Genomic DNA, 124,946 nt, shown 5'->3' on the forward strand with positions numbered 1-124,946 from the left:
CCAGAACAAATGTACTTGCTTTTATTATTCTTACAAATTACTCTTATTCATTCCAAAAAACCTTTTTTTTTTTTTTTTTTTTTTTTTGAGATAGAGTCTCGCTCTGTTGCCCATGCTGGAGTGCAGTGGCATGATTTTGGCTCACTGCAACCTGTGCCTCCCAGGTTCAAGCAATCCTCCTGCCTCTAGTAGCTGGGATTACAGGCAAGCACCGCCACACCCGGCTAATTTTTTTTTTCTTTTTTTTTGAGACGGAGTCTCGCTCTGTCGCCTAGGCTGGAGTGAAGTGGGGTGATCTCGGCTCACTGCAAGCTCCGCCTCCCGGGTTCGCACCATTCTCCTGCCTCAGCCTCCGGAGTAGCTGGGACTACAGGCGCCCACCACTGTGCCCGGCTAATTTTTTGTATTTTTAGTAGACATGGGGTTTTACCGTGTTAGCCAGGATGATCTCGATCTCCTGACCTCAGGTGATCCACCTGCCGCGGCTTCCCAAAGTGCTGGGATTACAGGTGTGAGCTACTGCACCCAGCCAAAAAAACGTTTTTTGTAGAGACAGGGTCTCACTCTGTACCCTAGACTGGAGTGCAGTGATGCAATCATGGCTCACTGCAGCCTCGACTTCCTGGGCTCAAGCCATCCTTCTACCTCAGCCTCCCTAGTAACTAGAACTACAGGCACAAACCGCCACACCTAGTTAGTTTTTTTTGAGACGGAGTTTTGCTCTTGTTGCCCAGGCTGGAGTGCAATGACACGATCTCAGCTCACTGAAACCTCCGCCACCTGGGTTCAAGCAATTCTCCTGCCTCAGCCTCCCACGTAACTGGGATTACGGACATGAGCCACCACGCCCAGCTAATTTTTTTGTATTTTTGGTAGACATGGGGTTTCTCCATGTTAGTCAGGCTGGTCTCGAACTCACGACCTCAGGTGATCCACCTGCCTTGGCATCCCAAAGTGCTGGGATTACAGGCATGAACCACCACTCCTAGTCACACTTAGCTTTTTTTTTTTTTTTTTTTTTGAGATGGAGTCTCGTCCTGTCACCCAGGCTGGAGTACAATGATGTGATCTCTGCTCACTGCAACCTCTGCCTCCCAGGTTCAAGCGATTCTCCTGCCTCAGCCTCCTGAGTAACTGGGATTACAGGCGTGCGCCACCATGCCCAGCTAATTTTTTGTATCTTTAGTAGAGACGGGGTTTCACTATGTTGCCCAGGCTGGTCATGAACTCCCGACCTCGTGATCCACCTGCCTTGGCCTCCCAAAATGCTGGGATTACAGGCGTGAGCCACTGCACCTGGCCCATACCTAGCTAACTTTTTTTTGGTTGTTTTTGTTCTATGTTTTAGATGGAGTCTGGCTTTGTCACCCAGGCTGGAGTGCAATGGCTCAATCTCTGGTCACTGCAACCTCTGCCTCCCAGCTTCAAGCAATTCTCTGCCTCAGCCTCCCAAGTGGCTGGGATTACAGGTGTCTGCTACCATGCCAGGCTAATTTTTTTTTTTTTTTTTTTTTTTTGTATTTTTAGTAGAGATGGGGTTTCACCATCTTAGCCAGGCTGGTCTTGAACTCCTGACCTCGTGATCCACCCACCTCAGCTTCCCAAAGTGCTGGATTACAGGCATGAGCCACCGCGCCCGGCCCACCTAGCTAATTTTTTAATTTTTTGGGGTCTCTGTATGTTACCCAGGCTGGTCTCACACTCCCGGGCTCAAGCAATCCTCCCACCTTGACCCTCCAAAGTACTGGGATTACAGACGTAGTCTGAGCCACTGTACCTGGTTTGTGCAGATTAAATGAGTTATTCTGTGCAACGTGGTGTTGGAAGGGAACTTGGAAGCTGACTGTCAACCATGTCGCTGAGAAGGAGGAGGATGAAGATGATGATCTGGATGATGATGTAGCAGTTGAGAGCACAGATGCTGGGTTTGATTCTTGACACCACCACACACTGGCTGTAAGGCATGGGCTGGTGATTGCACCTGCTGTGCCTCAGTCTCCCCTTCTGTTAAATGGGTATAACAGCTATGGTGCCCTCTCCTGCAATTGCATAGCCAAATGCCTGGCACAACCCCTAGCTCCATGCATGTTTCATGCACACCAGCTACTGCAGACCCAGATTCCACCCCATGACTTTCCTTTTTTTTTTTGAAATGGAGTCTTGCTCTGTCACCCGGCTGGAGTGCAGTGGTTCAATCTCAGCTCACTGCAACCTCTACCTCCCAGGTTCAAGCCATTCTCCTGCCTCAGCCTCCTGAGTAGCTGGGACTACAGGTGCGTGCCACCACACCTGGCTAATTTTTGTATTTGTATTAGAGACAGGGTTTCACCATGTTGGCCAGGATGGTCTCAAACTCTTGCCCTCGTGATCCACCCACCTTGGCGTCCCAAAGTGCGGTAGTATTGAGGACAGGGCAGAAGGAAAGGGAAAGTAAACCTCAGCCTTGCTCAGAACCACCTTGCTTGGCTGAGGGAAGGAGATGTCCTTCAGGGCCTCCAGGGAGCAAGACTCGGCCTACCCAGACCTCACCTGTCCTTTCCCCAAACACCGCCCCCAGCCGTTTATCAGCCCCTGGAGGTGGGGACTTAGAGAACAGCAGCTATCAGGATCATCCATTTGCCTCTCCACCTGAAATTAACATCAACATTGACAGCAGCACTGCACTTTAATGAAAACATTATCATCCGGGCCAGGAGCCATGTTTCATGCCTGTATCCCAGCACTTTGGGAGACCAAGATGGACAGATCACTTGAGGCCAGGAGTTTGAGACAAGCCTGGCCAACTTGGTAAAATCCCATCTCCACCAAAAACACAAAAATTAGCCAGGCGTGGTGACGCGCGCCTGTAATCCCAGCTACTTGGGAGGCTGAGGCAGGAGAATCACGTGAACCGGGGAGGCGGAGGTTATAGTGAGCCGAGGTTGCACCACTGCACTCCAGTCTAGGTGACAGAGTGAGACCCCATCTCAAAAAAATAAATAAATAAAATGAAAAATAAAAAGTTATCATCTGGCACAGGTCTCCTTCGTGCCATCTTGGAAAGTCAGAAGCAGGGACACAGAGAGGTGAAGGCACCTGCCCAAGCCCGCGGCCACACAGCCTGGAGGAAGCTGAGCCAGAATTCATATCTGAGGATTTAACAGTCTGGTCCCAGCCTGCTTCCGCCTACTTTGCTATATTGCTGGATGCAAATATTACTATTAGTAACACTAACTCTGGCTTAAATCGTGCTCACCCTAAGTGAGGGTGGCCCTAAATGTCTCCCATGTAGGAATCCTCAAGACAATCCCTTGAATTAGGGAAGCCCATTATCTTGTATTTATTTATTTATTTACTTGTTTATTTTATTTGTTTATTTGTTTGTTTATTTATGACAAGGACTTGCTTTGTCACCCAGGCTGCAGTACAGTGGTGCAATCACAGCTCACTGCAGCCTCAATCTTCTGAACTCAAGAGATTCTCCCATCTAGGCCTCTCCAGTAGCTGGGACTGCAGGTGAGCATCACCACTCCCGGCTAATCTTTAAATTTTTTGTAGAGATGGGGTCTCACTACGTTGCTCAAGCTGGTCTTGAGCTCCTGGCCTCAAGCCATCCTCCCACCTCAGTCTTCCAAAACACTGGGATTACAGATGTGAGCCACCTCCCCCAACTCTATTATATTCATTTGACAGATAGGGAAACTGAGGCCCTGAGAGGGTAAGTGATTTTTACGATGTCATCCAGTCAGAAGAAGCAGAGCTGGGATTTGAGCCCTGGAAAGCACAAGATTTTTTTTTTTTTTTTTTTTTCTGAGACAGAGTCTCACTCTGTCACCCAGGCTGGAGTGCAGTGGTGTGACCTTGACTCACTGCAACCTCCACCTTATGGGTTCAAGTGATTCTTCCGTCTCAGCCTCCCAAGTAGCTGGGACCACAGGTTTGTGCCACCATGCCCGGCTAATTTTTGTATTTTTAGTAGAGATGGGGTTTTGCCATATTGGCCAGGCTGGTCTCGAACTCCTGACCTTGTGATCGGCCCACGTTGCACGTTGGCGTCCCAAAGTGCTGGGATTACAGGCTTGAGCCACTGCGCTTGGCCTTTTTTTTTTTTTTTTTTGAGACGGAGTTTTGCTCTTGTTGCCCAGGCTGGAGGCCAATGGTGCGACCTTGGCTCACCATAACCTCCGCCTCCCAGGTTCAAGCGATTCTCCTGCCTCAGCCTCCCTAGTAGCTGGGATTACAGGCATGCACCAACATGCCCGGCTAATTTTGTGTTTTTAGTAGAGACAAGATTTCTCCATGTTGGTCAGGCTGGTCTCAAACTCCCAACTTCAGGTGACCTACCCACCTCAGCTTCCCAAATTGCTGGGATTACAGGGGTGAGTCACTGCACCTGGCCTTGATTTTTTTTTTTTTTTTTTTTTTTTTTTTTGAGGCAGGGTCTCTGTCACCCAGGCTGGAGTGCAGTGGTGTGATCTCAGCTCACTGCAACCTCCATCTCCCTGGGTTCAAACAATCAAGCAATTATCCTACCCCAGCCTCCTGCATAGCTGGGACCACAGGTGCGTGGCCACCACACCCAGCTCATTTTTATACTTTTCGGTACAGACAGATTTCACAGTGTCGCCCAGGCTGGTCTCCAACTAGTGGACTTAAGTAGTCCGCCTACATCGGCCTCCCAAAGTGCTGGGATTACAGGTGTGAGCCATCTCGCCCAGCCTAAAGCCCAAGACTTTATATTGCTTCTGTCCAAAGGAGGGGGGTGGTCCTTCATGCTCCCAGCAGCTGTCTGCTGAGGTCACCTAGGGGGATGCAGTCACTGCTGGGTCCTCACCCCAGCCTAGACATTGCTGAACCTCAAAATAACTCGTCTCCTGGCGACCGGGTGCGGTGGCTCACGCCTGTAATCCCAGCACTTCGGGAGGCTGAGGCGGGTGGATCACCTGAGGTCAGGGGTTTGACACCAGCTTGGCCAAAATGGTGAAACCCTGTCTGGACTAAAAATACAGAATTAGCCAGGTATGGTGGCGCATGCCTGTAGTCCCAGCTACTTGGGAGACTGAGGCAGGAGAATCACTTGAAACCGGGAGGCAGAGGTTGCAGTGAGCCAAGATTGCGCCATTGCACTCCAGCCTGGGCAGTAGAGTGAGACTCTGTCTCAAAAATAACAACAACAACAACAAAATAAAGAACTCATCTTCTGGGTCCCTGAGATGTTTTCAGGCAGTAAACAGAACCTGAAAGCCTGGGCCCAGTGCCCTGGAATCTGAAGCTCCAGGCCTGTTTGGCATGAAAAATTCATGAGCCCAAAAGCTTCCTCGGGGTCAGAGAACAGAGCAGCTCTGTGTGCAGGCTCTGCCTGTCCCGCCTGCCCCACCTCAGTGGTGACCTCCCCCATCCCCCTGAGGCTGTGGCCTTGTCCTCGTTCCTTCTGGATGCCTGGAGCCTCCCCCAGCCTCTCCCAGGGACCATGCCTCTAGGCCCTGTCCACAATCCCTTCTCCACACCACTAAAGGGATCTCTCTGAAACTCACAATTATTTTTTGACTCTCACTCACTCTCATATCCTCTATGCTCCCCCCCATTGCCCTCCAACCACCCCCACCTGGCACAGTCAGACACCTGCTGACCTCTGCCACAGGGCACCACCCGAACCTGCTGCCCCAGACACCCTAACTTCCCGAATTTCAGTTCCTCTCCTGCTGTTTCAAGCCATCCTCCCAACTCAGCCTCCCAAGTAGCTGAGACTACAGACATGTGCCACCACAGCTGGCTGGCCACTTTAGCCATTTTGAAGTGCACAGTTCGGTGGCATTAAGCACTTTAATGGTCATGCAACCATCACTACCATCCATCTCCAGAACTTTCTCATCTTCCCAAAGGAAAACTTGTCCCCATGAAACACTCCTCCTCCCCGTCCCAACCCCCGGCACCCATCATTCTTCTTCTCCTTCTTCTTTTTTTTTTTTTTAAATTATTTTGAGATGGAGTCTCGCCCTGTTGCCCAGGCTGGAGTACAGTGGCACAATCTCGGCTCACTGCAGCCTCTACATCCTAGGTTCAAGCAATTCTTCTACCTCAGCTTCCCTAGTAGCTGGGATTATAGGCACTCATCACCACACCCGGCTAATTTTATTTTATGTATTTTTATTTACTTATTTTATTTATTATTATTATTTTTTTTTTTTTGAGACAGAGTCTTGCTCTGTCGCCCAGGGAGTGCAGTGGTGTGACCTTGGCTCACTGCAAGCTCTGCCTCCCGGGTTCACGCCATTCTCCTGCCTCAGCCTCCCAAGTAGCTGGGACTACAGGTGCCCACCACCATGCCTGGCTAATTTTTGTATTTTTAGTAGAGACAGGGTTTTGCCATATTGGCCAGGCTGGTCTCTTGGCCAGGCTGGTCTCGAACTCCTGACCACTTTGGGAGGCCCTCCTCGGCCTCCCAAAGTGCTGGGATCATAGGTATGAGCCAATGCACCCAGCTTTTTTTTTTTTTTTTTTTTTTTTGAGACGGATTCTCACTTTGTCGACCAGGCTGGAGTGCAGTGGCAGAATCTCGGCTCATTGCAGCCTCCTCCTCCTCCCAGTTCAAGCGATTCTCCTGCGTCAGCCTCCCAAGTAGCTGGGATTACACGCATCTGCCACCACGCTGGGCTAATTTTTGTATTTTTGGTAGAGACTGGGTTTCGCCATGTTGGCTAGGCTGGTCTCAAACTCCTGACCTTAAGTGATCCACCCACCTCGGCCTCCCGCAGTGTTGGGATTACAGGTGTAAACCACTGCGCCCAGCTACTCAGGAGTCTGAGGTGGGAGGATCACTGGAGCACGGAAGATCGAGGCTGCAGTGAGCTATGGTTCACCACTGCACTCCAGCCTGGGTGACAAAGCAAGATCACATCTTAAGAAAAGATTGTGCTGAGCCAGTTCCTGAGAAAACAACAAAATACAAAATAAAGAAAGGAAAGGAAAGACGAAAGTTCCTTCCAGCAGAGATATGAGAGGAAAAGAAAAAAAAAGTCCCCTGTGACATCCCCATACCCCAATCTTCATCCCTCTCATAACCACTGGCTCATTCAGATCTTTTTCATCTGGGTTACATGCAAGGGTGTGTGTGTGTGTGTGTGTGTGTGTGTGTGTGTGTGTGTGTGTGATATTGTACCCTCTTTCTCCTCTTTCTCTCTCTCTCTCTTTCTCCCATGCCATATAAGACTATACAACTTGTGGACAGGCACAGTGGCTCTCGCCTGTAATCCCAGAACTTTGGGAAGCAGAGGCGGGTTGGAGCACTTAAGGCCAAGAGTTCGAGACCAGCCTGGGCAACATGGCAAAAAAATCTGTCTCTACTACAAATATAAAAACTGGGAAGGCTTGGTGGCTCACGCCTGTAATCCCAGCACTTTGGGAGGCTAAGGCAAGTGGATCACCTGAAGTCAGGAGTTTGAGACCAGCCTGGCCAACATGATGAAATCCTGTCTCTACTAAAAATACAAAAGGTTAGCCGGGTATGCTGGTGGATGCCTGTAATCCCAGCTACTCGGGAGGCTGAGGCAGGAGAATTGCTTGAACCCGGGAGGCAGAGGTTGCAGTGAGGCGAGATCTCTCCACTGCACTCCAGCCTGGGTGACAGAGCGAGACTAAAACAAAACGAAACAAACAAACAACAACAACAAAATATATATAGAGAGAGATTAAGCTGAGCATGGTAGGGAACACTTGAAATCCCAGCTGTCTGGAGGCTAAGGCACATAATCGCTTGAACCCAAGAGAAGGAGGTTGCAGTGAACTGAGATCGTGCCACTGCACTCCAGCCTGGGCAACAGAGAGACTCTGTCTTAAATTTAAAAATAAATACTACTTGCTATTATCACTCAACAATATGACCTGGACGCTACTCCGGAAAGCATGTGGTTGAAGGGGAAGGAAGTGTGTCTGGGGTGTAAAGTCCGACTCCCTGGGTTCAGATCCTTGCAGAGTAACAGGCTGATTATGTTACTATGGGTAAATTATTTCATCTCTCTGGGTCACTTTCTCCAATTGGAAAATTGTTATAATGATTTAATATAGAGTGCTTGGGCCAGACGCGGCAGCTCAAGCCTGTAATCCCAGCACTCTGGGAGGCCGAGGCGGTGGATCATGAGGTCAGGAGATTGAGACCATCCTGGCTAACACGGTGAAATCCCTTCTCTACTACAAATACAAAAAATTAGCTTGGCGTGGTGGCGGGCGCCTGTAGTCACAGCTACTCAGGAAGCTGAGGCAGGAGAATTGCTTGAACTCGGGAGGCAGAGGTTGCAGTGAGCTGAGAGCACGCCACTGTACTCCAGCCTGGCTACAGAGTGAGACTCCACCTCAAAAACAAAAACAAACAAACAAACAAAAATATATATATATGCACACAGAGAGACAGAGTGCTTTACTGGGGGAGCCTAGATCGCGCCACTGCCCTCCAGCAGCCTGGGTGACAGAGTGAGACCTTCGCTCAAAAAAAAAAAGGTGCTTGGCCCGTGTGGTGGCTCATGCTTGTAATCCCAACACTTCAAGAGGCCAAGATGGGCAGATCAGTTGAGGCTAATGAGACCTGGTCTCTATTTCAAAAAAAAAGAAAAAGAGTTTGAAAAATAATAATAATCTAAAGCACAGGCCGGGCACGGTGCCTCACGCCGGTAATCCCAGCACTTTGGGAGGCCGAGGCACGCGGATCACAAGGTCAGGAGATCAAGACCATCCTGGACAACCTGGTGAAACCCTGTCTCTACTAAAAACACAAAAAATTAACCAGACGTGTTGGCGGGTGCCTGTAGTCCCAGCTACTTGGGAGGCTGAGGCAGGAGAATGGCATGAACCCGGGAGGCAGAGCTTGCAGTGAGCGGAGATAATGCCACGGCACTCCAGCTTGGATGACAGAGCGAGACTCCGTCTCAAAAAAAAAAAAAAAAGCAGTTAATGCCTTGTCTGACTCTGACTAAGCTTTCTATAAACATTCACTCTTTCTTTCCTTTCCTTTTTTTTTTTTTTGAGACCGAGTCTCATTCTGTCGCCCAGGTTGGTGTGCAGTGGTGTAATCTTGGCTCACTGCAACCTCCAGTTCCCAGGTTCAAGTGATTCTCCCGCTTCAGTCTCCCAAGTAGCTGGGATTACAGGCATGTGCCACCACACCTGGTTAATTTTGTGTTTTTAGTAAAGACAGGATTTCTCCATGTTGGTCAGGCTGGTCTCGAACTCCCAACCTCAGGTGATCCTCCCACCTCGGCCTCCCAAAGTGCTAGGATTACAGGTGCGAGCCACCGCGCCTGGCCTTAGAGACAGGTTTTCATCATGTTATCCAGGCTAGTCCTGAACTCCTGACCTCAAGTGACCCTCCTGCCTCCCAAAGTGCTGGGATCACAGGTGTGAGCCACTGCTCCTGACTAAACATTCACTCTTATTATAATCTGCAGGCCCACCTCCTTTTTTCTTAAACGACTTAAAAAATTCTCATTTTGAATGTAACATATATTTATTTATTATTATTATTATTTATTTTTATTTATTTATTTTTTTTGAGACAGTGTCTCATTCTGTCACCCAGGCTGGAGTGCAGTGGTGTGATCTTGGCTCACTGCGACCTCTGCCTCCCGGGTTCAAGCGATTCTTCTGCCTCAGCCTCCCAAATAGCTGGGATTACAGGTGCGCACCACCACGCCCGGCTATTTTTTTTTTCTTTGTATTTTTAGTAGAGACGAGGTTTCACCATATTGGCCAGGCTGGTGTTGAACTCCTGACCTCGTGATCCGTCCACCTCGGCCTCCCAAAGTACTGGGATTACAGGCGTAAGCCACCGCGCCCAGCCTGTTTATTAAGGTCTCACTTTATTGCCCAAGCTGGTCTGGAACCCCTGGGCTCAAGCAGTCCTCCTGCCTCAGACTCCCAATGTGTGTGACACACTGCATCCATGAAAACGTAACATACGTACATAAATGTAACATACGTATACATGTAATATATGTTATATACATATGTTACATTATATATATAGTGTGTGTATATGTGTGTGTATACATATACACACACATATATATTTGCATCATAAATGTTATTCCTGACGTGGGACAGATTTCTTTCATCCCCCCAGGTGAATCACATGGTACCCTGGACAGACCTAGGAAGCCCTCCCTTTCACCATCTCCAGGGAGGTAGTGAGAACGGCAGGTGCCGTGGACTGGGAAGGCTTTGGAGTTTCCCAGCCTACCTCTTCTCCCTTTCTCAACAAAGGATACCCGTTCCCTATTATTCCTCTTATCCACTCTTCCCTTTTTAAAAAAAACCCACAAAACCATCATCAATAAAAAAACACAAAGAAAACCTTTTCAAGTATTGGGAGTTAGGGGTCCTGGGCTGGGACTTGGGGTTACAGGTCACCAAGAAAGAGGGAGGGGAAGAGAAGGAAGGGCTGTCCCTACTGCTGGCTTTCTTCTTTGCTGCATGCTATGGCAACTGTGTGTCGACCTCCTCTGCTGGCAACTGTACATACGGGACCACTGAGCCTGGAATGAAGCAGTCTTTTTTTACATTTTTTTTGAGACAGAGTCTCACTCTGTCGCCCAGGCTGGAGTGCAGCAGCATGATTTCAGCTCACTGCAGCCTCCGTCTCTTGGGTTCCAGCAATCCTCCTGTCTCAGCCTCCCAAGTAGCTGGGATTACAGGTGCCCGCCGCCACGTCCAGCTAAGTTTTGTATTTTAGTAGAGATGGGGTTTTGCCATGTTGGCCAAGCTGGTCTCAAACTCCTGACCTCAGGTGATCCACCTGCCTTGGCCTCCCAAAGTACTGGGATTACAGGTGTGAGCCACTGCACCCAGGCTAGACATTCTTCACTGATAAAATGTTAGGCTGTTTCTCAAGGTGTGTAACCCTGATGTCAGCTCATTTGATGTTGAGATACTGATCCACCAAATAGAGGGTGCCCCAGACATTCAGGTCATCCTTGAGTTCCACGACCACATTCTTGCCCACAAGGGACTTGAAAAATGAACAGAAGGGCCGGGCGCGGTGGCTCAAGCCTGTAATCCCAGCACTTTGGGAGGCCGAGACGGGCGGATCACGAGGTCAGGAGATCAAGACCATCCTGGCTAACACGGTGAAACCCCGTCTCTACTAAAAAATACAAAAAACTAGCCGGGCGAGGTGGCGGGCGCCTGTAGTCCCAGCTACTCGGGAGGCTGAGGCAGGAGAATGGCGTAAACCCGGGAGGCGGAGCTTGCAGTGAGCCGAGATCTGGCCACTGCACTCCAGCCTGGGCGACAGAGCAAGACTCCGTCTCAAAAAAAAAAAAAAAAAAAAAAAAGAAAAATGAACAGAAGAGCATGATGCTGGCAACCTGACCAGGAAAAGCAACACATATTTTATTTTATTTTATTTTATTTTATTTTATTTTATTTTATTTTATGTATTTATTTTGAGATGCTGTCTCACTCTTTCACCCAGGCCGGAGTGCAGGGGCACAATCTTGGCTCACTGCAACCTCTGCCTCCCGGGTTCAAGCAATTCTCTGCCTCAGCCTCCTGAGTAGCTGGGATTACAGGTGCCCACTGCCATGCCTGTCTAATTTTTTTTTTTTTTTTTGGCATTTTTAGTAGTGACAGGGTTTCACCAAGTTGGCCAGGCTGGTCTTGAACTCCTGACCTTGTGATCCACCCACCTCGGCCTCCCAAAGTGCTGGGATTATAGGCACGAGCCACCGTGCCCGGCCAGCAACACATATTTTAAAAGGATAGACGTTGGTTGGGCACAGTGGCTTATACCTGTAATCCCAGCACTTTGAGAGGCTGAGGTTGGTGCATTACCTGAGGTCAGGGGTTCGAGACCACCCTGGGCAACATGGCAAAACCCTGTCTCTACTAAAATACAAAAATTGCCACTGAACTGCAGCTTGGGCAACAGAGCAAGATTCTGTCTCAAAAAAAAAAAAAAAAAAAAAAAAGGCGGAGGGGAGTGGGGTTGAGAAGATCAAGTATTCACAAATTGAACTAAGGTATGTAACTACAATTCTGTTTCCATTGCCCAGAAGCTGCTCCTGTCATCCCAGTAGTTATTACCGTTCCAAAAGTCAACCACTGATCTATGTTCCATCATTATAGGTTAATTAGCAATGCCTGTTCTAGAACTTCAGAAAAAAGTGTGTGGCTTCTTTCACACAGCATTATGCTTTTTGGGGAGAGATTCATCCATATTTTTGCCTGTATCAATAGTTTATTCCTGGACCAGGCGCTGTGGCTCACACCTGTAATCTCAGCACTTTAGGAGGCTATGGCAGAAGGATCACTTGAGACCAGCCTGGGCACCCATAGGGAGACCCTCCTCTCTATAAAAATTTAAAAAATTAGCTGGGTATGGTCAGGTGCGGTGGCTCACACCTAAAATCCCAGCACTTTTGGAGGCCGAGGTGGGAGGATCACCGGAGGTCGGGAGTTTCAGACCAGGCTGACCAACATGGAGAAACCCCGTCTCTACTAAAAATACAAAATGAGCTGGGCGTGGTGGCACATGCCTGTAATCCCAGCTACTCAGAGGCTAAGGCAGGAGAATCACTTGAACTTGGGAGGAGGAGGTTGTGGTGAGCTGAGATCACGCCATTGCGCCACTGCAATCCAGCCCAAGCAACAAGAGTAAAACTCTGTCAAAAAAAAAAAAAATTAGCCAGGCATGATGGTGTGTGCTTGTAGGCCCAGCAACTTGGGAGGCTGAGGCAGGAGGATCACTTGAGCTGAGGAGGTCAGGGCTTCAGACAACTATGACTGCACCATCACACTCCAGCCTGGGCAACAGAGCAAGATCCTGCCTCTAAAAAAAAAAAAAGAAAGAATAAAATGTTCATTCCTCATCACTAAGGAGAATCCCATGGTATGGGTGAAACCCATGATGGTTTGCTTCACCATTAATCGGTTAATGGGCATTTGGGCTGCTCCTAGTTTTTCTGCCCATTACAAATAAGGATACTATAAAGCTGCCATGAACATTTATATGAATGTCTCTGTGGGTTTTTTCTTTTCTTCGCTTATATTTTTCTTGGGTATATACCTAGGAATGCAATTTCTAGGGCATTAACTTTGCAAGAAACTGCCAGATCGTTTTCCAACTGGTTGTGGCATTTTACATTCTCACCAACAGTGTAGGAGAGCCCCCATATGCTTCCCATCTTCCTCAACACTTGGTTCGACCAGTCTTTTTAATTTTAGCTATTCAGGTGGGAGTGCAATGGTATCTCATCGACATTTCGATTTACATTTCCCTGATGACTTTGTGCTTTATTATTATTATTTTGAGACAGGGTCTCACTCTCTCACCCAGGCTGGAGTGCAGTGATATTTTCACACGTTTTTCTTTCTTTTTTTTTTTTTTTTCTTTTTGAGACAGAGTTTCACTTTTTGCCCAGTTCTGTTGCCCAGGCTGGAGTGCAATAGCGTCATCTCGGCTCACCACAACTTCCACCTCATTGGTTCAAGTGATTCTCCTGCCTCAGCCTACTGAGTAGCTGGGATTACAGGCATGCGCCACCATGCCAGGCTAATTTTTTGTATATTTAATAGAGACGGGGATTCTCCATGTTGGTCAGGCTGGTCTCGAACTCGTGAGTTCAGGTGATCTGCCCGCCTCGGCCTCTCAAAGTGCTGGAATTACGGGCGTGAGCCTCCGCCCTCGGTCTGTTTTCACCCATTTTTTCCACAACAGCTGTCGAGGCTACAGGGAACACTTCTTGGTTACTACATCCCATGCACACACACCTGCAGTGATTTGTCCAGGGTCAGTGCCAGACAGGAATCGCACCAGGTGAACATGACTTGGATTTACTCTTTCTGCCAGAAAGCATTCTGCTTCAAAGCATTTACTCCCCTGATTTTATGTTGTCAAACTCTAAAATTCTTACCAATCTGATGAATGGAAATGGCATCTTTTGGTATGTTCAGTGGTACACCGTGATCAATAGCTACCTATCAATTATTTATCTATCCATCATTTATTATTATTAATTATTATTATTATTTTGAGACAGGGTTGCCCAGGCAGTGGAACAATCATAGCTCACTGCAGCCTCAAACTGCTGGACCCAAGTGATCCTCCTACCTCAGCCTCCCGAGTAGCTGAATTACAAGTGTGCATTACCAAACCCGGCTAATTATTATTATTATTATTTTGTTTTTTTGAAATGGAGTCTAGCTCTGTCGCCCAGGCTGGAGTGTAGTGACGCGATCTTGGCTCACTGCAAGCTCCGCCTCCCGGGTTCACGCCATTCTCCTGCCTCAGCCTCCCGAGTAGCTGGGACTACAGGCACCGGCCACGCCTGGCTAATTTTTTTGTATTTTTAGTAGAGACGGGGTTTCACCGTGTTAGCCAGGATGATCTTGATCTCCTGACCTCGTGATCCGCCTGCCTCTGCCTCCCAGAAGTGCTGGGATTACAGGCGTGAGCCACCGCGCCCGGCTAAGCCCGGCTAATTTTTCAAATTTTTTGTACAGACGAGAGTCTTCCTATGTTGCCCAGGCTGGTCTGGAACTCTTTGGCCCAAGCTATCCTCCCGCCTCAGCCTCCGGAGTGGCTGGGATTACAGGCCCGCGCCACCACGCCCAGTCTCGATATCTCATTGACGATGAAATGCATAGATGAATGAATGAATGAATGAATGAATGAATGACAGACCTCTCTTTGCTCACCGTGCACACCCTCAGGAGGGTTACTTGAGAGCCAAGACTGGAAACAAAGGTTGGGGCCCCACCCATCCCGGGCCAGGACCCGCCCCCGGGACCCGCCCTCGCCCGCTCGAGGCTCCCATTGGAGGAGGCGCGCGGGGGCTGGCCCGGCGGGCGGGGCGGGGCCGGGGCCCGGGGCGGGGCGCTGCAGCCCGCGGAGCCTCCCGCCCGCCCGGGCTGGGGTCGCGCTGGCTCGGACTCCGCTCCCCGCCCCGCTGCGGCCATGGAGGACGAGCGGAAAAACGGAGCCTACGGTAGGAGCTCCCTCCGGTCAGGGGCCGCTTTTGCTGACTTGGGGGTGGGAGGACCTTGAGCCAGGGGGACATCTGAGACCCTAGGCACCCGCCCTGCCGCTGGAGGGCCCTCCGCGCTCGGGCCCCCGCATCCCACACTGCGCGGATCCCACGCCCCCTGCTCCAGCCGGGTCGCCCTGCGTCCCCTCCCCGGGAGCCCCAGCTCCCCCTCCGGCTGATGGGCCGGTGCTCATGGCGCATGCTCCGCCCGGGGAGGTCCCGTTATCTGGGTGGCTCAGATGGCGGGCGGGGGAGGGGAGGCGCGGCGATCCGGGCTCGGAAAAGAGACAGGGCCCTGACCTCCCCAAATCCCCTTCCTCTTCCAAACCCCTTTGTCCACTTCTTCCTCCTGCCGCTTTCCGCCAGAAGTAGCCGTCCAGGGCTTTTAGCCAGATGGGGAAACTGAGGCAAGACTGGGCAGACCGAATACCCAGCTGACAGCCCACCGGGTCTGGCTAGCCGCCTGGAAACGGCGGAAAGAAGGGCATCTTTGGTGAGGAGGCAGGAAGGAAGCAGGAAACAATTGAGAAACTTTCCCCTCCCTGTGCAAGGGGCTAGGGGCCCCCACCTCCCATTTCGGGAGGTGCTGGCGGCTGGAACTTCCTCCGGCGAACCTCTTGGGGCGGCCTCAGGCATTTGGCCCTGGGCATGGGCCCAGGATGTGGGCTTCTCTATCACCAGCGCCCTGTGGTTCCACCCTCCCCTGGATTCCCACGGTGGGGGGAGTTGCCATCCTTAGTTTCTCCTTTCTCTTCTCCATTTTGGGTCCCCAAGACCCAACTCAGTCCCAGCCCCATGTGGTACTACCCTGGGGGCAAAGAAGCACTGTCGCGCCCCTCTTTGTGTGACAAGAACTTCCTGGAAACTGTGACACTGAAGGGCCTTGGGGAGGGGGCCGGAAACTGCTCGAAATTATTCAAGAAAAACAAGTTGGGTAGAGCTGTGCCTCCCTGCCCCTAGGGACTGTATGGCCTCAGGAGGCTACCGGGAGAGACAGATCAGGGAGGCTGGGACCTTCCCTGCAGAGCCCAGTCAAGGGGAGGCAGCAGTACCTGGCCACCTCCCAGCACCCCCTTCTCAATTGAAGCTGCTGCCCAGTCCTCTGGAGGGACCCCCTTGGTCTTGATTTGGGCTCAAATCCCAGCCCCAGCGGCTGCGGGTGCTGTGTGTTCCTTGGGTGTGGCAGGCTGTCTCTCACCTGAGAGTCTCAGCCTGAGGTTCCAGCCAGGTCTTGCCTGCTTGTGGGCAGCATCTGAGGGGGTCTTGGGTCTCTATGAAGTTTGGCTGGGACAGGGATGAGGGGCAGATAGGACAATGATATGATTCACCCAGCCTTGAATTTGGCCAAAGGATGGAATTGAGCTGTGGACGGAGCTGGGCAGACCTCCCAGGCCCACACATGAGACAGGGGACCCCGCCAGACAGAGCTTGTTCTGGGCTTAAGGGAGTACCTTCAATTAACAAATATTTGTTGAGCACAATTTAGGCAGGGGTCTAGACACTGGAAACCCAGCAGTGAATAGAGCAGTGAAATCCTTGACCGCAGGGAGTAGTCAAGGGAAGGAATGTGTAATTTTAGGTTGTAAGTTGTGAAGCAAAGAACGGGACATCGTGTGATCTTGTGTGGCAGAAACAGCAGCGATTATTTTAGGTTACTAAGGGTTGGTAGTTGAGCCAGCCGTGGGAAGATTTAGGGGAAGTGTGTTTCATGCAGAAAGAACAGCAAACAAACCACATTGTTACTTAATTATATTTTGCCTTGGGGCCAGAGGGGCCATCTGGTTTGATTGCTTGAAGTAGGGGTTTTGCTTAGCTTGGAGTAGTCCCTTCACATCAGAACCAAAAACCTGGGGGCCTTGGACTGGCCCATAAAGTCCCTGATAGATGAAGGGAGCTTTAGGGAGCTTTCCCCTAGGGATGGTGTGGAAGAGTGACTCACTTATCCTACCCTCCTGCCCCAGTGGCTTCCCATCCATCGTGAGTTTAGGGGCTGACATCAGACAAACCCAGGCTCAAATCCTGGCTCTGACATTTAGGAGCCGTGTGGCCCTGGGTGAGTCCGTGACCTCTCTGAAGCTCTGTGTCTTTGTCTGTAGGACTCGGTGGACCACACTCACTGGTAGAGGAAGCATTTTGCATAGTCTGGCAAGCTCGATGTGCTCAGGAGGCCCCGGGGGCTGGTATTACTGAGGACATGGCTTTCCCCTGAGCTGATGGAGAAGCAACCCAAGGCATTGACTTGGGTGAGACCAGGTTGGGCAGGAAGTACATTCCTCAGCAGAGATCATATCTAAAGGAAGGCAGCAGTTCCGAGGGAAATGGGGAAATGGCTCTGGGCCCCGGCGGATGTCAGCAATGGGCACTGCCATCCTTCCCATCCAGCCCACGCTTGGCAAGAGCAGTGCAGAAAAAGATTCTAGAATCCAAAACAATAAACTCTGACCATGGAGAAATAAAACTAGGGTCGGCAGGGGGTCAGTAGTGATGCTTATTTAAAAAACGGACTCTTGCCAGGTGCGGTGGCTCACACCTGTAATCCCAGCACTTTAGGAGACCGAGGCTGGCGGATCACGAGGTCAGGAGATCAAGACAATCCTGGCTACCACGGTGAAACCCCTTCTCTACAGAAAATACAAAAAATGCCGGGCCCGGTGGCTCACGCCTGTAATCCCAGCACTTTGGGAGGCCAAGGCGGGTAGATCACCGGAGGCCGGGAATTTGAGACCAGCCTGAGCAACACGGTGAATCCCCATCTCTACTAAAAATACAAAGTTAGCTAGGTGTGGTGAGTGCCTGTAATCCCAGCTACTCGGGAGGCTGAGGCAGGAGAACCGCTTGAACTTGGGAGGCGGAGGTTGTGGTGAGCCGAGATTGCGCCATTGCACTACAGCCTGGGCAAAAAGAGTGAAATTCAGTCTCAAAATGAATAAATAAATAAGAAAAACACAAAAAATTAGCGTGTCTGTAGTCCCAGCTACTTGAGAGGCTGAGGCAGGAGAATCGCTTTAACCTGGGAGGCAGAGGTTGCAGTGAGCCAAGATGGCGCCACTGCACTCCATCCTGGATGACAGAGCGAAACTCCATCTCAAAAAAAAAAAAAAAAAAAAAGGACTCTTGGCCGGCCGAGGATTACAGACTCATGCCTGTAATACCAGCACTTTGGGAGGCTGAGGTGGGTGGGTCACTTGAGGTCGGGAGATTGAGGTCATCCTGGCCAACATGGTGAAACCCCATCTCTATTAAAAATATAAAAATTAGTCAAGCATGGTGGTGCACATCTGTAATCCTAGCTACTTGGGAGGCTGAGACAGGAGAATTGATTGAACCTGGGAGGCGGAGGTTGCAGTGAGCTGAGATGGTGCCACTGCACTCCAGCCTGGGCTATGGAGCGAGACTGTCTCAAAAAACAACAAAAACCAGACTCTGGCTGGACAGTCACTGATGCCTGTAATTCCAGCACTTTGGGAGTCCCAGGTGGGAGGATCGCTTGAGCCCATGAGTTTGAGACCAGCCTGGGCAATATAGTGAGACCCTGTCTCTACAAAAAATTTAAAAATTAACGGACTGTGGCGGTGCTCACCTGTAGTTCCAGCTACTTGGGAGGCTGAGGTGGGAGGATTGCTTGAGCCCAGGAGGCAGAGGTTGCAGTGAGCAAAGATAGTGCCACTGCACTCCGGCCTGGATGACAGAGGAAGGCCCTGTCTCAAAATAAAAAGGAGATTCCAGCTGGGTGTGGTGGCTCATGCCTGTAATCCCAGCACTTTGGGAGGCCGAGGCTGGCGGATCACGAGGTCAGGAGATCGAGGTCAGGAGATCCTGGCTGACACGGTGAAACCCGTCTCTACTAAAAATACAAAAAATTAGCTGGGCATGGTGGCGGGCACCTGTAGTCCCAGCTACTCGGGAGGCTGAGGCAGGAGAATGGTGTGAACCCGGGAGGCGGAGCTTGCAGTGAGCCAAGATCGGGCCACTGCACTCCAGCCTGGGCGACAGAACGAGACTCCGTCTCAAAAAAAACAAACCTCCCCCCCAAAAAACAAAACAAAACAAAACAAAACAAAACAGAAAAGCAGATTCCCTTGTCCCATTTGCCAGAATACAATTCAGCCTGCAGTGAGGCCCTGGCACCTGATTTAAGCATATATACATATGACTGGGTGTGGTTGCTCACGCCTGTAATCTCAGCACTTTGGGAGTCCGAGGCAGGTGTATCACCTGAAGTCAGGAGTTCAAGACCAGCCTGACCAACATGGTGAAACCCTGTCTCTACTAAAAATACAAAAATTGGCCAGGCACAGTGGCTCACGCCTCTAATATTAGAACTTTGGGAGGCTGAGGCGGGTGGATCACCTGAGGTCTGAAGTTCGAGACCAGCCTTACCAATATGGTGAAACCCTGTCGCTACTAAAAATACAAAAATTAGCTTGGCGTGGTGATGTACACCTGTAGTCCCAGCTGTGTGGGAGGCTGAGACAGGAGAATTGCTTGAACCCAGGAGGCAGAGGTTGCAATGAGCTGAGATTGTGCCATTGCACTCCAGCCTGGATGACAAGAGTGAAACTCTGAAAAAAAAAATTATATATATATTAAAATATATCTAGGCCGGGCGCGGTGGCTCAAGCCTGTAATCCCAGCACTTTGGGAGGCCGAGACGAGCGGATCACGAGGTCAGGAGATCGAGACCATCCTGGCTGACACGGTGAAACCCCGACTCTACTAAAAAATACAAAAAACTAGCTGGGCGGCGAGGTGGCGGGCGCCTGTAGTCCCAGCTACTCGGGAGGCTGAGGCAGGAGAATGGCGTGAACCCGGGAGGCGGAGCTTGCAGTGAGCTGATATCCGGCCACTGCACTCCAGCCTGGGCGGCAGAGCGAGACTCCGTCTCAAAAAAAAATAAATAAATAAAAATAAAATAAAATATATCTATACACATACACATATATATGTATATATGAAAAGGTTGTTACTTGCCGCTATTTTCTTTGAAAGGGATAATACAGTCACTTGCTTTAAATACAAAAGATGCTATGGTTTTATGATGAAAGTTTCCCTCTTTCTCTCTTACCCTGGACCATACTTTATTCTTTGTTGTTGTTGTTTATACACAGGGTCTCACTCTGTTGCCCAGGCTGGGCTAGAGTGCAGTGGTACGATCATAGCTTACTGCAGCCTCAAATTCCTGGGCTCAAGTGATCCTCCTGTGTAGTTGAGACTTATAGGTGAGTGCCGTGATGCTCAATTCATTTTTTTTTTTTTTTTTTTTAAGAGGCAGGGTCTCACCATGTTGCCCAGGCTGGTCGTGAACTCCTGGGCTCAAGCAGTCCTCTTGTATTGGCCTCCCAAAGTGCTAGCATTATAGGCATGAGTCACCACACTCAGAGTTTTATTTGTTTATTTGTTTTGCCTAATGTATATTGGAGATGATCTCGTGTCAAAACCTCCAAAGCTTCCTCAATCATTTATTGTTATTATTATTTTATTTTTTTAAGAGACAGGGTCGCCTGGCATGGTAGCTCACTCCTGTAATCCCAGCACTTTGGGAGGCCGAGGCGGGCAGATCATGGGGTCAGGAGATCAAGACCATCCTGGCCAACACGGTGAAACCCCGCTTTTTTTTTTTTTTTTTTTGAGACAGAGTCTTGCTCTGTCTGCACACCCATGTGACATCTGTCTCCCCCCAACACATGTGGGCATCTCATACTCAGTGCGGCGGCATCTAAGCTTTTTTTTTTTGAGACACAGTCTCACTCTGTCGCCCAGGCTGGAGTGCAGTGGCACAGTCTCAGCTCACTGCAAGCTCCGCCTCCTGGGTTCATGCCATTCTCCTGCCTCAGCCTCCCAAGTAGCTGGGACTACAGGCGCCCTCCACCACGCCCGGCTAATTTTTTGTATTTTTAGTAGAGATGGAGTTTCACCGTGTTAGCCAGGATGGTCTCAAACTCCTGACCTCGTGATCTACCCGCCTCGGCCTCCCAAAGTGCTGGGATTACAGGCGTGAGCCACTGTGCCCAGCCACCCTGTTTCTACTAAAAATAAAAAAATTAGCCGGGCATGGTGGCGTGCACCTCTAGTCCCAGCTACTTGGGAGGCTGAGGCAGGAGAATCACTTGAACCCAGGAGGTGGAAGTTGCAGTGAGCCGAGATTGCGCCACTCCACTCTAGCCTGGGCGACAGAGCGAAACCCTGTCTCAAAAAATAAATAAGCCGGGCGCGGTGGCTCAAGCCTGTAATCCCAGCACTTTGGGAGGCCGAGGCGGGTGGATCACGAGGTCAGGAGATCGAGACTATCCTGGCTAAAATGGTGAAACCCCGTCTCTACTAAAAATACAAAAAACTAGCCGGGCGTGGTGGCAGGCGCCTGTAGTCTCAGCTACTTGGGAGGCTGAGGCGGGAGAATGGCGTGAACCCGGGAGGCGGAGCTTGCAGTGAGCCGAGATCACGCCACTGCACTCCAGCCTGGGAGACACAGCGAGACTCCGTCTCAAAAAAAAAAAATAAAAAAAAAAAATAAAAAAAAAAATAAATAAATAGACAGGGTCTTGCTATGTTGCCTTGGCTAGCCTAGAACTCCTGAGTTGAAGGGATCCTCCCACCTCAGCCTCCTGAGTAGCTGGGACCAATTACAGGTGTGTGCCATGGCTCCCAGCACAGTATTTTTTCACAGTATCATAGAATAGTACATTTGTGGATGGACTGTCTTTTATTTAGCCAATCAAAGGGAATATTTATTTTAAACTTTTTTTTGAAGTAGGAAATACATACATAAAAGGGCATAGATCCTAAATATATGAGGCTGAAGGAGCTTTCACAAGGTGAACACCTCATGTGGCCAGCACCCAGATAAGGAAAAAAGAACATTTCCAGGGCCTTGTCATGTGCAAGAAGGGTCTATCTGTATTATTATTATTTTATTAGTATATACACATATATATATATATTTTTTAATTTGAGACAAGGGCTCACTCTGTCACCCAGGGTGAAGTGCAGTGGTACAATCTCAGCTCACTGAAACCTCTGCCTCCTGGTTTTAAGCAATTCTCCTGCCTCAGCCTCCCAAGGATCTGGGACTACAAGGTTCAAGTTACCATGTCTGATTAATTTTTGTATTTTTTGTAGAGACCGGGTTTTGCCATGTTGCCCAGGGTGGTCTGGAACTCCTGGGCTCAAGCTATCCACCTGCTTCAGCCTGCCAGAGTGCTGGAGCTAGAGGCTTGAGCCACTGCACCCAGCCTACCGTTTTTTTTTTTTTTTTTTTTTTGAAATGGAGTCTTGCCCTGTCACCCAGGCTGGAGTGCAGTGGCGCGATCTCGGCTCACTGCAACCTCTGCCTCCTGGGTTCAAGCCATTCTTCTGCTTCAGCCTTCCCAGTAGCTTGGACTACAGGCACGTGCCACCATGCCCGGCTAATTTTTGTATTTTTGGTAGAGACAGGGTTTCACCATATTGGCCAGGCTGGTCTTGAACTCCTGACCTCATGATCTGCCCGCCTTGGCCTCCCAAAGTGCTGAGATTACAGGCATGAGCAACCGCGCCCGGTCCAGCCTACATTTTAAATTGAAGTGTAATTTGGTGTTTTTTGTTGTTGTTGCTCCTTTTTTCTTTTTTTTTTCAAGACAGAGTCTTGCTCTGTCGCCCAGGCTGGAGTGCAGTGGCATGATCTCAGCTCACTGCAACCTCCGCCTCCTGGGTTCAAGCGATTCTCCTGCCTCAGGCTCCTGAGTAGCTGGGATTACAGGTGCACCTCACCACGTCCAGCTACTTATTGTATTTTTAGTAGAGACGGGGTTTTGCCATGTTGGTCAGGCTGGTCTCAAACTCCTGACCTCAAGTGATCCACCCGCCTCAGCCTCCCAAAATACTAGGATTACAGGCATGAACCACTGCGCCTGGTGAAGTATAGTTTACATACTAAAAATCACACATTATTAGTTTTTTTGTGGAGATGGAGTCTCGCTATATTGTCCAGGCTGGTCTTGAACTCCTGGGCTCAAGTGATCCTCCCACCTCAGCCTCTTAAAGTACTGAGAATACAGGTATAAGCCACCGTGCCCAGCCCGTAACTCTTTTTAAATGTACAGATCTATGATGTTACATTTATTTATTTATTTATTTATTTATTTATTTATTTATTGAGAGTCTCGCTTTGTTACCCAGGCTGAAGGACAGGGCACGATCTCGGCTCACTGCAGCCTCTGCCTCCCGGGTTCAAGTGATTCTCGTGCCTCAGCCTCACGAATAGCTGGGATTATAAGCACGCACCACCATGCCTGGCTAATTTTTGTATTTTTAGTAGAGACGGGGTTTCACCACGTTGGCCAGGCTGGTCTCGAACTCCCAACCTCAAATGATTCTCCCACCTTGGCCTCCCAAAGTGCTGGGATTACAGGCGTGAGCCACCGAGCCCGGCTAATGTTACTTATATTTAGATTGTTGGGTGGTGGCCTGTTTTTGTAAGGCTGGTGGGCTAAGAATGGCTCCTTTATTTTTAAATGGTTGTAAAAAAAGAAAAAAATATATATATGCAGAGATGATATGTGAACCACAAAGCTTAAAATCTTTAATATCTGGTCCTTAACAGAAAACATTTGCAGAGCCCTGGTAGAGAATTCTCCCTAGAGACTTTTCCTTATTATTATTATTTTTTTGAGATGGAGTTTTGCTCTTGTTGCCCAGGCTAGAGGGCAATGGCGTGATCTCAGCTCGCTGTAACCTCTGCCTCCTGGGTTCAGGTGATTCTCCTGCCTCAGACTCCTGAGTAGCTGCGATTACAGGCTCCTGCCACCACGCCTGGCTCATTTTTGTATTTTTAGTAGAGACGGGGTTTCACCATGTTGGCCAGGCTGGTGGGGAACTCCTGCTCTCAAGAGATCTGCTCGCCTCGGCCTCCCAAAGTGCTGGGATTACAATTGTGAGCCACCACACCCCACCGAGACTTTTCTTTTTTCTTTTGCCATTTCCCAATCAATCCCCAAAGTGAGCATTTGATTTATTTGTTTATTTATTTATTTACTTACTTACTTACTTACTGGTTGAATTCCTGGGCTCAAGCGATCCTTCCCCTTCAACCTCCTGAGTAGCTGGGACTATAGGCATGTGCCTCTATGCCGGGCTAGAGAGTATTATTTTAAAATATGATTTTAGGCTGGGCACGGTGCCTCACGCCTGTAATTCCAGCCCTTTGTGAGGCCGAGGCAGGCAGAGCACGTGAGGTCAGGAGTTCAAAACCAGCCTGGCCAACAGGGAGAAACCCTGTCTCTACTAAAAATACAAAAATTAGCCGGACGTGGTGGCGCGTGCCTGTTATCCCAGCTACTTGGGAGGCTGAGGCAGGAGAATCACTTGAACCTGGGAGGCGGAGGTTGCAGTGAGCTGAGATGGTGCCACTGTTCTCCAGCCTGGGGGATAGAGTGAGACTCCATTTCAAATAATTAAATAAATATGATTTTATAAAAATGAAATAAAATATGATTTTTAAACTCTTGGTCAGGCCCATGAGCTGGAGCCCAGCCTGGGCAACATAGCAAAATCCTCATTTCTACTATAAAAATAAACAAGGCCGGGCACGGTGACTCACCCCTGTAATCTCAACACATTGGGAGGCTGAGGTGGGTGGATCACGATGTCAGGAGTTCAAAACCAGCCTGGCCAAAATGGTGAAACTCCATCTCTGCTAAAACTACAAAAAATTAGCCAGGCGTGGTGGCAGGTGCCTGTAATCTCAGCTACTCGGGGGGCTGAAGCAGGAGAATCACTTGAATCTGGGCAGCAGAGGTTACAGTGAGCCGAGATTGCACCACTGCACTCCAGCCTGGGCAAGAGAGTGAGACTCCATCTCAAAAAATAATAAACAAACAAACAAGAGACCTGGTGCAATGGTTCACTCCTGTAATCCCAGATGTTTGCGAGGCCAAGGTGGGTGGATCGCTTGAGTCAGGAGTTTGAGACTAGCCTGGGCAACATTGCAAAACCCCTTCTTCCCAAAAATATACAAAAAATTAGCTGGGCATGGTGGCTCATGCCTGTGGTCTGAGCCACTCTGAAGGGTGAGGTGGGAGGATTGCTTGAGCCTGGGAGGCAGAGGTTGCAGTGAACCAACATTGTGCCACTGCACTCCAACCTAGATAACAGAATGAGACCCTGTCTCAAATATGCAAGTAAACAAATAAACTCTTACATAATAAAATTAATAAATTCCCTCTGTTCTGGCAGGGGGACGAAAAACTAATTATAAGTAAGTCCTCAAGTCCATGGAAGATTTTAGCTTTCCACGTGAAAGAATCTTCTACAAATCTTTGGTTAACTGTTTTCACCTCAGAGGTAGCTCAGCCAAGAAGTCTCCTTCCAGATTGTGACCTATTAATTTCTGTTTGTGTGTGGCATCTGGATCTTTTTTAAGCTTCTTAGACTGAGCCGGGTGTGGTGGCTCACTCCTATAATCCCAGCACTTTGGGATGCCAGGGCGGAAGGATCACTTGAGCCCAGGAATTTTATACCAGCCTGGGCAACATAGTGAGACCCTGTCTCTACAAAAAAAAATAAAAATTAGCAGGGCGTGGTGGTGCATGCCCGTAGTGCCATCCGCTAGGGAGTCTGAGGTGGGAGGGTCACTTGAGCCCAGGCGGTCAAGGCTGCAGTGAGCTATGATTGTGCGCCTGCACTTCAGCCTGGGCAACAAAGGAGACCCTGTCTCAAAAAAAATAAAAAACATTAACTGTTTCTAGAAGCAAATCTCTGGTTTTGTGCCTAGCACAGTCTAGTATACAGTAGGGGCTCTATCTTTTGCCCTTAACCCTTCTGAGCCTCCCCACCCAGATGCTGTCCTCAAACCCTTTGTCAACAGGAGGTGTCTGGGCAGCTGGTGATGCTCATTCCCCAGGCACAGACTTCCGGGAAGGCAGAGGCCAGCGGCTGGCTGTGTGGGTGAGGCTTTGGGTTGCTGCAGCCCTTGGGGACTTGGCCAGTGTCCGGAAGCTGTGGGGGCTGGGTGGCATTTGATGTCCTGGCACCAGCACTGTGACTGGACAGGCTGCGGCCGTTCTCTTATCACCCACGCCCACTGCACTGGGTGGGTCAGTCGTCACAGCCAGCAAGGCTGGCACCCGAAGGCTGCCTCCCCCAATCCTGGCCTTGTCCAACAGCTCGGTTTTCCCAATGTTTCTTCCACACCATTGCTGCAAGATTATCTCTGCTTCTCCTAGTACCTGCCGAGGAAAAGGCCTGGGTGGGCTCCAGCAGGGCGTTGGTTTGATTCGTGGCTGTGTTCCTCACCAGCTGTGTGGTCCGAGCAAGCAGCCTCGGCGTGCCCCTCGTGAAATGGGATCACACTATTGGTTAGTGGGGATAGGAGGAGTTGTTTTTGTTTTGTTATTTTTATTCGTTTGGTTTATTTTTATTGATTTTTATTGTATTTAATTAATTAATTTATTTATTTATTTATCTTTTTTTTTTTTTGAGACGGAATCTTGCTCGGTCGCCCAGGCTGGAGTGCAGTGGCACGATCTCGGCTCACTGTAAGCTGCGCCTCCTGGGTTCACGCCATTCTCCTGCCTCAGCCTCCCAAGTAGCTGGGACTACAGGCGCCCGCTGCCACGCCCAGCTAGTTTTTTGTTTTATTGTGTTTTGTTTTGTTTTTGAAAGGAGTCTCGCTCTGTTGCCAGGCTGGAGTGCAGTGGCGCAGTCTCGGCTCACTGCAACCTCTGCCTCCTGGGTTCAAGCGATTCTCCTGCCTCAGCCTCCCAAGTAGCTGAGATTACAGGCACCTGCCACCACGCCCAGCTAATTTTTGTATTTTTAGTAGAGATGGGGTTTCACCACAATGGCCAGGCTGGTCTTGAACTCCTGACCTCGTGATCTACCCGCCTCGGCCTCCCAAAGTGCTGGGATTACAGGCATGAGCCACCGCGCCCGGCCGGTTTTATTTTTTTTAGAGACAGGGTTTCTGTCATCCAGGCTGGAGTGCAGTGGCATGATCACAGCTCACTGCAGTCTCTGCCTCCGGGCTCAAGCGATTCTCCCACCTCAGCCTCCTGAGTAGCTCGTACCACAGGCACGCACCACCACACCCAGCTAATATAGTTATTTTTTTGTTTTTTCTTTTCTTTTCTTTTCTTTTCTTTTTTTTTTGAGATGGAGTCTCGCTCTGTCATCCAGGCTAAAGTACAGTGGCGCGATCTTGGCTCGCTACAACCTGCCTCCTGGGTTCAAGTGATTTTCCTGCCTCAGTCTCCCGAGTAGCTGGGACTACAGGCGCCCACCACTACGCCCGACTAATTTTTTGTATTTTTGGTAGACACGGGGTTTTACCGCATTGGCCAGGCGGGTCTCGAACTCCTGACCTCAAATGATCTGCCTGCCTTGGCTTCCCAAAGTGTTGGGATTACAGGCGTAAGCAACTGCACCTGGCCAACTTGAAGACTTTGGCTGGGTGTAGTGGCTCATGCCTGTAGTTCAAGCACTTTGGGAGGCCAAGGCGGGAGGATTGCTTGAACCCAGGAGTTTGAGACCAGCCTGGGCAACATAGTGAGACCCCGTCTCTTTAAGAAAAATGGAAGAGGGAGGTAGCAGAGTCAGAGGAGGACATGGAACAACGGAAGCGAGGTGGGTTTGATGTGACTGCTGGCTTTAAAAATGGAAGAAGCGGCCAGGAGCCAAGGAATGTGGGTGGCCTCTAGAAGGTGAAACAGGCAAGGAAACAGATTTTCCCCTAGAATCTCTGAAAGAAACACAGCCCTGCCTATACCTCGATTGTAGCCCAGTGAGATGCATTTTGTACTTCTGCCCTCCTGAGCTGTGAGATAATACATTTGTGTTTTTAATTTATTATTATTATTATTGTTATTATTTTGAGACGAGTTTTGTTCTTGTTGCCCAGGCTGGAGTGCAGTGGCGCGATCTCGGCTCACTGCAACCTCTGCCTCCTGATTTCTTTTTTTTTTTTTTTTTTTTTTTTTTTGAGACGGAGTCTCACGCTGTTGCCCAGGCTGGAGTGCAGTGGCGCGATCTCGGCTCACTGCAAGCTCCGCCTCCTGGGTTCACGCCATTCTCCTGCCTCAGCCTCCTGAGTAGCTGGGACTACAGGCGCCCGCCACCGCGCCCGGCTAATTTTTTGTATTTTTAGTAGAGACGGGGTTTCACTGTGGTCTCGATCTCCTGACCTTGTGATCCGCCCGCCTCGGCCTCCCAAAGTGCTGGGATTACAGGCTTGAGCCACCGCGCCCGGCCTCTGCCTCCTGATTTCAAGCGATTCTCCTGCCTCAGCCTCCTGAGTAGCTGGGATTACAGGCACACGCCACCACGCCCAGCTAATGTTTTGTATTTTTAGTAGAGATGGGGTTTCACCACGTTGGTCAGGCTGGTCTCAAGTTCCTGACCTTAGGTGATCCACTTGCCTTGGCTTCCCAAAGTGTAGGGATTACAGGCATGAGCCACCGCGCCCAGCCATAAATTTGTGTTTTTTAAGCCACCAAGGCATTGGTGTCTTGTTACAGCAACCATAGGAAATAATGCAGTTGACCCTCAAACCACATGGGTGTGAGGGGCACTGACCCCCTGTGAAATTAGAAATCTGTGTATGCCTTAAATTTTTGTAGAGACAGGGTTGTGATCTGTTGGTCAGGCTGGTCTCGAACTCCTGGCCTCAAGAGATCCTCCCACCTTAGCCTCCAAAAATGCTGGGGTTGCAGGCATGAGCCACCATGCCCGGCCTGCTTATAACTCCCTAAAAACTTAATTAGTGATAGACTACTGTTGACTCAGCCTTACTGGTAACATGGAGGTCAGGAGTTTGAGACCAACCTGGCCAACATGGTGAAATCACGTCTCTATTAAAAACACAAAAATTAGCCAAGCATAGTGGTACGCACCTGTAATCCCAGCTACTTCGGAGGCTGAGGCAGGAGAATCGCTTGAACCTGGGAGGTAGAGGTTGCAGTGAGCCAAGATTGTGCCACTGCACTCCAACCTGGGCAACAGAATGAGACTCCATCTCAAAAAAAAAAAAAAAAAGAAGAAGAAAAGAAAATATTATTAAGTTGGTGCAAAAGTAATTGCATTTTTTGCCTTTCCTTTTAATGGAAAAAATATTAAAATGTAAGGAAAAGAAAATACATTTATTATTCATTAAGTGGAAGTGGATCATCAAAAAGGTTTTCAGAGGCTAGGCGTGGTGGCTCACACCTGTAATCCCAGCACTTCGGGAGGCCAAGGCAGGTGGATCATTTGAGGTCAGGACTTCAAGACCAGCCTGCCCAACATGTTGAAAACCCTGTCTCTACTAAAAAAAAAATTAGGGGCCAGGTGCAGTGGCTCATGCCACCTGTAATCCCAGCACTTTGGGAGGCCAAGGTGGGAGGATCACTTGAGGTCAGGAGTTTGAGACCAGCCTGGCCTACATGGTGAAACCCCATTTCTACTAAAAATACAAGTTAGTTGGGCATGGTGGCTCACACCTGTAGTCCCCACTACTCAGGAGGCTGAGGCACAAGAATCGCTTAAGCCCGGGAGGCAGAAGTTGCAGTGAGCTGAGGTCACACCAGTGTACTCCAGCCTGGGCAACAGAGAGAGACTCAAAAAAAAAGATGGTCTTCACATTGAGTGAGCTGAGGAGGAAGAGGAAGGGAAGGGGTTGGTCTTGCAGTCTCAGGGATAACAGAGGCAGAAGAAAATTGTGTTTAAGGGGATCCGTGAAGCTCAAACCTGTGTTGTTCGAAGGTTAACTGTCCATTGACTTGGGAGCTGGATAGCTTGGGTCTGCTGATTGCAATCTTTCGCACCATGGGCATCTTCTTTCTCTCTAGGCCTCAGTTGATCTGTCTGTCAAATGGGGATAATGATAGAAGTTGCTGTAAAGATGAAATGAGGTGGGTTGGACATGGTGGTTCACACCTGTGATCCCAGCACTTTGGGCAGCCAAAGCGGGATTGCCTGAGCCCAGGATTTAGAGACCAGCCTGGGCAACATAGCGAAACCCTGTCTCTACCAAAAGTACAAAAATTAGCCGGGCATGGTGGTGTGTGCCTGTAGTCCCAGCTGAGGTGAAGGATCACTTGAGCCTGGGAGGTTGAGGCTGCAGTGAGCTACGATGGTGCCACTGCTTTCCAGCCTGGGTGACAGTGAGACCCTGTCTCCAAAGAAAAAAAAAACCGGATGAAATGAGGTGAACCATGTAACATTTTGTTATTTTATTGATTGATCAATTGATTGAAACAGAGTGAAACTCTGTTTCAACATACACAGTGAAAAAGACAGGGTCTCATTCTGCTTCCCAGGCTGGAGTGCAGTGGTGCAATCTGAGCCCTGTGCAACCTCTGGAGTGCAGTGGTGCAATCTGAGCCCTCTGCAACCTCTGTCTCCTCAAGCTCAAAGATTCTCTCACCTCAGCCTCCCAAGTGGCTGGGACTACAAAGGTATGCCACCACGTCCCGCTAATTTTTGTTTTTTTTGTTGTTGTTTTGTTTTGTTGTTTTTGTAGAGACGAAGTTTTGCCTGTTGCTTAGTCTAGTCTTGATCTCCTGGACTCAAGTAATCCACCCCCTTGGCCTCCCAAAGTGCTAGAATTACAGGATTCAGCCACCATGCCCTGTCTCTATTTTTACCTTTTTTTTTTTTTTTGAGACGGAGTCTCGCTCTGTTGCCCAGGCTGGAGTGCAGTGGCCTGATGTCAGCTCACTGCAAGCTCCGCCTCCCAGGGTTACGCCATTCTCTTGCCTCAGCCTCCCGAGTAGCTGGGACTACAGGCGCCCGCTACCTCGCCCGGCTAGTTTTTTGTATTTTTTAGTAGAGACGGGGTTTCACTGTGTTAGCCAGGATGGTCTCGATCTCCTGACCCCGTGATCCGCCCGTCTTGGCCTCCCAAAGTGCTGGGATTACAGGCTTGAGCCACCGCACCCGGCCATGTTTTTACTTTTATTTTTAGAGACCGGGGCCGGGCACGGTAGCTCACGCCTGTAATCCTAGCACGTTGGGAGGCTGAGGTGGGCAGATCACCTGAGGTCAGGAGTTCAAGATCAGCCTGGCCAATATGGTGAAACCCCATCTCTACTAAAACTACAAAAACTAGTCAGGCATGGCGGTGGGCGCCTGTAGTCCCAGCTACTCAGGAGGCTGAGGCAGGAGAATCGCTTGAACCCAGGAGGCAGAGGTTGCAGTGAGCCGAGATTGTGCCACTGCACTCCAGCCTGGAAGACAGAGTGAGACTCTGTCTCAAAAAAAAAAAAAAAAAAAAAAATAGAGACCGGGTCTTGCTCTGTTGCCAAGGCTATAGTACAGTGGTGCCATCACAGTTCACTGCAGCCTGTAACTCCTGGGCTCCAGTCACCCTCCCACCTCAGTCTCCCTGGCAGCTGGGACTACAGGCACGGACCACCATGCCCAGCTTGTTCTTCTTTTTTTCTTTTTTTTTTTTGAGACGGATTCTCTCTCTTGCCCAGACTGGAGTGCAGTGGTGCGATCTTGGCTCACTGCAAGCTCTGCCTCCCGGGTTCATGCCATTCTCCTGCCTCAGCCTCCCGAGTAGCTGGGACTATAGGCGCCCGCTACCACGCCCGGCTAATTTTTGTATTTTTAGTAGAGACGGGCTTTCACCATGTTAGCCAGGATGGTTTCCATCTCCTGACCTTGTGATCCACCTGACTCGGCCTCCCAAAGTGCTGGGATCACAGGCGTGAGCCACCATGCCCGGCCGCACCTGGCTAATTTTTTTGTGTATTTTAGTAGAGACAAGGTTTCACTGTGTTGCCCAGGCTGGTCTTGAACTCCCGAGCTCAGGCAATCCGCCCGCTTCGGCCTCCCAAAGTGCTAGGATTACAGGCATGAGCCAACGTGCCCGGCCTTTTCTTCCTAGTATACATTCAGGGCTACTGAATAAAGAATTTATCCTTTCCCTGCAAATTCTACATGTATCATGTATACAATTTTTTTTTTTTTTTTTTTTTTTTTTGAGACAGGGACACACTCTGTTACCCGGGCTGGTGGGCAGTGGCACAGTCACAGATCCCTGAAACCTGAACCTGAACCTCCTGGGCTGAAGTGATCCTCCCACCCTAGGCTTCCCCAGTAGCTGGGACTACAGGCACATCATACCCAGCTAATTTTAAAAAATTCTGGCCAGGCACAGTGGCTCACACCTGTAATCCTAGCACTTTGGGAAGCTGAGGCGGGTGGATCGCTGGAACTCATGAGTTCGAGACCAGCCTGGGCAACATGGCAAAGCCCAGTCCCTACAAAAATTACAAAAAATTAGCCGGGTGTGGTGTTATGTGTCTGTAGTCTCAGCCACTTGGGAGGCTGAGGGAGACTGGCTTGAGCCTAGCGGGTAGAGGTTGCAGTGAGCGGAGATTGTGACACTGCACTCCAGCCTGGGGGGCAATAGAGCCAGACCCTGTTAAAAAAAAAAAAAAAAGTGTTTTTTTTTTTTTTTTTTTTTTTTTTTTGAGCCTCAGAGCCTACTTTGGCTCGGGAGGCTGCTCGATTTGCAATACAAAAAAAAAAAAAAAAAAAAAAAAATTTGTAGAGACGAGGTCTCAATATATTGCCCAGGCTAGTGTTGAACTCCTGGACCCAAGCAATTCCCTTGCCAAATGTTGGGATTACAGGCGTCAGCCACTACACCTGGCCTGAGATTCATTTAAGTATAAAATTAGCAAATCTCCACTGGACACAGTGGCTCATACCTGTAATCCCAGCACTTCCGGAGGCCGAGGTAGGTGGATTACCTGAGCTCAGGAGTTCACGACTAGCCTGGGCAACACATTGAAACCCCGTCTCTACTAAAATACAAAAAATTAGCCGGGCGTGGCGGCATGCGCCTGTAGTCCCAGCTACTTGGGAGGCTGAGGCAGGAGAATTGCTTGAACCCAGGAGGCAGAGGTTGCAGTGAGCCGAGATCATGCCACTACTCTGCCCTGGGTGACAGAGCGAGACTCCATCTAAAAAAAAAAAAAAAAAAAAAATTGCAAATCTCCAGCCTGAGCAACATGGTGAAATCCTGTCTCTACAGAAAAATCCAAAAAATATTAGCTGGGTGCAGTAGTGTGTGCCTGTAGTCCTAGCTACTTGAGAGGCTGAGGTGGGAGGATCACTTGAGCCCAGGAGGTGGAGGTTGCAGTGAGCCAAGATTGTGCCACCACGCTCCAGCCTGGGCAACAGAGTGAGGCTTTGTCTAAAAAAAAAAAAAAAAAAAAAAAAAAAAAAAAAAAAAAAAATTCCCAGGCACTGTGGCTCATGCCTGTAATCCCAGCACCTTGGGAAGCTGAGGTGGGCAGATCACCTGAGGTCGGGAGTTTGAGACCAGCCTACTGAACATAGTGAAACCCTGTCTCTACTAAAAATACAAAAATTAGCCTGCATAGTGGTGTGCGCCTGTAATCCCAGTTACTCGGGGGAGCTGAGGCAGAAGAATCACTTGAACCTGGGAGGCAGAAGTTGCGGTGAGCCAAGATTGGGCAGCAGAGCAAGACTCCATCTCAAAAAAAACCAACACAAATTAATTTTTAAAGTACGTGCCCTTGGGAAATTCTAGGCTGAGTTTTTATTTTCAGTGTTCACTCTATATACATGGATTATATATTGTGGCTATTCATTCAACAAATACTTATTAAATGTCTGTTTTATGTCAGGTGCTATGCTGTATACTGGGGACGCAGCCTGAATGAAAGACACATAAGTCCCTGTCCTTATGCAGGCAATAGGCAAGAGGGTAGATAATTAACAATCAATAAGCAAATGTGTAACGTGTCAGATGGTAATAAGAAGCAAAATTTATCACATCTGTAATCCCAGGGCTTTGGGAGGCCAAGGTGGGAGGAAGGCTTGAGCCCAGGAGTTTGAGACCAGCCTTGGGCAACACAGCGAGACCCTGTTCTACAAAAAATTTTAAAACTAGGCAGGCATGGTGGTGCGTGCCTATAGTCACAGCTACTCGGGAGGCTGAGGTGAGAAAATCACTTGAGCCCAGGAGGTTTAGGCTTCAGTGAGCTATGATTGCTCCACTGCATTCCAGGCTGAGTGATGAAGCAAGACTCTATTTGATAATAACAACAAGCAGAAAGTCATAGGGACCAGGTATAGTGGCTCACGCCTGTAATTCCAGCACTTTGGGAGGTCCAGGTGGGCAGATCACTTGAGGTCAGGAGTTCGAGACCAGCCTCGCCAACGTGGTGAAAGCCCGTCTCTACTACTAAAAATACAAAAATTAGCCGGGCATGGTGGTATGTGCCTGTAGTCCCAGCTGCTTGGGAGCCTGAGGCAGGAGAACTGCTTGAACCTGGGAGGCAGAGGTTGCAGTGAGCTTAGATGTCACCACTGCACTCCAGCCGGGGCGACAGAGTGAGACTCTGTCTCAAAAAAGAAAAAAAAGAAAGAAAAAAATGAAAGAAAGGGAAAGGTCCTAGGACTGAGAGGAAAGGGATGGTGGGTTTTTTGTGTGTGTGTGTGGGTTATTTATTTATTTATTTATTTATTTTTGAGACAGAGTTTCGCTCTTGTTGCCCAGGCTGGAGTGCAATGGCACGATCTCGGCTCACTGCAACCTCCGCCTCCCAGGTTCAAGCGATTCTTGTGCCTCAGCCTCCCGAGTAGCTGGGATTACAGGCATGTGCCACCTTGCCCCGCTAATTTTTGTATTAGTGGAAATGGGGTTTCTCCATATTGGTCAGGCTGGTCTCGAACTCCTGACCTCAGGTGATCTGCCCACCTCGGCCTCCCAAAGTGCTGGGATTATAGGCGTGAGCCACTACACCTGGCCTCACCCGGCTCATTTTTGTACTTTTAGTAGAGATGGGGTTTCACAGTGTTGCCCAGGCTGGTCTCGAGCTACTGGCCTCCAGTGATCTGCTTGTCTTAGCCTCCCAAAGTGCTAGGATGACAGGTGTGAGCCACCACGCCCTGTCAAGGTGGTATTTCAGGTGAGGACTGAAGGCAGTGGAGTTGTATGGACATCTGGGAGAAGAGCATTCTAAGCAGGGGGACCGAGCAGCTAGTGCAAAGGCCCTGAGGTCGGACCATGCCTGCTGAGTGTGGGACGTACCCAGGAGGCCAGTGAGGCTGGAACAGAGTAAGCCATGGAGAGAGAGGAAGCGGGTGAGGGCAGGAAGGTGACAGGGCAGATCACGCAGGGCCTTGTGGGCTGTGGCGAAGAGTTGGGCTTTTTCCTCGGAATGAGGCGGGAACCATGGAGGTTTCTGAGCAGAGCAGGGATGTGCCCTGACTTACGTGTGCACGGATGTCTCTGGCCGCTATAGGGACAATAGAAAGTGTCTATGTTGGTCCTGGCATAGTGGTGGGCGCTGTGTGAAAGGGTGGGTGCTTGAGGAGCAGGTGAGAAGAGGTTGGATTCTGGATAGCTCTGAAGGCAAGCAGAGAGGTAGCCCAGGTTCCTGGCCGGAGCACGTGGGAGGATGGAGCTGAGTCACTGGATAATCAGAGGCTTGGGCAGGCCAGGCGCGGTGGCTCACACTTATAATTACAGCACTTTGGGAGGCTCAGTTGGAAGGATCCCTGAGGCCAGGAGTTCTAGACCAGCCTGGGCAACATTGTGAGACCCCGTCTCCACTAAAAATACAAAAAATTACCTGTGTGTGGTGGTGCATGCCTGTGGTCCCAGCTACTCAGGAGGCTGAGGTAGGAGGATCGCTTGAGCCCAGGAGGTCAAAGCCACAGTGAGCTGTGATTGTGCCATTGCACTCCAGCCTGGGCGACAAAGTGAGACCCTGTCTCAAAAACAAAAAAGCGGCCGGGTGCGGTGGCTCACGCCTGTAATCCCAGCACTTTGGGAGGCCGAGGCGGGCGGATCACGAGGTCAGGAGATCGAGACCATCCTGGCTAACACGGTGAAACCCCGTCTCTACTAAAAATACAAAAAATTACCCGGGCATGGTGGCGGGCGCCTGTAGTCCCAGCTACACGGGAGGCTGAGGCAGGAGAATGGCGTGAACCCGGGAGGCGGAGCTTGTAGTGAGCTGAGATTGGGCCGCTACACTCCAGCCTGGGCTACAGAGCGAGACTGTCTCTCAAAAAAAAAAAAAAAAAAAAAGCTTGGATGCCGCTGCACTGAGTATGAGATGCCCACATGTGTTGGGGGGAGACAGATGTCATATGGGTGTGCAGCTCAGAGACAAGGGTTTCCTGAGGGCTCAATTTTTGGGATTCCTCAGTGTGAAACTGGTGGGTGGGGCCTGAATAAAATGTCCCCAGGGCACCCCATGTAGTTGGGAACGGAAGAGGCCTGTGGCTCGCTCTCTTTGTCCGCTGCTTGGAATGGGTAGGGTGGGACCAGCTAGCCTTTGGGCTGCCAGAGACTTCGAGAACCACAGGGCTTCTTTCAGAGTCTGGGTCACCCCAGGGCATGACTTGGTGCCTCGGGCCTCGCCTGTGGTCCAGGTGTTTAGACAGGGCCCCTCTGCTGGAGGTAACTAGGAGGAAGGCGCCTTTTTTTTTTTTGAGACTGAGTCTCGCTCTGTCGCCCAGGCTGGAGTGCAGTGGTGCGATCTCGGCTTACTGCAAGCTCTGCCTCCCGGATTCATGCCATTCTCCTGCCTCAGCCTCCCGAGTAGCTGGGACTACAGGCTCCTGCCAACATGCCCGGCTAATTTTTTGTATTTTTAGTAGAGACAGAGTTTCACCGTGTTAGCTGAGAGGAGCCGGGCACATTCCTCAGCCCCGGGCTCAAAACAAACAAGCCCAGTACAAACACACCCCATCCTCCCATCTCACCACATATCGCCACATATCTCTCAAACTTCCTGAGCCCAGTACAAACACATCCCTTAGCCAGGATGGTCTCGATCTCCTGACCTCGTGATCCGCCCGTCTCGGCCTCCCAAAGTGCTGGAATTACAGGCGTGAGCCACCATGCCCGGCTGAGAGGGAGCCTTTTTAAGGATAAGCTGAGTTAGTGACCAGAATCCTGCCTGCGAGTCCTAGAGTCTAAGGCAGCAGCAACAATTATTGGACACTAACTGTATATGATCACGCTGAATGTATAAGCTCATGCTGTCTGTGTACTCCCAACACCAAATGTATATTCCTGCTGAGGATACCTCCACGCCACCTGTATAACGCATGTTAACCAAATAATCGGCTGCACTATAAATATCTATAAATATTCAAGTAGGGCCAGGTTGCCTGCAATCCCAGCACTTTGGGAGGCTGAGGTGGGAGGATTGCTTAAGGCCAGGAGTTTGAGACTAGCCTGGGTAACACAGTGAGATCCTGTCTCTATTTTTATTGTATTGTATTTTATGTTTTTTGAGACAGAGTCTCACTCTGTCGCCCAGGCTGGAGTACAGTGGCATAATCTCGGCTCATTGCAACCTCCACCTCCCAGGTTCAAACCATTCTCCTACTTCAGCCTCCCCAGTATCCGGGATTACAGGTGCCCACCACCACGCCTGGCTAATTTTTGTATTTTTAGTACAGACAGGGTTTTGCCATGTTGGCCAGGCCGGTCTTGAACTCCTGACCTCAGATGATCTGCCCGCCTTGGCCTCCCACGGTGCTGGGATTACAGGCGTGAGCCACCGCGCCCAGCCCGTCTCTATTTTTAAAAATAATAATAATAAAAATAAATAAATTCACAAGCGGCCTCAAAGTTGGGAGATACTGGCTGCGCTCAGTGGCTCATGCCTGTAATCCCAGCACTTTGGGAGGCCAAGGTGGGTGGATCACCTGAGATCAGTAGTTTTGAGATCATTCTGGCCAACATGGTGAAACACCGTCTCTACTAAAAATACAAAAATTAGCCGGGTGTTACGGCACGTGCCTGTAATCCCAGCTACTCCGGAGGCTGAGACAGGAGAATTGCTTGAACCTGGGAGGTGGAGGTTGCAGTGAGTCGAGATTACGCTACTGAACTTCAGCCTGGGTGAAAGACTCTGTCTCAAAACACACACACACAAAAGTTGGGAGATACAGTGAGACCAGTTGTATTTTATTTTTTAATTTTTATTTGTTTTTTGAGACAGAGTCTCACTCTGTAGCACAGGTTGGAGTGCGGTGGTGCAATCTCGGCTCCCTCAACCTATACCTCCCTGGCCCAAGCAATTCCCCTGCCTCATCCTCCCCAGTAGCTGGGATTACAGGCCCACGTCACTACGCCTGGCTAATATTTTTGTATTTTTAGTAGAGACAGGGTTTCACCATGTTGGCCAGACTGGTCTCAAACTCTTGACCTCAGGCAGTCTGTCCACATTGGCCTCTCTAAGTGCTGCGATTACAGGCATAAGCCATAGCACCCAGCCACTGAGATCAGTTTTAGTACGCAAAGGAGTATATAATCAGCATGTGGGTGGATAGTTGGTGTGGGGGTATACAGTAGGCATGGGGGTATACAGTAGGCATGGGGGGTGCGGCCAGCTGTACCATGCTGGTATACTCCCATAGTATACACCCATGATGGCTGTATACGTCACACAAACTGTATACCCTTCACCCCTACTATATACCCACAAACAGATTAAGTGCCTCTGTGATAATTATATACATCCATGTTACCTGTGGCTTCACTGACCATATGCCCCATACTTGCAGCATCCCATACCTGCTCTGTACCCCTATGTTGATTGAACACCGTTACAGTGATCATACAGTATACCCATTGCCAACTGTGAACCCTGATACTAAGTGTGTACCCCTGGTATGCCATGCCTGATCTATGCAGTGTTTTTCTTTTTTTAGATTGTTTTTTAATTTAATTAATTAATTAATTTTTTGAGACAGAGTCTTGCTCTGTCGCCCAGGCTGGAGTGCAGTGGCGCGATCTTGGCTCATTGCAATGTCCACCTCCTGGGTTCAAGTGATTCTGCTGCCTCAGCCTCCCAAGTAGCTGGGACTACAGGTGCGCACCACCATGCCCAGCTAATTTTTGTATTTTTTGTAGAGATGGGGTTTCACCAACTTAGCCAGGATGGTCTTGATCTCTTGACCTCACAATCTGCCCACCTTGGCCTCCCAAATTGCTGGGATTACAGGAGTGAGCCTCCACACCCAGTCTATTTTCTTTTTTCCTTTTTCTTTTTTTTTTTTTTGAGACAGAGTCTCACTCTGTCCCCCAGGTTGGAGTGCAGTGACGTGATCTTGGCTCATTACAACCTCCACCTCCTGGGTTTAAGCGATTATCCTGCCTCAGTTTCCCAAGTAGCTGGGATTACAGGCATGTGCCACCACACTGGCTAATGTTTGTATTTTTAGTAGAGAAGGGGTTTTGCCATGTTGGCCAGGCTGGTTTCAAACTCCTGATTGCCGGTGATCCACCCACCTCAGCCTCCCAGAGTGCTGGGATTACAGGCGTGAGCCACCATGCCTGGCCTATTCCTGCTCTTTGAGGTCAGTTTTGGTTTCATACTTTAGCCTCATTTTGCAGTTGAGGAAACTGAGGCTTAGGGAAGATAAGGCCTTTTTAAGTATCTTCTAGTTCAGAGGGTGCAGAAGGAGTATTTGAATTAAGGGCGACCCAGGAGGATGTGGGCTTCAGAAGGGTGGAGTTTGGATCTCTCTGGTGCCTCACTGTACATGGTGCCCCGCCCAAGGCCTGTACCTACTAAGGGCTGAATAAATGCTTGTTCTAAGGCCAGGCCCAGTAATGCAATTGGGGGCCACGGTGGGAGGAGCCCACAAGTCCAGGAGTTAAAGATGAGCCTGGGCAACATAGCAAGATCCCATCTCTACAAAAAGAATTAAAAATTAGCCGAGTGCAGTAGAGCACCTGTAGCTCCAGCTACTTGGGAGGCTGAGTCAGGAGGATGGCTTGAGACGGGAGATTTAGACTGCGATGAGCTGTGATTGCACCACTGCACTCCAGCCTGGGCAACAGAGGGAGATCCTGTCTCAAAAAAAAAAAAAAAAAAGCAGACAAAAAGAAAACTCATTTCCTGCACAGGTTGGAGAAGTTTTCAGCCCCAACACTCCACAGTTGGTTGTCTGCGTTTGGGCGGTGGGCCGTTTTCCCTCCCAGTGCCTCAGTTTCCACACCTGCAAAACGGAGTCACAGAAACGCTCTTTCAGGGTGGCTAGGGGTTCTGGGCGGTGTCGCCCGGTGGCGGAGTGTTCCCGGGGTGAAGCCGCAGGGTTCTCGGGTGGGGGCGGGGAGGGCTAAATCCGGCCGGCCGGTGAGTGGCGGGAGCAGCTGCCGCCCCGCCCGCGCCCTCCCGGGTCCCACAGTCTGGGCAGCTGCCCAGCTTGGGCCGGTCTGACCGGTTTGGGCCGCCCCGCCTGGCGCTGTGCTGGGAGGAGCCGCCGCCAGTCGCGCGGTCAGTGCCTCCCTCCAGACTCGGGAGGGCCGAGGGGGCGCGGGACAGAGCGCGGGCGGCCGCCGGGGCTGGTCGCCTGCAGGGATGGGGGACGAGCGGCCCCACTACTACGGGAAACACGGTAGGCAGCGACCCCCGCCCACAGCCCCGGGCCGACCCCTCGGCCCCTCGGTGGGGGCCTTGAGAGGACATGGGGCGCAGGGAAGGGGGCTAGAGGGGGAGCGCAATTGCAAATCTGCGCCTGGAGCCTCCCTACCATCAGCCAGCCCCCCTTACCCCACTTTTCCCCCGGAGCCTCGCAGACGACCCTCCTTACTCTCCCCCACCCAAAGGACCTGCCCCTGTAGCCCTCTGCCTGGCACTGCTGCCAGCGCCCCCTTCCCCCTATCCCATCTCAGACCTTCCCCGTCTCCACCTAGTTCCCTGGTGGCCACCATTTCAGCCCTCTTACCAGTGGGTGGCCGCCAGTTAATAAATTTGTTCACAATTAGTGATTCCTCCTTCCTCCCCAGTCCTGGCCTGCCAGAACTGGGGGCTTGGGTGTGGTCACCTGGAGGTGGGTGAGGCAGAAAATTCCACAGGTCTCAGAAATTCATTCTTGCCGAGGCAAAGACACCCCTAGGGGCTTTTGGGAGGGGGCGCTCTCCCAGCCCTGTCTTGGTTCAGGTCTCCAACCCCATCAATCTTTTTGACTTTCAGGAACGCCGCAGAAGTATGATCCCACTTTCAAAGGACCTATTTACAATAGGTAAGGGCTTTGGGTTTTGGAGGGTTCTCCCTGCTAATACTACCCCAATCCCTGTCTCTTCACACACCCCCACCCCCGATCTGTTCTCCAACAGACTGGTGACAAATATTTGAAACTTGTTTTGTTTGTTTGAGACGGAGTCTTGCTCTGTCGCCAGACTGGAGTGCAGTGGCGCGATATCGGCTCACTGCAACTTTCACCTCCCAGGTTTAAGCAGTTCTACCACCTCATTCTCCCGAGTAGCTGGGATTACAGGCATGCACCCGGCTAATTTTTTGTTGTTGTTGTAATTTTAGCAGAGATGTTTTGCTGTGTTGCCCATGCTGTTCTCGATCTCTTGAGCTCAAAGCGATCCACCTGCCTTGGCTTCCCAAAGTGCTGGGATTACAGGTGTGAGTCACCACATCTGGCCTGGATTTAATTTTTACCATGTTCGTATTTTTTGTTTATTTATTTATTTTTGAGATAGAGTCTCACTCTGTCACCCAGGGTGGAGCGGTGCAAACTCAGCTCACTGCAACCTTCCCCTCCCGGTTCAAGCGCTTCTCCTGTCTCAGCCTCCCAAGTAGCTGTGACTACTCAGAGGCTACTCAGGAGACTGAGGCAGGAGAATTGCTTGAACCTGGGAGGTGGAGGTTGCAGTAAACTGAGACTGCTCTACAGTACTCCAGCCTGGACGACAAGAGTGAGACTCTGTCTCGAAAAAATAATAACAAAACAATAAAATGCAGCCAGGCACGGTGGCTCACACCTGTAATACCAGCACTTTGGGAGGCCAAGGTAGGTGGATCACTTGAGGTCAGGAGATCAAGACCAGCCTGACCAACATGGTGAAACCCTGTCTCTACTAAAAATACAAGAATTAGCCAGGCGTGGTGGCGGGCACCTATAATCCCAGCTACTTGGGAGACTGAAGCAGGAGAATTGCTTGAACCTGGGAGGTAGAGGTTGCAGTAAGCTGAGATCATGCCACTGCACTCCAGCCTGGGCAACAGAGTGAGACTCCCTCTCAAAAAAAAAAAAAAAAAAAAAAAAAAGACTAGCTTGGGCAACATAGCTAGACCTTATCTCTACAGAATATATATAAATTTAAAAAAATGTATGGTGGTGTGCACCTGTAGTCTCAACTACTTGGGAAGCTGAGGCAGGAGGATCGCTTGAGCCCAGGAGTTCGAGGCTGTAGTGAGCTATGATTGTGCCGCTGTCCTCCAGCCTGGATGACAGAGTGAGACTCTATTGCACAAAATTAAAAAATGAAATGAAATAAAAATAAAAATGCATGTGCCTTTGGTACAGCATTCAAACCACTCAGGAAAATTTGTCCAAATAATACATGGATGAGGGTGTTTGCAGAGGACAGATGGGCCCATGGTGCACATGGCACCAAGGCTTCTCCAAACGCTGCCCCTCTGCTCCCCAGGGGCTGCACGGACGTCATATGCTGTGTATTCCTGCTCCTGGCCATTGTGGGCTACGTGGCTGTGGGCATTATAGGTGAGTAGAGAACGGGGCAGGACTTGGAGTTCCAGGGTGGGCGGAGGCAGCCATAGCCTCTGGAGTGGGAACACGGCTGGATTTCAGGAGTGGTAGTGTCTCAGTATCCCTGGATCTTTCCACAGCCTGGACTCATGGAGACCCTCGAAAGGTGATCTACCCTACTGATAGCCGGGGCGAGTTCTGTGGGCAGAAGGGCACAAAAAACGAGTGAGTTGACTCCTTGGGGCATGGCGGGGGGCTAGGGAGGAGGGGGCAGAAGGTTCTAGGCGTTCCCCATCTCCCTAAGTCTACTTAACAAGTGCTTACAGGCTGGGCGCAGTGACTCACGCCCGAAATTCCAACACTTTGGGAGGCCGGGGCAGGAGTATTGCTTTAGGCCAGGAGTTCAAGACCAGCCTGGCCAACATGGCGAAACCCTGTCTCTACTAAAAATACAAAAATTAGCCGAACATGGTGGCACACGCCTGTAATCCCAGCTACTTGGGAGGCTGAGGCAGGAGAATCACTTGAACCCAGGAGGCAGAGGTTGCAGTGAGCCGAGATCACGCCACTGCACTTTAGCCTGGGGGACAGAGCGAGACTCAGTCTCAAAACAGACAAACAGCTGGGCGCGGTGGCTCACACCTGTAATCCCAGCACTTTGGGAGGCCAAGGCAGGTGGATCACGAGGTCAGGAGATTGAGACCATCCTGGCCAACACGGTGAAACCCCGTCTCTACTAAAAAAAAAAAATACAAAAAATTAGCCGGGCGTGGTGGCGGACGCCTGTAATCCCAGCTACTCAGGAGGCTGAGGCAGGAGAATGGCATGAACCCAGGAGGCGGAGCTTGCAGTAAGTGAGATCATGCCACTGCACTACAGCCTGGGCGATGGAGCGAGACTCTGTCTCAAAAAAAAAAAGCAAACAAAAATTAGGTGGATGTGCCCGGGAGCGGTGGCTCAAGCCTGTAATCCCAGCACTTTGGGAGGCCGAGACGGGCGGATCACAAGGTCAGGAAATCGAGACCATCCTGGCTAATCCGGTGAAACCCCGTCTCTACTAAAAAATACAAAAAAAAAAAACTAGCCAGGCGAGGTGGCGGGCGCCTGTAGTCCCAGCTACTCCGGAGGCTGAGGCAGGAGAATGGCGTGAACCCGGGAGGCGGAGCTTGCAGTGAGCTGAGATCCGGCCACTGCACTCCAGCCTGGGCGACAGAGTGAGACTCTGTCTCAAAAAAAAAAAAAAAAAAAAAAAAAAAAATTAGGTGGATGTGGTGGGGACGCCCCTCTGGTCCCAGCTACCCAGCAGGCTGAGGTGGGAGGATCGCTTGAGCTGGGAGGCCAAGGCTGCAGTAATTGTACCATTGCTCTCCAGCCTGGATGACAGAGCGAGACCTGGTCTCAACAAAACAACAAGAAAACAGGTACTGATAAAAGTTCCACCACCCTCAGCCACTAGTCTAGTCCTTGGGGACACACAGCTCTAAATGAGATAGTAAGCATCCTGTTCTCTGGCAGCACACATTTTAAGGGCGGGAGAGACTGAGAGGGGACAGTCCTGGATCAGACGTCAGGTGGTGATGAACAGGTGAGACAGCAGAGCAAGCACAGCCTGAGCAAGCACAGTCACTTCCTGGCTCTGTGACCTAGGGCAGGTGTCTCAATCTCTCTGAACCTCGTTTTCCTCATCTCTAAAATGAGGATCATAACGGTCCCACCCTCATCGGGCTATTTTGATGGTTAGATGTGCCAATACATGTACAGAGCTTAGAATGCCACCTGGCATCGCTGGGCACGGTGGCTCACACCTATCATCCCAGTACTTTGGGAGGCTGAGGTGGGAGGATCAAGACCAGCCTGGCCAACATGGTGAAACCCCGTCTCTACTAAAAATACAAAAAAATTAGCTGGGCATTGTGGTATGTGCCTGTAATCCTGGTTACTCGGGAGGCTGAGGCAGGAGAATTGCTTGAACCTGGGAGGCAGAGGTTGTAATGAGCCGAGATCATGCCACTGCACTCCAGCCTGGGCAACAGAGCAAGACTGCATCTCAAAAAAAAAAAAAAAAAAAAAGAATGGCACCTGGCATAGAGTTGCTGATGCTGCAGTTTTTAAATTATTATTATTATTATTATTATTATTATTATTGTGAAACGGATTTCGCTCTTATTACCCAGGCTGGAGTGCAATGGCGCAATCTCGGCTCACTGCAACCTCCATCTCCCAGGTTCAAGTGATTCTCCTGTCTCAGCCTCCCGAGTAGCTGGGATTACAGGCACATGCCACCACGCCTGGCTAATTTTTGTGTTTTTAGTAGAGATAGGGTTTTAGCATATTGGTCAGGCTGGTCTCGAACTCCTGACCTCAGGTTATCTGCCTGCCTTGGCTTCCCAAACTGCTGGGATTACAGGTGTGAGCAACCACACCCAGCCTATTATTATTATTACTATTATTATTACTATTTTGATACAGTATCTCACTCTGTCAGCTAGTGGCAGGATCATAGCTCGCTACAGCCTGGAACTCCTGGGCTCAAGCAATCTTGCCACCTGGGCCTTCGAAAGTGCTGGCACAAGACAGGCCTAAGCCACCCTGCCTGGCCCTATATAAAATACCTTTTTTTTTTTTTGAGACGGAGTTTCGCTCTGTCACCCAGGCTGGAGTGCAGTGGCGTCATCTCGGCTCACTGCAAGCTCTGCCTCCCGGGTTCATGCCATTCTCCTGCCTCAGCCTCCCGATTAGCTGGGACTACAGGTGCCCGCCACCACACCCGGCTAATTTTTTTTTGTATTTTTGTAGAGACAGGGTTTCACTGTGTTAGCCAGGATGATCTTGATCTCCTGACCTCGTGATCCGCCTGCCTCGGCCTCCCAAAGTGCTGGGATTACAGGTGTGAGCCACCGTGCCCAGCCCATCTTTTTTTTTTTCTTTTTGAGACAGAGTCTCACTCTGTCGCCCAGGCTGGAGTGCAATGGTGTGATCTTGGCTCACTGCAACCTCCGCCACCCAGGTTCAAGCAATTCTCCTGCCTCAGCCTCCTAAGTAGCTGGGATTACAGGTGCCCGCCACCACACCCGGCTAATTTTTTTGTATTTTTAGCAGAGACGTGGTTTCTCTATGTTGGCCAGGCTGGTCTCGAACTCCTGACCTCAGGTGATCCACCTGCCTTGGCCTCCCAAAGTGCTGGGATTACAGGCGTGAGCTAACATGCCCGGCCACAGAAAATATCTGAAAGGAAACAACAGTCCGGGCACGGTGGCTCATGCCTGTAATCCCCGCACTTATGGAGGAGGATTGCTTGATGCCAGCCTGGGCAACATGGTGAAACTCTGTCGCTACCAAAAATACAAAAAATTAGCCAGGTGTGGTTGTACATGTCTGTAGTCCCAGGTGCTCAGGAGGATGAGGTGGAAGATCACTTGAGCCCAGGATCACTAGAGGCTGCAGTGAGCCAAGACTGTGCCACTGCTCACCAGCCTGGGCAACAGAGAAAGACTCTGTCTCAAAAAAAAAAAAAAAGAGGCCGGGCGCAGTGGCTCACACATATAAACCCAATACTTTGGGAGGTCGAGGCAGGTGGATTGCCTGAGGTCAGGAGTTCGAGACCATCCTGGCTAACACGGTAATACCCTGTCTCTACTAAAAATACAAAAATTAGCCGGGCATCATGGCAGGCACCTGTAGTCCCAGCTACTTGGGAGGCTGAGGCAGGAGAATTGCTTGAACCCGGGAGGCGGAGCTTGCAGTGAGCCGAGATTGTGCCACTACAACTCCAGCCTGGGCGACAGAGCGAGACTCTGTCTTAAAAAAAATAAATAAATAAAATAAAGTTTACTGGCCGGGCGCGGTGGCTCAAGCCTGTAATCCCAGCACTTTGGGAGGCCGAGACGGGCGGATCACGAGGTCAGGAGATCGAGAGACCATCCCGGCTAACACGGTGAAACCCCGTCTCTACTAAAAAATACAAAAAAACTAGCCGGGCGAGGTGGCGGGCGCCTGTAGTCCCAGCTACTCGGGAGGCTGAGGCAGGAGAATGGCGTAAACCCGGGAGGCGGAGCTTGCAGTGAGCTGAGATCCGGCCACTGTACTCCAGCCTGGGTGACAGAGCAAGACTCCGTCTCAAAAAAAAAAAATAAATAAAAAATAAAAAAAAATAAAATAAAATAAAATAAAGTTTACTATAGGGTGGTTAAGAAGTCTTAACAGGTTGGGTGTGGTGGCTCACACCTATAATCCCAACACTTTGGGAGGCGAAGGCAGGTGGATCACTTGAGGTCAGGAGTTTGAGACCAGCCTGGCCAACATGGTTGAAACCCCGTCTCTACTAAAAATACAGAATTAGCCAGGCTTGGAAGCGGGCACCTGTAATCCCAGCTACTCGGGAGGCTGAGGCAGGAGAATCGTTTGAACCCAGGAGGCGGAGGTTGCAGTGAGCCAAGATCGTGCCATTGCACTCCATCCTGGGCAACAAGAGCGAGATTTCGTCAAAAAAAAAAAAAAAAAAAAAAAGTCTTAACAGTTTCCATTCTCCCTTCTCCAACTCCAGGAACAAACCCTACTTGTTTTATTTCAACATTGTGAAATGTGCCAGCCCCCTGGTTCTGCTGGAATTCCAATGTCCCACTCCTCAGGTAACCTGTCCCCACCATTCCCTTTTTCCTCTCCCCACTTTCCATCCTTTTCCCCCTGTGAATGTGGGCTGGGACCTCTGTCCTGAGTGGTCTGTCCCAACCCCACCCAATGCCTTCCTTCTTCCCGCCCAGATCTGCGTGGAAAAATGCCCCGACCGCTACCTCACGTACCTGAATGCTCGCAGCTCCCGGGACTTTGAGTACTATAAGCAGTTCTGTGTTCCTGGCTTCAAGGACAATAAAGTGAGTTGTAGACTGTCCTGAGAGCCCAGGTATGGGCAGCGGCAGTGTACTAGCCTTGGGGACTCACCTCCCTCCATCTCTCTTGGCAGGGAGTGGCTGAGGTGCTTCGAGATGGTGACTGCCCTGCTGTCCTCATCCCCAGCAAACCCTGTGAGTCAGGGGATCCCAGGAGACTCAGGTGGGGACGGGGAGGCTGTGCAGAGGCTCAGCCTGACTGGTCCCATCCTCTGCTCCATGCAGTGGCCCGGAGATGCTTCCCCGCCATCCACGCCCACAAGGGTGTCCTGATGGTGGGCAATGAGACGACTTATGAGGATGGGCATGGCTCCCGGAAAAACATCACGGACCTGGTGGAGGGCGCTAAGTGAGGAGATTGGCGCACCACACCGGGGTCGCACTTTCCTGGGTGGGACAGGCATCCCCTGGGGTTGACCTGATCACAGAAGAGGGTCTGACCTGAGCCTCGGTCTCCTTCCCCCAGGAAAGCCAATGGAGTCCTAGAGGCGCGGCAACTCGCCATGCGCATATTTGAAGATTACACCGTCTCTTGGTATTGGATTATCATGTAAGGCAGGAGGGAAGGGGCCTTTCCCCTGGCTGCCCCTTCTAAGCCTGGCCGGGGATGGAGTCTGTTCATGACCATTTTCTTTTCCCCAGAGGTCTGGTCATTGCTATGGCAATGAGCCTCCTATTCATCATCCTGCTCCGCTTCCTGGCTGGCATTATGGTCTGGGTGATGATCATTATGGTGATTCTGGTGCTGGGCTACGGTAGGTTACCCCCTCCCCGTGACTCTTCTTTCCTGAATCTGCACACTGCCCTGCCCTTTCCCATGGAAATGGCCCATCAGGGAAAAAAAAGAAAATGTCAGGCTGGGTGCGGTGGCTCACATCTGTAATCCCAGCACTTTGGGAGGCCAAAGCAGGCAGATCACTGAGGTCAGGAGTTCGAGACCAGCCTGACCAACATGGAGAAACCCCATCTCTACTTAAAATACAAAATTAGCTGGGCATGGTGGTATATACCTGTAATCCCAGCTACTAGGGAGGCTGAGGCAGGAGAATCGCTTGAACCTGGGAGGCGGAGGTTGCAGTGAGCCGAGTTCACGCCATTGCACTCCAGCCTGGGCAACAAGAGCGAAACTCCGTCTCAAAAAAAAAGAAAAAGAAAAAATGTCTCAGCGCTGTAGTTAAGGATGCATACTATGGTACCAGAATAGCAGAGGTTCAAATCCTGGCTTTGCCAATTCCTTGGGCAAGTGCCTCAACCTAACTGTGCTTCAATTTCTCTTTTTTTTTTAATTTTTATTTGAGACCTAGTCTCACTCTATCGCCCAGGCTGGAGTGTAGTGGCGTGATCTCTGCTCACTGCAAGCTCTGCCTCCCAGGCTCACGCCATTCCCCTGCCTCAGCCTCCCAAGTAGCTGGGACTACAGGCACCCGCCACCACGCTCGGCTAATTTTTTGAATTTTTAGTAGAGACGGGGTTTCACCGTGTTAGCCAGGTTGGTCTCGATCTCCTGACTTCGTGATCCACCTGCCTCTGCCTCCCAAAGTGCTGGGATTACAGGCGTGAGCCACCGCGCCTGGCCTCTTTTTTTTTTTTTTTCTTTTTTTTTTTTTTTTTTTTGAGACGGAGTCTCGCTGTGTCGCCCAGGCTGGAGTGCAGTGGCGCGATCTCGGCTCACTGCGAGCTCCGCCTCCCGGGTTCACGCCATTCTCCCGCCTCAGCCTCCGAGTAGCTGGGACTACAGGCGCCCGCCACCACGCCCGGCTAGTTTTTTGTATTTTTAGTAGAGACGGGGTTTCACCATGTTAGCCAGGATGGTCTCGATCTCCTGACCTCGTGATCCACCCGCCTCGGCCTCCCAAAGTGCTGGGATTACAGGCTTGAGCCACCGCGCCCGGCCTCTTTTTTTTTTGAGATGGAGTTTCGTTCTTGTCGCCCAGGCTGGAGTGCAATGGCGTGATCTTGGTTCACTGCAACCTCCGCCTCCTGGGTTCAAGCAATTCTCCTGCCTCAGCCTACTGAGTAGTTGGGATTACAGGCATGCCCCTCCACACCCGGCTAATTTTGTATTTTTAGTAGAGACGGGGTTTCTCCATGTTGGTCAGGCTGGTCTCGAATTCCCGACCTCAGGAGATCTGCCCACTTCAGCCCCCAAAAGTGCTAGGATTACAGGCATGAACCACCATGCCTGGCCTGCTTCAGTTTCTTTCTCTGTAAAATGAGGGTAATTTATATTTCTAGTTGGCAAACTAAATGACAAGGAGGTAATGTGCAGATAAAATATGTGTAGGGGCCTGTTTAGTTCAGGCCTATGGAATCCAGAGGCACAATATTGTGCTCAACAAAACAATGCTTCATATTTTGGATTTTTGTTGTTTTTGAGTTTTTGTTTTGTTTTGTTTTGTTTTGAGACAGAGGCTTGGTCACCCAGGCTGAAGTGCAGTGGCACAGCCTTGGCTCACTGCAACCTCCGCCTCCCGGGTTCAAGCAATTTTCCTGCCTCAGCCTCCTGAGTATCTGGGTTTACAGGTGCCCAACGCCATGCCTGGCTAATTTTTTTTGTATTTTTAGTAGAGACGGGGTTTTACCATGTTGGCCAGGCTGGTCTTAACTTCCTTGTGATCTGCCTGGCTTGGCCTCCCAAAGTGCTGGGATTACAGATGTGAGCCACCATGCCCAGCCTTGATTTGTTTTTTGGGACAGAGTCTCACTCTGTCACCCAGGCTGGAGTTCAGTGGCATAATCACAGCTCACTGCAGCCTTGACCTCCTGGGCTCAAGTGATCCTCCCAAGTAGCTGAAACCACAGGCATGCACCATCATGCCTGGCTAAATTTTAAATATTTTTGTAGAGACAGGCGCTCCCTATGTGGCCCAGGCTAGTCTTGAACTCCCTGAGCTTGAGCAATCCTCCCGCCTTGGCCTCCCTAAGTGTTGGGATTATAGGCATGAGCCACTGTGCCCGGCCCATATTTTGATTATTCCTTGAAATTTCCTAGAAGAAAAATGCTTGGTAATCCAATCTGAGGACACTCATAGTAAAATATTCGTATGAATAGTGGTTTCTAGCCTGGTGTGGTGGCTCACGCCTATAATCCCAGCAATTTGGGAGCCTGAGGTGGGTGGATCACCTGAAGTCGGGAGTTCGAGATCAGCCTGACCAACATGTAGAAACCCCATCTCTATTTTTATTTTATTTTTATTATTATTATTATTTTTTTTTCTTGAGACAGAGTCTCTCTCCGTCGCCCAGGTTGGAGTGCAGTGGCGCAATCTCGGCTCACTGCAAGCTCTGCCTCCTGGGTTCACGCCATTCTCCTGCCTCAGCCTCCCAAGTTGCTGGGACTACAGACGCCTGCCACCATGCCCGGCTAATTTTTTTTTTGAGACAGAGTCTCGCTTTGTCACCCAGGCTGGAGTGCAGTGGTGCGATCTTGGCTCACTGCAAGCTCCGTCTCCCAGGTTCACGCCATTCTCCTCCTTCAGCCTCCCTTGTAGCTGGGACTACAGGTGCCCACCACCACACCCGGCTAATTTTTTGTATTTTTAGTAGAGATGGGGTTTCACCATGTTAGCCAGGATGGTCTCGATCTCCTGACCTCATGATCTGCCTGCCTCAGCCTCCCAAAGTGCTGGGATTACAGGCGTGAGTCACTGTGCCCGGCCTTATTATTTTTTTTTGAGACAGTCTCGCACTGTTGTCCAGGCTGGAGTGCAGTGGCACAATCTCAGCTCACTGCAACCTCCGCCTCCCGAATTCAAGCAATTCTCCTGCCTCGGTCTCCTGAGTAGCTGAGATTACTGGCCCCCACCATCACGCCCAGCTAATTTTTTTTTTTTTTTTTTTTGTATTTTTGTATTTTTAGTAGAGATGGAGTTTAGCCATGTCAGGTCAGGCTGGTCTCGAACTCCTGACTTCATGATCTGCCCATCTTGGCCTCTCAAAGTGCTAGGATTACAGTTGTGAGCCACCACACCCGGCCAACCCCATCTCTATTAAAAATACAAAATTAGCTGGGCGTGGTGGCGCATGCCTATAATCCCAGCTACTTGGGAAGCTGAGGCAGGAGAATCACTTGAACTCGCGAGGTGGCGGTTGCCGTAAGCTGAGATTCTGCCATTGGACTCTAGCCTGGGCAACAATAGTGAAACTCCGTCTTAAAAAAAAAAGAAAACAGTGGTTTCTAGGCAGGTTTATGCCTGTAATTCCAGCACTTTGGGAGGCTGAAGCAGGAGATTCACTTGAGTCCAGGAGTTTGAGGATGCAGTGAGCCATGATCAAGCAACTGCATTCCACCCCGGGCAACACGGTGAGATCCCATTGCCAAAAATAAATTTAAGGCCAGGCACCATGCCTCACACCTGTAATGCCAGCACTTTGGGAGGCTGAGGTGGGTGGATCACTTAAGGTGGAATTTGAGACCAGCCTGAACAACATGGTGAAACCCCATCTCTAATAAAAATACAAAATTAGATGGGCATGGTGGAGCATGCCTGTAATCCCAGCTACTTGGGAGGCTGAGGCGGGAGAATCTCTTGAATCTGAGAGGCAGAGGCTGCAGCGAGCTGAGATCGTGCCATTGCACTCCAGCCTGGGCAACAGAGTGAGACTCTGTCTCAAAAAAAAAATTAAATAAATAAATAATAATAATTTTTAAATTATCTGGGGGCCGGGCACAGTGGCTCCCGCCTGTCATCCCAGCACTTTGGGAGGCCAAGGCAGGCAGATCAGGAGGTCAGGGAAGATTGAGACCATCCTGTCTAACAGGATGAAACCCCGTCTCTAGTAAAAATACAAAAACTTGGCCAGGCTTGGTGGTACGTGCCTATAGTCCCAGTTACTTGGGAGGCTGAGGCAGGAGAATCACTTGGACCTGGGAGGCAGAGGTAGCAGTGAGCCGAGATCACGCCACTGCACTCCAGCCTGGGTGACAGAGAGAGACTCCGTCTCAAAAAAAAAAGAAAAAAAATTAGCTGTATGCACCTGTAGTCTCAGCGACTTGGGAGGCTGAGGTGGGAGAATAGCTTGAGCCCAGGAAGCTGAGGCTGCAGTGAGCTACGATGGCACCACTGCAGTCCAGCCTGTATGACAGAGGTAGACCCTGTCTTAAAGTAATAGTAATATACTCAATGCAACCAAAAAAATAGTGGTTTCTAGCTGGGTGTTGGCATTTTAGGTAGCTTGATTTTTTTTTTTACTTTATCTCCCAAAGTGCTGCGATTACAAGCATGAGCCACCACACCATGCCTGTCTTTTTTTTTTTTTCGAACCGGAGTCTCACCCTGTCGCCCAGGCTGGAGTGCAGTGCAGTGGCGCAATCTTGGCTCACTGCAACTTCTCCTTCCCGGGTTGGAGTGATTCTCCTGCCTCAGCCTCCCAAGTAGCTGGGACTCAGGCATGTGCCACCATGCCCAGCTAATTTTTTGTATTTTTAGTAGAGACGGGGTTTCACAGTGTTAGCCAGGATGGTCTCGATCTCCTGACCTTGTGATCCACCTGCCTTGGCCTTCCAAAGTACTGGGATTATAGGCGTGAGCCACTGCGCCCGGCCATGCCTGTCTTTATTTTATTTTATTTTATTTTATTTTATTTTATTTTATTTTATTTTATTTTATTTTGAGACGGAGTCTTGCTGTGTCACCCAGGCTGGAGTGCAATGGCCAGATCTCGGCTCACTGCAAGCTCCGCCTCCCGGGTTCACGCCATTCTCCTGCCTCAGCCTCCCGAGTAGCTGGGACTACAGGCGCCCGCCACCTCGCCCGGCTAGTTTTTTTTGTATTTTTTAGTAGAGACGGGGTTTCACCGTGTTAGCCAGGATGGTCTCGATCTCCTGACCTCGTGATCCGCCCGTCTCGGCCTCCCAAAGTGCTGGGATTACAGGCTTGAGCCACCGCGCCCGGCCGCCTGTCTTTATTTTATAATTATAGTTTGCAAGCTAAGAAGAATGCTGAAAATTTCTAATGCTGCTCTACATATTAATAGCCAGGCCACTCCCGAGAATCACTGTTATAAGGTGGCGAGGGGGTCAGAGGGAGGTCTTAGCCATGCAGCATCCTGACACCTGCTCATTCATTCATTCATTCAACAGCTATCCTGGCTGGGCGTGGTGGCTCACGCCTGTAATCTCACCACTTTGGGAGGCTGAGGTGGGCGGATCACCTGAGGTCAGGAGCTCGAGACCATCCTGGCCAACATGGCAAAACCCTGTCTCTACTAAAAAATACAAAAATTAGCTGGGCATGGTAGCGGGCACCTGTAATCCCAGCTACTCGGGAGGCTGAGGCAGGGAGAATCTCTTGAACCCTGGAGGTGGAGGTTGCAGTGAGCCCAGATCGTGCCGCTGCACCCCAGCCCGGGTGACAGAATGAGCCTCCATCTCAAAAAAAAGAGAAGTTAGACCCTGGCAGCACATGATTATGATTCCAAGTAGGGGGAAAGGGTTCTGGAAGGTCTCCTGTGAAGGTGACACTTGAGCAGAGAGACCTAAAGATGTGTGGGATCCAGCCATGGGGAGAGAATGCACCGGGCGGTGGGAACTGCAGGTGTAAAGTCCCTGAAGCAGGGGCTAGAAGAGGCAGCCTCTCAGCCTCGATGTTTGCTTCTGTTAAATGCGGGCAGTTGTAGCGCTTTGCAAAGTTGCAGGAGGCATTGGTGGACGGAGCTTGTGGTTTCCCCCATGCAGGAATCTTTCACTGCTACATGGAGTACTCCCGACTGCGTGGTGAGGCTGGCTCTGATGTCTCTTTGGTGGACCTCGGCTTTCAGACGGATTTCCGGGTGTACCTGCACTTACGGCAGACCTGGTTGGCCTTTAGTGAGTCACAGTCTCCCAATCCTGCCCCGACATGAGGCCTTGGAGGGAGTGGGGAGCCCAGGCGGCTCAGCCTTTGCCCTTTGCAGTGATCATTCTGAGTATCCTTGAAGTCATTATCATCTTGCTGCTCATCTTTCTCCGGAAGAGAATTCTCATCGCGATTGCACTCATCAAAGAAGCCAGCAGGTGGGGGCCAGGTGCCGGGGGTCAGGATGGAGCTGTCCCTAGAGTTGTGTCTTTTGCCCTGATGCCTGTGTCTCTGCTCCTCCCTAGGGCTGTGGGATATGTCATGTGCTCCTTGCTCTACCCACTGGTCACCTTCTTCTTGCTGTGCCTCTGCATCGCCTACTGGGCCAGCACTGCTGTGTATCCACCCCCAGACACCAATCTCTGACCCCAGGGATGTCTAAAGACCAACTTTGCCCAGAAGTGACCTGCATCTTAGGGACAGGGCTGGAAACTGGTGGGATAATGGATTCTTTCCCACGAAAGTCCCTGGGGTCCTCAGTCCTAGACCTCTGCTTCCTTAATGAACCTCCAGCTTCCTGTCCACTTCCAATGAAGCGGTCTATAAGATCTTTGATGATAGCTCCTGCTCACTTACTGCGAAAACCTGCAACCCAGAGGTGGGTGTCCCCAGGGTGGGGAGGGCAGGTATTGCCCCAGAAGGCCCCGGATGATTTTAAACCTCTCACGTCCCCTTGGAGGTTCAGCAAGCAATTGGCTCTTGTTGCATGTCCTGAGCTGGGTGTGGGGGAGAATGCACGGTGGGGAAGAGACTCTCTAACTGGATTGAACAACTTCCCAGGACAACCTGGCTTCCTGTCTTCAACTTGCCCTGGCCTTCACCCTGGGTGCTAAATCACCTATTTTTCCCTCTTTTCTTTTTTTTTTTATGAGACAGAGTCTCACTCTGTCGCCAGGCTGGAGTGCAGTGGCATGATCTCAGCTCCCTGCAACTTCCAACTCCCTGGTTCAAGCAATTCTCCTGCCTCAGCCTCCCGAGTAGCTGGGATTACAGGCACACACCAGCACGCCAGGCAAATTTTTGTATTTTTAGTAGAGACAGCGTTTCACCATGTTGGTCAGGATGGTCTCGATCTCCTAACCTCGTGATCCACCCGCCTCTGCCTCCCAAAGTGCTGGGATTACAGGCGTGAGCCACCTTGCCCGGCCCATTTTTCCCCATTTCGTTTCCTGTCTCCATTCTCTCTTCTTGACCCTGGTGATGGCCACTTCTTATTTCTAGAATTCTTTCCTTTGCACAAGCTGTGTTCCAAACCCTTAGTTCCTTCACTTAACTCTGATCCTTATGTCTCCTCTCCTACCTCATGGTTTTCCTGGCCCCACACCTGATGCTCAGAGCCCACTGTGAACCCCTGGCGCCTCTTTTTGGACTCGGTTCTCCCTTCTCTCCCACAGACCTTCCCCTCCTCCAATGAGTCCCGCCTATGCCCCAATGCCCGTTGCCAGTTCGCCTTCTACGGTGGTGAGTCAGGCTACCACCGGGCCCTGCTGGGCCTGCAGATCTTCAATGCCTTCATGTTCTTCTGGTTGGCCAACTTCGTGCTGGCTCTGGGCCAGGTCACACTGGCCGGGGCCTTTGCCTCCTACTACTGGGCCCTGCGCAAGCCGGACGACCTGCCGGCCTTCCCGCTCTTCTCTGCCTTTGGCCGGGCGCTCAGGTGGGCTGGCATTGCGGGCAGGATGGGGTGGAGGACGAGGCCTGGCCCAGCCACCGACCACCCCCTCGGCCCGCAGGTACCACACGGGCTCCCTGGCCTTTGGCGCGCTCATCCTGGCCATTGTGCAGATCATTCGTGTGATACTCGAGTACCTGGATCAGCGGCTGAAAGGTACGGCCCACCCACCACTTGCATTAGCTCCTGTTGGAGGGCGAGGCTGAATAGCAAACCAGGATTGGTTCTTGCTTGGAGGTGGGCGGTGCCAAGATCATAGAGCAGTGATGGATTTCTGTCTATGCCGCGGGGGAGCTCAGGAGTTGGCGTGATTGGTCCTGCGATGGAGGAGCAAACCAGAGAACCTACTGGGTGGAATTCTTGCTGTTGAGGGGACAGGCCCAAGAGGACTGGCCCACCATTGATTATTGCTAGAGTGAATTGGAGTGGGATATATTTGCGCTGAAGGAAGCACGAATAAAACTGGTTTATTAGCTGAGCGCTGTGACTCACGCCTATAATCCCAGCACTTTGGGAGGCTGAGGCGAGCGGATCACCTGAGGTCAGGAGACCAGCCTGCCAACATGATGAAACTCCATCTCTACTACAAATACAAAAATTAGCCAGCCATGGTGGTATGCGCGTCTGTAGTCCCAGCTACTCGGGAGGCTGAGAGAGGAGAATCACTTGAACCCCAGAGGTGGAGGTTGCAGTGAGCCGAGATCGAGCGACTGCACTTCAGCCTGGGAAACAGAGCAAGACTCCATTTCAAAAAAAAAAAAAAAAAAAACTGGTTTATTTTTCTTGGAGGAAGGGCTGTGGGGCTGGGATTGATTATACTTTGCTTTAGAGACAGGATCTTTCTCTGTCGTCCAGGCTGGAGTGCAGTGGCACCATCATGGCTTACTGTGGTCTCAAACTCCTGGGCTCAAGTCCCTGTCTCTTTGACAGCATGGACTCAGGAGACCTGGACATTGGCAAGTGTGTGTGATAGGGAAGAGGGGATCCCTTCCATGTCAGGCGGTGTCCCCTCACTTCTGCATCCCTTCCCTTCTCTTCCAGCCGCAGAGAACAAGTTTGCCAAGTGCCTCATGACCTGTCTCAAATGCTGCTTCTGGTGCCTGGAGAAGTTCATCAAATTCCTCAATAGGAATGCCTACATCATGGTGAGTGGGCCTGGGACCCCCAACCAACCCACCAGCTCCTGCTGGGTGAGAGGACCACCCCCCATGCCCACCCAGTGGGTCTGATCTCTCCCTCCCACTCTCCTCCAGATTGCCATCTACGGCACCAATTTCTGCACCTCGGCCAGGAATGCCTTCTTCCTGCTCATGAGAAACATCATCAGGTCAGGAATCAGCACCATCTTCCTCCTGCCACCTCCCTCTTCCCCTAGTCCCTGAAGCCAGCATTAACACCTTTTCCTCACTGTCCCCTGCAGAGTGGCTGTCCTGGACAAAGTTACCGACTTCCTCTTCCTGTTGGGCAAACTTTTGATCGTAGGCAGTGTGGGTAAGTGCCGCCCACCTCGCCTCTCAGGGTGTGGGAGCCTGATTTCTGTCTTCTGTGATGGGTGTCATCTTCTTAGGAGGCTATTTCCTATATCCAGAACCCTTCACCATCTTGCTTTCTTCTCCTTCTCCAGGTATCCTGGCTTTCTTCTTCTTCACCCACCGTATCAGGATCGTGCAGGATACAGCACCACCCCTCAATTATTACTGGGTTCCTATACTGGTATGGACCTCTGGGGAGAGATGGGGGTTTGGGAAGAAAGAGGTGTTGGGATTTGCTTGGTCTTCTTTGACTAGATAAATGTGGCTAGAGGTCAGAGGTGGGGAATTGATTATTTATTCGGACTCTTTGTTTGTTTTTGCATCAGAGTCTTGCCCTGTTGCCCTGGCTGGAGTGCAGTTGTGCAATGTTGGCTCACTGCAACCTTTGCCTGCTGGGTTCAAGCGAATTCTCAAGCTTCTGCCTCCCGAGTAGCTGGGATTACGGGCGCCTGCCCCCACACCTGGCTAATTTTTGTATATTTATTTTTTAATTTTAATTTAATTTAATTTAATCTTTTTTTTTTTCTTTTTTTTTCTTTTTTGAGACAGACTCACTCTGTTGCCCAGGTTGGAGTGCAGTGAAATGATCTTGGCTCACTGAAACCTCTACCTCCCTAGTTCAGGCGATTCTCGTGCCTCAGCCTGCTGATTAGCTGGGATTACAGGCACATGCCACCACACCTGGCTAATTTTTTTTGTTTTTTGTTTTTTGTTTTAGAGACGGAGTCTCGCTCTGTCACCCAGGCTGGAGTGCAGTGGCCGGATCTCAGCTCACTGCAAGCTCCGCCTCCCGGGTTTACGCCATTCTCCTGCCTCAGCCTCCCGAGTAGCTGGGATTACAGGCGCCCACCACCTCGCCCGGCTAGTTTTTTGGTATTTTTTAGTAGAGATGGGGTTTCACCGGGTTAGCCAGGATGGTCTCGATCTCCTGACCTTGTGATCCACCCGTCTCGGCCTCCCAAAGTGCTGGGATTATAGGCTTGAGCCACCGCGCCCGGCCTTTTTGTTTTTTTGAGACAGAGTTTCACTCTTGTTGCCCAGGCTGGAGTGCAATGGGGTGATCTCGGCTCACTGCAACCTCCACCTCCCGGGTTCAAGCAATTCTCCTACCTCAGCCTCCTGAGTAGCTGGGATTACAGGCATGTGCTATCATGTGTGACTAATTTTATATTTTTAGTAGAGACTGGGTTTCTCCGTGTTGGTCAGGCTGGTCTCGTACTCCCAACCTCAGGTGATCCTCCCGCCTCGGCCTCCCACAGTGCTGGGATTATGGGCATGAGCCATCACACCTGGCTAATTTTTGTATATTTAATAGAGATGGGGTTTCACCATGTTGGCTGGGATGGTCTCAAACTCCTGACCTCAAGTGATCCGCCTGCCTCAGGCTCACAGAGTGCTGGGATTGCAGGTGTGACCCACCACCCCCGACCTCGGACCACAGACATTGAGCACCTACTGTGTATTCAGCATTGAGGTGGAGGGCTTCCCTCTAAAGGCCTTAGAGTTTGGGGGTAAACAGATATTCCTCCATAATGATATTGGTGAATGTATGATTGCAGACTGGGATACGTCACTAGTATGTATAGCACAGGGAACCGTTTGAACCTGTGGTGGGGGATCTGGGCAGGTGTGGGGGTCCAGGTGGTGCCATGCAGGTGATGTTGGATCCGAGATCTGAAGCTGTAGGCAATATCCACGCAGAGGGAACAGCAAGTACAGTGGCCCTGAGGTGCGAGTGTGCCAGGAACAGTAAGGAAAGCAGTGGGGCTGATGTGGAAGGAGTAAAGAAGTGGAGATAGGGACCGGGTGCGGTGGCTCACACCTGTAATCCCAGCACTTTGGGAGGCTGAGACAGGTGGATCACTTGAGGTCAGGAGTTTGAGACTAGCCTGGCCAGCATGGCGAAACCCCATCTCTACAAAAAAATACAAAAATTAGCCGGGTGTGGTTGTGGGCGCCTGTAATCCCAGCTACTCAGGAGGCTGAGGCAGGAGAATTGCTTGAACCTGGGAGTCAGAGGTTGCAGTGAGCCGAGATCATGACACTGCACTCCAGCCTCAGTGACAGAGTGCTCTGTCTCAAAAAAAAAAAAAAAAAAAGGTGGCGATACGGCCAAGGAGGTAATAAGGCTGTGGAGTGATTGAGCCTTCATTGCAAGGGCAGTATTGTACCTCAGTGTAGGTCTTGAAGCCCAGTGACCTAGTTTCTTATCTTGGATCCTCTATTTGCTAGTTCTAAGATGAGGAAGAGTAATCTTAGGCAAGTTATTTAATCCCTCTAAGGTCCACTGACTTTTTTTTTTCTTTTTTTGAGATATGGAGCCTTGCTTTGTCACCCAGGCTGGAATGCAATGGAGTGATCTCTGCTCACACAACCTCCACCTCCCGGGTTCAAGCGATTCTCCTGCCTCAGTTCCCCTAGTAGCTGGGATTACAGGCACATGCCACTGTACTCGGCTAATTTTTGTATTTTTAGTAGAGATGGGGTTTCACCCTGTTGGTCAGGCTGGTCTCGAACTCCTGACTTCAGGTGATCCACCCACCTCAGCCTTCCAAAGTGTTGGGATTACAGGCATGACCCCTTATGCCTGGCCATGATTTCATTGTATTGAATTTGTATTTTATTTTATTTTTATTTATTTATTTATTTTTTGAGATGGAGTCTCACTGTGTCGCCCAGGCTAGAGTGCTATAGCGCGATCTTGGCTCACTGCAAGCTCCGCCTCCTGGGTTCATGCCATTCTCCTGCCTTAGCCTCCTGAGTAGCTGGGACCACAGGTGCCTGCCACCATGCCTGGCTAATTTTTTTGCATTTTTAATAGAGACAGAGTTTCACTGTGTTAGCCAGGATGGTCTTGAACTCCTGACCTCGTGATCCACCTGCCTCAGCCTCCCAAAGTGCTGGGATTACAGGTGTGACCCACCATGCCTGGCGAATTTTTATTTTAATATAATAGAGATAGGCCGGGTGTGGTAGCTCACACTCTACTATAATAATAATAATGATAATAATAATAGAGGCAGGGTCTCCCTCTATTGCCCAGGCTGGTCTCGAGCTCTGGGCTCAAGGGATCCTCCCGCCTCAGCCTCCCAAAGTGCAAGGACTACATGTATGAGCCATCACACCCAGCCATGTCTACTGACTTCAGTCAGCAAATGTTTATCTAGCAGCTACTTAGGCCCTGTGAGTCTTCAGATTGCTATGGATGTAGCAGTAAATGGGACTGGGTCTAGTGAGGATGTGGGCATTAAACCTGGAAAGCCCTAAACATGCATAAAATTACAGCTACACCAAGAGCTCAGGAGGGGTGCCCAGTGCTAGGAGGACATAAAATAGGCTCTAGAGGCCGGGCATGGTGGCCCACACTTTGGGAGGCCAACGTGGGCAGATCATGAACGTCGCGAGATCGAGACCATCCTGGCTAACACAGTGAAACCCCGTCTCTACTAAAAATACAAAAAAACTAGCCTGGCCGGGCGCGGTGGCTCAAGCCTGTAATCCCAGCACTTTGGGAGGCCGAGACGGGCGGATCACTAGGTCAGGAGATCGAGACCATCCTGACTAACACGGTGAAACCCCGTCTCTACTAAAAAATACAAAAAACTAGCCGGGCGAGGTGGCGGGCGCCTGTAGTCCCAGCTACTCAGGAGGCTGAGACAGGAGAATGGCCCGAACCCGGGAGGCGGAGCTTGCAGTGAGCTGAGATCCGGCCACTGCACTCCAGCCTGGGCAACAGAGCGAGACTCCGTCTCAAAAAAAAAAAAAAAAAAAAAAAACTAGCCGGGCGAGTTGGCAAGCACCTGTAGTCCCAGCTACTTGGGAGGCTGAGGCAGGAGAATGGTGTGAACCCGGGAGGCGGAGCTTGCAGTGAACTGAGATCCGGCCACTGCACTCCAGCCTGGGCGACAGAGCAAGACTCCGTCTCAAAAAAAAAAAAAAAAAATTAGTCAGGTGTGCTGGCACGTACTTGTAGTCCCAGCTACTCAGGAGGCTGAGGCAAGAGAATCACTTGAACCCGGGAGGTGGAGGTTGCAGTGAGCCGAGATCATACCACTGCACTCCAGCCTGGACAACACAGCAAGATTCCATCTCAGGAAAAAAAAAAAAAAAAAAAAGGCTCTCAGCCAGATGCAGGGGCTCACATGTATAATCCCAGCACTTTGGGAGACCAAGGCAGGCAGATCGCTTGAGCTCAGGAGTTTGAAACCAGCCTGGGCAACATGGCAAAACCTCATCTCTAAAAAAAAAAAAAAAAAAAAAATATATATATATACAAAAATTAGCTGGGTATGGTGGCACATGCCTATAGTCCCAGCTACTTGTAAGCCTGAGGTGTGAGTATCACTTGAGCTACTTGTAAGCCTGAGGTGTGAGTATCAAGGCTGCAGTGAGCTGAGATGGTGCCACTGCACTCCAGCCTGAGCAACACAGTGAGACCCTGTCTCAAAAAAAAATAAAAATAAAAATAGAAAAGCCCGGCCGGGCGCGGTGGCTCAAGCCTGTAATCCCAGCACTTTGGGAGGCCGAGACGGGCGGATCACGAGGCCAGGAGATCGAGAGACGATCCCGGCTAACACGGTGAAACCCCGTCTCTACTAAAAAATACAAAAAAACTAGCCGGGCGAGGTGGCGGGCGCCTGTAGTCCCAGCTACTCGGGAGGCTGAGGCAGGAGAACGGCGTAAACCCGGGAGGCGGAGCTTGCAGTGAGCTGAGATCCGGCCACTGCACTCCAGCCTGGGTGACAGAGCAAGACTCCGTCTCAAAAAAAAAAAAAAAAATAGAAAAGCCCACTCTATGTGTCATAGGTGGTTTCCTGGAGGAGGTGGGACTTGAGAATTTGCTCTTTGAGCTGAAAGCAGAAGGTTGATGAGGCATAAATTAGATTTAAGTCAGGGCAATAGCACATGCAGAGGCCCAGGGGTTAAATAAAGCAAGGATGAGACTGGGTGCGGTGGCTCATACCTGTAGTCCCAGCACTTTGGGAGGCCAAGGTGGGCGAATCTCTTAAGCCCAGGAAGGGTAATGGATAACGTGGCAAAAACCCATCTCTACAAAAAATACAAAGGTTAGCCAGGCATGGTGGTGCACATCTGTTATCCCAGCTACTCCGGAGGCTGAGGTGGGAGGATCACTTGAGCCCAGGAGGCAGAGTTTGCAGTGAGCCGAGATCACGCCACTACACTCCAGCCTGGGCTACAGAGTGAGATTGTGAGACCCTGTCTCAAAAAAAAAAAAAAAAAAAAAAAAGGCCAGGTGCGGTGGCTCACGCCTGTAATCCCAGCACTTTGGGAGGCCAAGGCAGGTGGATCACCTGAGGTCAGGAGTTTGAGACCAGCCTGGCCAACGTGGTGAAACTCCATCTCTACTAAAAATACAAAAATGAGCCTGGCGTGGTGGCGCATGCCTGTAGTCCCAGCTCCTCGGGAAGCTGAGGCAGAACGGCTTAAACTCGGGAGACGGAGGTTGCAGTGAGCCGAGATCACGCCATGGTGCTCCAGCCTAGGTGACAGAGTGAGACTCCGTCTCAAAAAAGAAAAAAAGAGAGGAAGAGAGAGAAAGAGGGCTTTGTGTGTATCGCGGGGCCCTGCCAGCGGGGGTGAGGGGTTGGGATGTCATTAATCCAAAGAAGGTTTCTCAGCAGGGGAAGGACGTGGTCCCAGCGTAGGAGAGACACAGTGGGTGGGGGCTGCTCTGGGAAGGACGTGGAGCAGGGACGGCTTGTTTCTCCTTGCCCAGACGGTGATCGTTGGCTCCTACCTGATTGCACATGGTTTCTTCAGCGTCTATGGCATGTGTGTGGACACACTGTTCCTCTGCTTCTGTGAGTGACCCCTCACCCCAAACCTTGCTGGGCCCCAAATCCCTTCTTCCCACTGGGCATCACATCACCCTCCAACGGGGCACCACGGTCGCCTGCCCCCAGCTTCCCCGGGGCTTGGCTGTCCCTCGTCCTGGGTCCCCAGACTGTCTTCCTGGTTTCCTTTTGCGCTTAGAAGCAACTCCAACCTCCTGTCCACTTGCCCAGGCTGCAGCCTGGACGCTGCCCTGGAGCCCACCCGCGCTTCGCAGTTTCTGGCTTTGATGGGGGGGGATCTGTGGCTGCCACTAACTCTGGTTTCTCCAACTGTTTTTTTTTGTTTGTTTTTTTCGTCTCTCTTCCTCTCCTCCATGCCTGCTGGCTTCCCTGTTCTTCCCTGCCTCCCTCTTTCCCTCCCTTCCTGACCACCCCATTTTCCCCCTGCCGGTTCCCGGGGGGAGCCCAGGTGAGGACCTGGAAAGGAATGACGGCTCTCAGGAGCGACCCTACTTCATGTCGCCCGAGCTGAGAGACATCCTGTTGAAGGGGAGTGCGGAGGAGGGGAAGCGGGCGGAAGCCGAGGAGTAGAGAGTGAGGGAGGCTGGCGTGGGGGCCAGGTTTCCTCCATGTAGACTGGGGGTGCATGAAGCGGGGGGGCTTCCTGGCCTGGGAGTGTGGGGATCCTGTGTGTTCCTCGGAGCCCACTACAGTCTGCCCCTCTCTGGTCCCAGTGTGTCTGCTTTCTAACCCTCTGAGGCTTCTCTGTGACCCTTGTCCACCCACCCTGTCCCCGGAGGCCCCTGCCCGTGGGCTCCCCTCATGCCTCCTGCTCTGGGACCTCTCTCCGCAGTGGAGGACCTGGAGAGGAATGACGGCTCGGCCGAGAGGCCTTACTTCATGTCTTCCACCCTCAAGAAACTCTTGAACAAGACCAACAAGAAGGCAGCGGAGTCCTGAAGGCCCCGCGCTCCTCACCTCTCAAGGAGCCTCACGCCGCAGGGTGCTCAGTAGCTGGGTCTGTTCCCCCAGCCCCTTGGGCTCACCCGAAGTCCTATCACTGCCGCTCCGCCCCCTCCCCATGAGCCAGATCCCACCAGTTTCTGGACCTGGAGAGTCCGGGGTATCTCCTTCTTATGCCAAGGGGCGCTTGGAGTTTTCATGGTTGCCCCTCAAGACTACGAGAAATGAGTAAAAACCCAGTGGGGCCTCTTGCTGTCTGGGACGGCATGTGGCCCGACCTCCGCGAGCTCCCTCATGCTTCCTGCCCAACCGTTTACACGACAACGGGCCAGACCACAGGAAGGATGGTGTTTGTGTCTGAGGGAGCTGCTGGCCGCAGTGAACACCCACGTTTATTCCTGCCTGCTCTGGCCAGGACTGAACCCCTTCTCCATACCTGAACAGTTGGCTCCAGGGCCACCAGAAGCATTTCTTTATTATTATTATTTTTTAACCTGGACATGCATTAAAGGGTCTATTAGCTTTTTTTCCATCTGTCTCAACAGCTGAGATGGGGCCGCCAAGGAGTGCCTTCCTTTTGCTCCCTCCTAGCTGGGAGTGACTGGGGTGGGGGTGTGTGTGCCCAGGTGGGGGTATCTCCTGGCTGGGAAGGAGGGAGCGGGAGGGAGACTTTTGCTTGCAGGGGTTGGCAGTGGAGAGCGGGCTGGAGAGGAGATCGCTAATAGCTGTTTAATGGAAACCTGCTGGGCTGGAGGGAGTTAGGCTGAATTTCCCGACTTCCTCTGCCAGTTATTGACACAGCTCTCTTTGTAAGAGAGGAAAGAAACTGAACCCACCCAAGGGATGATTTCAGGGGGAGAGGTGGAGGGCAGATGCCCTGGGCAAACCCGGCCCCTCTGCCCACACACCTCACTTGATGATCCTTTTGCCAAACTTGTCGAACTCAGGGGACCTGGCTTCCCGGTTGCCCCTCTGCCATATTCCAAGGCCCCCCTCAGACTTAACGTCTCTGCTCATCAGCATCGTCCCAGGATCCTGGAGAGGGAGAACCCCCGACCCCAGGGGAAAGAAGGGGGGGTCTCCCCTTTCCTGTGTCTGCGCCAGCCCTGCCCCCATTGCGTCTGCACACCCCTGCGTGTAACTGCATTCCAACCACTAATAAAGTGCCTATTGTACAGGTCCAGGCCTGGTGTGTTTGTGGGGGGCAGTGAGCCAGTGGGCGGCTGGTAGGGGGAACCCCCACTTCCAAGGCCCTAGGAGTCTCTGAGCTGTGGCGATTCTCTCAACAGGCAGGAGGAGGGGGCCGGAAACCCACTGGCTGCTGGCTCTGCCTGAATTCCAACCTTCAGGCAGCTCAGATTTCCCCTGATTAGGCCCTAATCCCTGGATTCCAGAAGGCAGAGGCAGCCTGTCCACCTCCCCTATCACCCATCCTGGACACGTGCCCCCAGGGCCCAGGCACCTGAGGTCCTGCAGTCTATGCTCCCCAGCTACTTTGGATGTGCGAAGGGACCGCCCTTGGGGTGGGCCCTGCTGCCTGGAAGCTCGCTGCTGCCCCCTCGTGCCAGCTGCCTGTGTCAGTCACCTCCAGACAATCCGCCCCAATATTTCAACTGTCTTTGCTCTCCACTCCCCCTTCTCGGGGAATTTTTCTTCAATATCCACTTTTTTTTTTTTTTTTCAGACAGTCTTGCCCTGTTACCCAGGCTGGAGTGCAATGGTGCGATCTCAGCTCACTGCAACCTCCGTCTCCTGGGTTCAAGCGACTCTCCTGCCTCAGCCTCCCAAGTAGTTGGGATTACAGGTGCATGCCACCACGCCTGGCTAATTTTTTGTGTTTTTAGTAGAGGCGGGGTTTCGCCATGTTGGGCAGGTTGGTCTCGAATTCCTTACTTCAGGTGATCTGCTCGCCTCGGCCTCCCAAAGTGCTGGGATTACAGGTGTGAGAGCCACCTCGCCCAGCCTTTTTTTTTTTTGAGACAGGGTCTCACTCTGTGGACGAAGCTTAAGTGCAGTGGTGCAATCATGGCTCACTGCAGCCTCAGGTGATCCTCCCACCTTAGCCTCCTGAGTAGCTGGGATGGCAGGTACACACCACACCTAAGTTTTGTATTTTTTGTAGAGATTGGGTTTTACCATATTGCCCATGCTTTTTTTGTTTGTTTGTTTTTGAGACAGAGTCTCCCTTTGTGGCCCAGGCTGGAGTGCAGTGGCACAGTCTCAGCTCACTAAACCTCCCGGGTTCAAGTGATTCTTGTGCTTTAGCCTCCCGAGTAGCTGGTATTACAGGCACTCACCACCACATCCAACTAATTTGTTTGTTTGTTTGTTTGTTTTTGAGACGGAGTCTTGCTCTGTTGCCCAGGCTGGAGTGCAGTGGCGTGATCTCAGCTCACTGCAAGCTCCGCCTCCTGGGTTCACGCCACTCTCCTGCCTCAGCCTGGGCGATAGGGCGAGACTCCGTCTCAAAAAAAAAAAAAAAAAAAAAAGCTCCTGGCAGCCAGGCGCAGTGGCTCACGCCTATAGTCCCAGCACTTTGGGAGGCTGAGGAGGGCGAATCACGAGGTCAGGAGTTCAAGACCAGCCTGGCCAACATGGTGAAAACCTGCCGCTACTAAAAATACAAAAATTAGCCAGGCATGGTGGCACACACCTGTAATCCCAGCTACTTGGGAGGCTGAAGCAAGAGAATTGCTTGAACCCAGGAGGCAGAGTTTGTGGTGAACCAAGATGACACTATAGAACTCCAGCCTGGGCAACAGAGTGAAACTGTCTCAGAAAAAAAAAAAAAAAAAAAAAAAAGAATGGTGGTACGATACGTATAGCACAAAATTTGCCATCTCCATCTCTTTTTTTATTAAGCAACTGGGTCTCACTATGTTACCTAGGCTGGCCTTGAACTCCTGGACTGAAGGGATCATCCCGCCTCAGCCTTCCGAGTAGCTCGGATGACAGGCACTCGCCACTGTGCCTGGTTTCTGTTTAATTTTTCGAGGAACCACCAGTGTTTTCTGGCTTCATGCTTTGGCTCCACTTTCTTCTAGGTTGGCTCCACTCTCTGCCAAGTTCCTTTATCTGGGTATATTCCCTGCCTCCAACCACACTGTGCTGTGATAGTTAATTTTAGGTGTGAACTTGGCTGGATTAGAAAATACCCAGATTTGAGCTGTGATGTAAAAATAAGACAAAGAAAAAAAAAAACAGTGGCTGGGCTCAGTGGCTCGCACCTACAATCAGCATTTTGGGAGGCCGAGGTGGGCAGATGGCTTGAGCTTGATTGAGTTTGATCGAGACAAGCCTGGGCAACATGTGGAAAGCTTGTCTCAACCAAAAATATGAAAATTAGCAGGGTGTGGTGGTCACGCACATGTTGTCCCAGCTACTCAGGAGGATGAAGTAAGAGGGTCACTTTAGCCCAAGAGGGGCAGTGAGCTTAGATCACACTACTGTGCTCCAGCCTGGGTGACAGAGCAACACCTTCTCTGATAAAGCATTACTTCTGGGTGAGCGTCATCCAATCTGCAGGGCTCCGATAGAACAGAAAAAGGAGAGAAAGGATTTTCCTCCCCAGAGCTGGGACACCCTCCTCCTCCTGTCTTGACAAGACTTGTACTAGTGATCCCTGGTTCTCAGGCCTTCGACCTTGGACTTGGAATTACACCATTGGTGTCCCTGGCTCTGAAGCTTTAGGATTCAGACGGAACCTCACTACTGGTTTTCCAGGGTCTCCAGCTACTGGAGCTACTGGCTTTAGGGTCTGCAATGTGTGTGGTAGGACATCTCAGCCTCCATGATCACATGAGCCAATTATCCTACTAAATCCCCTCTCATCTACCTGCCTCCTATTAGCTTTCTTTGGAGAAACCTAATAATACACACATCATACATTTTCGTGGCTCTCTTTTTTTTTTTTTTTTTTTTTTTGAGATGGAGTCTCCCTCTGTCGCCCAGGCTGGAGTGCAGTGGTGCGATCTCAGCTCACTGCAAACTCCACCTCCCAGGCTCACACCATTCTGCTGCCTCAGCCTCCTGAGTAGCTGCGACCACAGGCGCCAGCCACCATCCCCGGCTAATTTTTTTTTTTTTTTTTTTTGTATTTTTAGTAGAGACAGGGTTTCACTGTGTTAGCCAGGATGGTCTTGATCTCCTGACCTCGTGATCTGCCTGCCTTGGCCTCCCAAAGTGCTAGGATTACAGGCATGAGCCACTGCGTCCAGCCACATTTTCCTGGCTTTAAGATGAGAAGTCTTCTCTTTTTTTGAGACAAGAGACTTGCTCTGTTGCCCAGGCTGGAGTGCAGTGGCATGATCTCAGCTGACTGCAACCTCTGCCTCTCAGATTTAAGCGATTCTCCCGCCTCAGCCTCCCAAATAGCTGGGATTACAGGCGCCCGCCACCATGCCTGGCTAATTTTTGTATTTTTAGTAGAGATGGGGTTTCACCATCTTGGCCAGGCTGGTCTTGAACTCTTGAACTGTTGCCACCCACCTCTGCCTCCCTTAAGTGCTGGGATTACAGGGCCGTAGAAGTCTTTTCTTGCTCCTAAGTCTCAGGCCTGGAGCTCACTGACTCTGACCAACCTGATTATGATCATTTACTCATTGTAAATCATTGAATGAATCATTCTGGTCAAAGTATGGGTCTAGTTTGGGAGTCAGGCAGTGGGGACCTGCCATCTGGACAACAGTTTGATGAAGGGAGAGGAATGGTTCCCCAACGACTGTGGTCATCCCAGTGTCCATCCCAGAGTGGTAACCAATGTCCACCCTGGGGGGAGTAAGAAGGGAACAGGCATATGACAAAAAGCTTTCAAGAGGGAAGTTAACTGGATGTGATTGGGAGAGCCGGTGGAATCTTTCAAGATGAGGAAGACAATGAATAGAGAGGCTGTAAGGACAGCAGAGTCACTGAGAGCGACAGGACCTGTCTAGACAGAGGGATTGCAAGAGGGGGATGACCTCAATCTTCAACCAATGAGCGGGAGGGAGGGAAGAGAGAAGAAGGAACAGCCAGTTGACAGATGATGTCACTAAGGCAAGGAGGGGAGAATGGTGTTGTATATAGGGTTTGTGACCACTGAGTGGTGGAAGGGCAAGGGCAGAGGTGGGAGGTTGGGTCAGGATAGCAGTTCAGTAAGACAGGGCAGATGGCATCTTGCGTCTTCCATCCTTTATGGTGACCAAGGACTAGGAGCCTGATGGATGGGGTTTATTGGAAGGTTGGCCTGAAAACTTTTTACTTTAAAAATTTTTTTTTCTTTTTTTTTTCTTAGACACAGTCTCGATGTCACCCAGGCTGGAATGGGGGGTGGCTCAATCTCGGCTCACTGCAACCTCTACGTCCCAGGTTCAAGCAATTCTCGTGCCTCAGCCTACCGAGTAGCTGGAATTACAGGCGCCGGCCATCATGCCCAGCTAATTTTTGTACTTTTAGTGGAGACAGAGTTTTATCATGTTGGCCAGGGTGGTCTTGAACTACTGACCTCAAGTGATCCACCAGTCTCAGCCCCCCAAAGTGCTGGGATTACAAGTATGAGCCACGGCACCCGGCCTTCTTTTTGTTTTTATTCTTGAAAACTTTTTTTTTTTTTTTTTTTTTTTTTTTTTGAGACAGAGTCTCGCTTAGTCGCCCAGGCTGGAGTGCAGTGGCGCGATCTCGGCTCACTGCAAGCTCCGCCTCCCGGGTTCACGCCATTCTCCTGCCTCAGCCTCCCGAGTAGCTGGGACTACAGGCGCCCGCCGCCTCGCCCGGCTAATTTTTTGCATTTTTAGTAGAGACGGGGTTTCACAGTGTTAGCCAGGATGGTCTCGATCTCCTGACCTTGTGATCCGCCCGCCTCGGCCTCCCAAAGTGCTGGGATTACAGGCGTGAGCCACCGCGCCCGGCCACTTTTTTTTTTTTTTAATGTAGAGATGGGGCTGGGTGCGGGTAGCTCACACCTGTAATCCCAGCACGTTGGGAGACCAAGGTGGGTGGATAACTTGAGGTCAGGAGTTTGAGACCAGCCTGGCCAACATGAAACCCAGTCTCTACTAAAAATACAAAAACTAGCTGGGCATGGTATTGTACGCCTGCAATCCCAGTGACTTGGGAGGCTGAGGCAGAATTGCTTAAACCCAGGAAGTGGAGGTTGCAGTAAGCTGAGATCGTATCATTGCACTCCAGCTGGGGCTACAGAACAAGACTCCATCTCATAAATCAATAGAATAGAATAGAATAGAATAGAATAGAATAGAATAGAATAGAATAGAATAGAACAGAATAGAATAATAGAATAGAATAGAACAAAATAGGAGATGGGGTCTCACTATGTTGCCCAGACTGGCCTTGAACTCCTGGGCTCAAGCAATCCCCCTGCCTCAGCCTCCCAAAGTATAAGATTACAGGTGTGAGTCACCGTGCCTGGCGAAGACAGCACTTTTAAGGAAGTTCTGGTTGGATGGGGCACCAGTTCAAGAGGTAACGATCACAACCATTACTGTTTTTGAAGCTTCAACTCCATGCCAGGTACTGAAGCAACCCCTTGATGTTGAATTAACTCCAAATCAGTCCTCCTCCAAACCAAACCCTAGGTTTGGGTTTGACCCAAAGACTGTGCTTGTCATCATGATCCTATCCACCCTTTACTGTGTTTGGGGACCCTGGGGCAAGAAACGCCTTAGCGGAATGAGATCTTCAAAAGCATTTTAAGTAACCTTGGGCTCTCTGGAGTTCGGAGTCAGAAAACTAGTAACCATCCTCATTCTGCCACTTGGCAGCGCTGTTAGTTCAAGCAAGTCACTACCCGCATTGACCTGTTCCGAAAAAAGTCAGTCTAGGCTTTGTTATTAACATTCATTATCACAGTGACCTTGAACAATTTAAACTTAATCATTTTTTTTGGTTTCGTTTTTGTTTTTTTGAGACAGGGTTTCTGTTGCCTAGGCTAGAGAGCAGTGGCCCAATCTCAGTTCACTGCAGTCTCAACCTCTTGGGCTCATATGATCCTCCCACCTCAGCCTCCTGAGCAGCTGGGACTACCGGTGTGTACCACCATGCCCAGGCATTTTAACCAGTTTTATCTTAATGCATGCCCCAATCATCTTACCAAACCTTTCTTCAGTTTTTAGCTCTATTTGTGAGACAGATCTGAGGCATAGGAAACGAAATTAAAAAGCCTTGTGCGAATAATTTATCAATTTATGTGAAAAACAAGAATACAATTATGCATCTCTGAAAATAAAACTTTGTAGAGTTGGCCAGGTGCAGTGGCTCACACTTGTAATTCCAGCACTTTGGGAGGCCAAGGCGGACAGATCACCTGAGGTTGGGAGTTCGAGACCAGCCTGACCAACATGGAGAAACCCCATCTCTACTAAAAATACAAAATTAGCCGGACGTGGTGGCGCATGCCTGTAATCCCAGCTACTCGAGAGGCTGAGGCAGGAGAATCGCTTGAACCTGGGAGGCAGAGGTTGCAATGAACCGACATCGTGCCATTACACTCTAGCCTGGGCAACAAGAGCAAAACTCGGTCTCAAAAAAAAAAAACTCTGTAGAGTTACACAAAAAACTGTACAATGGCTGCTAAGAGGGAGGGAACTGGGTGTCTGAGGAAGACTTTGTGTTCTCATGTCTTTGGCACATTTGACGTATCATGTGACTATGCTACCTATTAAAAATCCACAGTAAAATGTAAATAAAATAGCAGAGGGTACAGTATGCACTCTTTTTTGAGAGTCCATCATGGCTCACTGCAGCCTGGACCTCCACAGCTCATGCGATCCTCCCACCTCCTCCTTCCAGGTAGATGGGACTATGGGCACAGGCCATCACGCTCTGCTAATTTTTGTAGAAACTGGGTTTTGCCATGTTGCTCAAGCTGGCCTCAAACTCCTGGGCTTAAGGGATCCTCCAGCCTCAGCCTCCCAAAGTGCAGGGATTACAGGTGTGAGCCACCATGCCCGGCCAGGCACTCATTTTTGTAATTGTTGCGGGAAACACAGGACCAGAGAGACCAACGTGGGAAACAGGAGGATTTATTTAGGTGTACACCAGCTCAGTGGATTCATGTCTGAAAAGCTGAGCATTGAACAAAAACTGAGTGTGGTTTTTATAGGCAAACTTACAGAAGCAAAACAAAAGCAGTTAATGATACAGTGACAGGTCATGTAATCTACAGCATAACTGTTGACTTAGCATAACTTGTGGCTTTGCACAGCTGTTGGCCTTGCAGCTGCATCGAAAGGAAAACAGAATCTACACATCTTACTAAATACAAGCATTGGCAAACACAGTCATAACTAATGGTTCAGAGAAGGAGAGACAGTAAAGGAATTTGTTTTTCTTTTCAACTTTGCTCCGGAGGAGGGTGTCTGGAGCCCATTCCTTTGGCATCGACTTTTCAGTGCTATCTTACAAGCATTCAAGGACACCACGCTTTTAAGGACAAGGCACTCGGTCACGGGCGCCTTTACTGATGTGAGCTGGCTAAGCAGAGGAAAACTTGTTCTTCGTTTCTTTTTAACCCTTGTCTTGCCACATAATCACATCTTTACACTTCAATTTTTTTTTTTTTTTTTTGGAGATAGGGAGTTGGAGTCTCGCTCTATTGCCCAAGCTGGAGTGCAGTGGTGCCATCTCAGCTCACTGTAACCTCTGCCTCCCAGGTTCAAAGTGATTCAAGCCATTCTTGTGCCTCTGCCTCCTGAGTAGCTGGGATTGTAGGTGCACACCACCACACCGGGCTAATTTTTTTTTTTTTTTTTTTGAGGCTGAGTCTCACTCTATTGCCCAGGCTGGAGTGTAATGGTACAATCTCAGCTCACTGCAACCTCTGCCTCCTGGGTTCAAGCGATTCTCCTGCCTCAGCCTCCCAATTAGCTGAGATTACAGGCGCCTGCCACCACACTCAGTTAATTTTCATATTTTTAGTGGAGACGGTGTTTCACAATGTTGGCCAGGCTGGTCTTGAACTTCTGACCTCAAGTGATCCACCCACCTCTGCCTCCCAAAGTGCTGGGATTACAAGCGTGAGCCACCACGCCCAGCCAGGAAACCCACTTTCTTTTTTTTTTTTTTTGAGACGGAGTCTTGCTCTGTCACCCAGGCTGGAGTGCAGTGGCCGGATCTCAGCTCACTGCAAGCTCCACCTCCCGGGTTCACGCCATTCTCCTGCCTCAGCCTCCCAAGTAGCTGGGACTACAGACGCCCGCCACCTCGCCCGGCTAGTTTTTTTGTATTTTTAGTAGAGACGGGGTTTCACCGTGTTAGCCAGGATGGTCTCGATCTCCTGACCTCGTGATCCGCCCGTCTGGGCCTCCCAAAGTGCTGGGATTACAGGCTTGAGCCACCGCGCCCGGCTGGAAACCCACTTTCAACACCTCCTTGCTCTTCTCTTTTGTTTTTTTGAGACAGAGTCTCGCTCTGTTGCCCAGGCTGGAGTGCACTCACTGCAAGCTCCGCGTCCCGGGTTCACGCCATTCTGCTGCCTCAGCCTCCCGGGTAGCTCGGACTAATGGCGCCCGCCACCACGCCCGGCTAATTTTTTTGTGTTTTCAGTAGAGACAGGGTTTCACCGTGTTAGCCAGGACGGTCTTGATCTCCTGACGTCGTGATCCGCCTGCCTCCGCCTCCCAAAGTGCTGGGATTACAGGCTTGAGCCGCCGCGCCCGGCCTTCCTTGCTCTTCTTGCTCCAAATCCTGGGAACATTTTAATCAACAGGCGGGCATCTGTCAAACCTCCCTAGCAACTACGCCTGCGGATGGCCAACCCGACCCTGGCAGAGCGTGGGGTTTAGTTTAAGCACAGACTGCACATCGGGGACCTCATAAGGCGCCTGGGAGCATTCAAGGACACCACGGTTTTAAGGACAAGGCACTCGGTCACGGGCGCCTTTACTTCGGAGCTCCGCGCTGTTGCTGGCCGAGCGTATGTAGAGTCCCAGCCCCAACTTTCCCAGGAACTGGCCGTGAGCCCTCTAGTGTGATATTTTTTGGCCTGGGCCTCAGTTTCTCCATCTGTCAATCGGGAAAGGGGAAAGCGGGCTGGAGAATCCCGACCAGGTCGGCTGTAGCCTTCGGAAGCTACGGCCCGGGGAGGCTACACCAAGGCAGGTCCGTGGGACGAAAGAACGCGCGCGCTCATTGGCGCCGGTCCCTGGATGAAGGGACAGAAACGAGGAGACGCTGGACCTGGCCGTTCTTCGCACGCATCTCTGACCTTCTGTGCCTCTCAAGAGAGATGCGGGAAGCATAGCCACCTCTACTGTAGCACGAAAGTCTCCGGCCAACATACCGCCACTAAGGTACACATGCGTCAAAGCCTCTCAGAGCCATTTCCGCTAACGTACTCAGGGCAACGGGCGTAAGATGGCGGACGCGCAGGCGCGAAATGCCGCAGCCGTGGGGAGGCTCCGCCTCTCACGCTTGCCTTGCATCACGTGGTAATGGCAGCTCAAAAACCGCCTTAGCAAAAACCAGAGCGTGACCTCGTCACGTGATAGAGGACTCCCAATACGGCAAAGGGAAGGCGCCAAAAGTTCTTGTCAGATGGCGAAGGAAACTGCGAAATTCGCCATTGTCACATGATAGAGTAACCTATCGAAAGCGGAGGGAAAGGTGCCGAAGTCACGTGACTATGCACGCAAACACCCAGGCTTGTCCCACGTGATAACGCACGCCCGCCCCAAGACCCCCCTCTTTTCGCTCCTCCCTCCCATTTGTGTTGGGCCTGCGTCGAGGCGCAACGCGGCGTCAAAGGGGGCGGGGCTTCAGCTGATCACGTGTTCCCGCACCTCCCCGGCGCGCGCCTGCCCGCCCGCCCGCTCGCCCCCGGTCCGGACTCCTCCTCCTCCTCTTCTCGCCATTGCAGTTGGACCCAGCAGCCGGCGCGCACCGCGTGGCTTTTTGGGGGAGACCCCGGCGGGCTGTGGCAGGAGGGCGGCGGCGGCGGCTGCGGTCGAAGAAGGGGACGCCGACAAGGTAAGCGTCAATGTGGCGGCGGCCGGGCCCGCTCCCGCCTCTGCCCCTCCCCCCGCCCGCCTTCCTCACCGAGGTCCCCACCGAGGGTTCGCGGAGACAAGGCTGGAGGGGTCCCGCGCTCGCCGCCTCCGCCCGGTCCCCTCATCCCGGCGGCTGACCGGTATCTCCCTTGCCGGCCTCGCTCCCGCGCTCGGCCGTTAACTCTCCTCCATTGTGCGGAGGAAACAAAATGGCGGCGACGGCGGCGGCGAGGACTCGGTGCGCGCGCAGCCGCTCCCCCCCACACGCGGCCCCTCGGCCGGCGGCGGCGCCACGCGCGGGGGGTGCGCGCGCACCGGGCCCCCGGCCGCCGCCTCCCCGGGGCCGGGCTTTGTCTGTTGCGGCCTCCTGGGGACGCGTGCACGTGCCTGGAGCACACACCCCCTCGGGTCCCGAGCTTCGCGGCGGGGCGACCCCCCTTCCTCACTCCTTCTTTCCTATTCCCTCCACCTCTTTGTCCCAGTCCCGCCCCCGGTTCCAGGAGAGTCCCAGGTTCCTGAGGCGGGAAACGTTGCCTCCTTTGTCCTCACGGGGCGCGGAGAGGCGGACCCCTCCTTGGAAGCCCCTTCCCACGCGGACTGCAGAGGAAGCCTTTGTGGGTTCGTCGGGTTTCCAAATCTCTAGTCAGCCAGGTCTCTCTCAGATCAGGGTCCAAATTTGGAAGGGTTTCAGCTTTCTTTTTCTTTAGTTCATTTGTTTTCGTTTTTGAATGTTTTTCCAGATCGTATTTGCCTTCCCTAGAACGGCAGTCTGTTAGGGTGCAAGCTTGGGCCCTGAAACGTGGATGCTTAAAACCCCTTTCTACCTTTATTTTTCCTCGTAGTTGAGCGATTGAGATTCTCGAGGTTACGCAGGAGGTTCTGCCCCAGTTAATCTACCGCCTGGATGAATTATTTGGGGTGTACGGCGGTCTGCATGCTCTCCCCCAGTTCCGTGACCAAATTTGAGGAGAGTAAGGGATCTCTTCTTCATATATCCAACATTGATTGCCAGTTGCTGCTTAGGTGACATGGATCAGCAACGAAGCATCAGTTTCAGTGGCATCCTTTTCTGGACTCCGGTAATTCAATGATGCTGAATCTCTTTCAAGATTTTGCTCACTTTAAAATGAGCGGTGTGATGGCATATTTGTGGTCCACATGGAATCGCGAGGTGCCATCCGAAGTTAGGGTTGAAATTTAGGACTTTTTAAGCTCTCTTTTCCTCAGGTATTTGTGGTTGGGAATCTCCATGGATTGCTCAAAGTGCTGCCACTATGCCTTGTGCTTGATGCTTTGTGTGTGGTCTCGTGGGATGTAGTTACAGCAGCCGCCCAGACTGTGAATTAAGTATGGGAACCAGGGCCTCATTCACAGCTGGAAAGCAGGGGGAGGCCGCAGGACACTTGCAGGTGCTCCTCTCCCTGTTCTGTGGTGCCGGGGTCCCTTGCCTATGTGAGTGGCTCGTGGTCTCTGGGATTTGTGAATGGAATCTGCAGGCCCCAGTGTTGTTTGGAATATTCTTCAGTTCAGATTGGAGGCTGGCCATGAGTGCCAGGCTTGGCCTTGCCCCCACTGGGCGCTATTTATCAGTCTCCCTATCTTCCTGGAGCTCAGCCGCCTCTTCCTGGAGCTGAGAGGTGCCTAATTGTTTGTGGTTTTTCTGATTGAACTTGTTTGGTGCCTCTAGGCAAAAATTCCTTTGGCTCCTTCTAGTATTTGCAGAGTCTTGAAGGCCCATATTCCTGAGCATGAGGAATCTAAGTCTGTTTCTTATTTTTCCTAAATTCTTCATGTTAAATACCACATTGACAAAGGACAGCTACTAATACTTTGATCACACAGACATATACGGTGCTCCCTGGTTAAGGCCTCCAGGTAGGGGACAGGTAGAGTCAGTGATGGGGAAGAAGCCTTCCCCTAAGTCCCTTTCCTTCAGGCTTTACCAAGATGTGGGGGTTAGAAGTCTTCTGGGAAAAGCCTTTAGTCGTTTTCTTTGGGCTGGGGCCTCTTCTATTATGGACTGTTTTCATCCTCTTTGTCGGTTTCTTTTGATTACCTTTCATGGCTCCAGAGGAGTGATTCCTTCCCCCATTTATACCTCTTGGACTTGCCATCCTGCTACATTTTGTCAGCAAGTTAATTCACCTTGTGCAGTTTTGAAAGATGTGTGTTAACATTTAGTATTGTGTAAGTGTTAACGTTTAGTATTAGCCCAGGAAATTGTGACCTTTTATTTGAATCTTGCTGTGATTGAACCTTTGCAGGAACTAGGATTTTCTAGGGTTTTTGTTTGTTTGTTTGTTTGGTTTTGAGTCAGAGTTTAGCTCTTGTTGCCCAGGCTGGAGTGCAGTGGTGCGATCTCGGCTCACCGCAACCTCCACCTCCCGAGTTCAAGCGATTCTCCTGCCTCAGCCTCCTGAGTAGCTGGGATTACAGGCATGCTCCACTACACCCAGCTAATTTTGTATTTTTGGTAAGACGGGGCTTCTCCATGTTGATCAGGCTGGTCTGGAACTCCCGACCTCAGGTGATCCACCGGGTGATCCACCCGCCTCCCAAAGTGGTGGGATTACAGGTGTGAGCCGCCACTCCCAGCCTCCTAGGTTCTATTTATTGGATGCTTTTTATGTTAACTAAGTTCTAGCAGAGAAAGATTTGATTTGTTTCCATCAGGAAGTTTGGAATCTGAGGCAGATAGTGGTTTGAGTGGCATCTTTGCACAATGAATGAGTAAAGAGATTTGGGGCCTGGGAGGCATGAGGCAAACTTTAGTTTACTGCTGAAGCATATGTCCATTTTATCTGGAACAAGTAGGTTTCCCGCCTGTGTGATTATACAGAGTAAGCTGGTGTGGAAATAATTGTGAAAGTAGGGTAGGCAGGTGGGTGGTGGTTGGAGGCCTCATTGGCGTGCTGATTTTTAAGAAATTTTTATGATATTTATGATCTCAAAATCCTTGTGAAACTTTTCCCTGAGAACACTTCACAGGTGATTCCATTATAAATAGCAATAATAGCCAGGTGCGGTGGCTCACGCCTGTAATCCCAGCACTTTGGGAGGCTGAGGTGGGCGGATCATGAGGTCAGGAGTTTGAGACAATCCTAGCCAACATGGTGAAACCCCGTCTCCATCTCTACTAAAAAAAAGAAAAAAAACAACAACAAAATTTTCTGGGTACGGTGGCACACACCTGCAGTCCCAGCTATTCGGGAGGCTGAGGCAGGAGAATCGCTTGTACCTAGGAGGCGGAGGTTGCAGTGAGCTGAGATGGTGCCACTGCACTCCAGCCTGTGTGATGGAGCAAGACTCCGTCTCAAAAAAATAAAAAAACAATTGGAAATTCAGATACATTTAGCATCAGCTGTGTTTATGCGTTTTGTAAAAGTGATGTCCAGTTAAAATTTAATTTTTTTTTGAGACAGGGTCTTGCTCTGTCACCCAGGCTGGAGTGCAGTTGCGTGATCTCCACTCAACTGCAACCTCCGCCTCCCAGGCTCAAGAAGCAATCCTCCCACCTCAGCCTCCCAAGTAGCTGGGATCACAGGCACATGCCACCACACCCGGCTAATTTTTTGAATTTTTTGTAGAGACAAGGTCTTTCCACGTTGCCCAGGCTGGCCTCAAAACTCTTGTGCTCAAGCAGTCTGCCCACCTTGGCCTCCCAAAAAGCTGGAATTACAGGAGTGAGCCATCGCTCCTGGCCAGAATTCAATTTTTTTTTCTTCTCATTAAATGTTTATGTAGTGAAGAAATTGAAAATGTAGCTACTAGTTTATTATTATATTTAAACTTTTAAACCAATTTTATTTTTTTTGTAGAGGCGGGGTCTTACTATGTAGCACAGGCTGGTCTCAAATTCCTGGGCTCAAGTGATCCTCCTGCCGCAGCCTATGAAAGTGCTGGGATTACAGATGTGAGCCGCCTTGCCCAGTGGCACTCATTTTAAGACAAAAATATGTTTATTGTCTGAGGTCCATTCTCTTGTGGAATATGTGATCACCATGGATCATTTAGTCACAAAGTTGAATGTGTATTACAGTATGTAAATTTGCTCCAAATTATTATTATTTTTGAGCCGGAGTCTGCTCTGTAGCCCAGGCTGGAGTGCAGTGGCGCCATCTCGGCTCACTGTAAGCTCCGCCTCCCGGGTTCACGCCATTCTCCAGCCTGAGCCTTTCTTTTTTTTTTTTTTGAGACGGAGTGTTGCTCTGTGCCTCAGGCTGGAGTGCAGTGGCGCGATCTCGGCTCACTGCAAGCTCCGCCTCCCCGGGTTCACGCCATTCTCCTGCCTCAGCCTCCCGAGTAGCTGGGACTACAGGCGCCCGCCACCTCGCCCGGCTAATTTTCTTGTATTTTTAGTAGAGACGGGGTTTCACCATGTTAGCCAGGATGGTCTCGATCTCCTGACCTCGTGATCCGCCCGTCTCGGCCTCCCAAAGTGCTGGGATTACAGGCTTGAGCCACCGCGCCCGCTCCAGCCTGAGCCTTTCGAGTAGCTTGGGACTACAGGCGCCTGCCATCACGCCCAGCTAATTGTGTTTTTAGTAGAGACGGGGTTTCACCGTGTTAGCCGGGATGGTCTCCGTCTCCTGTCCTTGTGATCCGCCTGCCTCAGCCTCCCAAAGTGCTGGGATTTCAGGTGTGAGCCACCGCGCCTGGCCAATTTGCTCCAAATTATTTTTATAATTTTAAGTGATTGTGAGAAGTTCTACTTGGCAGTGTGAAGTACGTAATTTTCCGTGAACATGTGCGACAGCTGTCCTTACCTTTTTGAGGATTTTGCTTCAAGCTGAAGGTTAAGGTCTTACTTAGATAAAGATAAAAGGTCTTGGCCGGGCGCGGTGGCTCAAGCCTGTAATCCCAGCACTTTGGGAGGCCGAGACGGGCGGATCACGAGGTCAGGAGATCGAGACCATCCTGGCTAATATGGTGAAACCCCGTCTCTACTAAAAATACAAAAAACTAGCCGGGCGAGGTGGTGGGCGCCTGTAGTCCCAGCTACTCGGGAGGCTGAGGCAGGAGAATGGCGTAAACCCGGGAGGCGGAGCTTGCAGTGAGCTGAGATCCGGCCACTGCACTCCAGCCTGGGCGACAAAGCGAGACTCCGTCTCAAAAAAAAAAAAAAAAAAAAAAAAAAAGATAAAAGGTCTTAGAGATGAATTAGTCTTCCAGGCCACTTTATATCCTGTTACTTGTCTATAAAACTACTTTCTCATATCAGAGTGGTTTTTTTTGTTGTTGTTTTGGAGATGGAGTCTGTCATCCAGGCTGGAGTGCAGTGGGACGATCTTGGCTCACTGCAACCTCTGCCTCCTGGGTTCAAGTGTTTCTCTTGCCTCATTTTTCTTGCCTCAGCCTCCCGAGTAGCTGGGATAACAGGCACCCACCATCACGCGCAGCTAATTTTTTGTATTTTTAGTAGAGATGAGGTTTCATCATTTTGCCCAGGCTGGTCTCAAACTCCTGATCTCAAGCGATCCACTGCCTCAGTCTCCCAAAGTGCAGGGATTACAGGTGTGAGCCACAGCGCCCAGCCTAATTTTTGTATTTTTAATAAAGACTGAGTTTCGCCGTGTTGGCTAGGGTGATCTTGAACTGGCCTCACTCAAGTGATCTGCCCGCCTCGGCCTCTCAAAGTGTTGGGATTACAGATGTGAGCCACTACACCTGGCCTGCAGTTATTTCAAAGTAAAAAGGTTTTACTTCATCCTTTGCTACTAAACAGTTCATATGTTTGAATATTAATATTTAATGTCCATGTGAGAGATGGTCTTTTTTTAAAAAAAAAATCTTAACTGGAAAAATACAGTTCTGGGAAAAGTAAACATTGAAGTATACACTGAGTTAAAGAAAAAAAAAAACCAAGGCTTCACTCTGGGAATACATGGGGAAGGATTGCCTCTGCCTCCAGCCAGATATGGGAGGATCTCTCAACCATGCTTCCCTCACCCCCTTGCTGCCTGAGAGCATGCTGGAAAGAGGGTTTGATAATTCCCACGTGAAGTCATGTTGAATGTTTTTCTGTGGTGGCAGATTTTAAAGCATTTCTGTTGGTTCATCCAAGAGCAGTTAATGTTTTTCTTTTTTTTTTTCTTAAGGACTGGCCCTCACTACGTTGCCCAGGCTGGTCTTGAACTTCTGGGCTCAACGAATCTTCCTGCCTCGGCCTTCCGAGTAACTGGTACTACAGGCATGCACAACTGTACCCAATTTAATCCTCTTCATATGTTGCATTTGTAGTAGTATGTTCACAAAACATTTCCCCATAATGCCACCTTTAATCCTTGCTGTCTGCAGCCCGAGGCAGGTGGTATTTTCATCCTCATTTTTCACCCAGCACCAGAAAGGTAAGTGATTTGCTGTAGGTCCCAAAGCTGCCAGGTTGGAGAGCCCAGGGGCAATCCCAGGCTTCTAACTCTAGGACTGTGGGCACTCCACAACACTAGTGAGCCTGGAGTCCTGGGTCTCCAGAAACATTTGAGGAACAACTTGTGTTTTTTTTTTGTTTTTTTGAGACGGAGTCTCGTTCTGTCGCCCAGGCTGGAGTTCAGTGGCCAGATCTCAGCTCACAGCAAGCTCCGCCTCCCTGGTTCATGCCATTCTCCTGCCTCAGCCTCCTGAGTAACTGGGACTACAGGTTGCCCGCCACCTCGCCTGACTAGTTTTTTGTATTTTTTAGTAGAGCCGAGGTTTCACCATGTTAGCCAGGATGGTCTCGATCTCCTGACCTCGTGATCCACCAGTCTCGGCCTCCCAAAGTGCTGGGATTACAGGCTTGAGCCACCGCGCCCGGCCTTGAGGAACAACTTGTATTTGCCAACTTTTTTTTTTTTTTTTTTTTTGAGATGGAGTCTAGCTCTGTCGCCTAGGCTGGAGTGCAACAGCACGCTCTTGGCTCACTGCAACCTCCGCCTCCTGGCTTCAGGTGATTCTCCTGCCTCAGCTTCCTGAGTAGCTGGGATTACAGGTGCGCGCCATTGCACCCAGCTAATTTTTGCATTTTTAGTAGAGATTGGGTTTTACCATGTTGGCCAGGCTGGTCTCAAACTCCTGACCTCATGATTCGCCCGTCCTGGCTTCCCAAAGTGCTGCGATTACAGTCATGAGCCACTGCGCCCAGCTGTATTTGCTAGGTTTTTATTTTGTCAAGGAAAATATATTTAAATTAGTGATCATTCACCATTTCCATTTTTCATAAGTAACAAGATTGTCTTTATCACCAAAACTATAGGAATAAGATAAAGGACAGTCCTTTAAGTTTAAAATATTTATTAAAATCTTTATTTCTGGCTGGGCACGGTGGCTCACGCCTATAATCCCAGCACTTTGGGAGGCTGAGGGTGGAGGATCACTTAAGGTCAGGAGTTCAAGACCATCCTGGCCAACATGGTGAAATCCCATCTGCACTAAAAATACAAAAATTAGCCAGGAATGGTGGTCTGTGGCTGTAATCCCAACTACTTGGTAGACTGAGGCAGGAGAATTGCTTGAACCCAGAAGGCGGAGGTTGTAGATGAGCTGAGATCACACCACTGCACTCCAGCCTGCGTGACAGAGCAAGACTCTGTCTCAAAAAAAAAAAAAAAAAAAAGCACTTTATTCCTAACTTTGATGTAGTAACACTGTTGCAGTCTGAATGATGAACCATTGCACTGGACTTCACGTTGTTAAATATTTCAGAATGGCATCGACAGCAAGATTTTAGACTGGCATTGCTGGGATTACAAGCATGCACACCAGGCTAATTTTGTATTTTTAGTAGTGTTGGGGTTTCTCCATGTTGGTCAGGCTGGTCTTGAACTCCCAACCTCAGGTGATCCGCCTGCCTTAGCCTCCCAAATGGTGGGATTACAGGTGTGAGCCACTGCGTCCAGCCAGTTGCTTTCTGAGAATAATTTTTAGTGTGCCCTTGATGGCGTGAATCTGTCAAAGTTTAAGGAGTCACCAAGACTCCTAGCTCGAGTGTATCATTTCAGCTCACAGCCCAGGATGGGCCAGCTCCAGAATTCAGGAAACTAGGAGGTGGGTTGAGTCTATGTAAATTTCAAAGCCTAATTTGGCCTCTCTAAGGCGAATATCCACTTCAGGACTATTCGCTAGAGTTGCTGGGAAGGCTGTAAGATTCATGAAATACCCCGAAGACAGGTCGGGCCATACCTGTGAGGGTGTTGCCACTGTACCTGTCCATTGCACAAACATCTGTTAATCCACTTATGCTCAACTAACTTGGGCATGTTTCTTTTCCAACAACAAGTGCCATGAACCTCACAGTGTAATTAGTGAGAGGTCAGAAAGATGGCCGTTGCACCACAAACATAATGTTCTGTGGTTGAAGCTTCTGTAACTGCATGCTGTGGGTGGGCTGGATTCAGGAACAAAAGAAAAACAAATCCCTGTGTGTTAAACCATCCCAAACCACCAAGAAGTCATGTTTAAAATCGCGATACTTCACTTAGCACTTGATCCTGCCTTGAGTTTGTTTTCAGAGAAGCTGCATGTTGCTGGTGCCCAGGATTGAATCATAAAAATTGTAAGAATAGTCATTGCTGGTGCCAGGTTTGAATAAATGTGGTTGCAAGAGCAGCATTGTTCATCGTTTCGCAGCTTTCGTTTAAAGTTAGATTGGTAGGGGCAGCGGGGTGTTGCTTTTGAGTGGGTGCTGTAGGCTTCTTGCCAGCAGTGTGCCTCACTAAAAATCCTCTTGAAAGGGAAGTTTCTGACCAGGCGCGGTGGCTCACGCCTGTAATTCCAGCACTTTTGGGAGGCCGAGGCAGGTGGATCACAAGGTCAGGAGGTCGGGACTGTCCTGGCTAACACGGTGAAACCCCGTCTCTACTAAAAACAGAAAAAATTAGCCGGGTGCAGTGGCAGGCGCCTGTAGTCCCAGCTACTCGAGAGGCTGAGGCAGGAGAATGGCGTGAACCTGGGAGGCGGAGCTTGCAGTGAGCCGAGATGGAGACAGAGGGAGACTTCGTCTCCAAAAACAAATTTTTTTGTAAAAAAATTTTTTTAAAAAATTTTTATTAAAAAAAAAATCGGCTAATTTTTTTGTATTTTTAGTAGAGATGGGGTTTCACCGTGTTAGCCAGGATGGTCTCGATCTCCTGACCTCGTGATCCGCCTGCCTCTGCCTCCCAAAAAAAAACAAAAAGGAAAGGGAAGTTTCTGCTCACCCTGAAGATTCCTGGATCAGTTAATGAGACAAATTCCAAGAAGCTGGCTTGGATGTCAAATTTGTCTTGGGCACACAGAGAGAAATGGTTTGTTGCCCTGAAAAGGAGCAATAACTGTAGTTTTTAAACTTTTGTTTTAGTTCAGATAATTACTACTCTTATTCATTTGTCCACGTGAGTCGGAAAGCATTGCTCCCGTTGCCTGGTCTAAGGGAGGAGGACCCAGGCATGTAACGGACTGCATGCCGGCCAGTTGTGGTCAGAGCCAGCTGGAGGCTAGCGAGGCCCTTCAGGGGTCTTTTCAAGGGTCTGCCTCAGGGAGCAGAGAAAGATGAAGTGAGGCACTCATTATAGCAAGGGCACACCCACGTTTCTCGTTTTGAACAGTGAAGAGAGCAGATGGAAAGCCACATGCAGGGCATTTGCTGAAGACAGGTGTGTTGGGGGCGTGTGTGTGTCCTCTGAGGCATTTTGGATGGGATGATATTTTGACCAAATCATACCTTGTGCTTCAGTGCTTCAGTGGTTGATGGGTGGCTTTTTTTCTTTTTTTCGAGACAGAGTCTTGCTCTGTCGCCCAGACTGGACTGCAGTGGCGCGATCTCGGCTCACTGCAAGCTCCGCCTCTCGGGTTCACGCCATTCTCCTGCCTCAGCCTCCTTAAGTAGCTGGGACTACAGGTGCCTGCCACCACACTCGGCTAATTTTTTTGTGTTTTTAGTAGAGATGGGGTTTCACCGTGTTAGCCAGGATGGTCTCGATCTCCTGACCTCGTGATCCACCTGCCTCTGCCTCCCAAAGTGTTGGGATTACAGGTGTGATCCACTGCGCCTGGCAGTGGGGTGGTTTTCTACACCTAACCTGGGAGGCAGTGGCGTTTTTATTATAGATTGTATCAACTGGGGGTGGACTTTAGTCTTTTAACAGTTTTCAGAGTATGAAGTTTGGACGTAAACTCTAATGTGGGAAATTAGTTTTGTTTTTGTTTTTTTTAAGTATGTTTATGGACTTACGGATATATATAAATTTAATGTGTCAAATCTGTTTATTTTAGTAACATCTTTTGAAAATGTTCAAACATACAAAAACAGGTGATACAATTTTAGTGAACACTCAGGCCAGGCGCAGTGGCTCACGCCTGTAGTCCCAGCACTTTGGGAGGCCGAGGCGGGCCGATCATTTGAGGTCAGGAGTTTGAGACCAGCCTGGCCAACATGGTGAAACCCCCATCTCTACTAAAAATACAAAAGTTAACCTGGCATGGTGGTAGGTGCCTGTAATCCCAGCTACCCGGAAAGCTGAAGCAGGAGAATTGCTTGAGCCTGGAAGGTGGAGGTCACAGTGAGTCAAGATCGCGCTACTGCACTCCATTCCAGCCTGGGGAACAGAGTGAGAGTCCATTTCAAAAAATAATAATAAAGAATTTAAGCTGGGTGCAGTGGCTCACGCTTTTGTAATTCCAGCACTTTGGGAGGCCGAGGCAGGCGGATCACTTGAGGTCCGGAGTTCAAGACCAGCCTGACAAATGTGATGAAACCCCGTCTCTACTAAAAATACAAAAAAGAAATTGCCAGGTGTGGCTGGGCGCAGTGGCTCACGCCTGTAATCCCAGCACTTTGGGAGGCTGAGGCGGGAGGATCACGAGGTCAGGAGATGGAGACCATCCTAGCCAACATGGTGAAACCCTGTCTCTCCTAAAAAACAAAAAATTAGCCGGGTGTGGTGGCACATGCCTGTGGTCCCAGTTGCTCCGGAGGCTGAGGCAGCAGAATGGTGTGAACCTGGGAGGCGGAGCTTGCAGTGAGCCGAGATCATGCCACTGCACTCCAGCCTGGGCGACAGAGCAAGACTCCCTCTCAAAAAAAAAAAAAAAAAAATCCAGGTGTGGTGGCACATGTCTGTAATCCCAGATACTTGGGAGGCTGAGGCAGGACAGTCGCTTAAACCTGGGAGGCAGAGGTTACAGTGAACCGAGATCATGCTATTGCACTCCAGCCTGGGCAACAAGAGTGAAACTGTCTCAAGATAATGATAATAATAAAATAGATTTAATGAATACCTATCTATATACACAGCCTAGGTTGTGCTGTGGGCATTTAACTGCTTCTGTTTTACGTATTTGTCCATCCACTTATAGTTCTCTTCACTCTTCACTTTATTGATTGATCAGAGACAGGGTTATACTTTGTTGTCCAGGCTGGAGTGCAGTGGTACAGTCATAGCTTAGTGCTATCTCAAACTCCTGGGCTCAAGCAGTCCTCGCATCTCAGCCTCCCAGAGTGTTGGGGTTATAGGCATGAACCACTATGCCTGGCCTCATTTTTTTTTTTTTTTTTTTTTTTTTTTTTTGAGATGGAGTTGCCCAGGCTGGAGTGCAGTGGTGAGATCTTGGATCACTGCAGCCTCTGCCTTCCTGATTCCAGCAATTCTCCTGCCTTAGCCTCCTGGGTAGCTGGGATTACAGGTGCATGCCACCATGCCCAGCTAATTTATATATTTTTAGTAGAGACAGGGTTTCACCATGTTAGTCAGGCTGGTCTCGAACTCTTGACCTCAGATGATCCACCTGCCTCAGCCTCTGGAAGTGTTGGAGTTACAGGCATGAGCCACCATGCCTGGCCACTTTATTTTGGTGATACATTTCAAACTAAGTAGCAGAAAGTTGCAAGTCTTCCCTTTACATATTAACTGTATTTATAGGTTTTTTTTTGGGGGGTGGCGGGGTACAGGGTCTCACACACTGTTGCCCAAGCTAGAGTACAGTGGCACAATCTTGACTCACTCCAGCCTCCCATCTACCGGGCTCAAGTAATCCTCCTCCCTCAGCCTCCTGAGTAGCTGAAATTAACGGGCAGGTGCCACCACGCCTGGCTAATTTTTTCCTTTCTTTCTTTTTTTCTTTTCTTGAGACGGAATTTCGCTCTTGTTGCCAAGGCTGGAGTGCAGTGGCGTGACTGGCTCACTGTAGCCTCCGCCCCCTGGGTTCAAGCAATTCTATTTTCTCAGCCTCCCGAGTAGCTGGGATTCCAGGCATGCACCACCAATGTCCAGTTAATTTTGTGTTTTTAATAGAGACAGGTTTCTATTTTGCCATGTTGGCGAGGCTGGTCTCAAACTCGCAACCTCAGGTGATCCACCCACCACAGCCTCCCAAAGTGCTGGGATTACAGGGGTGAACCACCACATGCAGCCTATCTGGCTAATGTTTTTTTTTTTTTTTTTTTTTTTGAGGCGGAGTCTCGCTCTGTCGCCCAGGCTGGAGTGCAGTGGCTGGATCTCAGCCCACTGCAAGCTCCACCTCCCGGGTTTACGCCATTCTCCCGCCTCAGCCTCCCTAGTAGCTGGTACTACAGACGCCCGCCACCTCGCCCGGCTTGTTTTTTGTATTTTTTATTAGAGACAGGGTTTCACCGTGTTAGCCAGGATGGTCTCAATCTCCTGACCTCGTGATCCACCCGTCTCGGCCCCCCAAAGTGCTGGGATTACAGTCTTCAGCCACCATGCCCGGCCCTATCTGGCTAATTTTTAAAATTTTTTTAGAGACAAGGTCGCATATTGCCGAGGTTGGCCTTGAACTACTGTGCTTAAGTGATCTGCCTGCCTCGGCCTCCCAAAGTGCTGTGATTACAGGCATGAGCCACTGCTCCTGCCTCACTTTATTTTTGTGAGGCGTTTCCAACTAAATAGCAGGAAGTTGTAATCTTCCCTCTTACATATTAACAAGAATTTAGTATTTGTTTTCAGTTGGATTTTTATTTTTTTCTTTAAAAAATTTTTTGGTAGATTCACTCAGGCTGGTCTTGGGACTCCTGACAAATGCTCCTCCCAACATGGTGAGCCACCATGCGCAGTCTCTTTCTTCTTTTTAAATAATGCACAGATCTTTAGTATACCAGTCAGTGAATTCTGGCCATTGCATATACCCAACCCTTGTCAGGAGGGAGAGTGTAACCATCACCTCAGAAAGCTTGGGAGGGCCCCTTCCCATGTGATCCCTGCCACTGTCCCCTAGAGGCTATCCCATCACTGACTAGTTTTGCTTATTCTAGAACTTCACATAGGTGGAAGCATGATTCTTTTTGAATTTGTCTCAAATGTAGCCAGTGAGATACCTCATAAGTCAGCTCCCATGTCCTCAGGACAAGACTGCTCTAATCACCAGCGCTTCGTTGCTTTCTGGTGCTCCAGTAGGATCCAGGCTCACCCGGTATATCCCCTGCTGCAGATTACGATCCACCTCTCCCAGGAGCTGCTTTCAGTAGATTTTTGTTGTGGTGGTGGTGGTGGTATATTTTTATTTACTTATTTTGAGACATTCTTTCTGTGTGTCACATAGGCTGGAGTACAGTGGCGCAATCTCGGCTCATGGCATTCTCCACCTCCCCAGTTCAAGGAGATTGAGGAGTTCAAGACCAGCTTGGCCAACATAGTGGAACCCTGTCCCTACTAAAAATACAAAAATTAGCCGGGCGTGGTGGCACGCACCTTTAGTCCCAGCTACTTGGGAGGCTGAGACAGGAGAATTGCCCGCAACTGGCAGATGGAGATTACAGTGAGCCAAGATCGCACCACTGCACTCCAGCCTGGGTGACAGAGCGAGACTCTCTCAAAAAGACGAAAATAGTTCGCCATGCATGGTGGCTCACACCTGTAACCCCAGCACTTTGGGAGACTGAGGTGGGAGGATCACTTGAGCCCAGGAGTTCGAGACCAGCCCACACAACATGGCGACACCCCATTTCTACAAATCGTTTTTTAAAATGTATTATCGAATTTTTAAAACATGCACAAAAGAGTTACAGTATCCATTACCCAGCTTCAGCAGCTGTCAGTGTTCTGCAGTCTTGTTTCATCCTTCTCTACTATCTGCTCTCTGGTATATTTCAGAGCAAATACCAGGTATATAATTTCAGCCATAAATTTGTCTTAAATATGTGTGGAACAGTTAAAGGTGGTTCTTTACAGCACAACCACAGTATTATTCCCCTAACTGAAGTAACTAATTCCTTCATAAGGATTCACTTCATGAACAAGATTCCCAGTGTCCTTGCGACTATCCAGGGAAACCACAGCCAAGGGAACTGGCTTGGCAGAATCATTGGGGAATGAAGGCCCTTTGGAGCTTGACTCTGGCTTGGTGAAGAGACATGGGAGGTGGAGGAGAGGATGCCCTTTGCACACACATCACTCACGCCTGGCCCTCGCTACAGCCTGGGGAGGCAGATTTTTTTCAGCAGTAGGATCTGGTACTAGTTGTTAGGTCTGTGGGATATGTGCTGCATGCTTCAAGTAGGTTGACTTGTTTCATTTTCATAGTCCTGCCGAGGGTAGAGGGGCCGCTTCCATGTTGCTGATGCAAGAAGGAAGCTAGTGGGCTGGGCAAGTGGAGTTTCAGGTCCAAGTCTGTGCGGAAGCTTTCCCTGGACGATTGATCGAGTGGCTCACCCCATGGTGTGAGTCTCAGGCACGTTGAGTCACTGAGCCCAGGGACTGGCTTTCTGCCCTTTTCATCCCATGCCCCCCTCACACTCCTCCTCTCTTGTATCCCTCCCCTGTCATGGAGTCTTTGACCCCACCACGTCCTGTTGCTGGGCTCTGCAGGCGTATCATTTGACCCCTAGGTTTTTTGTTTGTTTGTTTGTTTGTTTTAATGAGACAGAGTTTTGCTCTCCTTACCCAGGCTGGGGTACAGTGGGGTGATCTTGACTCAGTGTAACCTCCGCCTCCCCGGTTCAAGCAATTTTCGGGCTTCAGCCTCCTGAGTAGCTAGGATTACAAGCATGTGCTATCACGCCTGAGTAATTTTTTGTATATTTAGTAGAGACAGGGTTTCACCATGTTGGCCAGGCTGATCTTGAACTCGTGACCTCAGGTGATGCCCCTGCCTCGGCCCCCCTAAGTACTGGAATTACAGGCGTGAGCCACCGTGCCCGGTGACCCCTAGGTTTTATTTATTCATTTATTTATTTTGAGGTGGACTCTCTATTGGCCAGGCTGGAGTGCAGTGGCACAATCTCAGCTCGCTGCAATGTCTGCCTCCTGGGTTAAAGCTATTCTCCTGCCTCAGCCTCCCTAGTAGCTGGGATGACAGGTGTGCGCCACCACATTCATCTAATTTTTGTAATTTTGGGAGAGACGCGGTTTCACCATGTTGCCCAAGGTGGTCTTGAATTCCTGACTTCTTTTTTTTTTGTTTTTTGAGACAAAGTGTTGCTCTGTCGCCCAGGCTGGAGTGCAGTGGTGCAATCTCGGCTCACTGCAAGCCCTGCCTCCCGGGTTCACGCCATTCTCCAGCCTCAGCCTCCCGTGTAGCTGGGTCTACAGGCGCCTGCCACCGCACCTGGCTAATTTTTTGTATTTGTAGTAGAGATGGGGTTTCACCGTGTTAGCCAGGATGGTCTCGATCTCCTGACCTCGTGATCCGCCCGCCTCGGCCTCCCAAAGTGCTGGAATTACAGGCGTGAGCCACCTCACTCAAGCACCCTTAGGTTTTTAAGTTTGGGATGTTTAGATTTTGCAGTTAGATTTTGCTAGGTAGTCTTGGGTATTTTGGGAAGTTCTTGTTTTGGCCAGCATGTCAGAATTTATCCTTGATGCTTGGGCCTTTTCAGGTTTGAGCCTGCTCTGCTGGCTGGGAACTAGTTTAGTCGGAAGGGGCTGGCAGTTGCCTGTGGGGGTAGATTCATCTTGTGTGTATTGTGCTGATGGGGTTCTTTGGTTGTTTACTCATTTGGAAGATTTCAGTATGGACCAGACTGTTTGTGTAAAGTGGGAATTGAGTAGGTTGGAGTCGACATGATACTGAGACTGAAATAGTAATTATGGCTTAGTTTGTCCTGAAAGATTCTGTTGTGCACTTCAGTTGTCTTAGCCTCTTCAGAGTTGAACCTGCCGTGGTTGTCGTCGTCCACCTGATATTTCAGATACTCACTTTTCGGGAGGTTCGTTCTTTCTCATTTTACAGAAACCGTTTGGGACCCTTTGCCACATGTCTTTCTTCCATCTCTTCATTACTGTCAGGGATTAGAGCTCCTTCCCTCTCTTTTCCTTCTCCAAGCACCAAGATTTTGATGTGAACTTTTTTTTTTTTTGAGATGAAGTCTTGCTCTGCCACCCGTGCTGGAGTGCAGTGGTGTGATCTCCGCTCACTGCAGCCTCCATTTCCTGGGCTCAAGAGATACTTGTGCCTCAGCCTCCCAAGTAGCTGGGACTACAGGCGCCCACCATGCCCAGCCAATTTTTGTATTTTTGGTAGAGATGCGGTTTTGTCATGTTGGCCAGGCTGGTCTCAAACTCCTGACCTCAAGTGATCCACCCTCTTCGGCCTCCCGAAGTGGCGTGATTACAGACGTGAGCCACTGTGCCTAGCCTGATGTGAGCATTTCTACCTGTAGTGTTTTTTGGAGACCTGTTAATATTTTCATACTTGTAAAAATGGGCATATTTATGTAAAGGAAGATGAAAAAGAAAGTAAAATACCATCTGAGTGTCTGTAGGCCTGAAGTCAAATCAGATTTCTTGAAACCATCTGTTTTCATTTTTAGGGTGTTACGTAGTTAATGCCTTGGCTTAGCAGTGGTTACTTGGAAATAAAGATGTGTTCTGCTGTGTTGACAGGCCCTTCATGAGGCAGCACACATGTCATTCTTGTTACTGTGTACCTGGCTGCTAAAATGAATCCTACTATAAGTTATATGAAACTAAAAAGATTTTCTGATCTTATAGAGCTGAAGTATTGATAACACCAAGGAAATCTATCACGATTTGAAAAGATAAGCAAAAGTTTGATTTCCAGACACTACAGAAGTAAAAATGGTAAGTTTTTGATCACAGATACTATTTCTTCACTCACGTACAGAGATGTTTGTAACCTTTTCCAAAGCATTTGATTCCATTACCATTTTTATTAGCCCTTTTGGATTATAAAGTAATATTATCTATTCTGTATTCCATTCTGTCTCCCACTGCCCAGACACAACAGCTGTTTCAGTTTGCTTGTTCCTCCTTGGTCCTTCAGTTGTGCTCCTGCAGGCTTGGTTTTTACACACAAGCGATATAGCATCATTCTGAATTGTGCAGCTTAAAAGATGGACGTTGGGCTGCTTGCTCTCTTTACATCATTTTTAACTTAATTCTCACATCCCTAGCGTCCAATGAGAATTTTTGTGAATGATGACCGCCATGTAATGGCAAAGCATTCTTCCGTTTATCCAACGCAAGAGGAGCTGGAGGCAGTCCAGAACATGGTGTCCCACACGGAGCGGGCACTCAAAGCTGTGTCCGACTGGATAGACGAGCAGGAAAAGGGTAGCAGCGAGCAGGCAGAGTCCGATAACATGGATGTGCCCCCAGAGGACGACAGTAAAGAAGGGGCTGGGTAAGTGAAGTTTTCTGTTGTCGTTTTCTTTCTTGTAGAGAGGGTAGCCAGGGTAGGGGTTGGTACTTGTTTTCTTTTTTTTTTTCTTTTTGAGATGGAGTCTCGCTTTGTGGCCCAGACTGGAGTGCAGTGGTGTGATTTTGGCTCACTGCAAGCTCCGCCTCCCGGGTTCACGCCATTCTCCTGCCTCAGCCTCCCAAGTTTAGCTGGAACTACAGGCGCCCGCCACCATGCCCAGCTAATTTTTTTGTTTGTTTTTTTTTTTTTTTGAGACGGAGTCTCTTTTTTTTTTTTTTTTTGTTGAGACGGAGTCTCACTCTGTCACCCAAGCTGGAGTGCAGTGGCCGGATCTCAGCTCACTGCAAGCTCCACCTCCCGGGTTCACGCCATTCTCCTGCCTCAGCCTCCCGAGTAGCTGGGACTACAGGCGTCCACCACCTCGCCCGGCTAGTTTTTTGTATTTTTTTAGTAGAGACGGGGTTTCACCATGTTAGCCAGGATGGTCTCGATCTCCTCACCTTGTGATCCGCCTGTCTTGGCCTCCCAAAGTGCTGGGATTACAGGCTTGAGCCACCGCGCCCGGCCAATTTTTTTGTATTTTTAGTAGAGACGGGGTTTCACTCTCTTAGCCAGAATGGTCTCGATCTGACCTCGTAGGGTAGGGGTTGGCTCCTGTTTTCTAAGAAACTTCAGCCTGTCTTGGGACCTCTGGGTCGTGGTCAGACTGAATTCTTCACTGAGCTGAGTGTTGGTCTGTCCCTCAGGGAACAGAAGACGGAGCATATGACCAGAACCCTGCGGGGAGTGATGCGGGTGGGCCTGGTGGCAAAGGGCCTCCTACTCAAGGGGGACTTGGATCTGGAGCTGGTGCTGCTGTGTAAGGAGAAGCCCACAACTGCCCTCCTAGACAAGGTGGCCGACAACCTGGCCATCCAGCTTGCTGTAAGTGTGGCGGTCACTGCCGGGTAGGTGGGTGGTTGGTAGGCGTGCTGGTTGAGGATGTGGGGCCCAGGAAGAAGTGTCCAGCTAGGCCATGCTCCAAGAAGCACATGCCAGACTTGCCCTGGCACTTGCTGTGCATGTGTCTTCTCAGTAGGTGACGAGCAGGACACCAACAAGCCACTGAGCTTCTGTGGAACCTGACTGCAGGGGTCATAAGGACCCCGTGCCTATTTTGTGCCAGGCTGCACACAAGCCCAAGGTCATTGGGCATAAACTTCACATCTAGGCTCCATTGGATGGATGGCTAGATAGATAGCAGAGTTGTTACCTCTTCCGTTGGATCCAAAGCTAAATGTAAAGAATTGTTCTTTTCCTTTTGAGATGGAGTCTTGCTCGGTTGCCCAGGCTAGAGTACAGTGGCTCGATCTCAGATCACTGCAACCTCTACCTCTGAGGTAGACAATTCTCCTACCTCAGACTCCCAAGTAGCTAGGATTACAGGCGTGCACTGCCACACCCAGCTAATTTTTATATTTTTAGTATAGACGGGGTTTCACTATGTTGGCCAGGCTGGCCTCTAACTCCTGACCTCAGGTGATTATTCATCCACCTCAGTCTCCCAAAGTGCTGGGATCACAGCCGTGAGCCACAGCACCCAGCTGAAAATCTTTTCTATATGTTTATTTTTATAAATAGAGATGGGTTCTTGCTGTATTGCCCTGGCTGGATTCAAACTTTTGTCCTCAAGCAGTCCTCTCGTCCCCAGCCTCCCACAGTGCTGGGATTAGAAGTGTGAGCCACCACACACTTTTTTTTTTTTTTTTTTTTTTTTTTTTCCTGAGATGGAATCTTACTCTGTTGCCTAGGCTGGAGTGCAGTGGTGCAATCTCGGCTCACTGCAACCTCTGCCTCCTGAGTTCAAGCGATTCTCCTGCCTTAGCCTCCCGAGTAGCTGGTACTATAGGCACGTGCCGCTACGTCCAGCTAATTTTTGTATTTTTAGTAGAGATGGGGTTTCGCCATGTTGGCCACAGTGGTCTCGAACTCCTGACCTCAAGCCGTCTGTCCACCTCAGCCTCCCGAAGAGCTGGGATTACAGGCATGAGCCACCGCGCCCGGCCAATGTTTTTTTTTTTTTTTTTTTTTTAAGACGGAGTCTCGCTCTGTCACCCAGGCTGGAGTGCAGTGGCCGGATCTCAGCTCACTGCAAGCTCCGCCTCCCGGGTTTACGCCATTCTCCGGCCTCAGCCTCTCGAGTAGCTGGGACTACAGGCGCCCGCCACCTCGCCCGGCTAGTTTTTTGTATTTCTTAATAGAGACGGGGTTTCACAGTGTTAGCCAGGATGGTCTCGATCTCCTGACCTCGTGATCCGCCCGTCTCGGCCTTCCAAAGTGCTGGGATTACAGGCTTGAGCCACCGCGCCCGGCCGTTTTTTGTTTTTTTTTTAAGATAAGGAAGGTCTTGCTCTGTAGCCCAGGCTGGAGTGTGGCAGCACAATTATAGTTCACTGCAACCTCCACTTCCAGGTCTCAGGTGATCCTCCCATTGCAGCACCCTGAGTAACTAGGACTACCGGCATGTACTACCACTCCCAGCTAAAATATCTTTAAAAATATATATATATATATTTGTTTCATTGTGAAACTATTGCATAAATAATGGTCTCTGTTTATTGAGTGTTTGCTAAAGTCAGGCTCTCAAACAGATGTGCTCTTGATGTGTGTTATTTCATCTTCCTCTAAGTGGGACAGATGATGTGACAGAGCTGCAGGGCAGCTGAGGAATGGATCCCAAGACCTACGGCTGGGCTGTTTGGAGGCATCAGAACCTCTGCCAGGTGTTGCCTCCTCAGGATACAGTCCCCCTGTATTTATGTATAGGATAAGCAAAAAAGAAGTATACAAGCATCTTTGAATCTTTGACAGAGTCTTGCTGTGTCATCCAGGCTGGAGTGCAGTGACATGAACTTGGGTCACTGCAACCTCTGCCTCCGTGGCTCAAGTGTTCCTCCCACCTCATCTTCCTGAGTAGCTGGGACTATAGGCGTGCGCCACCACACCCAGCTGTTTTGTGTGTATGTGTGTGTGTAGATGAGCTTTTGCTGCGTTGCCTAGGCTGTTCTTGAACTCTTGATCACGGGCCTGAGCCACCATAGCCTTTGAATGTTTTAGTCTTATTCCTTAGAAAAACCTGGTTTACTTACACAATGTAGATTTGTATTCTTTCACATGGGACTGACAATTTTAGGTTCAGGACAAAAAATATGGAGCTAATGTAAATGCATTAGATACTTCTGAGGAGCCATTGAAGATGAAGCTGTGAAATTTTTCTAGTGATAATTTTCTTTTTTCTTTTGAAAGTACATCAGCATAGTGGTAATTCTTTTTCTTTTTTGAGATAGCCTCGCTCTGTCCCCCAGGCTGGAGTGCAGTGGTGTGTGATGTTGGCTTACTACAACCTCCGCCTCCTGGGTTCAAGCGATTCTCCTGCCTCAGCCTCCTGAGTTGCTGAATTACGGGTGCCCTCCACCATGCCCAGCTAATTTTTGTATTTTTAGTAGAGACCATATGGGCCAGGCTGGTCTTGAACTCCTGACCTCAGGTATTCTGCCTGCCTCTGCCTCCTTAAAGTTCTGGGATTACAGGCGTGAGCCACTATGTCCGGCCCATAGTGGTAATCAGGGGTCAGGGGAGGCGGGTGGGGGTGGGCGGCGGGACGGAGTTTCACTCTTGTTGCCCAGGCTGGAGTACAATGGGGTGATCTCAGCTCACCACAAACCCCGCCTCCTGGATTCAGGCAATTCTCCTGCCTCAGCCTCCTGAGTAGTTGGGATTGCAGGCATGCGCCACTATGCCTGGCTAATTTCGTATTTTTAGTAGAGATGGGATTTCTCCACGTTGGTCAGGCTGGTTGCTCTGTCACCCAGGCTGGAGTGCAGTGGCGTGATCTCAGCTCACTGCAAGCTCCGCCTCCCGAGTTCACGCCATTCTCCTGCCTCAGCGTCCCGAGTCACTGGGACTACATGCGTCCGCCACCGCGCCCAGCTAATTCTTTTGTTTTCTTTCTTTTTTTTTTTTTTGAGACGGAGTCTGGCTCTGTCGCCCAGGCTTGAGTGCAGTGGCTGGATCTCAGCTCACTGCAAGCTCCGCCTCCCGGGTTTACGCCATTCTCCTGCCTCAGCCTCCCGAGTAGCTGGGACTACAGGCGCCCGCCACCTTGCCCGGCTAGTTTTTTGTATTTTTTAGTAGAGACGGGGTTTCACCGTGTTAGCCAGGATGGTCTCGATCTCCTGACCTCGTGATCCGCCCGTCTCGGCCTCCCAAAGTGCTGGGATTACAGGCCTGAGCCACCGCGCCCGGCCCAGCTAATTCTTTTGTATTTTTTTTTAGTAGAGACGGGGTTTCACTGTGGTCTTGATGGCCTGAACCTCGTGATCCGCCTACCTCGGCCTCCCAAAGTGCTGGGATTACAGGCGTGAGCCACCGTGCCCGGCCCCCGCCCCCCCGTTGGTTTTTTTTTGTTGTTTTTTTTTTTAAAGAAGACAGGGTGTCTTGCTCTGTTGCCCAAGCTCGGGTACAGTGGTGCAATCTCAGCTCACTACAGAGTTATTTTCTGGCCTTAAGCAATCCTCCCACCTCAGCCTCCTGAGTAACTGGGACCACAAGCGTGTGCCACCATGTCTGGCGAATTTTTTAAATTTTTTGTAGATACGAGGTTTCACTATGTTGTTCTGGCTGGTTTTGAGCTCCTGGCCTCAAGCTATTTGCTTGCCTCAGCCTCCCAAAGTGCTGGGATTACAAGCATGAGCCATTGAGCCTGGCCAATGATTATTCCTTAAAGATGAAAATAATAGGGGTTTTAAAAATCATTTCTAGGCCGGGCGCGGTGGCTCAAGCCTGTAATCCCAGCACTTTGGGAGGCCGAGACGGGCGGATCACGAGGTCAGGAGTTCGAGACCATCCTGGCTAACACAGTGAAACCCCGTCTCTACTAAAAATACAAAAACTTAGCCGGGCGAGGTGGCAGGCACCTGTAGTCCCAGCTACTCGGGAGGCTGAGGCAGGAGAATGGCGTAAACCCGGGAGGCGGAGCTTGCAGTGAGCTGAGATCCAGCCACTGCACTCCAGCCTGGGTGACAGAGCGAGACTCTCTCAAAAAAAAAAAAAAAAAAAAAAAAAAAAAAAAAAATCATTTCTAGTGGTTCCTTAAGAGGGGTGAATCACCCACCTGCCCTGATAACATTTGGCAGTGTCTGTTGACAGCTTGGTGATGGGGTGCTGTGGTGCTGTCAGCACCTGATGGGTGAAAATCAGAGATGCTACTCAACACCCTATCATGTGCAGTGTAGCTCCCCCAAGAATTTTGCAGCCCAGAAGTTCAGTTGTGCTGAAGTTGAGAAATCCTGTTTCAGATTTTTTCAGTGTATTTATTCTCCCAACATTCTTAGCTTCCTTCGCAAAAATATTAAAAAACTTGAATTTTCTTTTCTTTCTTTTTGAGACGGCGTCTTGCTCTGTCTCCTGGGCTGGAGTGCATTAGCACAGTCTCAGCTCACTGCACCCTCTGCCTCCCTGCCTCAGCCTCCCAAGTAGCTTGGATTACAGGCGCCTGCCACCACACGTGGCTATTTTTTTGTATTTTTAGTAGAGACGGGATTTCATAATATTGGCCAGGCTGGTCTTGAACTCCTGACCTCAAGTAACCCGCCCGCCTCGGCCTCTCAGAAGTGCTGGGATTACAGGCGTGAGCCACTGCCCTCAGCCAAAAGCTTGAATTTTCTTTGTCACGTTATACACGGTGGTATCAAGAATAAAGATAGTTGTGCGGGTCGTTGTAGATGTGCATTTGCAGCAAGTACATACTTTTAGATGCATCATAGGATACTGCACACTGGCTATTTCACTGCACACAGGTTTTATTCCACATTGTCTGGCTGCTCATCCCAGCATGGGAGTAGCAGTGGCTGGATGCCCACTCTGCAGTGTCCTCCGCTTTCCGCGCAGTGTCTGGTTGAGGCTTCCAGCAGCCTTGTGGTGTAGTTCATGTCATTAAGTCCATTTTACAGATTAGAGCCGTAAATCTGAATGAGAGATTTATCCAAAGTTAATTACCCACTAAAGGGCAAAAGCAGGAAAGGAGGGTCTCCTCCTCCTGGATCCTAAACTCTTTGCCATTGCTTTTTTTTTTTTTTTTTTTTTTGAGATGGAGTCTTACTCTTGTCACCCAGGCTGGAGTGCAGTGGCATGATCTCAGCTTACTGCAGCCTCTGCCTCCCAGGTTCAAGTGAGTCTTCTGCCTCAGTCTTCTGAGTAGCTGTGACTACACGCGTCAGCCATTGCACCCAGTTAATTTTTGTATTTTCAGTAGGGATAGGGTTTCACCATGTTGGCCAGGTTGGTCTTGAACTCCTGACCTCGGGTGATTCTGCCTGCCTCAACCTCCCAAAGTTCTGGGATTACAGGCGTGAGCCACCACACTTGGCCTAACAATGCTTTTTTGTTTGTTTGGTTTTGGTTTTTTTGAGACAGAGTCTCGCTCTGTTGCCCAGGTTGGAGTGCAGTGGCGTGATCTCGACTCACTGCAAGCTCTGCTTCCTGGGTTCACGCCATTCTCCTGCCTCAGCCTCCTGAGTAGCTGGGACTACAGGCACCCGCCACCACGCCCAGCTAGTTCTTTTTGTATTTTTAGTAGAGACGGTTTCACTGGGTAGCCAGGATGGTCTTGATCTCCTAACCTTGTGATTCCCCCCACCTCGGCCTCCCAAAGTGGTGGCATTACAGGTGTGAGCCACTGCACCTGGCCTAACATTGCTTTTTTGTTTGTTTTTATTTTTTTTTTTGTTGTTGTTTTTTTGAGACAGTTTCGCTGTATTGCCCAGGCTGGACTGCAGTGGCGTGATCTTGGCTCACTGCAAGCTCCGCCTCCCGGGTTCACGCCATTTTCCTGCCCTCAGCCTCCCGAGTAGCTGGGACTACAGGCGCCTGCCACCACACCCAGCTAGTTTTTTGTATTTTTAGTAGAGACGGAGTTTCACTGGGTTAGCCAGGATGGTCTCGATCTCCTGACCTCATGATCTGTCCACCTCGGCCTCCCAAATTGCTAGGATTACAGGCATGAGCCACCGTGCCTGTCCTTACCATTGCATTTTTAAGCCCCTTTTGGAAATTGCTTATTTCACTGGTTACCCCCTCTAGTACCCAAAACGTGGCCAAAAACCTGGACAGTTAGGTGGACACCCCAGGTGAAGTCACTTCTGGGACATCATACCCAAGAAGTTGGCCTTTCTGCTGCAGGAATAGGTGGAGCCAGATAAAATTGTTGATTGCTTTGAGGAGAAAGTGTTTTGAAAGTTGCATTTTATTTTTTAGGCTGTAACAGAAGACAAGTACGAAATACTGCAATCTGTCGACGATGCTGCGATTGTGATAAAAAACACAAAAGAGCCTCCGTTGTCCCTGACCATCCACCTGACATCCCCTGTTGTCAGAGAAGAAATGGAGAAAGTATTAGCTGGAGGTAGGGAGGCCGAGACAGGCCGGCAGGGCTTTGAAAACGTGGTGTTCCCTCACTATTCAAATGTGCTATTCAGTTTTAGACTGCTTTGGTAAAAGGCTACGTTGTAGATTGACCACCTTTACTCTGAGATCACATCTCCCGTTGGCTTTGAGTACTTGGGAGTTTGACAAAACGGTCACACTAAAAGTGAGTAGCACTTTTCGTAGGGGACTGCACCATTTTCCTTTTAACTTCATCCTTGAACATTCTGAAACGTGAATGTGGTAGTTGCTTTTCCGTGGAGCCATTCTCTGGCTGTGGAGAAGTGTGTCCCTGGTGATTCTATGGTTTTAAAGATGAGACAACCAGACGGTTTCTGTATGAGCACCACGTTGGAGTTTACCAACAGCCTGTGCTGCAGCTGAGCTGAGGGCTTCTTCGTTTGTCCTCTGCCGTGGCTCTTATCATGTAAAGTGACAGAAGCACAAAGAGCTGATACAGAGTTTTGGATAAAGTTTAAACAGTTGTCCAATTTTTCAGACTACCTCATTGGACCTCGCACTAATAATGTGCTCACAGTCCATGGCCCGCCCCTCGTGTGCCTGTCTTCAGGCCTTATCCAAACCCCTGGCGTGCAGATGGCAGAGAAGACAGACGCTCGGCTTGGCCGCAGCATAGGCTGGCATAGCGCCCTTGTTGCTGTTTACCTTTGGTTCTCATAGCTGATTCCGACTACCAAAGCCCTTCTAGTTGATCAACGTAGGGACGCTGGACCTTTGACCAACAGGACTCTCTCTGTCAAGGGCTGGGGCTAGGGCAGTCCCGCCTGGTGGGCGGAGTTGGTCCCCTTTGCTGCATATGCCTTGGGATGGCTGTTGTGGGATGCAGAGAGGGAGTTCCTTTCCTCTCCCCCGGCCTTTTTAATTTTTTTCCTATTGAACATTTTAGCATAGCTAATTTATTGGGAGAACATGGGGAGGAGGCAAGGGAAGAGGATTAGAAGATAGGCTCCACCTATCTCTCCCCTCCCTCATGAGATTATTCCTTTTAGAATAACTCCCCACTTTTGTTTTTATGTTTGTTTTATTTTTTCTTTTTCTTTCTTTTTTCTTTTTCTTTTTTATTTTTGGATGGGGCCTCCAATTTTTACAATTTCCTCACAGGGCAGAGTTCAATGTGCTCTAGTTTCTCCTTCCCTGGTCCAGGGTGGAGATGAATTCAGCTTCTGGGAAACTCAGCTGCCCTTTAGAAAGCTGCCACATCCCCTTTCCACCTGACAGAAACCCCTTGGTCAAACTGTGCCTTGTCTTCTTATTCCATCCATGAATAGAAACGCTATCAGTCAACGACCCCCCGGACGTTCTGGACAGGCAGAAATGCCTTGCTGCCTTGGCGTCCCTTCGACACGCCAAGTGGTTCCAGGTTTGCATTTTGTTCTTCTCTTTGTCTTTTGGTAGAGAATTCCTAAGTTTTAACTTGGCTAACTGTCACCATAAAGATTCCTTAACATTGACGATAGCCGTGCTGAGCTTAGCACCTGCGGTTCCGCAGGTCCTAAAGGAGTGCACCTCAACAAATTCGACCCCAAAAGAGGCTGAGACTGAATTGGTGGGCTGCTGCTGCTGCTTTGTGTTAAGAGTAATACTTTCTTGTACACGTAGTGAGATTGCTGCTGGCCACACCCTTGGTGGTCGCCATCGTTGACTGTTTACCCTTGGCAAAGCAGCACCGTGACACTTGTGATGTTCATGTTGACCTGTGCCCTGGGCGGTGCCTCAGACTGAAGAGCCTGTGTTTTGTTCCCCTAGGCTCGAGCCAACGGACTGAAGTCCTGTGTCATTGTGATCCGGGTCCTGAGGGACCTGTGCACTCGCGTGCCCACCTGGGGTCCCCTCCGAGGCTGGGTAAGGATGTTGCTATGGCTACTAGGGGATGGTGTATGCAGAGTCTCTAGGATATCCCAGGAACACTTGATGATCATGGGGCAGGAGTGGCCCCTTGATGTGTGGCTGGTGTGTACTCTCCAGAGCTGCCTGTGGAGCTGCTCCTGCTTGCCACACCTGGGGTTGGGGTTGGGACATTGTGGGTCAGGGCCCTTTGCAGGGGTCGCACAGCTCAATCCCAGCAGGAGGCTGACGAGGAGGTGGGAATGATCCCTCTGGGAAGGTTTGCAGATGCTCTCACGCAGGACCAGTTCTTACCAGCTGTTGCTATTTTTTTTCAGCCCGCAGTTGGGGTGGTTTTTATATTTGTAAATAAATGGTTAGATTTTAAGTATGAGATACTACATTATAATCTCAGCTTGGTCTCTGAGCTCACAGAGCCTGCAGGATGTCATGTCTGGTCCTCCCTGTCCTAGGTGCACTGGCTCAGGCTTAGCCCTGAGGCTTTGACTTTACCTGACTGGATGGCTATGAGTCCCACGTGTGCCCTGACCCACTCATCTAGTGACAGCTCCCTAGTGGCGGCCGGCCTCATCCTGTAGGTTCTTGGCTCACTGTCCCTCTTCCCTTTCAGCCTCTCGAGCTCCTGTGTGAGAAATCCATTGGCACAGCCAACAGACCGATGGGTGCTGGCGAGGCCCTGCGAAGAGTGCTGGAGTGCCTGGCGTCGGGCATCGTGATGCCAGGTTGGGGCCTTGTGCTTCGCAGGTTGCAGGGAAAGGACAGGGTTCCAGGCCGCCTCCTGGCGGGTACACTTGACTGGGTTAGGACAGGAGCAGCCCCGTGTCCACTCCCTAGAGCTGAAGCATGTGACTACCCTCTGGCACCATCATATCCAGCCCTGACCGGGTCCGCAGCCGTCATTCAGAGGGCGGATCCGGGGCAATGGTGACCCACTCCCACGTGACTTTCTTGCTCTGAGACACTTGTGAATTATTTCTGTCAAGGGCTGGACGCCGAGTGGGTCACCGAGCTAGGCATGTTTTCCAGAGCTGGGTGTGGATGGGGCGCGGGGGGTAACACACCTAGTTCCCTCAGCCAGCACACCTCTTCAGAGATGCTAAAAGATAATCCTCTGCATATCTTCCTTGTTTCCTGCCTTCAGATGGTTCTGGCATTTATGACCCTTGTGAAAAAGAAGCCACTGATGCTATTGGGCATCTAGACAGACAGCAACGGGAAGATATCACACAGAGTGCGCAGGTATAGTCATCGCCATTGCCAACGTGCGCCCTGACCCAGTCTGTAATCACTGGCTTCCAGTTCCATTACTGGGTATTCCCAGGGTAGCCCCTGGACTCGTAGGCTCAGGTCGGGAACTGAAGGCAAAGGGATCGTGTCTGATACAGGGCGCCCCAATCTGGGCTGCTTCTTTCCCCTGGTGCCATGCCTGGTTGTCGTCTGCCCCCTCCCTTGGCTTGCTCGAGTGCCATTTTCGGACACTGAGTGGTGCTGGGAGATGTGTTTGCTGTGCGGACTGCTCCGGGGGACCTTCCCCTGCAGGCTACCACATGGCTCCGTGTGGCAACCAGTCCCCAGGTTGGGGTCTCCTGTATTCCTCTGGAAGGGGGGTGGTCACAGGCTGGCCTTCCCCCACAGCAAGGCTGGACTTGAGCATTCAGGCTCTCCCCTGGCTGGTGGGGGACCCCTTGCTGTCGTAGAGGAGACCATTAGCAGCCCTTCAGCTCTGTCCCTCCTCAGAAGGCAGTAGTGAGCGCACACTCCATGACCGGGAGCACAGGGCAGCTGAGTCAGAGCCTCTTCCCCTTCTCCAGCACGCACTGCGACTCGCTGCCTTCGGCCAGCTCCATAAAGTCCTGGGCATGGACCCTCTGCCTTCCAAGATGCCCAAGAAACCAAAGAATGAAAACCCAGTGGACTACACCGGTAAGCCCACGGCGGTTGCCTGATGGCTGGGGCTCCAGGAAGAGTGGCCATCTGCATCTCTCAGCCATGCCCTGCTTTCTCCTTGCAGTTCAGATCCCACCCAGCACCACCTATGCTATTACGCCCATGAAACGCCCAATGGAGGAGGACGGGGAAGAGAAGTCTCCCAGCAAAAAGAAGAAGAAGATTCAGAAGAAAGGTACAGGCCGGGCGCGGTGGCTCACGCCTGTAATCCCAGCACTGTGGGAGGCCGAGGCGGGAGAATCGCTTGAGCTCAGGAGTTTGAGACTAGCCTGGGCAACATGGCGAAACCCCGTCTCTACAAAAAACACAAAAATTAGCTGGGTGTGGTGGCACACCTGTAGTGCCAGCTATTTGGGAGGCTGAGATGGGAGGATGACTTGAGCCTGGGAGGCGGAGGTTGCAGTGAGCAACTGTATTCCAGCCTGGGCAACAGAGCGAGACCTTGCTTAAAATCAGTGTTGAAAGATTTAAAAAACTAAGTAGATAAAAAAGCAGGAAGGTGCAGACCTCCCCTCGTGCTGCTGCTTTATCTATCTGGTCCTACGAAGGCTCACCCTGAAGCTATAGGGAGTGCCTGCTTTTGTTTCATTTTTCTTACTTGTGATTTCTGAGTCCTTTAACAATAATGAGGCATGATTGGGGATGTAGAAGATGAGTAGGATGATGGTGCCGTGGCTGGAGGCCACAGGAGAGGTGCAAACTGGGTTCAGTTTGTATGGCTGCCCCACCCACTGTGTTACGCCACAGAGGCAGGCCCGGGGGCTAGGATTGGCAGAGCTCTCGTGGAGACCTGCCATCATGCTGATCCAGAGCCACCTTGGTGTTCTCTCTGTAGAGGAGAAGGCAGAGCCCCCCCAAGCTATGAATGCCCTGATGCGGCTGAACCAGCTGAAGCCAGGGCTGCAGTACAAGCTGGTGTCCCAGACTGGGCCCGTCCATGCCCCCATCTTTACCATGTCTGTGGAGGTTGATGGCAATTCATTCGAGGCCTCTGGGCCCTCCAAAAAGACGGCCAAGCTGCACGTGGCCGTTAAGGTAAGTGTGGCCAGCGTCACTATCTTCTAATAGCAGAACCATGATCTTTGTTTTGGGCCCCATATGAGCCATTGTCTCTCAGGGAAGGCATGTAGATCCTAAAAACACACATAGTTAGATGGCGGGTATTTGCAGGTCACATATGCCAAGAACGCCTTCCCACTGGCTGGCAGGCAGAGGGGTCCCCAAACATAGTTGGACATTAGGGCCTCCTGGGAGCAGAAGCCGAAAGGAAACAGTCCTTCTCCAGATGACTTTCTGGGTGGGTGCCTGTAGGCCATGGGGAGGCCCTGCATGCATGGCTCCCGGGCTGAGCCCTGCTTCAATGGGACCTTGGGGGTCTCGCTACCTCTGCAGGTGTTACAGGACATGGGCTTGCCGACGGGTGCCGAAGGCAGGGACTCTAGCAAGGGGGAGGACTCGGCTGAGGAGACTGAGGCGAAGCCAGCTGTGGTGGCCCCCGCCCCAGTGGTAGAAGCTGTCTCAACCCCTAGTGCGGCCTTTCCCTCAGATGCCACTGCCGAGGTGAGCACATGGTGGGTGCTGGGAGTCACTGCCAGACAGAGCAGGCAGCCATGTGTCCTGTCAGTGAGGTGGTTACTGGTCCTTGATAATTTGCCCCAAAAAGCTGACCTTTCAGGCCAGAAGCCCACACAGGAAGCTGGGTGCTGCCCTACAAACTGTGTGGGGGAGGGCCTTGTGGATGTTGTCTCAGCATCCTAGGCTACATTGGGGTGGCCCTGGGTTGAGAACATGCTGTTCAGAGGGGAGGCACAGGGAAGGGGCACATTGCTGGAAGGCCTTCACGAGAGTGGGTGGAGACTGTCTGGCAAGGACTGGCAGTGTATGAGCAGCAGACGCCTGGCCTCAGTCCTGCTGCTCCTCCTGTGTGGCTGGAAAGCCCATAGCTGAGTTTGTCGGTCGTTCTTTCTGTTTTCCCTGAGAACGTAAAACAGCAGGGGCCAATCCTGACAAGGCACGGCAAGAACCCAGTCATGGAGCTGAACGAGAAAAGGCGGGGGCTCAAGTACGAGCTCATCTCCGAGACCGGTGGCAGCCACGACAAGCGCTTCGTCATGGAGGTGCGTGGCCTGGAGCTGCCTGCTGGGGCATCCCATAGGGAGGCCTGGGGTCCCCCTGCCCCTAGAGGGAGGCACTAGGTCACCTTTGTCTGCACTTTCCAGGTTGAAGTGGATGGACAGAAGTTCCAAGGTGCTGGTTCCAACAAAAAGGTGGCGAAGGCGTACGCTGCCCTTGCTGCCCTAGAAAAGCTTTTCCCTGACACCCCTCTCGCCCTTGATGCCAACAAAAAGAAGAGAGCCCCAGTACCCGTCAGAGGGGGACCGAAATTTGCTGCTAAGGTGAGCAGTGACCCTTGAATCTCCTGGCTCAGGCATGGGTTCTCCTGCAATGTGAGCACAAAGGGAATGTCACTTCCTGTGTTCTCTTCTAGCCACATAACCCTGGCTTCGGCATGGGAGGCCCCATGCACAATGAAGTGCCCCCACCCCCCAACCTTCGAGGGCGGGGAAGAGGCGGGAACATCCGGGGACGAGGGCGCGGGCGAGGATTTGGTGGCGCCAACCACGGAGGCTACATGAATGCTGGTAAGGGCCCTTGTACCGCACTGTCCCCATCTTCCACATGTGCATGCTCTGGGAACAAGTGTGCGGGGCTCCTGGGGTGGGCCTGAGACACTGCTGGTCCATGGTAACCCTATCTTTCCCCTTCCAGGCGCTGGATATGGAAGCTACGGGTACGGAGGCAACTCGGCGACAGCAGGCTACAGTAAGTGCGTTTCTCTCTGTCTGACCTGGGAAGCAGCCGCAGTGTAGCTTCTGGGCCTGAGTTAGCAAAGGGCGGCCAGAGCAGCCTCGAGGAGGCTGTAGAAGGGGCACACACCTTTTTGCGGTGAATAGGTCATATGGCCCTCGACCCCCCCCCCCCACCCTGCAGTGGGATTGATTGTGTTAACACACAAACTCGTGTAACTGCAAAGTTCCTTAAAAGTTAGAATTTTAAATTTCTCTGCTTTAAGCCATGCGAAGCACCAATCTTGTGAATACGCTTTTCCAGCCAGTGCACAGCTCTTGTCTTGAGAAGGAGCCTTCATTGGGGGGTTACAGGAGCAGAGAAATCTAAAACATGAATTTCAAATGTGGCGCTCTGTGCCCTTTTTCAAAAGAATTCTAATTTCTTCTCTCTGCTCTGTCTCCCCCTTTTGTAGGTGACTTTTTCACAGACTGCTACGGCTATCATGATTTTGGGTCTTCCTAGAGCGTCTAAAAGTATTGCACACAAAATCAACTTTTTACTCCAATTTCCTCCAACTCCAAAACCCAAAGTGTCCGTGCTGTGTCCCTGTGCTTCACTGGGTTTCTCAACCGTGGCTTTTCACCGCAGCTTGTCTGAAACTCTTAGCCTGCAGAATTTAAGACAATGGCAGTTTTTATCGTGATTTGCCTTTGAACTTGGTCCTATTGAAGTTCACACTAAGTGGAAAACAATTTTTTCAGAGAATGTATTTTTGTGCAGAATTGCACAGAATTCTAGAGACAGCGTTGTTCGGCATCAAGGCAAAAGCCCACCTTTGCTTTTTATGGAAAGCATTACTTTATTTAAAGAGACAGACATTGACGCATTTTAATCTACCTTTGTCTTAATTTACAGCAGGTTTTGTATGAATTTTTAACCTTTTAACAAACTCCCAAATCTGGTTGATGCCTTTGACAGTGATGAAAACGATTTCACCACATCTGAATCCAGAGAAACCGGCTTTTTTCTTATTACGAGCATGTGAAAACGTTGGGAACGTTGGGAATTGTGTATTGCGCTGAATTAGCTTCTCCCGCCTCTTGTAATGCTCTGGTGGGTTCTTGTTTGGGAATGCAATGTTTTGTGGCTGGTTTAGCTAGAGAGTGAACTCTCAAAGGTATCACAACTGTGCTTCCATTATTAGTGCAAGAAACAGACAGGCTTTAAGGGGTAGATGACGTGAAATTTTGCAAGTCTTAATTACAGCTGCAGATGCATGGGATTCTGGATTTTTTTGTTTTTAGTTTATTGGGACTTTAAAAGTAATCAAGGAGAAAGAACCGCGATGTTCCCTGCTTCTTCAGTAAAGGGCTGGTTTTTCCTTGGGCAGAGGTGGTGCTGCTGCATGTGCAGCTGCCACAGACTCCAAAGGCATAGAAGTTTCTGTCTACAAACACACACAGAGTCATTCTGGCTCTTTACTGAGGCCCCCGTTTTCTGGCAGGTGTCCTCCTTGGAAACTGGTTTTGGCTCTGATCAGCGGTTATTTTTTGCAGCAAAGCCTGCGTCTGTATTGACTTGCAAGATTTTACGTTTATTCAGGCAAAAACTGGTCAAAATGGTTACTACGTGATTTGTTCCCAGAGGTTTGAAACATTCAGTGAAACTTTTTAAAACTTTGATTGCATGATGTATTTTTTTTTTAGAAAGTTATTGTTTGAGAATAATGTCTTTTTATACCAGGAAAATAGTTATCCTGAATGACGTTGAAAACTCCCCCTCCCCTTTATTTTTTTTTAATCAATACATGTGAAAGTAACAAGCCCTCGGCCCTTGCGTCTTCATTCATTCCCGGCTTCAGGCGGGGCGAGGTGGTGTGCTCAGTGCAGGACACTGGGGAAGCTGGGGCAGTGGGGCTGTGGGGTGTGGGTCCTGGGTCCTGGTCGGGGTGTTCTGAAGATCCCATCCTCCCAGTCTCCTCGCTGAGCTGCCGCATGTTCGCTTTCTGGCATTGTGGGACACGTCCTCCCCCTTGGTGTCTTGGCTTTGTGATGGGGGGCGAGGGAGGAGGCCTGCCTGAAGAACACAAACCGAAGGTTGCAGATAGTTCTGTCCACATTGTCATGTAGGCAGCCCACCACACCAGCGTGGGGTATACATCTCCAGTGGGTGGAGGCACGTGAGGACTCCCAGTTACCCCACCCAGGAGGCGGTGGGCCCTTGGTGTCCTCAATCTGGGAAGGAAGGACAGGCAGTGTGGGAGCCTCCCCTTCCATCCCACCCACCCTGGGCCTGGCGGTCTGGGCAGCTTAACTGGGCAAAGGTGGCTGCATTCACAAGCCGACCCGCTCTGAGAGCCCAGGAACTCAGCTGCACCTGCTGAGCGCTTGGGCATTGCCCAGCTTGGCTGGAGAGCTACCACCATGACCTGGCCTCCCGCCTCACCCACCCTCTCAGCCTTCCCACGCCCGTTCGTGGAGACCCCCTCTGTGGGGCTCCCTTGCAAGGCTTGGGGTGCAGCATTCCCTCAGCCAGTGCCATCCCCTTTGTTCCACTCAAGCCTCTGGTGGGGCTGTGTATTGACAAACCTAGTTGACCAGAAGTGGGGTCTCGCTGCTACATTTTCAGCTTGCTGAGAATGTGGTGGCTGCACTGCACGCTCTCAGCCCTGCTGCTCAGTCCCACGTGCACCCAGCAGCTGTGCTGGGGACAAGGAAGGGACGTCGGGGACATCAGGGCTGTAGGTCTAGGCCTCACCTGGCTGTCCTGGCCCCAGCTGTGGCCAGTCTTCCCCACCAACCAGGCTGGGGCTTGCTCACATCCTGAGTCACATGCTTGCACGAGTATCACAAGGGAGGTGCCTGCATCATTGACTAAGTCTCAATTTGTCTTCCATGAACCAAACCAGCTCAGACCAGTTGGTCTCAGGATGATGACGGTCCAGGGGCCTCTTTAAACAGTATCTCTTGGGGATCTCCAGGCCTGTGCCTGTGGAGCCTGTTTCCAGCACAGCAGGGAGGAGGGGGGTGGCCGCTGCTTCTCTGGGGCTTTGCTTTTCCTGTCACCATTGGGGATCTCTGGGTAGCCGTCAGCTAGCTGTGAATGTCGTCCCGCGCTCGGAGTCCATCTCATTGTAATGTTGACATCCGCTGCAAAAGCTGCTGGCGCGTGCTGCTTGGCAAAGCCCCATTGTTGTCATCAGCTGCTGGGTGAGTGGAGCTGAAGGCTGGGCCAGCCTGAATGGCTGCGCTAAGGACCGGAGCCACTGCTCCTCTCCCTCCTTTTTCTGCTGCCTCTGACCCGGGCTTGTGGGTCAGCCTTCAGGACCCATGGCTGCCGCCTGCCCTTCCCTCCCTTCCCCCTGCCCTTTCCCGTCCTCCGCCTGACCCACTGCCTCCCTGTTTAGGTCAGTTCTACAGCAACGGAGGGCATTCTGGGAATGCCGGTGGCGGTGGCGGCGGGGGCGGTGGTGGCTCCTCCGGCTATGGCTCCTACTACCAAGGTGACAACTACAACTCACCGGTGCCCCCAAAACACGCTGGGAAGAAGCAGCCGCACGGGGGCCAGCAGAAGCCCTCCTACGGCTCAGGCTACCAGTCCCACCAGGGCCAGCAGCAGTCCTACAACCAGAGCCCCTACAGCAACTATGGCCCCCCGCAGGGCAAGCAGAAAGGCTATAACCATGGACAAGGCAGCTACTCCTACTCGAACTCCTACAACTCTCCCGGGGGCGGGGGCGGATCCGACTACAACTACGAGAGCAAATTCAGTGAGTTGGCTTCCAGAGCTCCTTGGCTGGGCCAGGGTCCAGGCCCCAGCAGTGCAGCCCACGGAGTGGCGGAAGCTCGGCACTGCCCAGACCACTGGCCGAGGGCCTTAGGAGGAGGACACGTGGTGTTGGCTGTGGGCGGGTGCTAGGAAGATGGGGCGTGGGGCCCCTTGGTGCCGTCTTCGCCACTTTCTCTGGTGTGTTCTCTGAAGGCAGGGGTAGCTGAGGCCTCTGTCTCTAGGCCCTGGCTGTGGGTGAGGCTGCAAGGTGACTTCCTGGGACTTGATCTAGAGAGTTTTGCATCCAGCCCCTGCAAGAGCTTGATCTCTCCACCACCGCCTCTCCCGCTTCCTCATGCACAGACCCAGCAGGCCCAGGCTGCACCAGTGGCCCGGTGGGGCTGAGTAGGTGTGTCCTTGGGACCCAGCAGCTCTCAGCAGCAGGCCAGGGACTTGACAGAGGCTGCACTGGGTGTGCGGGTCAGAAGGGGGTGCTGTTTGTCTGGTGCTGCTGGCTGAGGAGAGACAGCTGCTGGGGTCTCGTGCACTTCCTCAGCTGCTGCTGGGAAGTTTGGGCTGCAGGAGCAGTTGAGAAGGCACCCCACAGCAGGCTTTGGAGCTTGGTGACCAGCCCAGCCCAGGGCCAGGTGACCCTGCAGGGCTGCAGCTGGCTCCTGGCGCTTATCTGTTGGGCTGATGTGTGACATTGAAGCAGGCAGGGAGAAGAGTTAGAGGCCCAGGGTCTGGGCCAGGGGCCGGCCGCGTCTGAGGCGCACCACAAGGCACCTGGGCCGCCCCAGTTGTGTGTTTCCTGGGGCCCCTTAACCACCCTGTCTTCTTTCCCCCAGACTACAGTGGTAGTGGAGGCCGAAGCAGCGGGAACAGCTACGGCTCAGGCGGGGCATCCTACAACCCAGGGTCACACGGGGGCTACGGCGGAGGTTCTGGGGGCGGCTCCTCATACCAAGGCAAACAAGGTGGGCCTGGAGCCCCTGGTGGCACAGCATGGGGGCCCGGCACCTGCTGTGAAGCGGGATGTGGACCTGGTGGGAGCAGACGGCAGCGTGGGCAGGGCTGCAGTGGCAGGTGGGCCCTGTGAGAGAGAATACACACTTGGGTGCACTGGCAGCTGCTAAGGCTTTCGGGAGCGGCTGGAGAGCCAGCAGTGTCCCCACTGTTAACCCCTAGTACCTGTGTGAAATGTGGGTGACACGGAGGCCAAACAGCGGTTCCCCTGGTTCTGGCCAGTAGCTCAGCTGTGGGCTCAGGTAGCTTCCCCCAGAAACAAGGGTCACAGTGGTCCCACCTCTCGGAGTCTTGGTGTCAGCCTTGTCCAGTAATGTGTGGTAGGCAGGCAGAGCCGCATAGGAGGCCACGAGTCTTGCCCACCTGCATCCTGGCCGAGTCTTGGGTGTGGGCTGCCTAACCTGAGCCCCGCTGGCTGGGCCCCTCGGCTCTAATCCACCACTCTCTCTCCTAGGAGGCTACTCACAGTCGAACTACAACTCCCCGGGGTCCGGCCAGAACTACAGTGGCCCTCCCAGCTCCTACCAGTCCTCACAAGGCGGCTATGGCAGAAACGCAGACCACAGCATGAACTACCAGTACAGATAAGCCCCCGCGGGGCGGAGATTTCTACCTTCTGCACTTACTCCCCATCAGAAGATCGAGTTTTATGCATCACAGTTAACATGTCAGCTGGCCCTCCAGGCCCCCGCCCCCACCCCGTCCACGTTGCTGTGTCGTGAGGTGCAGCGGGTCACCCTGTGGCCCGTCCTGTGACCCATATTTAGCCGTGTTTGGGACTCCGTGTCTTCAATGGTTTGTTAGTTGCCATTACAACTTTGTCTGGGTAGAATTTTTGAGTTCTTGCAGTTCAGTATCCCTCTGTCTATTCACACTTGGTGTTAGTGGTAACTCAGTTTGTCTTTAAATAGTTACGGAAGGGATACGTCATTTGTTAATGCTTTTGTGAAGTGAGTTAAACGAGCTTTCTGTATTTTAATGCTTTAGTGTTTCAGTTTTATAAGTGAAGATTTTATTTTAAAAACCAGTGGGAAAGAGTGGGGGGTTTCTTTTTATGTCTGGGTCATTCAGGCAGTACATCTGAATTAAGCTGAATGTAGACAAATAAAGAAAAACAAAACTGCGCCCGTCTTAGGCCTGGGTGTCTGACCCACCAGCAGCGCAATGAGCAGATTTCCCCGCTCTGTCCCTGCTCGGGGACAGCAGGGCGGGCCAGCAGGATGCTCCCTGGTCCTTAGAGAGGGTCCAGTTCTGGCCTTCTAGACATTTTACTCATGCTCAGCGAAGGCTGGTTGCTGGTCTCCTGGGCTGTGTAGACCCGGTGTCCCACCAGGCTCCAGGCTCCCACCGTCCGCAGAGGGGCTCACAGTGCCCATTCTGGTCTTGGGGAACCCATCACAAAACAGGCAGGCTTTTTCTGCTCCCTGATTTTGGTGTGGTTCTAAGTACACCAGTGATGTCCTCTGTAGGGGCGTGCCTGTGGTGGAACACACAGCCCAGTTAGAAAAAGAAAGGGCAGGTGAGGCCTGGGTAACCCCAGCCACGGATCGTCAGTGGCTGGAGGGAGCTTCATGTCTGTGCTGGAGCTGCAGCCTGCTCGCCATCTGGAGGCTCAGCAGAGTGGGGAGTTGGGGTTCTCACACCAGCAGATTTCCCTAGAGCGTGATTCTCCCATCTGAGGCAATCTCGCCTCCCAGGGGAAATTTTGCAATGTTTGGAGGATGTTGTCACAGCTAGCAGGTGCTCTGGGATCTAGTGGATACAGGCCAAGGATGCTGTCAAGCATACTATGCTTCCCAGAAGAGTGGCCCACAGCGGGGACCTGCCCTATGGAAATATCAGGTGTGTGGAGGTGGAGACCCCATGCTAGAGCAGCCCTTCTAGCTCCACCTTGCCTGGAGAGGGAGGAGGAGCTCTGGTTTCAGAGCATTGCTGGGATTGCCTTTCCCCAGGATCCCTGTCGGCCATCCGGGAAGAACTGTACTTGCCAAGCCTGGGACCACACATCTACAGAGATCCTGCTTTGCTGACCTGAGCCCCAGGCCTTGGCCTCCTGTGCTTGGGTAACCATGGCCACTGGGAAAAGTGAGGACCATTTTTGACTCAGAATCATTCAGCTAATGTAGAATATCAAGCGTGCTTTCAAAGGATGAAGATTTGCTTTCTTGGAGAGGTGAAAGAACAAGTTGTGTGCTAGAAAACTGTTGAGGAATTCTCCTTTGTGTTAGAGCAGAGGAGGTCCCAGATACCAAGTGGCCCCTCCCAGGAAAGGGTGGGAGAAGAGGACCTGAAGTACCTTGAGATCCTAGCAGTGCACACAGTGGAGGGATGAGGATGGATGAGTCCTACCCCCAATTTTGATGGGATGTGTTCATGTCCTGTCTCCTCTCTTGGACATATTAAGGGGTTGGGACAAGAAGAGACTCCTGTGAGATCAGCAGACCTTGTATTTGAGGAGAGAATACCAGCCTGTAACACCCATGGAAGGGATGCCTCCTGGCCCCACCTGCCAAATACCTCCAAACTCCGGGCAGGCGCCTGCATTCTCAACACAGGACTCTACTTGCAGTTTCCAGCTCAGTGATCGCTACCAGGGTTGTTTCTGAATGCAGACCCACCACGAGGGACGGATTCCATCCGCCTGCCCTGCTGCAGATCTGCCGCATAGCAGGCACGTGTCTTGGAGAGAACAGCTCTGAGCACAGCATCCTTGGAGCCCTCAGTCCGCTCAGGGGCCTCACCGGTGCTGATTATGCCGTCATGCCGCTTGCCTGTGACAGTATCCCAGCTACAACAGGACGCTGGGTTCAGGAAGATGTGGCTATCACCTTGAGCACTGACAGTGGCCTTCTGGGCCAGTTGCCTTCCAAACCCAGGAAGCTGACCTGCAGGAGGGCCTACAAATGGGCCCTGTAAGAGCTAGGCAACAGTTGGCTTGTGATGAGACACCTCGACGCTTTGGGTGGACGGTGTCCTACATGAGTTGATAGGATGGGGTGCTTGGTGGATGGGCCGTGGAGGTCCGTGAGCGGGAACTGGGCACACACCATCCCAGAGGGCTCAGGATGCACCAGGAGGGAAAGAAGGGCAACAGACTACACGATTGGACATGTGTGGTTGACTGGGATGAAGTTGGAGGGAGGGCCGGGGGATTGGTACTGATTCCAGGGAGGAAGTATTGGGGCTTGATGAACTATGATGAAAGGAGGCCTCTGAGCCATAACAAGGGGCACATCCAGGATTTCCGCCACCCTGGATTTAGTAGAGCCAGTAGGCCCTGGTTGTCACTCTGGGCAGGGATGCTGTCAGCCCTGAGGGTTGCCACCCACCTGTTTGTTGCCCTCTGTACTGGCAGGGAAACATACACCCCTTGTGTCACCACAAACTTTGCTTGTGTAGTCAGTAGGGCTGACCCTGCCCCAAGGACTCACTGCATGTACCCGGACCCCTAGGCCTGGCCTTTGCAGCAGAGGTGGCAGCTTCTGGATTCCAGCTGCAGCTGTGAGCCCCATGCTGGCTGTGCACTGCACGGGCCTGAGACCGCTGGATACAATGTTGGGCAACAACTCAGCCAGCCTGATGGCAGGCTCAGAGGCTCACTCTAACCCATCCCAGAATAAATGGAGACTTCATGTGTTCATTGTTTCATTCACTCAACATGCGTTCGTTCATTTTTTTTAAGAGAGACAGGATAGACCTGTAATCCCAGCACTTTGGGAGGCCGAGGCGGGCAGATCACGAGGTCAGGAGATCAGGACCATCCTGGCTAACATGGTGAAACCATGTCTCTACTAAAAATACAAAAAATTCAAAAAAAAAATTAGCTGGGCATGGTGATGGGCGCCTGTAGTTCCAGCTACTCAGGAGGCTGAGGCTGGAGAATGGTGTGAACCCAGGAGACGGAGCTTGCAGTGAGCCAAGATCATGCCACTGGACTCCAGCCTGGGCAACAGAGCAAGTCTCCATCTCAAAAAAATAAAAAGAGGATATTGCTCTGTCATCCAGGCTGAAGTGCAGTGGCATCATCATAGCTCACTGCAGTCTTGAACTCCTGAGAGCTCAAGCGATCCTCCTGTCACAGCCTCTGGAGTAGCTGGGACTACAGGGCTGTTCTTCCATACCTGACTACTTTTCTTATAGAGGTGGGTCGCCCAGCCTAGTCTCAAACTCCTGGACCTTAAGCAACTCAGCTTCCCTATAGTGGCTGGGATGACAGTGCCACTGTGCCCTGCTGTCCTGTTTATTATTGGGTGGTGATTACATGTCAAGTCTGGTGCTGGTTGCTGGGAACCTGCTCTCAACCCACATGGCTCTTACAGGCACAAAGAGGGCTGTGTCACAGTGGGACAGGGAGCGCCTTGTCAAGGGTATCCCCTCAGGTGAGAAAGGATGGGTGAGTTGGACCCAGGAGTGTTAGGAAGTGAAGGGGAGGCTAGGCAGAGGGAATAGCTTGAGCAAAAATTCAGCTGGGGTATGAGGATGGGCTTGAAGAAGCTGAAGTCAGATGGGTAGAGCATTTTGGATGCAAAATGAAGGAATGCTGGGAAATGAGACTGGAGGTCAGTGGGATCTTGAGGGCCCCCAAGTGGAGGGCCAGGCACAGGAGTGCTTTCTAAGGGCAGTGGGGAGCCATGGGTGGATTCTGACCTGGGAAGACCTCAGGCCCTTTCAGGCTTCCCAAGAATATTATTTATTTATTTTGTTGGCCAGGCTGGAGTGCAATGGCACGATCTTAGCTAACCACAACCTCCGTCTCCCGGGTTCAAGCGATTCTCCTGCCTCAGCCTCCTGAGTAGCTGGGATTACAGGCATGTGCCACCACGCCTGGCTAATAGTGTATTTTTAGTAGAGACAAGTTTTCTCCATGTTAGGCAGGCTGGTCTCGAACTCCTGGCCTCAGGTGATCCACCTGCCTCGGCCTCCCAAAGTTCTGGGATGACAGGTGTGAGCCACCACACCCGGCTATTTATTTTTTAAGATAGAGTCTTGCTCTGTCGCCAGGCTTTGTTTTTTAAGACAGTCTTGCTCTGTCGCCAGGCTGTAGTGCAGTGGAGCGATCTCGGCTCACTGCAACCTCAGCTTCCCAGGTTCAAGCAATTCTGCCTCAGCTGCCCGAGAAGCAGTAACTACAGGTGTGTGCCATCATGCTCAGCTAATTTTTGTTTTTCGTTTTTTTTTTTTTTTTTTTTTTTTTTTTTGAGACGGAGTCTCACTCTGTCACCCAGGCTGGAGTGCAGTGGCCGGATCTCAGCTCACTGCAAGCTCCGCCTCCCGGGTTCACGCCATTCTCCTGTCTCAGCCTCCCGAGTAGCTGGGACTACAGGCGCCCACCACCTCGCCCGGCTAGTTTTTTTGTATTTTTAGTAGAGACGGGGTTTCACCATGTTAGCCAGGATGGTCTCGATCTCCTGACCTTGTGATCCGCCCGTCTCGGCCTCCTAAAGTGCTGGGATTACAGGCTTGAGCCACCGCGCCCAGCTGTTTTTTTTTTTTTGAGACAGCGTCTCGCTCTGTTGCCCAGGCTGGAGTGCTGGCGCAATCTCGGCTCACTGCAAGCTCCGCCTCCCGGGTTTACGCCATTCTCCCGCCTCAGCCTCCCCAGTAGCTGGGACTACAGGCGCCCGCCACCACGCCCAGCTAGTTTTTTGTATTTTTTTTAGTAGAGATGGGGTTTCACCGTGTTAGCCAGGATGGTCTCGATCTCCTGACCTCGTGATCCGCCCGTCTCGGCCTCCCAAAGTGCTGGGATTACAGGCTTGAGCCACCGCGCCCAGCCTCGGTTTTTTTGTTTTTTGTTTTTTGTGTTTTTTTTTGAGACAGTCTTGCCCTGTCGCACAGGCTGGAGTGCAGTGGCATGATCGCAGTTCACTGCAACCCCCGCTTCCTGGGTTCAAGTGATTGTCCTGGGTCGACCTCCCCAGTAGCTGGGATTACAGGCGTGCACCACCCCGTGTCTGGCTAATTTTTTGTATTTTTAGTAGAGACGGGGTTTCAGCATGTGGCCAGGCTGGTCTCAAACTCCTGACCTCGTGATCCACCCGCCTTGGCCTCCGAAAGTGCTGGGATTACAGGCGTGAGCCACACTGTGCCTGGCCAACGAAACTTTTTTTTTTTTGAGACGGAGTCTGGCTCTATTGCCCAGGCTGGAGTGCAGTGGAGTGATCTCAGCTTACTGCAACCTCAGCATCCCAGGTTCAAGCTATTCAGCCGCAGCCTCCCGAGTAGTTGACTGAGATTACAGGCACCTGCTACTACACTTGGCTAATTTTTGGATTTTTAGTAGAGACAGGGTTTCACCATGTTGGCCAGGCTGGTCTTAAACTCCTGACCTTGTGATTCGCCTGCCTCAGCCTCCCCAAGTGCTGGGATTACAGGCGTGAGCCACCGCGCCCAGCTGAAACAGTATTTTTTAGACAGGGTCTTGGTCTGGTGTGCAGTGGTGCCATCATGGCTCACTCATCCTCCTGAGTAGGACTACAGGCCACACTGCCTGGCTAATGTTTGTTTTTCTTCATAGATTCAGGGTCTCAGGTTGGTGTCCAATTCCTGCCTCAAAGCTTCCTCTCTTCGGCCTCACAAAGTGTTAGAATTAACAGTTGTGAGCCACTGCGCCTCAGTACAGTTGTTTTGGTTGGTTAGCTGAGTGGGTGTGTGGGAGAGGTGAGAATAGGGAGCCTGGAGACCACAAGAGGCTTGAGTTCTGGAACATCAGAGCTGAGGTTTACAGTGATTTTTGCGGCCGAGTACACTGGTTTTGTTTTTTTTTGTTTTTATTTTTTGAGACGGAGTCTCGCTCTGTCACCCAGGCCGGAGTGCAGTGGCCAGATCTCAGCTCACTGCAAGCTCCGCCTCCCGGGTTCACGCCATTCTCCTGCCTCAGCCTCCCAAGTAGCTGGGACTACAGGCGCCCGCCACCTCGCCCGGCTAGTTTTTTGTACTTTTCAGTAGAGACGGGGTTTCACCGTATTAACCAGGATGGTCTCGATCTCCTGACCTCGTGATTCGCCCGTCTCGGCCTTCCAAAGTGCTGGGATTACAGGCTTGAGCCACCGCGCCCGGCCACACTGGTTTTGATAAGGGAAGCGCTCCCAGACTCGAGGGTTAAAAACGGTATGTCAAAGAAAAGGGGCCCATCTCATTCTCAGGGAGACGATCATTCTCTCCACGGAGAAACCAAGAAGTCCATGAACTCCCAACTCTTGGGCCAGTGCGTTTGTCTTCCCAAAAGATCTGGCGCCTAAGGTCATCTTGCTTGCCAACGGGGCAGTAGGTGGATGGCAATGTCACAGAAGGGCAGTTCACACACGTCCGATGAATAAACTGGAGAAATCCTCCAGGCTACCGAAATGACCACCCAAACTCAGAGTTCCAAGTACCCTTATTTCATTCAGCAAAACCCCTAACTCCCTTCTCCCAAATGTTCTGTATTCCTCAGTCAGTGCTCAGAAGTCCGTATTCTGGACCCAGGACCTCAGCACCCGCTCCCTAAGGCCAACCACATAGTCCCCTTTTTGGGGGCTCCCCTGAGCAGTCGCGGGCGATCCCAGAGAAGGCAAGGTTGGGGATCTGACATCCCCGGTCACGCACCTGGGATGCTGCGCAAGCCTCCATGTGAAGAGCGTGGAAACCGCCCCAGGCCCAACAGCTGCAAACCACCGCTTCCAAACTTTCCGCTGGTCCCTAGGCTCCGGGTGCCCACCGCGCCTTCCTTCCTTCCTTGCGCAATTAACAAGCTCCGACTCCAGATGGGATTTCGCAGGCCCCGCCCTGTGTATAAATTCTCTTCGTCCTGGGGTTGTCAGCAACCTTTTTTTTTGGAGACGGAGTCTCCTTTTGTCGCCCAGGCTGGAGTGCAGTGGCGCCATCTCCGCTCACTCAGTGCAACCTCCGACTGCCTGGTTCAAACAATTCCCCCGCCTCAGCCTCCTGAGTAGCTGGGATTACAGACAAGCGCCACCACCCCCGGCAACAAACTCTTCTAATTGGCCGCACTCGCCGGCCCCGCCCTCATAGAGTGTGCCACTGCGTGGAGCGCGCAGCTTCTCATAGGACGTTTACGCAGGCTCCGCCCCCTGATCGGCCGCTTTCCTGGTCTCCAGGCAACGCCTATGGCGCTGTCCACCGTGCTGAAGCCGCACACCAAGCACCGCCTCTAGCTGTAGGCTCACGGCGCCCCCAGCTCTCCCAACAGGGGCCACTAAGCCTCCGCTGCGCCCTATCCCCAGTTTATCTCTTGGTGATAGTTAGAACCCACTTCCTTCCACGCTGACTGACAAAGCCCTACTGTCTCATCCAGCTCAGAGGAAAACCCGAGGCTTCCCACGATTTTGTGCCCTCACCTCCACACCCTCATCTGCTCGCCTCCAGCCCCACTGACCTCTGTGCTGCACAGCTGACAATCCAGACACATTCCCACCTCCAGGCCTTTGCTGTTAACTGTTCCCAAGGCCGGGAATGCTCTCTCCGATTCGGCATGACTCCTCCATCCTACTTTCAGGCCTTAAATCCCACCTTCTCAGTGAGCCCAGCCCTGACTATCCTGTCCTACTGAACACATTGACCTCTCTATATATGTATGTATGTATATAATTTTATTTTTAGTGTTTTCGAGACAGGGTCTTGCTCTGTCGCCCAGGCTGGAGTGCAGTGGTGCGATCATAGTTCACTGCAGCCTCCACCTCCCGGGCTCAAGCTATCCTCCTGCCTCAGCCTCCCGAGTAGCTGGGATTACATGTGTGCAGCACTGCGCCCGTATAATTTTTTATTTTTAGTACAGACGGGGTTTTCGCCGTGTTGCCCAGGGTGGTCTCCAATTCTTGGGCTCAGGCAATCCACCTGCCTCAGCCTCTCAAAGTGCTGGAATTATAGGCGTGAGCCACTGCATCCGGACTAGAATATATATTTTTTAAGTGGGTGGATTAAGCCTCTTGTTGATAATTGTTGAAGCCGGGTCATTGGTTACAAGGTGATAACTATGCAATTCTCTGTACGTTTGTCTATGCTTGAAAAGTGTGTAATAAAGAATGTCTCAGGAGATCGAGACCATCCTGGCTAACATGGTGAAACCCCGTCTCTACTACAAATACAAAAAACTAGCCGGGCGTGGTGGCGGGCGCCTGTAGTCCCAGCTACTCGGAGGCTGAGGCAGGAGAATGGCGTGAACCCGGGAGGCGGAGCTTGCAGTGAGCCGAGATCGCGCCACTGCACTCCAGCCTGGGTGACACAGTGCGAGACTCCGTCTCAAAAAAAAAAAAAAAAAAAAAAAAAAAAAAAAAAAGAATGTCAAGGGGCACCGTGATCTCCAGGAAGGGCAGAGAACCAGTATTGGGGGCTACACAGCCAGTGATGGTACCCCAACGCCCACCCCAGACATAGCCCAGTGAAGAAGCCTCTGTCACAATGACTAAGTACAGAGAGTGTAGTTGATGCCACAAGGATTACTGTGGCTGGACACCAGATGTGCAACCACCTATAAATTTCCTGAGTGTAGCTTCAGTTTTGATATAAACTGTTCTTATTTTCATGAATCTCTGTAGCATGGATGTAGCTGCCTCCAACCCCTGTCCCTAGTGTTTTCTAGCCCAAGGGCCTGTTTCTCCTTACCACTGGCTTTTGATCCAAATTGTGAATGGCAGAACCTGAGCTTGTGCAGCCTGGCGGCAGGGCAGGCTGGGAAAGTAACTGTCAATTATAACTTCTATGGAAAGGCAGACTTAGCCTTAACAGAAATGACATTCTCTCAATGCAGGGGAGTATGATGGGGGTCAGGTGTTAGGTGGCCAAGAAAAGCAGGGGTTATACTAGCTTCAGAACAGCAAATCCAGGCAACCCTTAATCCAATCAGCCATTCATCCAATCATGGTGATTGCATTCTAAAATGCAGAGGATTCCCTCCAACATTCCGGAAGCTTCCGATAACCAAGAATGGCAAGCAGGTCAGAGCTCCAAGAGAAGTTCACCCAGAAAGGAAAGAGGCTCACATTGGATAAGATAATGAAATGCAGTTTTTGAAACCTAAACCACAGAGCGGCAACATTGGCTGCACACAGAAATTCCTTGAGGCTTGAAACAAAAAACAAAAGAAAACTGATGACTGAGTCATAGATTTTTTTCTTTCTTTCTTTTTTAAAGAGATGATCGGCCAGGTGCAGTGGCTCACGCCTGTAATCCCAGCACTTTGGGAGGCCAAGGCGGGTGGATCACCTGAGGTCAGGAGTTTGAGACCAGCCTGACCAACATGGAGAAACCCCGTCTCTACTAAAAATACAAAATTAGCCAGGCGTGGTGGCCCTTGTCTGTAGTCCCAGCTACTAGGGAGGCTGAGTCAGGAGAATCGCTTGAACCTGGGAGTCGGAGGTTTCGGTGAGGCAAGATCACGTTATTGCACTCTAGCCTGGGCAACAAGAGCGAAACTCTGTCTCAAAAAAAAACAAAAACAAAAACAAAAACAAAAAACTCCACAGGTAATTCCATGTGCAGCCAAGAGTGAAAAACAGTGGTTCTGAAACTTGAGTGGGCATCAGAATGAGATAGAAGGCTTGGCAAGAAGCAGATTTAAACACATATTGGCCAGGCGCTGTTGCAATCTTCCTGCCTCAGTCTCCTAAGTAGCTGGAATTATGGGTAACTTTTTAACTTTTTTTTTTTTTTTTTTTTTGCCATGTTGCCCAGGCTGGTTTCTAACTCCTGGGGTCATATGATCCACCCACCTTGGCCTCCCAAAGTGCTGGGATTACAGGCATGAGTCACTGTGCCTGGTAAACGTTTTTGAAAAATAAAAATATTAGCTGGGCACGGTGGCTCACACCTGTATCCCAGCAGTTGAGGTCAGGAGTTCACGACCAGCCTGGCCATCATGGTGAAACCTCATCTGTACTAAAAACAAGAAATAGCCGGACGTGATGGCTCACACCTGTAATCCCAGCACTTTGGGAGGCCAAGGCAGGCGGATCACCTGAGGTCAGGAGTTCAAGATCAGCCTGGCCAATATGGAGACACCCTGTCTCTACTAAAAATACAAAAAAAATTAGCTGGGTGTGGTGGCACATGCCTGTAATCCCAGCTACTCAGGAGGCTGAGGAAGGAGAATCGCTTGAACCTGGGAGGCAGAGGTCGTAGTGAACCAAGATCGTGCTATTGCACTCCAGCCTGGGCAACAAGAGCAAAACTCCATCTCAAAAAAAAAAAAAAAAAAAAAAAAAGGCTGGGTGCAGTGGCTCACGCCTGTAATCCCAGCACTTTGGGAGGCCAAGGCGGGCGGATCACGAGGTCAGGCGATCAAGACCGTCCTGGCTAACACGGTGAAACCCCATCTCTACTAAAAATACAAAAAGTTGGCAGGGCGTGGTGGCGGGCGCCTGTAGTCCCATCTACTTGGGAGGCTGAGGCCGGAGAATGGCATGAACCTGGGAGGCAGAGCTTTCAGTGAGCTGAGATCGTGCCACTGCACTCCAGCCTAGGCAGCAGAGCGAGACTCTGTCTCAAAAAAAAAAAAAAAAAAAAAAATTAGCCAGGCATGGCAGCGGGCACCTGTAATCCCAGCTGCTTGGGAGGCTGAGGTAGGAGAATCACTTGAATGCGGGAGGTGGAGGTTGCAGTGAGCTGAGACTGTGCCACTGCACTCTATCCTGAGCAACAGAGTGAGACTCTGTCTCAAAAAAAAGAAAAAGAGCCGGGCGCGGTGGCTCACGCCTGTAATCCCAGCACTTTGGGAGGCCGAGGCGGGCGGATCACAAGGTCAGGAGATCGAGACCACGGTGAAACCCCGTCTCTACTAAAAATACAAAAAATTAGCCGGGCGCGGTGGCGGGCGCCTGTAGTCCCAGCTACTCGGGAGGCTGAGGCAGGAGAATGGCGTGAACCCGGGAGGCGGAGCTTGCAGTGAGCCGAGATCGTGCCACTGCACTCCAGCCTGGGCGACAGAGCGAGACTCCGTCTCAAAAAAAAAAAAAAAAAAAGAAAAAGTAAAGAAAGGATGAGTGTTGGCCGGGCGCGGTGGCTCAAGCCTGTAATCCCAGCACTTTGGGAGGCCGAGGCGGGCGGATCACAAGGTCAGGAGATCGAGACCACAGTGAAACCCCGTCTCTACTAAAAATACAAAAAATTAGCCGGGTGCGGTGGCGGGCGCCTGTAGTCCCAGCTACTCAGGAGGCTGAGGCAGGAGAATGGCGGGAACCTGGGAGGCGGAACTTGCAGTGAGCCGAGATCGCGCCACTGCACTCCAGCCTGGGCAACAGCGTGAGACTCTGTCTCAAAAAAAAAAAAAAAAAAAAAAAAAAAGAAAGGATGAGTGTTGTAGACAAAAGCAGGTGCAAAGGCCCTGAGGTTGCCTTGCTGGTGGTCAGGGGTGTTTTCCAGGTGTGGCCTTACTAAGGATGCCCCACCCTCTGGGCAACTGACATCCTTAGCCTTTCTTACAGGATAGGAGGATTGAGGCTCTTGGAGACACCCTCTTGGCCAGAGTAACCCAGTTTGACAATTGAAAGGACGTCTTCTGGGACAATAGCGCTCTCTGCTGGCCAGGATAGACATCAGATCCAGTTGTAATGATAACAATTACTATATATAATATTGTATATTATTATTATCTTTTTTTAGGGTTTGAGTCTCACTCTGTTGCCCAGCCTGGTGTACAGTAGCCCGATCATAGCTCACTGCAGCCTCCAACTCTTCAGCTCAAGTGATCCTCCTGTCTCAGCTTCTCGAGTAGCTGAGACTACAGGGGCATGCCACCACACCATGTTAATGTTTTTGTTTTTTTTTTGCTTTTGTTTTTGATTTTTGAGATGAAGTCTCGCTCTGTTGCCTGAGGCTGGAGTGCAGTGGCGCGATCTCAACTCAACTCTGCGTCCCGGCTTCAAGCGATTCGCCTGTCTCAGCCTCTCGAGTAGCTGGGACTACAGGCATGCACCCCCATGTCTGGCTAATTTTTTAATTTTTTTTATTTTTTATTTATTTATTTATTTTTTTGAGACGGAGTCTCGCTCTGTCGCCCAGGCTGGAGTGCAGTGGCCGGATCTCAGCTCACTGCAAGCTCCGCCTCCCGGGTTTACACCATTCTCCGGCCTCAGCCTCCCAAGTAGCTGGGACTACAGGCACCGCCACCTCGCCCGGCTAGATTTTTGTATTTTTAGTAGAGACGGGGTTTCACCGTGTTAGCCAGGATGGGCTCGATTTCCTGACCTCATGATCCGCCCGTCTCGGCCTCCCAAAGTGCTGGGATTACAGGCTTGAGCCACCGCGCCTGGCTAATTTTTTAATTTTTTTAGTGAAGGGGAGGTTTCACTATATCGGCCAGGCTGGACTTGAACGCCTGACCTCCAGTGATCCACCCACCTTGGCCTCCCAAAGTGTTGGGAGTGAGCGCCGGGCCCATACCCTGTTAATATTTTTA

At 50.8% G+C, this 124,946-nt stretch overlaps 2 protein-coding genes, 3 long non-coding RNA genes and 1 pseudogene across 46 annotated transcripts; 3 read left to right on the plus strand and 3 right to left on the minus strand.

The window, feature by feature from the left end:
* The first annotated feature begins 14,847 nt into the window (after nt 1-14,847).
* SLC44A2 (solute carrier family 44 member 2) lies at nt 14,848-65,326 on the plus strand. 19 transcript variants are annotated; one of them, XM_077977408.1, is made up of 23 exons: nt 14,848-14,954; nt 40,934-40,982; nt 42,403-42,476; nt 42,602-42,686; nt 47,005-47,089; nt 47,222-47,332; nt 47,422-47,482; nt 47,573-47,696; nt 47,814-47,897; nt 47,990-48,102; nt 54,024-54,155; nt 54,242-54,341; nt 54,429-54,521; nt 54,697-54,781; nt 55,578-55,840; nt 55,917-56,011; nt 56,897-57,000; nt 57,109-57,182; nt 57,276-57,346; nt 57,480-57,568; nt 63,125-63,209; nt 63,652-63,776; nt 64,036-65,326. In XM_077977408.1, the coding sequence occupies exons 1-22, from the start codon at nt 14,924-14,926 to the stop codon at nt 63,771-63,773; spliced, it is 2,130 nt and encodes a 709-aa protein (XP_077833534.1). In that variant the 5' UTR covers nt 14,848-14,923; the 3' UTR covers nt 63,774-63,776; nt 64,036-65,326. The 19 variants fall into 19 exon arrangements, 15 of the variants coding, with proteins under 15 accessions (XP_077833534.1, XP_077833533.1, XP_077833536.1 ...); XR_013408903.1 differs by lacking the exon at nt 14,848-14,954 and adding an exon at nt 40,217-40,355 and having other exon boundaries at nt 57,276-57,374; nt 57,444-57,568; XM_077977406.1 differs by lacking the exon at nt 14,848-14,954 and adding an exon at nt 40,217-40,355 and having other exon boundaries at nt 47,222-47,339; nt 47,426-47,482.
* LOC144336659 (uncharacterized) lies at nt 14,871-19,910 on the minus strand. Of its 2 annotated transcripts, none has more exons than XR_013408917.1 (3): nt 19,399-19,910; nt 18,740-19,262; nt 14,871-17,523 (listed from the first exon to the last, which is right to left on the minus strand). It is a non-coding gene; the product is annotated as an uncharacterized LOC144336659 (long non-coding RNA). The 2 variants fall into 2 exon arrangements; XR_013408916.1 differs by lacking the exon at nt 19,399-19,910 and adding an exon at nt 17,654-17,833 and having other exon boundaries at nt 18,004-19,063.
* A 9,572-nt stretch (nt 65,327-74,898) lies between the features above and the next one.
* ILF3 (interleukin enhancer binding factor 3) lies at nt 74,899-112,677 on the plus strand. 22 transcript variants are annotated; one of them, XR_013408884.1, is made up of 21 exons: nt 74,899-75,107; nt 75,970-76,206; nt 92,026-92,115; nt 92,448-92,677; nt 93,442-93,619; nt 99,989-100,136; nt 101,446-101,537; nt 101,924-102,019; nt 102,633-102,744; nt 103,164-103,261; nt 103,834-103,945; nt 104,034-104,144; nt 104,805-105,004; nt 105,362-105,529; nt 105,961-106,086; nt 106,189-106,365; nt 106,458-106,611; nt 106,739-106,792; nt 107,232-110,528; nt 111,376-111,504; nt 112,008-112,677. XR_013408884.1 is itself a non-coding variant. In XM_077977348.1 (21 exons), exons 3-21 carry the CDS (start codon nt 92,113-92,115, stop codon nt 112,139-112,141), a joined length of 2,697 nt encoding a protein of 898 aa, XP_077833474.1. In that variant the 5' UTR covers nt 74,899-75,107; nt 75,970-76,206; nt 92,026-92,112; the 3' UTR covers nt 112,142-112,677. The 22 variants fall into 22 exon arrangements, 20 of the variants coding, with proteins under 20 accessions (XP_077833474.1, XP_077833476.1, XP_077833480.1 ...); XM_077977348.1 differs by having other exon boundaries at nt 105,949-106,086; nt 110,166-110,528; XM_077977350.1 differs by having other exon boundaries at nt 110,166-110,528.
* LOC144336661 (uncharacterized) lies at nt 74,924-77,466 on the minus strand. The gene is made up of 2 exons (XR_013408919.1): nt 75,443-77,466; nt 74,924-75,380 (listed from the first exon to the last, which is right to left on the minus strand). It is a non-coding gene; the product is annotated as an uncharacterized LOC144336661 (long non-coding RNA).
* On the minus strand, nt 94,511-96,526 carry LOC144336681 (uncharacterized). Its single transcript, XR_013408939.1, has 2 exons — nt 95,016-96,526; nt 94,511-94,706 (listed from the first exon to the last, which is right to left on the minus strand). It is a non-coding gene; the product is annotated as an uncharacterized LOC144336681 (long non-coding RNA).
* A 1,075-nt stretch (nt 112,678-113,752) lies between the features above and the next one.
* Nucleotides 113,753-115,191, plus strand: LOC106994634 (uncharacterized; annotated as a pseudogene). The gene has a single exon (XR_001441256.3). The product of XR_001441256.3 is annotated as an uncharacterized LOC106994634 (transcript).
* Nucleotides 115,192-124,946: the final 9,755 nt, after the last annotated feature.

Source organism: Macaca mulatta, chromosome 19 (genome assembly GCF_049350105.2).
Source record: "Macaca mulatta isolate MMU2019108-1 chromosome 19, T2T-MMU8v2.0, whole genome shotgun sequence".
In the NCBI taxonomy this organism is placed as follows: domain Eukaryota; kingdom Metazoa; phylum Chordata; class Mammalia; order Primates; family Cercopithecidae; genus Macaca; species Macaca mulatta.

What these genes read in the sequence shown, in the direction of transcription:
- ILF3 (XM_077977348.1), top strand. An exon ending in GACACGCCAAGTGGTTCCAG is followed by an intron (nt 101,538 to 101,923) that starts GTTTGCATTTTG and finishes TTGTTCCCCTAG; the next exon opens with GCTCGAGCCAACGGACTGAA. An exon ending in ACAAGCGCTTCGTCATGGAG is followed by an intron (nt 106,087 to 106,188) that starts GTGCGTGGCCTG and finishes TGCACTTTCCAG; the next exon opens with GTTGAAGTGGATGGACAGAA.
- SLC44A2 (XM_077977405.1), top strand. Translation starts at nt 40,319, where the DNA reads ATGGGGGACGAGCGGCCCCACTACTACGGGAAACACG. An exon ending in CCACTACTACGGGAAACACG is followed by an intron (nt 40,356 to 40,933) that starts GTAGGCAGCGAC and finishes TTTGACTTTCAG; the next exon opens with GAACGCCGCAGAAGTATGAT. An exon ending in GCCTTTGGCCGGGCGCTCAG is followed by an intron (nt 55,841 to 55,916) that starts GTGGGCTGGCAT and finishes CTCGGCCCGCAG; the next exon opens with GTACCACACGGGCTCCCTGG.